The following is a 122,816-nucleotide window of genomic DNA, read 5'->3' as shown; positions in this document are numbered from 1 at the left end:
GTGTTCTAAAAAATATTTTTTTTAAGAAATAAAATATCTTATCTAAAATTATTTAAAGATTAATTTAGATATTTATTCATATATAATAAATAACCAAAAATCTATCGCATCGAATTTTATTGAATAAAAATAAAATAAATTATAAAAAATATATGTTATGAATAACATTCCTATAAAAAAAAATTATCATTCATACTTTTCTAATAATAAAATACGAATTGATAATACAAAGTTTGAATTAATAATGTAAAAATCGTCCTATAAAAAAATCATAATACATTTGATAAAAAAAAAAAAAAAAAAAAAAAATATATATATATATATATATATATATATATATATATATATATTGATCCTAATGTTAAATGTTCTATTTTTTTTGACAGAATTAATAAAAATATTATAATTACTCACAAACTAATACGTTATTAAACATATCGTAATTTGTCTAATTATTTTTTCATAAAAAATAATTTTTTTTGGTTACGTATGGGTGTATTATTTTTTAATTTGGATTCTTTAAATTTTAAATTTTTATTTTAGAGGATAAGGTGAGATCTCTCACCAATAAATATTTTCTCTTATATTTTCTTTTGATTTCACCTATGAAATAAATAGTGATAGATCATATTTTACTCTCTAAAATAAAATTCAAAATTTAAAAGATCCAAATCTATTATTTTTTGTTTGGACACTAAGAACACTATAATACAACAAACTACTATAACACCAAGTATTGCTATTAGAAAAATTTTACGATTTATTTTCAAATTAAGATACTACGAACATGATGAAATTTTTTCTATTTTACAAGTATAACCAAACATATTAGAAATATTAATTAGTAAAAAAAATCTTTTAAATATTAATTTGCAAGAAATTATAGTATTTTTTTATTAATTTTGTTTAAAAATGAAGCATTGGTATTATATATATATATATATATATATATATATATAAATGCATTATGATTTTTTTTTCATTAGAACGATTTTTGCGTTTTTCATTTAAATTTTGTATTATGTTTAATATTTTGTTATTATAGCTGTTATTTTTTTAGGAATGTTTTTTCTAATATATATTTTTATATTTTATTTGATTTTTATTCGATAAAATTCGATTTATTAAATTTTTGGTTATTTATTCGTAAATCGTGTTAGGCTAGTAGATTTTATGTATAATTTAAAAAATTTATTATCCTATCATTATTATTATTTATGTATTAATTGACAGTATTAAATTTAAAAGTAATTAAATAATAGTAGAATAGCATAATTTATGTATTAAAAGACAATATAATAAACTTATTAATTTGTGGTAATAAAGTATGATTTATGAACAAATAGTATATTTACTACGTATTCTATAACAATTTATATAAATTATGAAAAAATATATACGTGATAAATTTTGGTTTAATACAATTTGATAAATATAAATTTTTTATTTTATTTTAGTAAAAAAACTAAATTATTTAATACATACATTCCTTTTTTAATCGTCAAAACTATACATATTTATTTATCTTATATTTTAAAAATATATTTAATAGTGTAATAATAAATTTTTATTTTTTGTTATATTTAATATATTAAAAACATAAAAAAATCAATATATTGAATGCAAGTTTGTGGCATAGCAAATAAAGAATTGCTACATAATTTTTCAAGCCAATAATCATGTGTTATAGTTGGTTTTTTAGAAAAATTCACACTTCAATTAGGATTAACGTATAATTCGTAATACGATGTGTCGTTTAACTTGTTGATGTCTTTGTCGTTTTTTGCCTGACGCGTCATCACCGTATAGGTCTAAAATAGGGTAAGAAATGAACAAAAGAGGAGAGAAAGAGATTAACTCAGTTAAAATGGGGCCCAGACTATCGCTGTAAACGACTTTTATTTATAGGCGCGGACATGTCTTATCTTGTTTACAGTGTAAACGACGACTATAAAAAAGATACATGAATTATCATTTTGTTTACACTATAAACAAAATATAACCAAAAAATGTAAAACAGTAATTATTTTTAAAATTATTTATTTTGATAATTATTACATTTATTTTATTTATTTAAATAAAAAATCCGTAAAGTAAATGCATTGTAATTTATATCATTAAATATATAATATTTTTAAAAGTGTAACTGTTTATTATATATATATATATATATATATATATATATATATATATATATATATATATATATAGGTGCCTACTACTGTAAAGATGCATCTTTACAGATTTTTGTCTTTTATGGCAAAAAAGCGTGTCACTAAAAAGCGTTGCTTTAAAGAGAAAAGTGTTATCCTTAATCGTTAACTTGGCTCTGATACCAATTTTTATCAATGCAGGTTTTTGAAATATTTTCTTGGGTTGGATTTGCATTATTAAAATTTTCTATTTCTTTTAACAAATTTTCTATTTCTCTTGATATGCTTTCTATACAATTTTTACAGAATTGTTCCACTTCTTCTCTATTTCTTGTGTAAATGTTACTATTCTATAATCTTACTTCATAATATCTTTTTTGACTTTTCTGAAAATCTAAATCATTTTTTAATTCTTGTATCGTTTGATTTGCTAAACCAGGCATTTTATACTTGTAATTCTTGTTCAGATTCAATTTGTACTTGTTCTAGGGGTTCAACCTGTAGAGGTTGTATTACTTGAATATTTTGAACATGTATTCTTGATTCAAAAGCTTGTAATGCAATCATATTTTGTATGTGAAGATAATGTAATCTTCGAGCACGATAAATTTGTTTATTCTTAATATTTTCTTTTAAATTTTTGACTGATTTTTTAGTTTTAAAACGTTGTATTAATTTTCTTGTTCTAAATATCTTTTTGTTTACCTTCTTGATTTCTGTTTCTAATTCTGAAGATTCAGTTGTCAAATTTCTTATTTTTATAGATATAGCCATTATTCTTGTTTTCATATTCCTTTTAATTGTTTTTAAAGAAATAAGACTTTTTTGAAAATCTTTCATATTAGAATTTCTGCATCTTCTGCCATAGCTTCATTGTTATTTTCTAAAGATTCTATTATTTTTTCTAATTCTTCGACTTCTTTTTTCAGATTGTTATAAGATAATACTAAAGTTTTGAAAGCTCTTTGGTTTATTTCAGAAAACTTTAAATATTTCAAATGATTTTCTCTTTCAAAGAGTTCTTGTTTCTTATCTTGATAAGACACGTATATTTCTTCTTTATTTATCGTCATAATTTATTATTTAAAGTTTCATTCAACTTTTCAATTCTTTTTGTTAATTCCTTTATTTCAGAATCTTTTTCTTCAATTTTTAAATGAGATAGACTTAGAGGGCTGTTAATTTTAGATTCTCTTATTCTAAAACTAGATGATGAAAATGAATTTCTTGACGGTTGTTTTAATAACAAAACTGGGCTTTCAATAGCCTTATTTCTTGGAATTTCTGTTTTTACAAACTTTTGAAATAGTTCATCAACATAAATTCTTTCTTTATCTTTGAAGTCTATACTATGATGACTATTTGTCAGCGCATAATTAATTGCATATGTGATAGAAAATGGTTCATCATTTTGTTCCATTAAATCTATCTTATGGAATTTATAAGCCAGACTTAAGGATCTGCCGAGATTTTCGGTTGATAGAGGAATAGCGTATCCAATATGAGCATTGAATTTAACATTTACATTTGCCAAGTTACCATGGATTATTCCAATTATTTGATCTCTAGGATTAGTGATTCTTTTATCACAGATTGCCAGACTTATTGGAGAATTAATTCCTTTCATGTATGTGGATTTAACTAAAACTTGAATGGTACTAATATGAATCCATCCAATTTTAGATCTTTTTTGTTGATCTTTAATTTTTCCAATTTGTTTATTTACATCTTGTTCATTTATCAGAGCTATTTCAAGTTCTCCATTTGCGGATTGTATTTTTATTGGAGTTTCAATCTGAATTTTTCCATAATATATTATATTTTTTCTATTAAAGATTTCTTTTAGAGGATTTTGTTTATTAAAATTATCGTTAGGTTTAAGATCTAATTCCGTTTTTAAAATAGCTTGTTTTTCATTATCAAGTAAAGCAGTTAGCTTATAGTAATCAGATTCTTCAGTTATTTCTATATCTTCTAAATAATTCATAACTTAAAAAGATTGGGATAAAGATGTACCTTTCTGGAGAATAAACTTCTTTATTTATTGCTATTTTACAATATGTGTTTTGTTCTCCAGAGGGGAGATTTTACAAATTAATTCCAGAGGGGAATATCTTAGAATTATTTTTCTAATGGATCAGACTCCAGAATCGCCTCAGCTACTTCCTCTTCGCCCTCCTGGCCTGTGAGTACTCTAAGCTTCCTGCTTTCTGATTTCTGATATTCTATCAAATGACTTAGCACTCTATTTATATTGGTTGGGTCTGATGGACAAATCCCATCCTTACCCTTCTTATGACGTCATTGCTTACGTCATTGAGCAATAATTCGCACCAACTACATTATTGGTGCTTTGTGACGTAAGCTCTTACATCATTCAACAATAATGTTGATGGATGACTCAGATGTTTCATCCACTTCTTTTTCCACATGGGTGGGATCTTCAGCATTGTTGCTTTCTTCAGACATCTCTGAGGTGCACAGCTGGCACCTATGGTCTTCTTTGTCTTTTAGTAAATGGCATAGATTCCTCCTTATCCCTTCAGGAAGCTTTTCTAGTAATCCAGAAAAATTGTAAAATGCTGATTCAAAATCTACTAGGAGTCTCATTTCTCTTGATTCAATTTGGTTTTTCTTACTAGAAACAATTAGAGTGTTTCTGCTTTTGTAGTTTATTCTTGTTCTGGATTCTTTGTTTATTTTTTGGGCTCTCTCGAAGACCCTTGCTAATGTGCTGGCCAATCTCCCTTCGTTACTATAAATTGATAGATCTTGAACTTGTTCTATTGGTTGAAAATCTCCTGGGAAGACTGACATGAAAACTACTTGAAATGCTGGAATCAAACATTCTCCTTCTTCATTGAAGATTGGCTGACTACTTGTAAATTTTAGAGATATATCCCTTGGTTCTCTTGCATCAATCATATTTTTAAATTTTTTCACTGCATCTATAAAACCTGCAGGAAATTCTTTAATAATATTTAAATTGTCAAAAATTAGGATTGTATCAATTAATCCGTATTGGAAAAACTGATATGTATCAGAGGGTGAAGCCTCTGGGAAGATTACCAGCTTTGTTAGCTGTTCTTTGTTAACAGGATAATATCCCAATATTGCTCTTTTTTCTAGAGTCCAATTTAGAATCAGATTAAGGGTTTCTCTACAGTTTGATCTGCAGACCCTTTTCTTGTCATTTATTTCGGCCTTTGTGGGAATATTTTTTAGCATTCCTGTTCGAACTTGGACTGGAGTCCTTTGGGTTTGGACTGGAGCTTTGTCAGCTCTTTTTAGAATTTGCTCTGGGTGGAGCACTTCATATTCTCTGAGGGATTCTTTTGCTTCATCTATTGTCAAGAATCCTCCTTTGTGAATAGTTTTGGGCTGATGGGTGAATGGGGCTGCTTTTGCCCAATCATCATAAACTCCTTTCATTGGGCCATTGTAAATGACATAATATTTTTTGTCCTGAGTCGATTTTTTAATTATTTCTGCCAAAGTTTTATTTTCAGAAATTTTTTCAATTTTTGGTTGGTCCACCACGCTTAGCTGGCTGAACTCTGATGGTGTTGTCAGCATTGGTATTGGAGCAGGTAATGTTGCCTGCTGTGTTACCTTCATGGCTTCCATGGCCTTCTTAATGGATTGAATTTGAGCTCTTAGCTGCTGACAGTGATTGCACCTTTCAAGCTCTTGTTCAAGCTTCTGGATTTCTTGATTCATTGTGTTGACAATGAACTCCATTCTCTTGTTAATGTATCTGCAATAATATTTTTATTTCCTTTAATGTACTCGATTTTTATCGGATATTGTAATAGAAACATTTGCCATCTTACCAGACGACCCTGATTATAGTCAGATTGTAAATTATATCTAATAAAACCTGTTAAATAACTTGAGTCTGTTCGTAATGTAAATTCCCTTGGAAGTAGATCAATCCTCCATTTCTTAATAGTTTTTATTGCTGCTAGAGTTTCTTTTTCATGGGTAGTATACCTCTGTTCTGTTGGTGTAAATGTTCCAGAAATATATCTGCATAGTAATTCCTTTGAGGAATGTTTAGAATCTAGTGATTCTTTTTCTTTGTTCAAGCTTTTTTCAGCTTTTTTAGCTTTTAGACAGCCTGACCAGGTCTTGTCTGAAGCATCTGTTTCTACTATTAAATAGTCATCTTCTTCCGGAATATAAAGTTCTGGAAGATTTTTACAAAGTTCTTTAATTTTTTGAATCTGCAGGCTATCCTTTTCTTCCCATTTCCAATTCTTTTTTATACTTATTTTTGAAAATAGGTTTTTAGTATAATCTGTTATATTCTTTAAAAATCCTTGATCAGAAATATAATTTATACATCCTAAAAATCTTTGTAATTGTTTTCTATCTTCCATTTTATCAGGAAATAAATCTACTTTTTCTAATACATTTGGTTGAAGTTTTAACTTCCCTTCAGTAGATAGAATTAATCCAAGAAATTCTATTTCTTGTTTTGCTATCTTAGCTTTCTTTTTACTGAGGACTAAACCTTTTTCCTTACATCTTTCTAAGACAATTAGTAATTTTTGAAGATGATCTTCTTTATCTTGTTTTGTAAAGATTAGTATATCATCAATGTAAACTAGAACAAAATCATTTAAATTTTTTAAATTTTCTTCCATAAATCTCTGATAAATACCTGGAGCTTGTTTTAGTCCAAATGGTAGGACATTCCATTCGTAGAGTAAAACTCCTGTTGATTCTTTTGTTGGACAAGTAAAGGCAGTTAATTTCTTTGTTTCTTCGTCTAAACGAAGTTACCAATATCCTGATTTTGCATCGAGCGATGAAAACCAAGTTGCTCCTTTGATTTTTTCTAGAATGGAATCCTTTCTTGGGAGCTTATGAGCATCTCCTATGGTTGCTTCATTCATTTTTTTATAATTAATAACCATTCTTCGTTTTCCTCTTTTAATTTCGTTATTGTTTTCAACATAGAAGGCTGGGGCCGCATGAGGGCTTTTACTTAGTCTTATAATTCCTTTGTCCAAAAGATCCTTACATTCGGATGAAAATTCTTCCTTATCTCGAGCTGAATAGGGGATTCTATTTGGAACATTTATTTCCCTTGTAGGAACTTTTAGCTTAATACTTATTAATTCTTTGTTTGTATTTTTAATATCTAAAGGATTTTCAGCACAAACTTCATTTAAAAGTTCTTCTATTTTAATTTCAAGGTCATTTTTTGGAGTTTTTATCTGAAAATATAGGTTCAAATAACATTCTTCTAGAATAGAAAATATTTTGAATTTTAGAATTTCGTTTATAGTAGTAGTTGGGATTTTTATTAATTTTGCCCTTTGATTTAGAGAGGAATCATATGGGGCTTTTAGAACTATATATGTTAATTCTTGGATAAAAGGGTGATAAAGTTTAAGGAAATTATTTCCTATAATTAAATCTATTCCAGATTCTAATTTATATATAGCTGGAATGATGAATCTGTAATTTTGAATGAAGACTTCAATCATTTCTGCTTTAAAATTAATTTTGTGTATAGATTTATCGGCTATTCTAATTCTTAGTGGATTTTTTAATTTTTTCCAGTTAAGTTTTATATTTGAACTTGCAAAACATTTTGTTGCCCCTGTGTCTATGAAGGCATTAATAAATTTTTCTGTAATTTTTACAGTAATAAATGTAGCGCTATTACTCAGTTCCTGAGTTTGTCTCTGAGTCTGTTTCTGAGACATATTCAAAAATATATTTTAGTTCATCATCAGATTCTTCTAAAGGTTCCATAAAACAAGTTTTTGCGACTTCTAGTTGTTTAGTTAGGTCTTTTTTATCCTTCTTTTTTGGACATTCATTTGCATAATGTCCTTCTTCTTGACAATACCAACATTTACAGTTTTCTTTTTTATTTGGGCAATAGTTCTTTTGTTTTTATTGATACTTCTTTCTCTAAAATATCTCTTTTTTCTCCAATTTGGATAATATTTTCTTTTTCTAAAATGATATTTTCTTTTTCTTTGGATATTTTTATAAGGATGGTATTTCCGAATATTTTTATTAGAACCATATTTTTGAGGAATTTCTTCGTTATCTTGACAACAAATTCTAATTATATTATTAAATCTTTTCTGAGTAGCTTCCTGCATACAGCGTTCTTTTATTTCCTCTCTTATTGCAGATGTTGCTCCACCGAAATTATTTTCAATTGTTTTATTATTTATTTCTCTTATAAATCTTCCCATAATAATTTCATTAGCAGGATATGGAAGTTTTGTGATATACATGTTAAGATAATGATTTTTATCTTCTTCTTTTAATTTATAATAATATATTCTATATTCACAATATAGGATTCTATATAGCATAGATCGAATATTTGAATATTGGCCAAGTGATTTTTTGCTTCTAAATACTCTTTTTCAGAAATTTCGGTTCTATAATTTATGACATTTTTTCCAAAAATTCTTTGTATAGAACCCTCATTATGTGTGCTATTCTATCATAAGCTGTTGTTTTTTCAGCTAATTCTTCTATTATTTTATTATCTATTGATAACATATAATTTCTTATGGTTCCTTTAGTGTGGAAACCTATGAAGTTCCAAATATCCATTTCAGATAATTCATTTAATTTTGGGTTTGTATAAGCTTCTAACAGAAAAGAGTTCATCCAATCTTCGAAAATTTCTTTTTCGTTCTTTTTGCAATCTAGGTCAAGCATTTTTTCTCCTTCTAGCTCTTGAATTTTAGGAATGTATTTTGATGGTATTTTAGTATATTTCGAATTTTTGCTTATAAAACCTTTTTTGAAAGCATAATTTTCAAAACCTGTTTCCCATTTAAATTAGGTTTGATTATTATTCCCAGATGTTCCAGCTTCATCCTTTACTTGTACTGGATGTACTGGTTCTTCATCACTAGAATAGTCTAAAACATATTCTTCTCTTTCAGAAAAATCTGGTTCTTCTTTAATCTGAAAACCTTGTTCCATAAGATTATCTTCTTGAGCCATTTTTAATTGTTTAAAAAGCATTGTAACTTCTTCTAATTTTTCATCAATATTCATAATTTTAGAGGTGGTCTAATCTTTAGATTTGTTGTATCGATTTTATTTTGGACTTCTTCTTTTTAGGAATTTCTTTTTGGAAATGTTTATCAAGTATTTGTTCAATTTTATTTATCATATTAGGTTCTTCCTTTTCTTTATTTTTCTGAAATTTTAGAGAAACTAGTATTTCTTCAAGCATATCTATTATAGAATTTAATTGTGGATTAAAAGTATGATGAAGGTGGGGATAATTATCTCCCTGATAACATTTTTTAGAAACTCCATGTGAAATATAAGTTTTTTCGGGCTTTTGAAGTCCTTCAATAAAACTTATAGTAAAATAAAGATTTTGAGAAAAATCATTTTGTATTGATTTTAAGAATTCGGTGTCATTACAATTGACATTAGTTAAAATCATTAGTTTTTGATCTATTAATTTTGATAGATTAATTATTTCTTCTCTTAAATCTTCTAATTTACTAGTTTTTTCCATAAGGTGACGCTTTTCTTTGAAAAGGGCAACGGTTTTAAATTAAAAGTGTGGTTTTAGAATGAGTGGTTCAAATTTTGCCACATAGCACATCTTTAAAACAACATCTTTACCATATATTTCACCATATATATATATATATATATTAATTTAAAGCAATTGCTCACTAAAACTGTCTAGGAGAGATTCATCTCCATCCAAGATATTGAAAAGTCAAAGGTCAAGTAAAATAACCATAAGAAAATTAAAAATAATAGTAAAATAATAAATAAATTTTTAAATATTTATATTTTAAACATATTAATTTAAAAAAAAGATATCAATAAAATAAATAAGTTAATTTAAATTTAAATTTTTTATTTTAATCATAAAGACTAATTTAAAAGTAGTACATTTATATTTATTATTTTAAAAAATTTTATTAATATTTTTTTAATTAATTCATTCAAAATATAAATTTTAAAAAAATTATTTATTATTTTATTCTAAAAATAACTTGGTCACAATCACATATGGCAACTAGGCATGAAATGCAGACCGAGGACAATAATTGAGTAAACATTTTTGCTAAAAAAGCACTAGAAAAACAACTATGTTCCAGTTTCCAAGAAACAGCCATCCTAGAATAATCATGTCTCAGACGCGTAGACCGAGTAAAGCGAGTTAACTCAATTTATTCGCTTCGTTGAGGGTGAGAGGTAGAGCGAGTTATGGCGGCATCATTGGTAGGAGGAGCTGTGTTTGGAGAACTCTTGAAAGCAGTCATAGATATGAAAGACAGAGCTGCTATGTTCAAACCAACCTTAGCAAGTTAGCATACCTCACAACAACGTTAACAGCAATTGATCCTGTGGTCAAGGAGATAGAACAACAAAACAACGAACTGGGTCGCGCGAAGACCGAGCTAGAGTTGTTGATCAAGGAAATGGAAGAAGGCACAAAGCTTGTTTACAAGTGTTCCAAAATCCACAAGCTGAATTTTCCAGCTAGGATTCGGTACCAAGAACAATTGGTAGCACTGGTGGAGTCTCTGGTGAGGTTCTTTATCATTGATATGCAGGCTCAGACCGCCAGAGATTTGAAAGAGACGCTGATGAAGGTTAGACGAATACATAGCGCGGTTAATAAGATGCAATCGAATAGCAATGATGAAGAAACTGGTGGTGGTGGTATAGTTTCTGAAGATTCTGATTCTGGTTCTGCTAATGTAGCTGTGGAGGCGAATCAGATGGACTTAACTGATGAGATAGACTACTGTCACAATTCAGCAAAATGATGAGAGTGTCACGGAAATAACTAATTCCGTTCCAGTAATAGCTAACTCTGTTCCAGAAATAGCCGTCGAGTCAGAGATCCTTCGGAATGATTCCTTGGAGCATGTCATGGAAGATCTCTTCCACGTTGTTAGCCAAGTAAGTGTATTTACTATCAATCCCTATACTTTTTCATTTATTATTTACTTGAATGCCGAAGTTAAATTTAACAAATGATTGTGTACGTAGAAGCAAAGTAATGTAATTCTCTTTGTATGTGCTTGTTTACAGATACTAAAATTAAAATTTTAATTTTAGAATATAATATTCAAATTTTTTTAGTATTTTTAAAAAGTGAAAACAAATGAGATCCTAATTTTAGAATTGAAAACTGAAATTTTAATAATAATTTTTTAAAAATATTTTTATTTAATTTTTTATTTTAAATTTTAAGAGAAATATTAAAAGATCATTAAAATTTATTATTTTTTGTCATTATTTTTAATCATTAAACTAATTTTTTTAGTTTAATAACTAAACAATATACTTTAACCTACACTTTTAAATATTGTTGGTAAAAAATAATAAATTTTGATGATCTTCTAATATATTTTTTATTTTAAACCAAACATAATACTTAAACATAATTCAATCCAATATATTTTACACTAAACACCATCTTAGTCATGTCAATATTTATTTTTGTAAACATTTAATTTTTAATATACAATTTCAATATAAAAGAGTTTAATTATATTACATATATACTAAAAATAGTCACAAAAATTAGTCATTAGTATAAAATATATGTTAAAATATAAAATATATATTAAAAATAAATAAAACAACATATATATTTATGCATAAATATATAGTGACAGATTTTAATATACAAGTAATATTTTTGAAAAGGATTTTACATAAACAAGTATTTTTGTATTAACAAAAATAATTAATTTTTCAACTATAATAGATATACATTAAAATCAACCACTAAAATAAGTCACTAGTATAAATAGTATTTTTGTTAATTTCTTACATCTATTATTTGAGAATGAAAGAAATGATTTCTGCATTACCTATTCTTAATTAAGCTGGGTTCACTATATTTCATTATGAATACTTTTTTCAGAACATTACTTAACTACATGTCTACATCATTCATGTTCTGTTTCCTTGTGTATATAGAATAAGGAAAAAGCAAATAATAGTCAAGAAGAAAAGCATTGGACGACTATCAAATCCTATGATCAATCATATCCAGATAGGAAAAGATTCATGGGTATATGTCTGCCTATAACACCAATTCTAAATAAGATAAGTGGTGGATTTAACCCCTTAGAACCGCCCTATGTTCGTTGCATGTCATGTGGTAGTATCATTCAGAAAAATACTACCTCACACACGGAAGATATTGAGACATATTTATATTGTGATCGATGCTATGATGATCATATTCGTCGAAAAATTATTTTTTATGAAGGGTGTCCTTATAAATTTGATATTAAGGAATTGTTGAGAGCTTCTGCTGAAGTTCTTGGAAATACAAGTTATGCAATTACCTGCAAAATCCTCTTGGAAAATGGCGTAACATTAGTTGTAAAGAAATTAAAAGATGTGATGGTAAAGAAGAAAATATTTGAAGAGAAGATAGAGATTGTGCAAAGAATTTCTCAGCACCCAAATGTTCTGTCTCCTCTTGCCTGCTATTATTGTTCCAATGGTGAAAATCTACTGGTATATGACTACATGGCAAAAGGAAGCTTTTTCGAGCTATTGCATGGTAAATTTCATGCTTATTAGTATCATTTTGAATATTTGATTGAAAAATAGAGAACCAACTTTTTTCACCCAACAATCAGGCAATATTTTTTTTCTTTAAATTTATTTTTTCCTTCCTTTAATATTTATTCATCCACTATTTTGTTGGCTGATTATTGATTTAGCAAAATTTAGTTCTCTAACAAAACATTAAGGACATTTCTTAGCATTCACTTAAACTTTTGGTTATGAATTATATAATTATTTTTATTGTACCTATGAAACTTAATGACAGGGACAACCAAAGATAAAGAGAACCCATTAGATTGGGATTCAAGAATGAAGATTTTACTCGGAGTTGCCAAGGGTCTTGCTCATATCCACTCTCTCGATGGAGGAACTTATGTCCATGGCAATATAAGATCATCCAACGTGCTTGTCACAAATGATCACCAAGGTTGCATATCAGATCTTTCAATGACTTATTCACTAAGTATCTCCTTCCCCCAATTTAGAAACACGGGTTACCAAGACAGAGATTTCCGTTTTGGAACAAAGAAAAAAGTGAAGGTACTGACCCAAAAATGTGATGTGTATAGCTTTGGTGTTCTTCTTTTTGAGATGCTAACAGGAAGAGTGCCATCAGAGTATAATGATGCTCTACCATGGGATGTTTACCTTGATGTTAAGGACGGCATTCCTGTGTTTGATAGTGCCATTGGTGATAATATAAAGGATGCTTGGAAGATGAAGGAATTGGCAGATGAATGTGCGTCACTAGTACCTAGTAAAAGTCCATCCATGGATGAGGTTGTTAGGAGAATGGAAAAAATAAGAGCATCCTAGGAAATCCAATAAAGGTAAGTTGTCTTGGCATGATCTTGGAATAGTAGTTATGTTTCAGTTCATGTAGTCATCATGAAATTATTTCTTCCAATAATTTAAGTTAATAGAAAGAGACATATGAATAAACATAATCAACCTCAACTTTAATTTATTATTGGAGTTAAGAGTCATCAACCAATCTCTAATTGCAATATAATTGCGAAATAATCTTTTGTCAACCATATCAAAATAATGCTTATTTTTATTGTGTTAATTATTTGGTCCAAAATGTACATACATGAGGGAAGTTGTAATTTTAGATTAGGCAAAAATCCCAGTAGAAGAGCCCAAGAACAAGCAACTCTCAAACTGAGAGAGTTACTTCACATGAGTGTAATTAAAATCACTAATGGTAACATACATAATTACATCTTCCGTATGAAATCTTAAACGATGGAATATAACTTTTCCATTAGAAATATGTGCATGTCTTCGTCCAAAAAAGAATAAAAAGAGTAATGGAAAGAATTTATGATGGATTTATAAATTTGAAAAAAATAAAAGTAGTAAGCAAAATTTTAAAAGAATTTGTAATGCATGTATATGTAACAAATTGCCCACACTACTCAAACCAACTACCTGAATATGATGAGACTATGCCATTTGAAATATAGTTCGTTCTCACCTACAACCACCTTTTGTAACTTATTTGAGTAGACAAATAAATTAACTATACTACCAATCCAAATTGATTATATATATACATGGCATCAATGTCAAAAACTGAACAACTTGAAGGGTTTTTTTTAGTCAGAGAACAACTATATTTTTGGTCAGGTGTCAGAGAACAACTTGAAGGTTCAAAAACAAAACAAGAAAAAGGAAAACTCTGCCCAGCCCAATTCATCAATGATATCCATTAAGTTGCTTAAGCCTTCAAGACCAAATGCAAAAACAAGAAAAAGAGAAAATAAAATGGGGGTGTCTGAATGGCAAATGTGCTGACTGCAGTGTGACATAGTCATTCCACTGAAGCTTTAAAGTCAAGACATCATCATGAAGCTTGCAACTTGCAAGCAACTTGCGGATTTTATGCCTATTACATTCATGCCGTAAAGTTAAGCAACATCCATCCACAACAAAACCAGAGAGAGAGAGAGAGTCGCCACTCACCAGCCACCACCACATGTCGCCGGAAAATACCACATCTGCCCACCTACCAGTTCTTTATTTATACTTGTTTTATATTTAAATTAATATTTACTAATTCTTTTCTAACTAAAATATTGGCAATTAGTATTTTTTTATTATTTTATTTTGTTCAACAATTTTTAACTTGTTTGTAAATTTTTAATTTTCTATAGTGGGCTGATGTACATCTTTGAACCTGTCTTAAGATATTATAAACCTTTATATTTCTAATGTGTTTGTTCTATATTTTGATTCAGATTTAATATATCTCTTGTTTTTATTTTTTTTATAGTTATTGTCCCTAAGGTTTGGGGTAAATCCTAAAATGATCTCAAACGTTTTAATCGCTCTATTTAAGTTTCTAACGTTTTAAAATTGTCTCAATGTTGTCCTGCCGTTAGGGATCCGTTAACAGAATTGACGACGGGACAAAATTGAGACGATTTTGAAACGTTAGGGACAAAAATGATACATAGAAATAAATTTTAATTTTATCCTTTAATAATATCAATTTTTTGCTGTATAATAATATTCAATTATTTTTTAATCACATCTAAGTAAATTACACTTAATCACACTATTTTCATTTTAAATATTTTTTTATATTTTTATATTAACTTATAACTTTAAGTGGACAATTATAAAAAAAATTATTTAGAATAAAAGTAATGTGATTAAGTATAATTTACTTAGATATGATTAAAAATAATTGAATACTATGTACGGTAAAAAAATTGATATTATTGAAGGATAAAACTAAAATTTATTTTTATGTATCGATTTTATCTCCAATATTTTCGTTCTGTTTAAGTTCTTAATGTTTTAAAATCACTCGTCGTCAATTCTGTTAATGGATCCCTAATAATAGGATAATATTGAATCAATTTTAAAACATTAGGGATTTAAATAGAATGAGTAAAATATTAGGAACAACTTTTAAATTTACTCTAAAGGTTGACGACAAAAACGATATTTTACTTTTTTTTATTTTTTATTTTTATCTTCACTTTCCAGTTTCCACTCATGATTTGTGCACTAGGATAATAACAATTGCTTATTATATCAATAATTTTTCCTTCCATACATTCGTATACTTTAATAAGATTTTTATCAAAACATGGTCAAACATATTAGAATTAATTAACAAGTGTTAAACCAAACAAATGAATTAGAAACCGTACAAACACATGCAATTTGAATCAATATTATTATTTCTTATTCTATTTAATAACCAACAACTATCACGAATTCACGATAAAACTTTTTAACAAATTAATATGAAAATTGAATATTAAAAAAATGAAGCCATAAAAACAGAGAGTCGTGCATGCACTTTTGAGTGCCCCTTTATTTTTCCTTCCCCTTTCTTATTCTGCATGCACACGCCTTCTCTCTCTCTCTCTCTCTATAACGTCTCTTTCTCTCTCCCCCGGCGGCCGTCGATTCAACTCTCCGATTCGATTAACCTTCTCCGGTGAAATTCCTACTTCTCTCTAACCACACCTAACTTCACCATCACCTAATCGAATGCCAATCAAAAGCAATACTACCAACTGCTTCTCCCTCTCATCTTCGTAGAACTCGCCGAAGCACGAAACTTCTACTTCGCTTCGTGCGAGCTTCTGGTAACAGATTCTTCCAACTCGAGCTCCATTCTTGTGTTTAATTTCGGTATTATCGTTTCTCCGTTACTATATTTTGCGCTGTATTTTATTTTCTTGAGCTAGTCAAATCTAATTTTGTGAGGTCTTTGTCTGAAATAGAAGCAATTGTTAGGGTTTCTCTTTTTGATTAATTGAACTTTGTATGTATTATTCCGGTGTAGTTTGTTGCAGTGAAGTCGTGAAGTATTAATGGAGTCAAGGAGCTGCATGAACGTGGTATGCGCCACCTTGACGTCGATTCAGTGGCGCAAAGGTTGGGCCTTGCGATCCGGCGAATTTGCCGATCTCTGTGATAAGTGCGGGTAATGTGTGATTTCACTTTCTAGATTTCAAATTAGCACGCTCGATGAGTTTATAAATATCAGAAAATCAGAGATATTGTATAGAAGCAGTAACTAACAGTGGTGTTCAGGTGTAACTACAAGTATGTGATTTTTGCCTTTACTATTCTCAATTGTTGTTTATTTTCCATGTGGATTGCTATTTTTGGCGTTTAAAAATTCATTTTGAAAATATTCATATCAGTCGTTTTTTTTTGGGTTGAACAATTTCAGTCTCTTTTAATCAAAGTTTTGACCTTTGGCTACCTATTTTAGTTACTTATTTATTTATTTATTGTGGATTTTCTAAAGTTGGTGTGCTGCTGGTTTGGACCACTATATGAAACTCCCCATGGCATATATCCATTAATTTTTACTATATATTCAAGAATGTAAATTGAAATTTTAAAGCTTCCATTGATGTGTCTTACAAAAAAGTCGGAAAGCAATTACTGAGTGAAGATAATATGACAAGTTGCTTTTATAATTTTAATTATTGCTCTTGTTTTGCTGCCACATAAGTAGTTAACAGTGTGATCTAGGTATCGTGTGCTTTGGATTACATGATGACTTCAATCAATACTGCATTTAACCTTATTTACTTGATGCAATTTCAGCCATTACTGCATGACAACTGTCTATTCAGATTCCTAAATCTTCTTCGTCTTTATTTTTTTTTTCTCTACTGTAGTTCTGCATATGAGCAATCAATATTTTGTGAAAAATTCCACTCAAATGATTCTGGTTGGAGAGAGTGTGTTTCATGTGGCAAGGTAGAGTAAAACTCACTGTGTAACTTATCCCCAGTCCTTTCTACTCTTGCACATGCTACTCTATGGTTAATGATCCTGTATATTTTCTTATCTGTAGCGTCTACATTGTGGATGCATTGCCTCTAGGTCTCAGCTTGAGTTGCTAGATTCCGGTGGTGTAAGCTGTATAAATTGCACAAGAAATTCAGGACATAAACTTGTAAGAAAAATTAACATTTAACTTATCAAGCTATACTTTATCTTTTTCATTGCAAATATTAAACAGATAATTCACCCCTATTTTCTTCCTGAAATCATCTGATAGATTAGCATTTTATCATGCTAGCTTGCAGGTCTTAATTCTTAGATTAAATTTCCTGTTTGTCATAATATTGGTAAGTTAACTATTGATCAGAATTTAGGATATGAATTGAATGCACTATGATCTATGAAATAATAGCAAATTGTGTGATGTGAGCTTCAAAATTCAAGGTTGGTCTGTCATTTAGACTTTTTTACTTCTTGCATAAATGGTTATTTTGTTTTGATGCCTCAAGTCTGCATTTACATTACAGTATTACTTGACAGGTTGCGGGTACTGAAAAGCCTACTGGCTCTGGGGCATCAAAGATAAAGAGCGTCAGTGAACAACTGTGTCCATCTCTGGCTAACCAATTAAACGTCAGGGGTATGCAAGTAGGACATTCCACAGATAGTGATGGGCTGAGATGGTGGCTTAAACCTCATAATCCTGATGCAAATGTCCCTTTTCCAGAGATAAAAACAGAGGAAGGTTTGCCTTCTACTGCAGAACTTGGAAGCCAATTGATATCACAATTTCACTGCAAATCTAATGGTTCATCTAGGGTTGCCAAATCAGACAACTGCCAGGCAGATATGGAGATGCAAGATATATATGAATCATTGGCACATGCAAATTTGAGTATGACTCTTGCTTCTCCGTCAGGAAATTCAAATCCATTTCATAGTGCCATTGCTGATGAAAGGGAACAAAGTAAAACCTCCCCTCCACTTTTACTTGGGTCTAGGTCTCGCCACCTTTTACCAAAGCCTCCTAGGTCAAGCCTTGGTTCAAGCTTAGAAACAAATGCAGCTATGGTGTCCCAAATCCGTGTAGCAAGGCCTCCTGCTGAGGGACGTGGAAGAAATCAGCTACTTCCCCGTTACTGGCCTAGGATTACAGATCAAGAGTTGCAACAAATATCAGGAGAGTATCCAGTTTTGCAATTCAGTTTATGAATTGTTAGTTATTGTCTAGATACTTTATGCATTGTGATAAGCATGTTATCTTGATTATTGCTCTTGACCTCATAAAAACATTTCCTTAACCATGATTCATGATATGTTTAAGTTCAAATTCCACCATTGTGCCACTCTTTGAGAAGATGCTTAGTGCAAGTGATGCTGGTCGAATTGGTCGCTTAGTTTTACCAAAAGCATGTGCTGAAGTAAGTTTCTGAACACAGACGCTTAATTAACATCTTGTTTGTCATTTTTATTAATCAATGATTTTCTTTTTTTGGATTAAAAAAAATTCATTAAGATGAGAAGGATAAAATAAATTCGGGCATCCCCTGTACAAAGCAAAAACAAAAGAATTATCTATAAAGCATAGCTTCCCAGTCTCTCAACATGTCTCAGAAGGAAAGTAGCTTATAAAGATCATGAGTTTTACACCAACTAGATGCTAGGCTAATTCTATCCCATAAACATTCTTCTAAGAAAATCTGTAATTGAAGGTGTGTGCATTATTCTCCAACCAAATAGTCCAAATAGTGGTGAAAATTACACATTGCCAAAGATATTACCTCTTTTCTACTACAAACCCAACAAACCTACATCAAAAATGCTAAACTAGTTGTTCCATAAGAAAACAGCTATTGGGAAATGCAAAAACAGATGTGGATTTGACTCTAAATTTGCCCCACATATAACACACATGTCATGAGAGATAGTCTTATGTGGCCTTCGAACCTAAGAGAAGTTATTGGTATCAACTAATGATTGTACCGGTCTTTTTCTCTTCATGAGTCTAGTGTTTTGTTAGAACTGAAACAGTAGTGCGTTGTGCATGCAGGCATATTTCCCTCCTATCTCTCAACCAGAGGGCCTTCCTCTACGAATCCAAGATGTGAAAGGAAAAGAATGGGTGTTCCAGTTTAGATTTTGGCCAAATAATAACAGCAGGATGTATGTTCTAGAAGGCGTAACTCCTTGTATTCAGTCTATGCAACTGCAAGCTGGAGATACTGGTATATTTACTGAGAATTACTTAATTTGTGAAGTTGCTAGTTTTAGGAATAGGTGCACTACATATAGTTGTTTTTTGCTTTTGATTTTATAATTATATGTTTAATTCTTTTTCAAAAAAATGCTGCAGTAACTTTTAGCCGGATGGACCCTGAAGGGAAACTTATTATGGGGTTTAGGAAGGCAACAAATTCTGCTGCAGTACAGGTAACAGCCGCTTTTAGCTCATATAGCAAACTCAAACTTTTAGAATTGATACTTAGTCTCCTATTAAGCAGGAATCTCATCCGTCTAATATGCCCAATGGCTCTCATTCAAGTGAAACTTCCTATTCTGGTGTTTATGAGAATCTACCTATATTAAGTGGTTATTCTGGCCTTCTCCAGTCACAAAAGGGAAGTTCAGAATCCCCGCTAAATACGCTGTCTAAAAAATGGAATTCAGCTGGTGGTGACATGAATTGGCATAATATTGAAATTCCTGAAAAAAGGACAAGGGAGGGATCGCTTTTGCCGGCTGTGCTGGTTCCAGAGAAGAAAAAAACCAGGAATATTGGGTCAAAAAGTAAGAGGTTGCTTATTGATAGCCAGGATGCGCTGGAGTTGAAGCTTACATGGGAAGAGGCACAGGATTTGCTTCGTCCTCCTCCAACTGCTAAACCAAGCATTGTCATGATTGAGGATCATGTATTTGAAGAATATGAAGTAAGTAAACCATTTATAAGAAGCTGGAACTTTGCAATGCCATGTTAATTGCATGTAAAGTACATCAAATTGGTTTCTTATTAATGATAGAAAACTTTTAAGTAAAGCCTCCACTTAGAGAGGTTACATAAATCTGATTAATTTTTTTATAAGGTAAAATATGTTTTTTGTCCTTAATGTTTGCAATTTTTTTTTAAAATAACCCTAACATTTAATTTGATTCAATTTTGTCGCTAATGTTTTCAATTTGTGTCAAAATTATCCTTGGATGTTAATTCCATCTCAAATGTTATGGACAAAATTGAAAACGCCTAGAGATAATTTTGACACAAATAAAAAATATTTGGGACAAAATTGAATAAATTGAAAACATTAGGAGCAAAATTGAATCAAATTAAACATTAGAGATATTTAAAAAAAAATTGCAAACGTTGGGGACAAAAAATATACTTTACCTTTTTTCATATTAATGCCTGTTTAGGATATTCCACAGCAAATAACTTGCTTTAATTCATACAGGAACCTCCTGTCTTTGGAAAGAAGAGTATATTCGTAGCCCGCTCTGCTGGGTAAGATGGATGTGTGTTAGTATCTTTTGTTTATTGCATGTCAGGTTTTTCCTTTCATGCTATTTCTCATATTTTCTCTTAAATTTTCTTTTTTGTCTTTATATCAGTTGATCATCTTAATTTTGAATTTGATTGGAACTCAGGATAAATGAGCAGTGGACACAGTGTGATAATTGCTCAAAATGGAGGAAGTTACCAGTTGATGTACTTGTTCCCCCTAAGTGGACATGTGCTGATAACTTGTGGGATCAGAGCAGGTGAGAAGTATGACTTTATAGTGCAGTGCACTTGTTAACAAAGCATGTTCTTTGTAAGACAATATTTCAGTTTCTCGATGATTTTGCTAGGCGTGCATGTTCTGCTCCAGACGAATTGAGCCCAAGGGAGATGGATAATCTCTTGCGACTGATCAAGGGTATATCTCCGCCTCTTGAATTCCTTTAAACCCACATTTTTGTCTAATCAATGCTTATTAAGAGATACTGGTAAAGTTTAATTCATCTACAAAAGTATATCTCCCTTGTAAGACAATTATTGATGTAGCTGTGTTCCCCTCTCCCCAACTAACCTGTCTGCATTCAAGGCCATGCTACATAGTCTCTGTTTCAATGAACAAATTTGATAATTGATATACAGTTCTGAACAATATTAAGAAACAGATTCTCTTAGGATAAGTTTCGATGAATTTGGAAATATAGTGTTCCTTAACATAACAGAAATTGGATCAGTAATGAATTCCATAAGCTGTCGTTATTAAATGGAGGCAGTTGTTGATGAGTATCTCCATTTGTTCTTATTTCTAACATTTTCTTTATCTTTATTCATTTTTTTATCTATCAATAGATAATGGGAAATCATGGTTGAAATGCTAGTCTTCTGTTATATTTTTTCTACTTTTTTAGACCAAGAATTATACTCTAAATTGGTTTAGCTGATTAATTGGGTGCCTACTCTCATAATTGTGTAGAGAATACAGAGGGAGTAAGAATGAATGTTCAGTTATGTGGGTCCTATCCCTTTTTTAAAATAAAATATAATTCCACTACTAAATATGCCAACACTATGTATTCTATGTATATATTTACTCTGAGTATAGCCCATTAATTGGACCCACAAGGAAATTTCAGTTTAAGATATAAGTGTGTCCATACTCATAATTATTGAGGACGAGGATATTTGTATGTGTTTGCAAATCTTGTTATTAGTCCACTATTATGTCAGTATTAACCATTTGTTGCGATTAGTCATGGCATGGGAATGTAAAATTATTGACTATAAGATCTCGTAGGAATTAAGAGCCCTACAATTGGCGTGGCTTTAAAAATAAACTAGCATACCCAATTATAAAGAATTTTATGTACCATCTTCCAGTATGACAGTTGCTATACCAATCATAATTCTTAAGCACACTTAGATATCTTAAATAAATTAGTTTCTTTAGTGAAGAGTAGAATTGGATGAAAAATAAAGATTATCACTAAATTTATAGAATATGGCATTGCAGATGATTTTATTTTATTTCCTCTATCATAAAAAGGACAATATTCACTCTTCATTAAAAAGTGTTCTACACCATAGCATAACCCTTTTAAATGATGGCTTTAAAGTGATACTAAGGTGCTTCTATGTTACTCACTCTTTTATAAGACCGAACTCAAGTCTCTTTACCCGATTGCTAGAACTGACTTTTTCTATCATTTTAGGATAGCCAAAAATGCACTAGACAGTAGTATTGATTTGTTGTAGGAGTTGCTACTATAGAGTCAGTGCTGGTCTTTAACCATTTCTGTCTTGCTCATTTAGTTCTTTGTCTATGCATCTTATTCAAAATACATGCTTGCTGAAAAAACTGAATTATGTTGCATGTATCTGATTATTGTGTATATGGTTTCAACTATTTTTTTTATTATAGTATCTAAGACACTGCAATTTGTAATTTTGGGATAGAATTCAAGAAACAGCGAATGACTGCCAGCCAAAGACCAACCCTAGAACATGAATCTTCCGGATTGGATGCTTTGGCAAATGCTGCAATACTTGGAGATGATGCAGGTGACCCTAGCAGAGCACCAGTTGCTACCACTACGAAGCACCCTCGGCATAGACCTGGTTGTTCCTGTATTGTATGTATCCAACCACCTAGTGGGAAGGGCAAGCACAAACCTACATGCACCTGTAACGTGTGCATGACAGTCAAACGTAGGTTTAAAACCCTTATGATGCGAAAGAAGAAGCGGCAATCTGAGCGTGAAGCAGAGATTGCTCAGAGAAATCAGCAGTCATGGGTGACCAAGGATGAATCTGAAGTAGAAAGCACCTCTCAGCATTTAACTCGAGGTGATGGTTTGGAGAATGAAGCAAGGGTGCCAAACGAGTTAGATTCAAGGAGTCAAGACCATGCGGATGATGCAGCCAAGGGACACTTAGATTTGAACTGCCAACCTGATCGAGAAGATGCTCAAGCTGGGACAAACAGCATGAGCATGATGAGTCTTCTTGAAGAAGCAAATCTGCCATTGGAGACCTACCTGAAGAAAAATGGTCTTACTAGCTTGATGTCAGAACAGGAAACAAATTCAGCCTCAAATATGCAGGCACAGACGACCAATGACAGTGAGGGAAAACAAAATGAGGATTGTTGTACTCCTTCTGCTGTTCAGGAGCAGGAAAGCAGTCCCGAAGAGAGCAGTGAGCAAGACAAAGGCCAAAACAATTCATGAGGTTTTTGCTACCTTCATTTTCTTTTTGTTTTCTAACTCCAAAGTCTTTTACAAGAAACTCTATTGTGTTAATAAAATTATAGGTTCATCGAGATGTCTATATTGCCTTTGTTTTCTCTTCTCTCTGTCTTTTGAAAGAGTGTTTTTTCCTCACAAACTGAATAATATATATATGCTATATAGTTTGTATTTTATTTTTGGTTGTAAAAACTAGTAATGAGCCGAGGAGTTGAAGGAATGCATCTCCTTATTAAGTTATAATACAAACTTTTTGTTTTCTGTTATAAACATGAGGGTATTTTTTTTTTTACAGAAGAAGCAATTCATTCAGGAAAAAGTCATTCGGAACTTATAGATGATAATAAAATATAAGATCTAAGTCTAAGAAAGTAGAATAGATAAGCATGAGGGTAGTTAAAGTTTCTAAATGAATGTTGGATGAGTCACTAAAAGATTTTTTTTTTTTTTTTTGTCTTTTCGAAGTTTTGTTATGTATATTCTCACTGAAAATGAATTGAAGTATTGGAAAAGCTTGAAACATCTTAGGTTGTAGTATTTATACTTACCTTCACAAATTTAATAATCCTATTCATACAAAAAGTCTCTCTTGAAGTGCTTGTTGCTTTACACTATTCCGCTATCAGTTAGTGTATCTATTTTAACAGAAGCATCTCATTATCATATAAATAACTGGTGGTTATTGCACATCTCTTGTTTTATACAAGAACACTAGTTGTATAAAGCTTCAAAGTAAGAAGTTTTAGACATGAGTCATGTGACCTCGTATTTAGAGACATTGCTACTTAGCACCCTTCTTCTACTACTGCACGGTGCACCAAATAAACCAAACAAAAATACACGAGACACCAAATAAACTTTTATTATGTATATGTAAACCTATCCATATTACTTGAATTTTCTAGATCTATTACTGTTTGTTAGCAATTTTCTTAGGTGTTAAAAAAAATGTGTGAGAACCTGCTGCAATCAATATTGGGACTGATCTAGTAAAGAATGTGATAGGAAGCAGTTAAGCCTAGAACTACCAACTGTGGAGAGAATTTTCCCTCTCCTGAATTAACAAACTGAACAGAATTTTCTAACTAATTAACCCCTAATATTTATAGGCAGCAGTTAAGCCTAGCACTCCTGCTCCTAACATGCTAACTAGCTTTAAAAAAGCTGACCAGCAACAATTATGAATTAAGTAGCGAAAGCAGTGAAAATTCAGAATGTTGACACCACATTTCTTTGGAACGGCAGCAGCATTGACAGTGTTAAAGATAGAGTAAGGGACTCCGCAAATGGAGCTCTTAATGCAGTAGCGTACAGCTTGGCGATCTGGGGTGTCCGATGCTGTATGTTGCAGCACGAGGCACTGTCTCCCCGCCATTTGTAATTTCGCCAAATGGCAGTCACTTCTGCCTCTGAGTGCTGACCGCATAGCATACTATTCTCACCACAACACTGCTATCAACCATGGTTGATATTCTAGTGGGATATCTAAGGTTATGGTACCTGAAAACGAGTAATATAGCTTTCTATATGGTTTTGGCATTCCATTGTGATCATATTTATAATGGAAGAAAGAGTACTCTGGACCAATTGGTATGGAAGACCAACAGTTGCTAGAAAGGTGGTATGATTAATTTTGAAGTATTTTTATAGAAATAATTTGATATACGGCAAAATGATAAAATAAGAATGGTAAGTGCAAGAATTTTGTTTTATGTATTAGTTTAATAATTTATAAATGGCGCATTGAAAAACTGTGTTGGGCAGGCACCAGGATAGACCTAAGTATCAAGGACGGGAAAGGGGGCACTTGCCCCACTTGAATTTTGAGGGGAAAAAAACATAATTTTAATTAATATTAGTTCTACTGACATGAAATTTTAAAAACCAATATAAAGTGCTTTTATACAAAATCTTAATTTTATAATAAATTTCATTAGGAATCCAAAACCTTAGAGAAAAAAGGATAAAGGAAAAAAAACTTTATTTATCATGAAATAGTAATAGTTCATTATGATGGTAGTTTTTTGTATTTTAAATTTGAATATTTGGTTTAGTAAAGCTTTTACTTTTTAAAAGTTGTAGCATATGCGTTAATAAAATCAAAATAAAAATAGTTTTTAATAAGTATAAGTACCACAATTAAATTTAGTAAAACATCCTTTAAAAGTAAAAAAGATCATAATAGACATATTTATGATAAAGAATAATTATTTTTTTAAACTTTAATATAATATAAATATTAAAAAATTATTCCATAAACTCGTATAAAAATTAAAAGATTAAAAATAAAAAGAATCACGAATGCTTATATCAAGTATGTCTAAACACTTGTTATGAGTTATTAAACAAAGGATTTATGATAAGTATTAAGTAGGTTAATAACTGGAAAGGAATCAAATATATTATGATGGGAGCAATAAAATGATGACTACTTTGAAGATGTTCTTCTCTGTTGGCAGCTCTGGATCAGCACCGGAATCTGTCTCCAACATTGCGCCTTGGATACTCTTTGTAGCTCCTCAATTCTTCCAAGAATCCGAAGGGATATATACCACCAAAAACAAGTTGCATGTGAAGTCTGCTCCATTCATGACATCATTCTCTTCCAGAAGGTCCAACACAATCACACTTGAGATTCTTAAGCCTGACATCACAATGTCCAGAACATCTATGTCCTGCCCTCACGTCGCCCGAAATGGAGACGATCAGCTATCAAGTCCGCCATCATGACATCCGCTAGGACAAGGGACAAGGGTGAGCCAATGCTTGATGGGGATTTTAAAACAGCAAGGACCCTGACTTGGTCTACGGTACAACTATAGATGATTACCTCAACTTCTTATGTGTCATTGGCTAAGAGCCACATCATGGCGTTCTCGGGGCTTGTCATCATGATTGCCCTGATGGAATGGGTGTCTTGGATTTCAACTACCCTTCAATAACGGTTCCGCAGCTGTACGGTTTGGTTATTCTGACACGCAGGGTGAGGAATGTGGGTTTGCCACTCGCCAGGGACTTACCTTGCAAGCTTCCACACTCCTTCGGGGCTTTCCTTCTCCGTGAATCCCAATGTGTTGAAGTTTGAGAGCGTGGGTGAGGAGAAGAGCTTTAAGGTCACAATGGAGGTTACTAAGCTAGGTTGCTCTACAATCTTTGGGCCTGACTTGGTCCGATGGAAAGCATTATGTCAGGACTCCAATCACCATTGGTGGAATCAAGGGTTAATTAGATATTTAGATTAGAAAATTATGACAATAAGAATATTAAACTATGTGAACAATGAATATTTCGAATGTTCAATTTAATAGGTATGCAGATGATTATGTTTATTATTTTTAATTGGATGGTTATTTCTTTTGATTCGATTTACTCATGCACAATTAACAATGGTTAGATGTTTAATTCATTAGGTGTGCAAATAGTTATCTAATATTAAGGTTTATGAGATAATTTGAGGATGAAGTGATTTTTTATTTTATTGGATCAATTTTAAAACTCATTGTTCACATTATTTACAAAAATCATTATCTACCTAACAAAATCTATTTATATTTTAGTAAAGCAAGTAGGTTATTAGGATGACATTTGTGTTTCTATTTCCATTCTTTCTTTTTAATATTAGCTTAGTTCTCACTTCTCAGCAATTATTGGTAGGTTGGAAAAAAAATAATAAAATAAAATAAAAATTTAATAAATAATAAGTATTTTTTGGCTTTCTCAAAAAGAAAAGGCACAACAAATAATACAAATAAAAGAAATTCATACGTGGTGTGTGATGTGTATAAAATTTGTGAAAAGTTAAGATTAAAAATTAGAAATACATGAGGACTTTAACAACGAAAAATGTGTGTGGAAAACTGGAAATACATGAAATTTGGTTAGTAATTAAAAGGATATTTTGGTTAATAATTAATAAGGATAATTTTAGATATTTATTAATATATAGAGTTATATTAGACTTTTTATTTTTGATAAGTATAAGCTAATTTTAAAATGCTTTTAAAAACACCACTAATTTTTAAAAATTGTAAGTACAAACACATCATCTTTTTAATTTACCAAATATAAAACAAAGTGCATTGCATAAGTATCTCTCTAAAAAATTTTACCAAACTAAGTCATATACTTGATCCTCAACTAAATATCACAGTTGATTTTCTTGAAGAAATATTAAAACATACATGTTATAAAATGGCCTTTTTTTTTCGATATGACACTTAGGTTGGTGTAACGCCACGTTATAGTAGTTAGGGATATTTTACACTGTTGTGACGGTGGTTAACTAACGGAAAAAAATCGGACGGTCCGATTTTTTGGAGGTGAGAAGAAACACAAATCGGACCATCCATTTTTTTGCAAAGAAATTGAACCTACCGATTTCATGCACGCAAAGTGAATTTTTTTTGTCCCAAAAAATCGGATCCCACAATTTCTAGGCTACGGGACAATTTTTTTTTAACAATGAAATCAGACCCACCGATTTCATGCACACAAGTTTTTTTTACGGACAGTGCCTCTAATCGGATAGTCCAATTTAGATTTTTAAAATTTTTGAACCAATTAAAAAAGCAGTTGGACGGTCTGATTTCAATTTTATATATACCAACTCCATCACCGAGCTCTCTACTTCATCTTTTTCTCACAATCTTCAAATCTCTAAAGCTCCTCTATGCTCTTTCTCTTCTTCTCTATTGTTTGAAAAAGATTAATACTAAAGTTGAGAGTGTGTAATATGAATATATTATCATGGATGATAGAATTATGTTAAAAGTGTATTATCATGATTAAATTTTATTACAAATATCGGAAGGAATGAAATTTGTGTGTGGAAATTCATTAGATATTATAATTCCAATCACACGTCATTTGAAGAATTAAAAGCTGTGATTTGTGAAAAGATCGATTCTCAAATATCAAAGAGAGTGTCATGTATTCTGTACAGATATCTTCTATCTGTATTTGATGGGTTCGTTCAATTTCAAACGAAATATGTGACCGGTGAAGTGAGCATGCAAAAAATGTTTTCAGTGTATCTTGAAATTAAAGTTGGTCTCGTATATCGTTCATCGAACTGTATATTGAGTTCGAGAAATCTGTAACGAACCAAGAGATTGAATTAAAAAATTACAACAGTGATAGCGAAGAAGAGTTTGAAAGTAACTATGAAGTCGTTGATTCGGGTGTAGACGAAGATCAAGCTGACGATGTTATGGCGGCAGATATGGCAAATGCATTAGCAACCAGCAACCGTTTGAGGAGCCTACTTTCATGCAGTTGTTGGATTTGGAGGCTATGCATGCACTGATATTTCTTCAGTATATAAATGCAGGTATGTAATAATTTTAAATTATGATTTATACATAGATTTTGAGTTCGAGACAAATATTTAAGACAACGGTAAATAGATAAAATATAACATATAATTAGTAATTGTTCTATTCTAACAACACACAACAATAAATCATTAATCCTTTATTAAATATCTATATTATACTCATAATAATAATAATTAATTCAGTAATTTTTATATATCTTCTACAATAAATTTATTAATAACAATTAATATTAATTATTTTATTATCATAGATCTTAATAAAAATTATTACTTGAATTTGTTCATAACAATTAATAATAATTAATTTATTATCACACCTATAATATTAATAAAAATTATTACTACAATAAATTTATTCATAACAATTAATAATAACTATTTTATTGTCATACCTAGATCTTAATAAAAAAATTACTATGATAAATTTATTACTAACAATTAATACTAATTAATTTTTTATTATCATACCTATAATCTTAATAAAATTTATTACTATAATAAATTTATTAATAACCATTAATAATAATTATTTTATTATCATACCTAAATTTTAATATAAATTATTATTACAATAAATTTATTACTAACAATTGATACTAATTAATTAATTTATTTATTATCATACCTATAATCTTAATAAAAATTATTACTACAATCAATTTATTAATAACAATTATAATAATTAATTTATTATCACACGTATAATCTTAATAAAAATTATTACTACAATAAATTTATTAATAATAATTAATAGTAATTTTTTTTCATGCCTACATCTTAACAAAAATTATTACTACAATCAATTTATTAATCACAATTAATAATAATTAATTTATTATCATACACCTATAATCTTCTTTATACTTGACCCAAAAACATAAGTCAGACTCAAAAGTATATAAAAATCTAAAAGACGTCTCCTACATGACCGACCTCTTAAGAGGTCGGATAGAGCGCTACAGGGAAATAATTCCCCCTGAAGGGATTATAACTTATCCCTAATATCTCTCACCCACTTCTATAAAAGATATCTCAACAATTCTAAGAGAAATGGGCTGTTATCCACTACCAAAAGTAGAATTACTTCAACGGTATTTATTGGCTCATCACCTATGAATGCACTGACACCCCCACCTTCTCACAAACAACTCAGACGACGGCTACTGGATGTAGGCTAAGTCGGAATTCGTTCCATTGAAAATTTTGGCATCACATACAAACCCAAAGGCAATTCAGTTTCAAGTAACCTCAGAACAAATCTTAATAAAATTTATTACTACATTATCCATTTTTACTAATATCTAACATCACTATTATTTTAATTAAATTAAAATATTTAAAAATTAAAACTTACATAATTAGGATGATCAAGATAATTAGCAATGTGGAGTTTCGAATGATTGACGTCTTTTATTCTCCTTCTTCTTGGCATTGTTAAAGGTTGGTGGTCCAATTTTTTTTATCTCCCTTGTCTGATTTCTTCAAAAATAGATAGTGAAATGAGTGGGGTTGAAGGTGAGATTGGGGACTTTGGGGGTGAGTGAGGAAAGAGTGGGACGAGAGTGAAAGGGATGGAGTAAGCAGCGATAGTATACAAGCAGGGGCTGGGGTGCTTGCATGTGTGACGCGTGGCATGCAGTGTGCAAATCGGACAGTCCGATTTGTGTATCTGCGATGCCTCTAATCGGACCGTTTAATTACTCTCCTTTATATTGAACCGTCCGATTTGTTGATCATAGCCATCACATGTTGGTTAAGTCCCTTCACTCCCATATATAACGTAGTTATACACCATATTTGTTCCAATATTAAAATTAAAAAAAGTGTTATAAAAATAATGAAGGAAAACTAAAGGAAAATTTTAATCATTAATAAAAGAAATTCAACAAAATTATTTTTAAAAAAGATAAATTACTATTTTATTCATAAAAAATTTAAGTTATATCTATAAAAAAATAAACTCGGTTCGGTTGTAACTAACTAAACACTAAAAAATTATAATAATTTTTAAATTATTTTTTTAACCCTAGTTTCATTTTTAAATCTATCACATTTCTAACCCTGGACAATCCTACTACTCCTTTATTCCTCCCTCACCTCTCATGGATACTGTTATCTCTCACACATACCAATATGCTATTCTATTTCTCCCCCTAAATTCACCATGCTACCATGTTACACCACACCCTAAATTCACCATGCTACCATATTACACCACAGTTACATCTTCTCCTTCATCTCTTCTTTTTCTTTTCTCCCTCCTACTCCACCACCATCGCCACTATCAACGTCAACTACGGTTACGAAGGACAAAATGAAAACAATTATGTTACATGTACATAAAAAATTAGTTGCTCATAAAATATATGTTGAAGTTTAAAATACACTTTAAAAATGAATTAAACAACGCATATATTTATATAGTGACTGATTTAATAGCTGACTTTTGATGTGCACATAACATTTTTGAAAAGAAAATTGTCCATCACTAATGAGATGGCATAGTGCCATTATTGACGACCTCCGGTGAGGTAGAGATGGAGATGGTTTAAGAGGGAAAAATAAATTACTCTATTGAAGAGAAGAGCTTACAAAAGACAAGGGAAGTATGTTGCTATAAAAAGGTGAAAAAGACTATAATACTGTTACGAATCTGGTCTACGGATCCTACACCCGAAATGGTCCCCGAATCTAGTTATCCGGGTCCGACCCTCTTCGCCCTTCTAGAAGGCCCGGAACCAGCCCACTAGAGCTTCTAACCAACAATCAAATTCAAATACCTCCCTTATCTTAACCAAATAAGATAAGATAAGATAATTACCATCGCCTATATAAAGGAGAGCCCCAGGCCCGACCCCCTCAGGTACTCATTCATTCCTCACACCTTATACCTCTTAAATCCATTCTGACTTGAGCGTTGGAGTGTCTTTGCAGGTACCCACCCCTATTGCTCCAGTCAGATAATCCGGCGTCCGCCTCGACTCGCAAGTCTCCAATCCATCTCACAACCCGTACCCGAGACATCTTGTACATTGGCGCCGTCTGTGGGAATTTGCAATGTCGTGGCAGCATGATGGATAACTTAGAAGAGCAATCCTCTAACTCACTCACTTGATTTCTTGCTTGTAACTGAGAGCAAAAAGGAATAATGTTTTTTTTTTTAACTTGCATCACCTTCTGAGTGATAACACACCTTCGCCCTACTCCAACGGCGAAATCCCAAAGGAATAATGTTTCTTCGACTTGCAATCACCTTCTTAGTGATAACACTCTTTATGCATCTTTGCTCTACTCCAACGGTGAAATTCCAAATTCTCTGAGCCCAAAGTCTCGTCTCCCTTTAGTGGGACACCTCCACCTCTTGGACCCTCTCATTCACCACTCTCTCATCCGTCTCTCCAAGCACCATGGCCCCATCTTCTCCCTCTACTTCGGCTCCATGCCCACCGTGGTTGCTTCTTCTTTTGAACTCTTCAAGCTCTTCCCCCAAACCCACAAGGTCACCTCCTTCAACACCAAGTTCCAAACCTCTGCCATCCACCGCCTCACGTATGACAACTCTGTTGTCATGATCCCCCCTTCAGACCTTACTGAAAATTCATAAGGAAGCTCATCATGAGCGACCTCTTTAACACCACCACCGTGGCCAAGCTCAGACCTCTCAGGAGCCAAGAGATCAAGAAAGTTTTCAAGGTTCTTGAACAGATGCGGGAGACTGCCAAATCGTGGCAGTATGACGGAAAACCTCGAGGAGTAATCCTCCAGCCAACACCCCAACTCAAACCCACAAAGCCCAACTCCCGAACTCCAAATACTCCTCCCAGCCACGGGAGGATAACAAGCGCGACACATCGCCAACCAACCCCAACCCAGAAACAACCAAGAGAGGACAATCGTCCTCCCACTGAAGTTCGGCCACCCGACGGCCTAGGAGAGAAGGTGGTCCAGATAAATCCAAGAGTTGTGCCTTAGGGTGCAAAACCTCAAAGGCCGAGTTACACCCAAAGAACAGTACCACCCGGAGCATGCAACCCAAGTGACCTCCAGGACCTGATCTCACTACGATACCAGGAACACCAAGCTGCCTGAGTAACGACACAGCAAACGGAACGACCGCAGCATTTCCCTAGACCCGAAACATTGATGCAGAGAAGACGACCGACGGCACCATCGGGAGGCCAAACGAGTAGGAAGCATGCACGTGATAATGGAAGCCATCCTGTTCACAGAAAAATCCTTGAGATCCAAACTCCCGAAGGACTTCAACAAGCCCACTGACATGAAATACGACGGGACCAAAGATCCCCAGGAACACTTAACGGTCTTCGAGACTAGGATGAACTTGGAAGGAGCCGCCGACATGGTCCGGTGTAAGGCCTTCCCGATAACCTTAGCCAGCCCCGCAATCAAATGGTTCAACGCCCTTCCAAACGGCTCCATAGCCAGCTTTCATGACATCTCCAGAAAGTTCATGGTCCAGTTCACCACTAGGATCACCAAAGCAAAACACCCCATCATCTTGCTCGGAATCACCCAAAGAAAAGATGAATCTACAAGAAAATACCTCGATAGGTTTAACGATGAGTGCCTAATGGCTGACGAACTCATGGACTCGATCACCAGTCTCTATCTAACCAACGGCCTCAAAAATGAAGACTTCCAGAAACACCTCACCACCAAACCAGTTTGAACCATGCACGAAATTCAAAGCATCACAAGGGAATACATAAACGATGAAGAGGTAAACCAAGTCATGGCCACCAACAAATAGCAGCACGGTAACATGGCACCTCATAGTAACCCATCATCAAGAGATACACTAAAAGATCACCTCAAACCCGTGAACACCAACCAACCACCCAGGGATGGAAAGTTCTCGAACTACACCTCCTATCCGCGCCCATCACTGACATCTGCCACCAAATAGTGGAACGAGGCATCTTTCCGAAGGCGCGACAGCTAAAGTAACGGATAGGTGGTAACAAGCTGCAACTACCACTGATGATATGTGCATAAAATCCAAGATTGCTTCGACCTAAAAGACGCCCTCGAATAAGACATCCGAGATGACAAACTCTCCGAATTTGTCAAAATCATTCGAGAACCTCGGAGAACTGAAAGAGAAAGATCACAAGAACGTGAAGGACGCAACCCAAAGACGATACGATAGGCATCCCAAGAAAGTCCGGAAACCGACCCCACCATAATCGTAAACGTCACCACTAGAAAGGACGCGCTGAAAAAGTCAAAATCAGAAATAAAAAAGATCTCAAAGTCCTAACCATAAGAACCAAGCACCAATCTTCTCAGTTCTAGCGGCAATCAAAATTTTCCCCGATGACTGCCAACATGGCACTTCGGCGGAAGACGCCCCATTCGTCATCTCGGTAAAAGTCGGAACCAGACCTGTGAAAAGAATACTGGTCAACACCAGAGCTGATTCCAACATCCTCTTCAGAGTAGCCTTCGACAAGCTGGGTCTCTGAAACGAAAATCAGCAAATCCACCATAACGGGGTTACCGAACTCGGAGACAAGTTTCTCAAACTGGACGATTCCATGGGGTTACCACTAACCATCGGAACCGGAAGCCAGAGGAAGACCATCCTCTCCGAGTTTGTGGCTCTCAAGGACTCCACTGCCTACAACATCATCCTCGAAAAAAAGACGATCAACAACCTATCCGCTATCATCTTCACCAAGATCCTAATCATGAAGTTTCAGGCTGATAATGACACTATCGAAATAATACACGGGGATTGGAAAGTCGCAGTAGAGTGTGAGACACCAACTCGATCCTCCGCAAGAAATCCCGAGACGCGGCAGGCATCTTCCTTGCCAACCTCGATGCACGCCAAGACCAAAGTCCACGCAGAATCATGGGAGAAAACGACAAAGAAGCAGAGTGGGACCTTGCAGACAAGGTCAGGAGTATAGCACACCTACGGGAGCTAGCCCTAAAACGAAAAATAAGCCTAAGGTACAATGGCAGCATGATACGACGAGACTTCGGTCCAGGAGACCTCGTCTTACGATAAAACGACATCGGTCAACCCACTCCCGGAAAAGGGAAGCTCACGCCCAACTGGGAGGGTCCCTACCAAATCAAGACGGTAATTGAAAAAGGAGCCTACAGGCTCGAAAGACTAGATGGGACCAAGCTCCCAAGATCCTGAAATTCCACCAACTTACGGTGCTACTATATGTGGAAACATCCTTCCAAAGCAACAAGATCGAGGTCGTTTAAGACTATCTCTTTACCTTTTATATTTTGCCTTCTTTACTTTCATTTATTGCTTAAGTTATTTAATCATATATTTTCTTACTGGGCACTTTTTCCTACCCACATCGGGAGATTTTAACGAGGCCCAAACCACAAATAAAATTCATTTTTTCAAAAGAATTGCCCCATCCGACGGCACGAACTAAACGCGGCTACCCCGGGGGATCGATCACCCCGAGGCCAACAAAACAGATATCCAAATAATAAAACGGATATCCAAATAAGTAAACGGCTACCCGAGAATCGATCACCCCAAAGCCAATAAAACGGATATCCAAATAACAAAAATAGTGACTTGTGAATCGATCACCCGCAAAGCCAACAAAACGGAAATCCGAATAAGCTAAATAAACAAAGTCTTGAAATCGGCCCACCAAGAGGCCTAAAATAAGTTCACAATAACGGCCCAAAAAAGGTCACACAAAACAAGCATGAGCTGACGGTCTTCTAACTTGCGGAAAGCCAGACTGACCAACATCTTACCAATTAGTGCAGGATGATGTCATGCCCTTTCCAGACCCCTCGCAGTCTCCCGAACTACAGAGAATCGGACTCTCCAACGACTTAGCATTGAGACCAAGAAAGCATACTCTCATGCTCCGGGGGCAACCAACTGTTCCAGACCCGATCTCCGGGCCCTTCTTCGGAACAGTCATCAAACCCAGCATGTGATGAGACGCCCAAACAACGCACTCCTCGCTTGACCATGAAATGGCCAGGAACTCCCTAAATCCTCGACCTCGACCGAAAAAACCAAACAACGATCTCCTTGCCAAACCACAACGGCTAGGAAAAGGTTCCTCCAGCGATGAGACCGAGCACCCTCACTCTCTCGCTCCGGGGGCAACTGTTATAGATCCGGCCCACGGATCATACTCTCGGAACGGTCCCCGAATCCGGTTATTCGGGTCCGACCCGCTTCGCCCTTCTAGAAAGCGCGAAACCGGCCCATTAGAGCTTCTAACCAATAATCAAATTCAAATACCTCCCTTATCTTAACCAAATAAGATAAGATAAGATAAGATAATTATCATCGCCTATATAAAGGGGAGCCCCAGGCCCCCTCAGGTACTCATTCATTCTTCACACCTTATACCTCTTAGATCCATTTTGACTTGAGCGTCGAAGTGTCTTTGCAGGTTCCCACCCCATTACTCAAGTCAGATAATCCGGCGTCCGCCTCGACTCGCAAGTCTCCAATCCGTCTCACAACCCGTACCAGAGACATCTTGTACAAATACCATGTTGAAAGTTTATGGTACCAAAAACTAAATGAAACAAACGAAGATTTTTATCAAAGATTTTTTAAAGGCTAGAATTAAGATTTGTGCTGGAAATTCTGTCTAAACAATGAGAAGTTATCATAGCTAAAGTATCTCAGAAAATGTTTCTCAATATCATCACGTATATTCAATTTCTAAATTGTTTTCTCGATTATAGATAGGGGTGGCAATATGTACCCTACCGCGGGTACCCAACCCGATCCCACCCGATCGGGTAGGGTTGCCAACCCGATCTGCAGCGGGTAGGGTAGGGTGCGGGTAGGGTTTTCGTGCGGGTCGGGTAGGGTGCGGGTTGAGCCTCAACCCGCACCCTATATATGTATATATTATATACTTATATAAAAATATGTTTTAAGTGGATGTTGAATCAAAGACCTCTCACTAAATGCAAAAGATCCTTAGTTATTAAAAGAAGATCATTAATTGATAATTTAATAAACTTTTTTTACATAAAAGTCAGTTCTATTTTAAATTATCATCAAGTTATCTAATAATATTGCATCTTTTTTTGTAACCCGCGAGTAGGGTCGGGTACCCGCGGGTTAAGAACGGATAGGATTAGGGTTGAGATATTCTCAACCCGCGGGTAGAGTAGGGTTGAGTTTATATAAAAATCTCAACCCGCGGATAGGATTAGGGTTGACTCCAAACCCTACCCTACCCTACCCATTGCCACCCCTAATTATAGATATGTATCTTTCTTACAATGTTTTGATAAAATTGGAAATATGTTCTTAACTTATGGTAAGTGTTTGATTTTCGTCCATTTGACATTTAATCAAATTCTTTGAGTCTGGAATGACTATCAGCTAAGTGTGTCATACACCTAACATTCTCCCTCAAATCAAGCTCCGTTTTGTCCTTAATCACACTTTGGAAAGGGTTGTATATAGTTGCAGTTTTGACCCTTTCAGTATAATCAAACTAATATTTTTTTTAATGACATTTTAAGTAATGAATGTAAAAAGCTCTTATCAAATAAAATAAAAAATTACACTCCACTATATAAATTTAAAAACATTATAGTGTTATAACTTATAATCAATTTAATCTTAATTTTTGATAGCTGCTTTTCTTTATATCTTTTTTTTGGTATCTATTTAAGTAAATATTGCGTATATACCTGTAGATTTGGTGTAGAGTTAAGACTTTCTGTATGTCCGGATGTAATTTTGGTGGGTATGTATAAACATAACTGTACTTTTAACCCAAAAAGTACTAGTTCTCCAAAAATAAAATGTATTATTGTTTGGTTTTGTTAACGTGTTAATGAAGTACCCTATTAAAAAATCTGTTTTAAAAAAATGTGAATATTTTTTGTACCAACAAAAATATTTTGCTAAACTGAAAAAAAATCAAGAAAAAAAATTGCAAAACTGAAAGAGCAACACCATTAACTCAGTAGTTTACGAAAGCAACACTCGATGCATTTAGCAACAGTGCAAACTGTTTTTTGTTTGGTCAGTGTCTGGTGCCAAAAAGCGGCCCAGACCAGAACAACCCACATCCCAACTCGACCCGAACTTGATCTCCCTTCTTCCCCGAAAAAAAGTGCAAAGTGTTTGATGTGGTAAATTATTAATAATGTTCATTTAAGAGGGCCTCTAAATTTAATATCTTCACGCTATATTCTATTTCTAAGTTATTTTCTTGATTATAAATAATATATTTTCTTTTGCAAGACTTTCATGAACTTGGAGATATATTCTAAATATAGCTTTAAACAAATCTCTCGGCACACAAATTTTTGGCATCCTAGCTTCATACTTCATTCCTAACTACCTAACTTCAAGATTTTAATTTCTATTTTATTTTGAGTTTTTCATGTTAATTTAAGATGCAAACTATCTCCCTCCATCATTCAAAGAAGACAAACAAATTTAAAATTTACCTAAATATGAAGGCACTGGCCATTTTGGTATATACCTCGATCAAGTCTTGAAAATGATGGTGTCAAGACTCCCAAATAAGGTTTCCAAGTTGGGGTCCAAGATTTTACACTTAAGTTTCAACATAATATTTTGTATTGCAATGAAGGGAAAACAAGAAAAATCCTATTCCAAACAGGTAATCCAAGAAGACCCTGCTATGCAATGGTTATTTTGAATTGTTAGCTGTAAGCATAGAAGCTTCGCGCTCCAACCGACGCCTTTCCCTCTGCAAACACAAAATTTCCCAATCAGCAAAACTATTTCAGGGGGAAAAGATAAATCCCATATTGAATTGCTCGAGGTTTCGACGGTTTCTAGAAAGCCAATACAAGAATGCTTATTATTGAACATAGTTCATCTATAAAGTACAATTCAGCTATGAATTCAAGAACTTCAAAAGGATGCCTTTCAATCCATGGAAAAGATTTAGAAAATGCAGATCAGGAGCAAAGAGATGCAGAGAGATCAGTAGAATAAAATCTGTTTGTATCACTCTCTTGATAACCAAGTTTCATTATTTTTTGCTCCTGATCAAGTAGTAAAATTGAGAAAAACAGAGAAAAAATTCTCACCCTTCTTTCCCAGTAGGGTAGAAAGCAAACAAAATCATAAACTGGATTAATAGTTGCACACAACACCGCATTCAGTCCGGTGAACACCAAAAGTGCTGTCATAGGTCGAGTTTTATGAGGCATAGCTCTCACTTGTAGAGAGACCAAGATCTGCAAAATATGAAGCTTAAAGTAAAGATTGTTTAATAGTTCAAGCCAGAACATACAAGAAGTTCTAGATAACATAAACTTATGATAAGAATGATTTGAAAAGAGAATGAAATAGCAGCTGAAACTTGAGAATTAGAAGTCTCACTCAAGTGAAGTAGACACCTAGTACACCATTAGATGGATTCAGTATGCATAGTTTAGATTTTTGAAAAACCAAAACTAAATTAAACCAAAACTTATCAAAATTTGCTTCCTAAGTACATTGACAACTTCAAAATTATGCAGAATATATTAAGCTAATCGATGACAAGCACACACAACAGATTAGGAGAAAAATTTGAATTTTGATTAGAACAAAAACTATAAGGCAGCGTTTGAAAGAGAGATTGAGACTGAGACGGAGAAACTGGGAGACTGAAATAAGAACAGAATCCCAGTTCCCCTTTCCCTTTCCCCTTTCCCGTCCCTTTTGTCTTTCTCATTTTCGAATTCCAGTGGTTCTCCGTCGGATCACCCCATCTCGCTGGCGCCACTCCCCTCCTCGGCGTCGAATTCAGCTCCGATTCCGAAGCCCACCAAAAATCAACGGCAACAGCAACAGCAACAATCACAACAACAACTACACCTAAATCAACTATATAATTACAATCACAGCAACAGCAAAATAGAAAATTAGTTAGCTTATCAAAAATTCAAAACCTAAATCTACTCTATTATTAAAATTATAGCAAACTGGCGAATGAATTAATTGGGGGAAAATAGAAGGCAAGAAACTGTAAACGAAAAAATTGGAAAAGAGGAAACAGGGACTCACAATCACTAACCACAGCGGCGAGCAGCCACTGGAGACGAGATGGCGAAGTCGACGAGCAAACAACAGCAATAGCAAGGGCAAGAAGAGACGACAATGACGCACGAATTTATAGTCCGTACGTGTATTTCGGCATAATAAATATTGAATTCAAACTAAATAACAATGTAAAAAATCACTGTCAATTACTAAAAAGGGGTTTTCACTCTAAACAATTCTATTTTCAGTTTAGGGGTGGTTGGTAATTCCTTGGTTTTAAATTTATTGATTTGCATCAAAGAATCAGATACAACCCAATTGCATCCTTCTATATACATAAACAAACCCTGTATTACACTTTACTATAATCATTTTAATTATGCTTGCAGATTCATCTTTTGTTTACCTCCAAGAAGCTAAGGGGTCACATCAAGCTAAAAAAAATTTACACAAGAAGTAGTTGAAAGAAATAATTACATTGAATTACATAAAATGTTTGTAAAAATGAAAAAAGCTGGAATTATTTTCCTTTCCAGCATCAGCACTCAAAAATAGAACATGCCATTTATAGCGAAAACACCATGATTAAACAAACAAATACACACATGCTCTCAAATGAACTCAAATTTACACATTACAGTTTGATTTTTGAGAATAAAATTTAAAAACTTACATGTTTGGATTGAAAGTTCAGAACACAAGAAAATTCAGAGCGCTGGAATTTGCAACCGAAACGAGCTTCCAGAGATGCTTCTACGTGATGTCAAAAGAGTTATTTTGGGCTGGGCTGAGTTGCGTTTTTGGTCTTATTTGGGCTTTCAGCCTACTTTTCTAAGTCCAATAATACCTATAAGAGAAGTATATGATTTTTTTAAAATACGTTTTTAACCATAACATACACTTTTCACACTCACCTCTCACACATCGTTAAAAGATTCGCCGGATATAATACCTGTTAATACCCTGGCCCAATAATAAAGGGCCAGGATCAAGTAAAAGGTCTAATTCAAAGGGTTGGGCCTCACCCAGTACCAATCTTCGTCTTATGAAGTCGGTACTCACCACGACTTGCTCTAAAGAAGTCGGGTACGAGGGTTAGCTGGCAGATAAACACTCATTCAAATGAGTAACTGCCCCAAGAATCTCTCTAACTACTTCACAGAGCCATATCTTAACCTCTCTAAGATAAAGGGACGGTTAACATCCTAAAAAGGTGGCACTACTCCAACGGTGGTTATTGGTTCACCACTATAAATACGCTGACACCCCTCAGGTATCTCTAAGTCCCAATACATTCTAAACCTGCTAACACCCTTGCTGACTTAGGCATCGGAGTGTCTTTGCAGGTACCACCCCCATTCCTTCACGAGCACAAGTCGGACGGAGGCCCCCGAGTTGCTGACCCACTTGAAAGCCTCCTCCTTCATACGTTTGGGCCAACCAACGCTATCCAGCCCATCAATCTCCGGTTACCCATCGTAACATTGGCGCCGTTGCCGGGGACCCGAGAGATCAACCAGTGATGGCGGACAGATCCCCCGAAGAGGGTCATGTGGAGTCAGATTCTGAACAAGAGAATCTGGACACAGGCAATAATGATGCAGACTTGACCCTCCACCAGGGAACCAATGATCAACACAGGGAAGGTACCTCCGGAGTAAAAAATGCGAAGGTGAACTCTTCAGAAGGGCGCGAATCAGAGAAAGAGGGACCATCCCATGCAACTGAATTCATGGGATTAGTCCACAGTCGCCTGGAACAGCTAGAACGAGAACGGGAGCGATAAAAGGAGACTGAAAAGAACCTAAAAGAGGAGATGGAACGACGAAAATAGTTAGAAAGAAAACTTTTGAAGTTAGAATCCTCCCTCAAAGGTCGCAACTCCCATGACGAGCGAGAAGAACCGCCCCTAGGAGGGGAGGATCCTTTCAGCGAGGACATAATGAGGGCAAAAGTTCCAAGGAACTTCAAAAGCCCCGATATGGACCTCTACGATGGAACCACGGACCCGAAGCATCACTTAAGCAATTTCAAAAGTCGGATGTACCTAGCTGATGCTTCCGACGCTACGCGATGCAAAGCCTTCCCGACCACTCTATCGAAAGCAGCGATGAAGTGGTTCGACAGTCTCCCCCCGAGGTCGGTCACCAATTTTGAAGACCTCTCAAGGAAGTTTTTAATGAGGTTCTCTATCCAGAAAGACAAAGTGAAACATGCACCGAGCCTCCTGGGAATAAAACAAGAGGTCGGAGAATCCTTACGAGCCTATATGGAAAGGTTCAACAAAGCATGTTTAGAGATTCAAGACCTGCCCACAGGGGCAGTCATAATGGGATTAGTCAATGGACTTAGAGAAGGTCACTTCTCACAGTTCATATCCAAAAGACACCCTGTCTCTCTAAGTGATGTACAAGAAAGAGCTGAAAATTACATCAATATGGAGGAAAATGCTAAGCTGAGAGACTTGAGTTGGCGACCTGGGCACCCTCCCTCAACAAAAGAGAGGGAGAGGGAAACCAAGAAAAAGGAAGAACTCGGTCTCGAGAGGCCAAGAAAATACCACTCTTATACTTCTCTGAAAGTTTCTATAGTGGATGTATACAGAGAAATTTGTAATACTGAAAGGCTGCTGCCCCTTAGACCCATTAAAAATAAAAAGGGGGAGCCGTAGCGACTACTGTGAGTACCATAAAATATATGGTCACTCCACAAATGACTGCTACGACCTTAAAAATGTGATAGAAAAGCTGGCTAGAGAAGGTCGGCTTGACAGGTATCTCATAGAAAGGTCGGACAGTCATGGAAAGAGAAAGCGAGATGATATGGATAGAAGAGACCCACCACCGCAGACTCCGGAGAGACATATCCATATGATCTCAGGGGGGTTCGCGGGAGGGGGACTCACCAAATCCTCTCGCAAAAGACATCTCAAAAGAGTCTACCAGGTCGGAGAGGAGTCATCCGACCTCCCTACCATTTCATTCACAAAAGAAGATGGGCAAGGAATAATCCCTGGACACGATGATCCAGTGGTAATAACTATGATCCTGGCAAATGCCCATCTCCACAGAACCCTAGTAGACCAAGGAAGTTCAGCGGACATCCTTTTTAAGCCCGCTTTTGACAAACTAAGGTTGGATGAGAAAGAATTAAGAGCCTACCCCGACACCTTATACGGATTAGGGGACACGCCAATAAAACCACTAGAATTTTTGCCCCTCCACACCACTTTTAGAAAGGGGGAAAAATCAAAGACTCTGAGTATAGACTTCATAGTCATCGATGTAGGGTCAGCATATAACGTTTTAATCGGCAGAGCTACTCTTAATCGACTCGGAGCAGTGGTATCCACCCCCACCTTTGCATGAAATTCCCGACTTCAGCGGGGATAGCAACGGTAAGGGGAGATCAAAAGTTGGCAAGGAAATGCTACAATGAAAGCCTAAATCTGAGAGGAAAGGGCAGAGAAGTTCACACAATAGAGCTCGGTGGTACCAGGGCCAAAGAAGAGCTGCGACCACAACCGGGAGGAAAGACCGAGGAAATACAGGTCGGCAAAGAGGAAGGGAAAAATACTCACATAGGAGCCAACCTAGGGGAAACCCTAAAACAAGGGTTGACTAAGCTCCTAAGAGATAACTCCGATCTCTTCGCCTGGAAGGCCTCCGACATGCCTGGGATAGACCCCGAGCTCATGTCCCACAAACTCTCGGTCTATCCGGGATCCCGACCTGTACAACAAAGAAGACGCAAGCTCGGCCCGGAACGAGCCCTAGTAGTAGAAGAACAAGTACAGGCGCTCCTAGAAGCTGGCTTCATCAGAGAAGTCAAGTACCCAACATGGCTAGCCAATGTAGTGCTAGTCAAAAAACAAAATGGCAAATGGAGAATGTGTGTCGACTATACCGACTTGAATAAGGCATGTCCCAAGGACCCTTATCCACTGCCAAGCATCGATACCCTAGTAGACTCCAGCTCAGGGTATCAATACTTATCGTTTATGGATGCCTACTCGGGGTATAACCAAATCCCGATGTACGAGCCAGACCAGGAGAAGACATCATTCATCACACCCAGAGCTAATTTCTGCTACGTGGTCATGCCATTTGGATTGAAAAATGCAGGGGCCACATACTAGAGGTTGATGAATAAGGTGTTTGCCTCTCACCTTGGGAGCCTAATGGAAGTATACGTCGACGACATGCTGGTAAAGACCAAGAAAGAAGTCGACCTCTTGTTAGACCTCTCACAAGTCTTTGACACCATAAGGCTGCACGGGATGAGACTAAATCCCGCAAAGTGCGCCTTCGCGGTGGAGGCAGGGAAATTTCTAGGATTTATGCTAACACAAAGAGGGATCGAAGCCAATCCCGATAAGTGTAGAGCCATCCTGGAGATGAAAAGCCCGACTTGTTTGAGAGAGGTCCAGCAGCTGAATGGCCGACTTGCAGCCCTCTCCAGATTTTTGGCAAGATCAGCACTAAAATCCCTTCCACTGTTCTCCTTATTGAGAAAGGGATGTCAGTTTGAATGGACCCCTGAATGTGAGGAGGCGTTCCAGGAGTTCAAAAAGTTCTTAAGCCAACCTCCTATTCTGACCCGACCCGTAGCTGGAAAAGACCTCGTCCTATACTTATCTATAGCAGACAAGGCTGTCTCATCAGCCCTGATAAAAGAAGACGAGGTCGGCCAACATCCAGTATATTTCATCAATAAAGTTCTACAAGGCCCTAAGCTAAGGTACCACAAACTAGAGAAGTTTTCCTACTCCTTAGTAGTAGCCTCACGAAGGCTACGACCTTACTTTCAAGCTCACACAATAAGAGTCCGTACGAACCAACCCATGAAGCAAATCCTCCAAAAGACGGATGTTGCAGGGAGAATGGTTCAATGGGCAATAGAGCTCTCCGAGTTCGATTTAAGATATGAAACTCGGACAGCGATTAAAGCCCAATGCCTCGCCGACTTCGTTGCAGAATACGCAGGGGATCAGGAGGAAAAACCAACTACATGGGAACTCTATGTAGATGGATCCTCCAACAAAACAGGAAGCGGTGCAGGCATAATATTGGTAGATGAAAGAGGAACCCAGATAGAGGTTTTCCTAAAATTTGAATTCCCAGTTTCAAACAATCAGGCAGAGTATGAAGCCTTGATTGCTGGATTGAAGCTGGCAGAAGAAGTCGGTGCTCCAAAGGTGATGATATACAGCGACTCACAAGTGGTGACCTCCCAGATAAACGGAGAGTATCAGGCAAAGGACCCAAATATGAAGAGGTACTTGGAGAAAACTCTGGAGCACCTTGGGCGCTTTGCAGAAACCGAGGTTAAACACATAACTCGGGATCTAAACAGCAGAGCGGACGCCCTATCCAAGTTAGCAAGTACCAAGCCAGGAGGGAACAACAGAAGCCTGATCCAAGAAACCCTCCAGGAACCCTCAGTGGTAAAAATAGAAGACAAACAAGAAGTCCTTGAGGTAGTCGGTTTAAACCTCGGATGGATGAACCCCTTGGTCGAATACATAAAATTTGACATCCTTCCAAAAGAGGAAAAAGAGGCTAGAAAAATCCGGAGGGAAGCACAACATTACACTTTGGTGAGAAATATTCTCTACAGAAGGGGGATATCAACACCATTGTTAAAGTGCGTACCGACCTCAAGAACCACCGAGGTGTTAGAGGAAATCCAGAGTGGAATCTGCGAAAATCATCTCGGAGCAACGTCACTAGCCAGGAAAGTAATCCGAGCTGGATTCTACTGGCCGACCTTGCAGAAAGATGCCACAGAATTTGTGAAAAAGTGCCAACTATGTCAAATGCATGCAAATTTCCACGTGGCTCCCCTAGAGGAGCTCATCAGTATCACTTCTCCATGACCCTTTGCAAAATGGGGAATGGATTTGTTAGGTCCTTTTTCCCCAAGCGCCAGGACAAGTCAAATACCTGATCGTGGGAATAGATTACTTCACAAAGTGGATAGAAGCAGAACCATTAGCCACCATCACTGCTCAAAGAAGTCGGAGGTTCCTCTACAAAAATATCATCACAAGATATGGGATACCTTATTCCATTACTACAGACAATGGAACCCAATTCACCGATTCTACCTTCAGAAGCCTAGTAGCCAGTATGAAAATCAAATACCAGTTCACCTCGGTGGAGCACCCGCAAGCCAATGGGCAAGCCGAGACAGCCAACAAAGTCATACTGGCAGGGCTAAAGAAAAGATTACAAGAGACAAAAGGAGCCTGGGCTGAAGAGCTCCCACAAGTGCTATGGGCTTACAGGACAACGCCCCAATCCGCCACTGGAGAAACACCCTTCCGACTAGTCTATGGCGTAGAAGCAATGATACCAATAGAAATCAATGAACAAAGCCCAAGGGTAATTCTCCATGACGAGATCGGGAACATACAGGGGCACAAAGAGGAGCTCGACTTGCTCCCCGAAGTTCGAGAAGAAGCCCAGATAAGAGAAGCAGCGTTGAAGCAAAGGATGACTACAAGGTACAACAAAAAAGTCATTCGAAGAACATTTGCCCCGAATGACTTGGTCTTGATCAGAAACGACATTGGAGTCAACAAGTCAGGAGAAGGAAAATTCGCTGCTAATTGGAAGGGACCATACAAAGTCAATGAGATCTTAGGAAAAGGTTATTATAAAGTGACCGACCTGAACGGCACCGAGTTACCAAGGTCGTGGCATGCTTGTAATATGAAAATGTACTACAGTTAAAAGCGAACTCTACTCCCTGATGTACTCTTTTCCCAACTCCATGATTTTTTCCCAAAATCAAAGGGTTTTTTCTGGAGGAGGGTTTTTAACGAGGCATCATGGTAGGGGCTAAGGGAAATAGACTGTCAAAAACCCTTAGTAGCAATAAAGTATCTCCCCAATTAATAAAGATCTTTTTCATCTTACAAATATCTCTTAAATTCCTTTTTTTGTTGTTTTCTCTTTCTTTCGACGAAACGCACTGACTTAAGCTCGACAAAACGTGAAAATCCCATGAACCGACCTAGATGGTCGTCAGGATAAAACGACGAGGTACAAGTCGGTGTAAAGAGGTTATAGAAGTTGATCATGAGGAACTCGGAAACATTCCGACTCATAAGTCGAAATGAAAAACCGAGTAAAACAAAAATGAATCACGAAAGTAGCCTAAGTCAGGAAAACTCAATAAATCAAAATTGAGTACTAGGAATAACAAAAGAGATAAAAAAAAACCCAAGAAAAGCTTAAAAGCTGTCCTAAAAATCCTTGAAAACAAAAAGGTTTAAAAAGACAGACAAGCCAAGAGTTTTCAGAAAAGATTAAGGAAACTTCCGAAACCAAAAAAACATGCACGCATAAGGTAACTTAAACCCTTATCCAAAAAAGGGTATTTATTTTGTTAATTTAAACCCTTATTAAGAAAGGGTATTTTTAAATGTTTTGTTTACGGCCTTAAAAGGCCAAAAGAAATTGTTCAACAAACGTCACCACCAACAAATAGATATAAAGAGTTTAAAAAAGGGGGGGACCCACAGGCCGAGCCCCCATATAGCCATATAAAGTTATTTCTGCAGAGGAGTAGACGGATCACCACCACCAGAGTCAGGAAGAGCGCCACCAGGACCGGGAAGAGAGGCATCCATAGGAGATGAAGAGGAAGTCAGAGGAACGATAGAAGAGCTTGGAGCGTCCTTAGGACGAGGAGGGGACTCAATAATTCTCTGCCCCCGAGTCTTCAATTCTGACTCGAAAACGATTACGGGGGCAGGAGGATCCACAATGGCACCATCAATGATGACTTTGTCCGGATCTAAAGGAGAAAGGTCCAAGTCAGGAGCAATGACTCCGACCTGCTCCTTGAAAATCCTCCAAGCCTCCTCGGCACCATCAGCAATAGAGTCCTCCAACTCAGCATATGCATTCCGAGAATTCAGCAAATCCTTCCTCACAGACACAAGATCTTGAAATAAACTCTGGTAACTCTCCTGTGCTGCTTTCCTCAAACCCGCCTCCATGTTGTATTGGGCCTGCAACTTACTCTCCTTCTCCCGAAGGCTATCTCTCTCCTCCCTCAGCTTAGCGACCTCCAACTTCAACTCCCTCTCATGCTCTTGATAAGTAAGAAGCCTTCCTTCCAGCTCCTCAACCTTCGAGGTTAACCCCAAAGAGCTGAGAGGAGTCTTCTCAAAAATATCCAAGAGTTTGCCACAAACACCCGCCGCCCTGAAACTCTCCTCAGCCAGAGTGGTAAGGTGGTTCCGAACAGAGACATCATCCATACTTATATGAGGATAGATGTTCTTTCGGACGAATGCAAGAGCATCCGCCTTAACCCCACCGTCAAAAGAAGAGCCAGACTCTAAAATCTTGCGCTTCTTCTTCTCCGGCTCAGGAAGAAGTCGGGCGGAGGGGAGCGGCCGAGACAAAGCAGAAGAAGAAATCACAATGGGCTTGGAAGGAGTCCCCGTGTTATGGGGAGGAGGAGGAGGAGGAGAGATGATCGCCCAAGTGCCACCAGTCCTAGTCCGAGACCTTGCCTTAGCCTCCTGGACTCTTTGGTAAGACTCCTGAGCATTCTTTCTCGCCATATCTGCAAAAGAAACAATTAGCAAAAACAACAAGTCGTCAAACCTCAAAGTCGGCAGATACAAGTTGGAAATAAGAAATATGTATATATATAAGCTACCTAGTTGCGACCGAACAAAAGTCGGCGATCCCTGGAGAAATTTTCTAGTATCCAAGTATGGGGTCCTCCCCCACACTTCTCGGAGAAACCACACAATGGCCGCCTCCACCTTGTCTAGGTCGTCCAGACCGTATTTCTCACAGGGGGAGGCCTCCAACCAATACAAGGGAAAACGAGGGGAAGAATTCTCATCCAAGAAAAAGGGGTGGTGACCCTCTACAACTTGAACTTTGAAAAAATAATTTTTGAAGTCATGGAAGGATTCGTCAAAAAGGGTGAAAATTCTCCGACCTTGTATGGCTCGGAAAGACACCCATTGCTGCTTGTTATTTAGCCCACTGAAGGGCTTAGTCATGTGGAAAAGATAGAAGAAAATCCTCAAAGAGGTCGGAAAGTCCAAAGCGTGACTAATAAATTGGTAAATTTTCAGAAAACCCCAAGAATTGGGGTGAAGTTGGGTAGGGGCAACTCGACAGTGGCGTAAAACAGCCATTTCAAATTCAGAAAACGGAAGAAAAACACCCAAACGGGTAATCATGCTCTCATACATATAGAAAAAATGAGGGACCTCCTCGGAACCCCTCCCAAAACAAACCCGGTCTTCCAAACCCGGGGCCACCAACTCATACTTGGGCTCATCCTCCTCAAAAGTACAAATGCGGTGATGAGTGCGAAGATGGGTGATGAACTCGGCATCAACCAAAGGTTCCTCTCCCAAGACCGTAACATCAACTCATTGAGCAAGAACTTCTACAGAAGACATTTTTTCTAAAATACGATGAAAACCTACAAAGAAAAAAGAAAAAGAATCAAAAACGAGAGTCCCTAAGGGGATACGAAACTTAACAGAAGCCTACAACGTCATTTCTCCCTTTCCAAAGAAAATAAAAAGCATGCAAGCAAAAGCGATTAACAAAGGGAGAGAAAAAAGAACCAACCTTTGCCGGAAAAAGGTAGGAGAAGATGAAAGCCTTCAACGAAAGAAGTCCCACAAACTGATATGAAAATGCTTCACGAACGGATGAAAGGGAAAATTTGAAAAATCGAAGAAACGAAACAATGAAAGAGAGAGAAAGTATTTATAAGCACGTTAGGGGCATAATGGTAAAAGCGGGGCAGTCATTAATGAGAATGCACTGTTACCAAGGCCATCAATCCCTACGCACATCCCTAACGGACACGACGCTTGATTAGACGTAACTGTCAGAACCAAAAGGCTACGAAAAGTCACGTTGGTTTCAGACCATCACGTCGGTCCTCCTACAAGTCGACTACGACCCCGAGTAGAATACTCGAACCCAAATCTTGAAAAGAAAATTGGGCTCGAGTAGGGGCACTGTTAATACCCTGGCCCAATAATAAAGGCCCAGGATCAAGCAAAAGGTCTAATCCAAAGGGTTGGGCCTCACCCAGTACCAATCTTCGTCTTATGAAGTCGGTACTCACCACGACTTGCTCTAAAGAAGTCGGGTACGAGGGTTAGCTGGCAGATAAACACTCATTCAAATGAGTAACTGCCCCAAGAATCTCTCTAACTACTTCACAGAGCCATATCTTAACCTCCCTGATAAAGGGACGGTTAACACCCTAAAAAGGTGGCACTACTCCAACGGTGGTTATTGGTTCACCACTATAAATACGCTGACACCCCTCAGGTATCTCTAAGTCCCAATACATTCTAAACCTGCTAACACCCTTACTGACTTAGGCATCGGAGTGTCTTTGCAGGTACCACCCCCCATTCCTTCACGAGCACAAGTCGGACGGAGGCCCCCGAGTTGCTGACCCACTTGAAAGCCTCCTCCTTCATACGTTTGGGCCAACCAATGCTATCCAGCCTATCAATCTCCGGTTACCCATCGTAACAATACCCAACAAAAAAAAAGTTTATCTTAAACCTACTTAAGTTGATCTAGTAGTTAGTGTATTAGTCTGTTTAAATAAATGTTTAGAGTTTGAATTTTATTATATGTATACAATAATTTATAATTAATAACAAATTTTTAAATAAAACTTCGATCAATAACAAATTAGTCATTAGTCTCTCAAATTAGTCATTAGTCTCTCAAATTATGTGATAGCGTAAAAAACTAAAAAAAAAAATTTACCATATACAACATAAAAAAAAAAAAGGATTCACCATATAAGCGTGGATGCCAAACCTATTTTGTCGTTTTGCCTCATAAGTAGACATACCAAGGTTCGATTTCCGGTAATAGATAGACGGTGGTAACTAGAAAAGAACCTTTAGTGTGTGAGTATGACAAAAAAAAAAATTATTAGGATTAAAATTTATGTAACCGTTTAATTTTAAAATTTTTTTTAATGGTTAGAAAAATAAAATTAACCGTAATATTATAAAGATAATAACTAAAATTATTTTATTTATTTTGTCATATATAATTATACATTCATTATATTTAAAATTATACAATTATTTTAATAGTAATTAATAAATATTAAAAAATAACTTTGGATTATTTAGACTGGTTATCTATTCTCTTTCAAATGTTATTGAAAATTAAAATCAATTCATTAGAACCAAAAAGAAAAAAAATCAAATTCTATCATGTTATAAGGATGGCAGGAATCAGGATGGTTAATCGATATTGTGATATTGCGTGTATTAGTGACGTGGAGTAGTAAAAACAGAAATTGGTTATAAGTTAGTTAGATCAGTAGGTGTTTGTTATTTGTATTAGTTAGTTAGTAGAGTGTTGGTATAAATATATGGTGTCTTCACAATGCTATGTAATTAAGATACAATTCTAATTCTTCAATACTTCATAATTGATCAAGTAATAAAGATCTTCTGCTGCATTCTGTTCCAAGAGCTAAAGCTCTCTGTGAACTCAAATTCATACTTGTACATGGAAGCCAACGATCGAGTAAATAAAGCACGTGTTTAAAGGAGATTAGATGCAACGTATAACAATTTATTTATATCATTCATTACTTTCAACTGATAGAATAAACCGTAGAATATATCTCAATATCTTGCATCTAATTAACTTTTATTCTATATTTAGAAATTTAGAGATAGGCAACTTCTTCATTCTCGATCTTTTGCCACATTATTTTTCCTACCACAACCAAACTAAGTAATATAAGCCAGCCACACAGTTCTCCCTATAAGCTCAGTTAACCCTGCAATTGCCAATCAAAATAAATTTAAGATTAGTATGTTCATAATATTATATCACACACATAATATTTTATTGTCAAATGATAAAATTACTCTTAACTATTTATTTGGTAATCCTAAATAAAATAAAATGATTCATCACATAAAAACATCTTTATATACGATAATATAAATGCCAACAGTTATATGATTTAACACGTTTAACTAAATTCTTTAACATAATACCTATCAATATCTTAACATAATGACATTTTCATGAGTAACACCACCATAAATAGAATAATATGAACAATTATATATATAACGTGTGTTTTGAGCTTACTCGGTGCAATCCATGGAGGGGGATAACTTGTAGGGAAATTTAACTCCACATTGTTCTGGAAGTTTAGCAAGCTTGTCAGGCTTCAGACCCCTAAGATTCTTGGTCATTCTTCTGATGCAGTTGCAAACGGATTGACGATCTTCTTTGCTCTTGGCTCCAGCATTCAGGTTCTTAACCCCATCACAACAACTTTGAGGGATTATATGTTCGTTTCTGCTCAGGTATTCAACGCATGGTACTAATGTGGCATCAATCTTGCCACATAATTCAACAGCTTGTGTCATTTGACCCAAAGTTATGCACATTATCAACATGGTCAAGTATGTAACCTTAACAACACTAATAGAGGTAGCCATGGTAGGACTTTTAGATAGGTTAATATTTGAACTACTTGTGAGATATATGATGGATATGATGAAGAGCAATTATCCAAGTTAGGGTATATATAGATATTATACCACACATACACAATGCAAATTCAGTTTGTGATGAGAAAGTGAAAATGTTTTTTACTATAATTTGAAACGTCAAATTATTGTGTATGTTTTACGTCAACACCTCTTTTACAATAGTTAATATATATTATATTTGAAAATTTTGTTACAATGACATAATATATTGATAGCATAAAATAATTTTGCAGATATATTTAATTGTATATTATTATGTCATAAAAATAATTATATTTTTATTGAGTGTATAAATGATAATTTAAAATAATAAAAATAATTAAATTACTGTGTTAAATATTTTACATTTCAGTGCATCAATATATATAACACCATGAGGACATTGGAGAAACATCTGTATCTTATATTAATAATAAAATTTAGATTATGACATATCTTCCTATTTCAATGTTGAATGGACACATAGCTTTACATGCTTAAAGAACGCCCTCCAAATAACTTTTTATTTTGGGAAAAGGAAGAAGCAATTAAAGTATTATCACTTATTATGGTGAGGGATAAGGAGATTGGATGGAAAGTATAATAATTTATTTCATTATTCAACTATTACTTTCAAGTGATACAATACATTGTAGAATCTTTCATCAATATCTCAAATCTTAGTTTGTAGTCTATATTTAGGAATTTAGGGATAGACAACTTCTTCAATAAAGTAATATAATCCAAAGGCACAGTTCCTTACAAGCTCAGTTAATCCTGCATTAGGCAATCAAAATGAACCTAAAATTAGTATATTCATATTACCAATTTTTTTTTCTTTATTGTAAATGTTTTTTTAAACGTTATTTAATTTTCTTAGGGACTAGGGTTTAAAGTTAGGACAAAAATAGGATTTAAATATTTAAAGTAAAAAAATAATAATTTTAAAAAATTAACTGATATTAAGTTAAGAAAACGTTAATTCCTTCAATAGTATAAACAATTAAGAATATTATCAATTGACACTAAGAAAAAATATATATTCTTAATTATATAAACTGTGTATTTAATTTTCAGTAAAAATGTAGGGAATATATATAATATGAAAATGCATGATAGTGGTGATAAGTGTTTTATTACTTGTTGCAATCCATGGAAGGGGATAACTTGTAAGGCAATTTAACTCCACACTTTTGAGGAAGATTAGCAAGCTTCTTAAGATTCAGACCCTTAACATTCTGAGTTGTTCTTTTGATGCACTTGCAAACAGATTGACGATCTTGTTTGTTCTTGGTTCCATGGTTCACCTTCTTAACCCCATGACAACATTTTCTAGGGATCAAGTCTCTACCACCATTTCTCCTAAGGTATGAAAGGCATGGTGCTAATGTGATTCGAATCTTGCCACATGTTATTGGAGCACCTTGTGTAAGTGATGAAATTTGACCCAACATTATGCACACTATCATCATGGCCAAGTAAATTATCTTAAGGACAAAAGAGCTAGCCATGTTGGTGGGAAAAAAAAATAATGCTTAGGACTTTGAGGTTAATAGTTGCACTAATTATGATATGATATATATAATGAAGAGCAATGATCCAAGTTAGGCTATAATAATGCAATTAGGTTTGTGAGAAAGTGAAAAATGTTTTTTTTTAATATAATTTGAACATCTAAATTATTATGTTTTGTAGTCAACACTTTACACTTCTTTTACAATATTTAATATTATATTTAAAAATTTTGTTATAATCACAGAAATTAAAAAAAAAAAACATATATGTTTGAAAATGAGATACATAGGTATATATAGATAAAAAGTAAAAAAAAATGTATGAATCCTAGATATTAGCAAAGTTTCTTATGGACAATGAAAATTATGACCCTTCCGAATCTTTTATAAAGTGAAATAGTCGATTAATCTCAAAAGAATATGATTAGTTTAGTTGGTTAAAATTTTATACTACTAATTTAATTACCTTGTATTTTATTTTTATTTCAAATTTAATATGTCGGGCCTCAAAATTTGGCCAAAAAATCGATAAATTACACCTTGAATCGATCTAAATTAATATTTTTTTTATAAAAAATAACTACAATATCTCTATTATAAAAAATAAATAAAATACTCTTATTATTATTATTATTATTATTGAGAACCGTAAATTCTAATCCTTCTCTTATCTCTGTACCATCATAGATTTAGAATTTAAAGTTTTCAAAATTAAAAAAAGATATATATATATATAATAAAAATATTTTAATCATTTTTATAATAGAGTTATTGTATTTATTTTCTATAAAAAATATTAATTTAATCGATTCCGATTTTTCGAATAAATTAATTTATTTATTCTAATTTTAATAAAAATAATACGATTTAAAAATATTTTAAATATTTTTATTTGAGTGGCTCCAATGCTTAAATAATATACTCCAAAAATAAAACATAAAAACATAGATCAAGCCGTAAACGTTAGGCAGGTGAGTAGTTAGCCATAACCGTCAGTGATTCATTTTTTGTTGTTTTTGTTTGTACGAGAATGCTGAAAGAGAAACTCCATGTGACTCATGTGAAAAGGTATGATAACATATATCATTAACATGCATGCGTATTAATTTTGTGAGTAAAGTATTGTTTTTGTCCCTAACGTTTGGGGTAAGTCTCAAAGTTGTCCCTAACGTTTCAATCGTCCTATTTAAGTTCCTAACGTTGCAAAATTGACTCAATGTTGTCCTGCCGTTAGAAATCCGTTAACAGAATTGACGACAGGATAAAATTGAGACGATTTCGAAACGTTAGGAACTTAAATAGGACGAAAACGTTGGGGACAAAAACGATACATATAAATAAATTTTAATTTTATCCTTCAATAATATCAATTTTTTACTGTAAATAGTATTCAATTATTTTTTAATCACATCTAAGTGAATTACAGTTAATCACATCACTTTCATTCTAAATAAACTAATTTTTTTTTATAACTTTACACTTTCATTCTAAATAATGTAATTTTACTTTCATTACTTAATCACATTACTTATAATTTTTTTTATAATTCTACACTTTTATTCTAAATAAATTAATTTTTTAATAATTTTACACTTAAAGTAATATAATTTTTTTATAAATAAATAACTTTTACACTTTCATTTAAATAATGTAATTTTACTTTCATTACTTAATCACATTATTTATATTTTTTTATTTTACACTTTCATTCTAAATAAATTAATTTTTTTTATAATTTTACGCTTAGAGTAATATAATTTTTTATAAATAATAAATTTTATACTTTCATTCTAAATAATATAATTTTATTTTATTACTTAATCACATTACTTATTTAATTTTTTTTAATTTCACTTTTATTTTAATCACATTACATTTTATTTAATAAAAGTGTAAAAAATTATTTTTTATAATTTACTTAGTGTAATATAATTTTTTTATAAATAAATAAATTTTTACTTAGATTGTAAATAATATAATTTTATTTTATTACTTAATCACATTACTTATAATTTTTTTTATAATTTTACACTTTTATTTTAATCACATTACATTATTTATTTAGAATAAAAGTGTAAAAAATTATTTATTTATAAAAAATGACATTACTTTAAGTGTAAAATCATTAAAAATAAATAAATTTATTTAGAATAAAAATAATATGATTAAATGTAATTTACTTAGATGTGATTAAAAAATAATTGAATACCATGTACAGTAAAAAATTGATATTATTGAAGGATAAAATTAAAATTTATTTCTAAGTATCATTTTTGTTCCCAACGTTTTCGTCTTATTTAAGTCCATAACGTTTTGAAATCGTCTCAATTTTGTCCCGCCGTCAATTCTGTTAACGGATTCTTAACGGCAGGACAACATTGAGTCAATTTTGAAACGTTAGGGACTTAAATAGGACGATTGAAACGTTAGGGACAACTTTGGAACTTATCCCAAACGTTGGGAACAAAAACGATACTTTACTCTAATTTTGTTTTCTCACATTCAATTCTTTTTCACCTAATTATAGATTTCATTAGTAGGATTATATCTTACTACAATTAATTATTATGCGTGTTTGAAGTTAGAATATCTTCAACATGTAATGAATAAAGATACAGAAATTAAATAATAAGAAAGATTATTCCGATTGAATCAGATAATCCAGAGAAGTGGATCAACCATTTTTATATATAAAATCATGTGGTTAGTTTTGTGGCCAAATTTTGGGTGCAAGAGATGTAGTTGTAGACACGTACCAATAATTTTTTCTTTCTATATAAAATAATGCTTTTCCTTTTTTTTTTTCTTAACAAGGATAGTTTTCATGGGATGATAAACACAATGGAATATATAGTAAAGCGTTGAAAGAAAAAAAGGATGTCCAACAAAAATATATAAAAAAAATTGTCATCCAATAATATTATTAATTATGAAGAGGAGGAAAAAAATTAAAGTACAAAAAAATAAAAAAAAAGTATTATCAAATTTTGAGTTTTGTATAGTTGATATATCTTGAAAATTTTTAGAAAATTCTATATAGTTAAACTAAATTATTTTAAATAAATAAAAAGTAATAATTATTTAATCATCACAATTATATCAAGAGTATTATCAATAAAAAAGTATTAATGCTATATTAACATTAAACGAACAATTATTCTAAAACTTCAATTGTCTTATAATTAAAACATAATATCATAGAGATAAATTTAAATGAAGGAAGTTTATCGTTATTATAGCTAATAATACTATTTTAAAACGTATCATCTAATCACAAATATCTAATTGGTCTCAATAATATCACCATTGTACGTTGCAATCAGTTTACCCAAACTAATTGTGTGTTTTGAAGTCTAGTTGGTTGAACACTTTCAGCATACCAAAAAAAAACACACCGTTTCTGGATGGAAAAAATACATGTGAAGAGTTTTTTCTTATTATTTGTTGCGTGTCTTTTAAATGCAAGTTAAAGTGTCTACTCTTTTTTTTTTATTAGACTAAATTAAGATGTCTTTCATACTCCTTCTTATTTTATATATAATTATTTATGTACATTTATCTAATAATTTAAATTTTTAGAGCAAATAATTTTATGATATAATATTAAAAACTTATATGATCAAAATGTTTAGAGTATAATCCTTATCATATATCCTTAAAAAAAAAGAAAAATAATAATATAAAACAAATAACATATATGTATAGAAAAATAATTGAGAGTTTTAATTTATCCTCTAATTTTTAAATAAATAAGAAAACATTGAATTTTTTTTATCCTTTTTATGTTTTTAAAAAGTAATATATGTATTTGAATTTTTAGTCAGTGGCTAATTCTCTTCCTCACTAAAAAGTTAAAAACTGTTCGTCCTATTATATATTTATATTACAATTATGCGTTATGTTATATATACACAATAAATTAACTACTAAATAGATATTATATATAAAAATATATATATTTATTATCTTATATAAATTATTATATTATTATAAATAAATTTAATTATTTATTTATTACAAATTTAATTATTCTATTATGACAAGTTCAATATTTTGATGACTAATTATTCAGTTAAAAATATGTATAAATTAATATATATATATATATATATATATATATATATATATATATTGATTTATACATATTTAATAGTTAATTTAATAATTAAATTTTAGTATAGAATAATTTTTAGGTTTAATTATTCTATTAGTTTTTATAGTTATACTAAATTTTTAATTAGGTTTTTATATTTTTTTCTTTCAATTAAGTTTTTATATTGTTTTTAATTTTATAATTAAGTCTCCTAGTATAAAAAATATTAGAGTTAACAAAATATTTTTTTATAAATTAAGAGTATTTATAATTAAAAACCTAACTAGATTTTTCACCGCGTGTATTTTAGGAGCAAAATATTCTATTAATTTTAATGTTTTTGATCTAAAAAGAACATAATTATAAAATTAAAAATAATGTAGAGACTCAATTAAAAAAAAATATAAAGACCACCAGAATAATTTAACCTAATTTTTATATACTTGTTATCTTTTGCGTATATATGTATTCACCTACCATGCATTATCTCTAATTTTGAAGGTTGCATAGGTTTTCTTAATAGGGCCGTATGTAAATTAGAATTGTCAATAAGAAAGATAAAGTCAGATGAGGAGATCAAGTTGATAATATTGAAAGGAATAATATAAGGGTGTTTTTCTAGAATGGGCACCCTAATGTCATGGAGATGCATGCATGATAATGTGGAAAACTACACGGGTTTGAGAAAAATTATGACAATTCACAACATTAAAAAAAATTTAAAATTTTCATTTTTCCGAGATGCTGTTTTTATGTAAAACCAAACAACAATATTTAACTGTGGAAGGACAATTGTGAAAATGTGGTTTCTCTAAGATCTATAATGTGGAGCCAGTAGGCACAGCAGGATGTTTGACACTGCATGGAGGGATGGTGTATGAAGGTTGAATTAAGAGGGGAGAGAACTTTTTCAGTCTTTTTTATTAAGGACTAGGAGAAATAAATTAATCTCATCACTATATTTTATGGAATCATTTTTAAGGTATTAGTTCAGACTTCAATTCTTTGGCTGCGTATTTCTTAGAATAGGATAAGACAAGATACTAAGAACAAAATATAAAAGATAGAGATATAAAATTTAATGTTTTTATGTTTTGTTTGATAATAAAATAGAACAAATTATAAAAATCTAATTTATTTTCATTTTTTTATTCAAAAAATTTAAGAAGAAAAATATAATAATAAAAAGTATAATTATAAAAAATTAACAAAAATAATAAAAAAATAAATTACGTCATTTGTTAGTGTCTTTGTGTTATTTCTATCAGAATGGACACAAAATACACTAATTCAATGTCTTTAAACATACTGACTCTATCCATGTCTCATCTGCTAAACACAATTTTATATTTTTGTGTTCTAATCTGAATGTACCGTTTCTATAAACAAACACAACCTTATAAACTTAATTATTAGTGATAATTATTTCCAGTAAAAACACTCTTATTACAACAGATTAAATAATTGCTGATTTTAAAATTATTTTATAGACAATGGAGTATAAAGTAAATTAATCTTAATATGCATTTACTTTGTCTTCGTAATTAGGCCCAAGTTATTTTCTATAGACCTACTTTCTAATTTTTGTCAGCATTTTCCCTATGTAAAGTGTGTTGACATTTATTTCGTTGATATAACATTTATGCATGTTGCCATTTGGATACTACACTCAGAGGCCCACATACAAATACACATTTCACGTATTTGGACCTAATTAACTTTAGGATGAAAGGAAATTAGAGAAGCCAATTACGTGTAAATAACGTTTAAAAATAAAAATTGTGTTAGATGTATAATTATTTATGTATTTTTGTTTATCAATGAAAAATTTAGAAATATACATGTAGTTGCATGATATGATATTTTATACTATCAAAAGTCTAATATTCAAATTTTGTTGACCGAAAATTAAAAAAGAATTAGTATACGATAAACAAAAATAAGGGCCTATATAAAATGTATAAAGAAAAGTAACTACTTTTAGTTAGAAAATTTGTTTGGAATAAGCAATTTTATAACTATCTGGCTAGAAAAATATGTATAGAAGCATATATATTTTGTTTTAATAAATTTAATTTTAGATTGTAAACCATAAACTTTTAATATAAATTCTACAATAAATTAATTAATATTGACTAACTAAAAATTAATTCTTTATATTTTCTTGTCTCATTTTAATTAATTACATATAGTGTATTAAGTTATGGTTAGTGTCGCTATTTTTGTTAGAAATCGTGAGGGAAAAGAAAGTGCGGGCACATATTATGTGGCATTACCTATAAATAACCCATCTTGGATCATTAATCTCCATATCATATCACAAAACTAATTAACACATTAACCAAAAACCCCTTAGCATTTTCCCTCAACAAAGTTTGTCCCTAATATTAGTAATATGGCAAGGTCAATTTTCCCTAAGGTAGCATGCATGGCCATCATGATGATGATGATGTGCATGATTATGGATCTAATTTCACTTACCCAAGCTGGTCCATCATGTGGGAATGTTCAAGATGCTTTGTCACCATGCATTCGATACGTTACTGGAATTGACAATAATGTCCCTGGAGCATGTTGTAATGGGATCAAGAAGGTGAAGAGCCAATCCAAGACCACACAAGATCGTAGATCTGTTTGCAAGTGCATCAAAACCACTGCTCATAGCATTAAGAAGTTAGACATTCACAAGCTTGCTGGGCTCCCTGCAAAGTGTGGAGTTAACTTGCCCTACAAGTTATCTCCCTCTCTTGATTGCAACAGGTAATACAAACACTACTCTACTTTAATTTTCATCCTAATTATATGCATACCGTGTTAAAAATATAACCATCAATATTATATTTTTTTATTAATTTAAATTTTTAGAATAAATAATTTTATTATATGCAGACATCGTATATATAATAGGATTTGATGATGTGGTTTGATCCATATACGAATATTATTTAATAGAATAAAACTTTATATATGCATGCAACTCTAATGTGTAATTGGCTTGCATATATTAGTAGTTCTTATATATAAGCATCATTTTGTCACAATTGCTTCGACCAGATTTTATTATTCACACTTTAACTAATGGTATATTTAACACGTAATTGGAATATTTATCATGTTGTTTCAAAGATATCATAATAGTTACTTAGTTTGGTTTTCAGAAAATTTAAATTTTTTGCAATAAAAAAATTATTGTCATTGAGTATAATTTAACAATAATTTTGATGAAAAATATAAATATTTGGCAATAAATAAAAAAATTATAATGATTTTTGACAACAAATTCTAATACATCAATATACAATAACCTTTTTTATTGCAAAAAATAATCTATTAGAGAAATTAAAGTGATATTTACAGCATTTTTTTCCTTGTAAAAAATATCTTTTAGTGTAAATTTAAAGTGAGTTATAAATAATGTACCAAATAGAATAGGAGGAGTATTATCTAAAGAATATATATAATTATTCATGTCATTTTAGTAAAAGTGTGAACATAATAATTTTTATTATAGTAATATTATGTATATTGTAATATCACGGAAACGTATTAACCTTAAGATCACTGTGATTATTGTGTATTGCAGGATTAATTAGGTGAGCATTCTCACTTGTGTGCTATATATTATTGCTGCGCTGTTTGTGGGAGCAACAACTAGCATTGGAAATATAAATAAGTTGCTTAATGATCCAATCCCTATATAGAGAATAAAGATGTGGATATAACAGTGAGATATTTATCCATATCCATCATGTAATCTAGTGTTCTATAAGTTGAAAATAGGAAAACTATAGTTACAAGAGAGAATTAAGATGTGGGATATTGAGATATCCACATAATATATTAATATATTATTAATAGAAAGAAATTAATATATATAGAATCTATTATATGTATCCACAAACAATATTGTTATATTTTTTTTGTTATGTAGATTATTTTTTTATTAGTTTAATATTGATAATAATTAATTATAATAGAGTACATAAAGAGTACATAACTTTAATTATAAAATATTTTTTTTAATTAATCAATCAAGTTGCCAATAGAGCAGATTGAATTAATTCTAACAAATTAAAGTGAAATGCTTTACCAACTTACAAATAAAAACCTAATCATTCACACACTAAACTACACAAATTACGAACCAGATGAAATCGTGGTTCAAAGCAACACCAGATTTATACCCCTTTAATCAAACATTTGCAAATTTTTTGTTTTTCTCTATCCCCATCCTAGTTCCCAAGGTTAGAAAGGATGATGTCAACCACTTCCGAGTCTTTGCCTATTTGAATTCGTGCATGTTAAATGAGGTGCCTCTTCATAACTACCAGGCTCATCTTCTTCGTTAGAGGAAAGAAGGGATGAACCCATCCTTACTTTAAACTCTTGATTAAGGGAGTGCCACTGTACATAGAATAACCAGTCTCCATAATGAAATTACAAAGCACCGAAATAGAGGTGTAGAGCAGTTGCTCACCAATGTCAAGAGACTTGAACCAAGAAATAAGACAAGAAGACCGAAAAGGATAGCGAAGATAATATTCAAGATGGATAGGCATAGCCCACCACCCCGTCTTGAAGAGCAAACACCTTCAAGCATCAATGTCTTGTTGGAGAAGAAAATGTCACGACAATGCTGGCAACAGGATTTCCTAGTCTGTAAGGTAGAAAGCGCTGGGAATAAAATCCAAAATCGCTTTTTTATTGTGCCTATCTGCCATGTCTGAAGCTACTGAAAAACAGAAATTCTGAAGCTGATAACGGTGCAAACGAAGATTATAACAGCAATAACAGCCAGAAGAGAAACCACTAGAGGCCTCTGAATCTTACCCCATGCTTTTTCTTCTTACCCGAGGCTCTCGTACTCGCTTCGGGTATGAACGCCTGGCAGAAAGCGGTCGCGGATGATTGCCATCGATGAGAGAGTAAGTAGGCCCAAAAACACTCTGAGAACTTTCTTCAGCTGGCAAGATTGGAATTCTTGATTCTGAGGGTTTCAGAACACTCCATTGTCACTCCCTTAAGCCTTAACACTACCATGCGCGGGAACGAAATTGGTATAATTGTTTAAGGTGATAGACGAAGTTCTGATAAAAAAATTTCAGAATTTAGAGCTTTGAATTAATAAAATGAGAGCTAAAAGTAAGCCTGAAGAAGACGATAAAAATTTAGTAGATTCCGCGCTAATGGAACTACTTTTGTAACTTTTGCTACCGAACTTTTAGTTTTAGTATGGCTCTGATTTATTGCGAGTTTTGTTCAAAGAAACTTTTTTATTTAAAAATTTCAAATGTATGAAAACAGATTATTTAAAAAAATATATTTTATGATTAATTTGATTTAATTTTTATGTACTCCTATTATAATTAATTATTATCAACGTCAAACTAATAAAAAAATATTTAGGTATAATAGTCCTTCTTCATACTTAGCTTACAAATATTTGCTTTTTTCTTGTTAAAAAATTTGTGTTGTACGGTCATCAGTTGCAATGATTTTGAACGGTTTATGTACTCACATTTATTAGAGAAGGCCTTGTTGCTTTAAATAAAAAAGAGAAAAAAAAATGCTCCAGAAGAATAGGATATTTAAACTTGCATGATATTGAAAATCACGAGTTATTTTGAACATGGGAAAATCACCTTAATTTACTGAGCCTAAGAACTTAAATCAAATTAAATATCATGAATTTATGATGAGAAGTAAGACTATGCATAAATTATTGTTAATAAGAAACTAATACTATAAGAGTCAATTTTAGCTAATATTATAATAAATTGTTAAACAAATTTATTATGAAGTCCTTTAAAGATAATTTTTTTAAAATTTAAAATTTGGATATTTCTTCTAATTGAGTTTTAAATGTTTTTACTTTTAAAAATATTAGTTTTTTTCTGTGTTAAATATCAATTACAATATTGCCTCTGCAATGTTGGATTTTAAAATTTTCTCTAAATTAAATTGTCTTAGATGCTTTAGTATCTTTTATGTAACTTCATAATCTAAAAAATGCTTTACTAATTATTCTATTTGTTTTAAAACAATTACCGTTTTATCTTTGTTTTTTTTGGGTATATAAATTTATTAAATATAAAATAGGTTTAGATATATTAATTGTTTTAATATATAAAAGAAAATTAAAACAATAATTATTTTGAAATAGAGGGAATATCCATTCTTTTAACCACTCTTTCTTCTCAATTTAGGTCATTTAGTGTGCGGAAATGGTTAAAATTATAACAATCAAATAAATAAAAGCATTAATAGAAAACACGTAGTACTAGTGTAAATATATTTATGTAGTAATAAGAATTTTTCCTTGTACATATGAATTTTGTTGATATATACGTTTTCAATAACGTACATTACACAGTACACACAGGTACACATTTTAGAATGAAAAAATGTAGAAATTGACACTAACATTTGAGCACATGAAACTACATGCATATGAGTAGTGGTGATGGAGCAAGACATCAAGAATTTTAGGAAAGAAGAAGTGAGTGCTTTTTAATGTATTATGTTAGGCATAGATGTTTTTATCTTTATTAATACACGCGAACTATTTTAATATTAAAATAAAAATAATCTCCACAGAACAAAATATATTATTAAAGGACTAACTTGATTTCCCGTATTTACTATAAATCACTTGAGATCATATGATCTGGTTTTATTTCCTTATATTATTACCAACCTCAGTTTTGTCCTAATAATAACTCCTATATATGGGTTCTTAAAAAGTTCAAAACTTCGGTATCATAAGATAATGACTAAATTAAATTAACTAAATTATTTTATTTTATTTTATTTCTGGCCGAACCACGTTAACCATGTAACCCATGGTCTGATCTGTATTTAATTTAGGAAAAGTCTAGGGGCAAGTAGATTTGTTAAAATTTGGTTAACCAATAAAACAAAAATGAATGATTCTCTATTATTAGATGAAATTTTACACCATTAAATACATTATTAATAGCTAATTAATAGTTACAACTCACAAAATCTGCTGACCTCTAACACTCCTCTTTAATTTAATTTATGTACTTTACTCACGTAGCTAACTTTTTTCTGTTTTGATCTTCTTTCTTATTAAGCTATGATCCATTTTTTTGGGTCAAAACAAAAAAAGAAAAGGACGAACTTTGCATTAGGAAAGCTTTAAACTTATTAGGAAATATTTTGTTAATGAGTATCCAAAAATAATTATCTACATTTTAAAATCATTAATTAAAGAATGACTTACGCATGGTGCTCATTTGTACAAAGTACAAACTATACAGGGTACTTAAAGAAACAAAAATGTTTGGTAATCAAAGAAAATTAGTTAAAAATAATCATAATTTATTTTATTTAATATTAATTAATTATTACGATAATTAATAAATACTAAATAAAGTAAGTTCTGCTTGTTTTTTTTGTTTATCTAATATTACTGCTTAAAAAGAGTTGTGGACCATGACAAAATATTAATACTGGCAGCATATTTCTTTTTTTTTGGTCTTTTATGAAATTCTTCAATCTGATAGACTAAAGAATAATCTATTGTGATACTAAATTTTATGTACAAACTCCAATACTTTTAAGTGAATTAGTGAACTAATTATTAGATCAACCCAACTTAGTTACAGGTAGTATATTTCGTGAAACATAAAAATAGAATAAATTTCCACAGGTAGCATATAACTTGAATGCGTGTGAACATAGTTGTAGCATATACTTGACTATGAAAGATAGACATTAAAGAATAGATAGGTTCCCGAGTGGGAGCGATGTTATGGTCTAACTTCCATATTGGGTCTGCCTGACCCAAAAATGATTTTTTTGAGACATGTTAGTTTATAAAAAACATAATTTAGATTATATTTATGTAGGATTTTGTGTCTATCCCACGTGGACTTATTTAAATCCTTCCTAAATTTTTCTTTTAAAACACTATAAATAAATAAAGTGGTTAACATATGTTAAAAAGTATTTTATCTCACCCTAATTCTTTTACCTCTTAAATTATTATTGATTTGAATATTAGAGTCTCTAGTAGATACACACTACAACAAAAATGTCATTTAGCGGCGGTTCCTGGAGCAGTTTAGCGACGGTTTTGAACTGCTGCAAAATATTTCGCGGCGGTTCTTGAAAACGCCGGAAGATAGGGCGCGGCAAAACGGATTGCGGCGGTTTTAGTCAACCGCTGGAATAACCGCCGCAAAATGCAATTTGCTATTACTGAATTTGTGGCGGTTAGAAACCGCCGCTAAATGTCGGAGGAAGAAAAAAGTTTATAGTTTTGCGGCGGTTTCAAAACCGCCGCCAAATTCAAATTTTCCATTAAAATTTTAGATTTTCTATTATTTTGCCTATTTTGACAAAGAATGTTTATTAAACTTTAATTTTTTTACTTTTTGACTAATTTAAACAAATTTAAACCAAGTAAAACAGCTCAATTAACATAACAAACCAAATTAAACATATGCAAACATAACATATATAACGAAATTGTCATAATATCATCCAAAATAAAGTAAGAATGCTCAAGTTGGATAAAATAAGCCTAACGTACTAAACCAACTTAAATGTAAAAGGTATCCAAGACCATTAATTGAAATTCAAAATTTTTGTTGCGGGTCGTGATTTCCAGATGAAAATGGCCCTGCGCATGACGAGTCCGGTGTACCGCCCACAAAAGCCAGCTCTTCAGCAATCTCAACTGGCAAATTGCCTCTTAACTGTTGGACTACATATCCCAATACCTTATGTATTGACTATCTCTTCGCCTGCTTTTCTTCTAGCTTAGCCGTCAATTCTGCAATCATCCTCTTATCCTCTGCGTTGGACTCTGCAGAACCCGACGGTTGTCCAGCAGCGTTACCAAAGACTTGGGTGGGACATGGTCCAGCACCTAGGGCACGAACTCGTCCTGGGTGCTCCTTTCCGAGAACTTGTGCTAGCGAGTCATTCTGTGAAAGGTGCTTAGAGGATCCATCCTGCCTCTCAACATTCGCAATTGCTTCCTACAAATATACAACATTGAAAAGGAAGAAGTTAACAGTAGCACGATATATACAATAAGCTATATATTGCTTCAAATTTTCAAACATGACTTACACTAACAACACGTGCATCGGGGTGGATATACGAGCCATCTTTTTTTTTATGAGTCATGATAAACAACTCTCCTCTACCAACGGGCCTTCCTTACTCTCTCTCCTATATCGTTGATATTGACACAATTTAGTAAACAACAACATTTTTCAAGAAGCTTAATCAAAATCTTAATGCAAATGATGACTTATTACCACTTCGTCTTTTTTTCTTGCCAAGGTTTTGGAGCCCCAATATGTGTGTAAAGTTGCTTGCTCCGATTTAAAGTGTTCTGTTTACACTTTTTCTATGAACAAATAACAAAACAAATACAAATGAGAAAGATATGATGAATATAAAATGTAAGGAAATTACTATGTATACACATGTTTTTTTATGTGGAAATGATAAAATATACCAAGGCTTACCTGTGTTTCTTCATTCAAGCGATAGTCAACGAACTTTTTCCAATCATTTTTGTCTATTCCTTTCGGGTGATGCTGAAGATTTTTCTTATAAGTCCTTATTTGTTTGTAACACCTATGAAACAAGTGGTGCCTTGAATCCTTCCAGTTCTTTCCTATCCTCTTCAAAATATCATGCTTTATTTTTCCTCCGGCATCGTCCTCATAGTAAAAAACCTGCTGCAATTAGTTTACATTATCATTAACGAAGACCAACAAACAAGCATAAGATTGATATATTTAAGACATGCCACAACCATTACAGGCTAATTTAAATTGTTAAAGTATGACCCTCAAATCCAGTATAAGCAGTCACAATTACGTATAAATGAGAAGTGTTTAAATGATGATGTGAAAAACACAATATGAAAATTTTACTAACCATATAATTTACCCATGCAAAAGACCTAAAAAAAATCGAAAACTAAAATTGCTTAAATTGTAGAAGCTTAATGTTCTACCTTAAGCATGTCGTACGCATGATCCCTCTTTGCTTTGCTCACCAGCTTCCAACTTTCTAAGTGTATGGGGAATTGGGAATAATCCGCACCCAAACTCCCTATGAAACCACTCAGTAATCTTACCGCCTGACCAATCGGTTGCAGCTCACTGTTAAACAGGAGTACTATCTTTGTATTGGAAGGGAGGGCTATAGCCTCCTTCATGCTCAGCTTAGAAACTTTTCTCACACCGTCCTCTAAGAAGTGTATGGAAAACAAAATTACTCTCTAATCATTGCACAAAAGAAAAATAGAAGTAAAGGACTATAAAGATAACTGTTTACGAAAATGGGAGGAAAAAAATGTTTACCAATAACAGTAACTTTCCAGAAATCTGTATCTTTGGCTTTCTTGTTGTTATGCTGACCTTCGACTTCTTGGGCAGCAAACAAGTCGTCGATGTGGTCATTAAACAACGAAACTTCATCCGCCTCTGGATCGTAATCCTTATCCCCTAATTCATGATCAGGCACTTCCGCGCGATGCCGAGTCTCTATGTTGTCTGTTGGAGTTTGAGGGTCATCAGCAGTACTCAACTGTGCATTCCTATGATCGATGCACGGTGCACAAAATGGTTCATTCATACGGATTGCCGGAGCTCTATTAGCTGAGGATGATATCGGAAGAACCCTATCACGTGGTTCCTCCCGTGATGTCTGAGCTCCTCTAGTCGTGGTCCCAACCTTAACGCAATGTGAAACCATTTAGAATTATATCTTAGAGAACGAATTAATATTGAGAAATATTTTATTTCATAAACTAATAATTTTGCCGGGAGAAAAATTAATGCGGTTTGATGAGTCAATTGAAGGACATATAATTTTCACACAAGGTTACGTCAAGAAAAGTTAACAACAAACACTAACCGTTGTCTCTTCAGTACCGGCATTAGTTCCGGCATCTTTTGGGAGTTCCCGTATAATGTTGTACCTTGGTTTCCTAGGCATCCTTACAAACTTGTATAGAAAACAATATTAGTAGACAAATGACAAGCATAGCGTACAAAAACACTTAAAGCAAATAGAGAATACAAATTATACCCCAAAAATAGGGAATAAAAAATTATGAAATCTATATGGAACACTATAAGGCACATTACATGATACATCATAGACTGATAGAATATTAGAATTTATTTTTTTAAAATAAATTAACATCATAATCAACTAAGTCTAATTAAATAAGTTTAAAATAAAAAATATTAATTAGTTTTAATATTAGTTGAAGTATTACTATTTAATAGGATTAATAACTGGTTTCTCAATAAATTTGAATGTGTCATAATTAAAAATGTGTATATCAATTTAATTCTTGACCCGATAAGTAAAACAACTTGTATAAGTGTAAAATTATTTATTATCAAAGGCCAATAATCAAACTTGACAAACTGCAACGGTTATACTAAATTGGATATTCAATATTCGAATATATAAACAAATCATAGTGGTATGGTATAATATTACAATAAATAGAAAGGTGAGTTGTTATGTAGAGGTGGGTTCCATAATGAATCTTGCACTGAAACTCTTTCCTGCTCCCTACTTACCTTACTTATATTTGGCGATAAAAAAGGAGAGTAGAATTTAAATCAAGAATGCACAAATAATCCAAATCCATCAACCAAGGTCAAACTCACATTAATAACACCTTCCTTACAGTATAAGCAGCAACCATACCAAATTAATTAGTTGATAACATAACTTCAACGACAATTAATAAACCATATCAAGAAGTTCTTATCTCATAAGCCATAACATAGCAGCAGCAACAACTAACAAAATAAACCTAGAATTAACATATGCACTCCAATAAAAAAAATACAGAAGGAACGAAACAAAAGCAACTAAATTCAGTCAAATGGGGATGGCGAACAATGAAAAGTATAAAAAAAATAAAGACATGAACAAAAAAGACAAGAATACAAACCAATGAAGGAACGGTGTAGAGACAAAAAACACACGATAGTCGGCAGGAGAAAGGGAAGAACAGCAGCGGCTGTGGGAGAATAAGGGAGACTGTTGGATTCCCGAACGAGGCCTTTTTATTTGTTTCTTGGTATCCAAAATGATGTTCAGATCCTTCATTTATTTTCAAGAAAGAAAACAAAAACATCATGGGAGTTACACTTATCTGTAAATATAATACTTGAAGAGGAGAAAGGAAAATACGCATAATAAAGTAATGATTAGTCTAAAATAATGAAAGAAGATAAGGAAAATTACATAAACAATCTACTTAACACATGTTTTTAATGAAAGGCTTGATTTGATTAATATGACTGTATATATGATAAGTAGAATGGCATATTGATATATAATTTTTTTATATATATGATATAAAAAAAATAGACCAAAACTACTTTTTAAAAATTCAATTTTCAAACCAGATATTTTAACAAAAAATTCACTTCTAAAAATTGGTTTTTAGAAATTCAAATTTCAAACCATAATTCAGTTTCTTTCTGGACAAGGCACCATTTTTCAAAAATTCGTACCTCTCAGTCCATAGCTCTAACAATTCTAAAATTTTTATGCAACCAACTAGACTTCTTAGAGTTTCAAGAAAAATTAGTTTCATTTCATTCAAAGGCCCATGTTCTCTTCATTTAAGCTTAATTCTGCAGAAACAATTTTGGTGTATTTTATTGATTCTCAACTATCCCTAAGCTTAATCTTTCATATCCTTGGTTCTCTTATCACTTTTCATCATTTAATCTCAGCCCAAGTATTTGATTAGCATTCAATCATCACAATATAAAATCACATATTCAGAAGATCAATTAAACATTCGCGACAACATAATCAAGCACAAATCCAACAACACAAACTCAACGAATACAGCTTCATAATTTCAATTTATATATAATAACTGATTGAGCTTCTAACTATCCTAACCCTTATTCTTAGTAGCTGATTTTTCTTAGTATAATTCTCTTGGTCTTAAATCACAAAGAACTTGAAAATTAATCAATTAATTAACCAAAATTAATCAAACTTAATAAAATAAAAAGAAAAATGTATATGTGTTTAATCAGTCTTCAGTCAATCTCCGCAATACATGTATATGTGTTTGGACATACATTGGGTTTGTACTTTCTTCTATGGCAATTCATCTAGTGTGGGGATCAAAAGATTTGTTTCCAACTCTTAAATGTATGTTTTGATCAAAGTTGTAAGAACTAAGAAGTAATCTTCCTAGGACGGGTTAATTTAATTAGTGGTTTATGAGAATAAGAATTAAAGTTAGATAATATACTTCAGACATATATTAAACTATTTATTTATATAATGTTTGGATGATATGATATATTTCTGTGTACTTTCTTCACATTTTTAGTAGTTTAATTTGATTATTAAAAAAAAAGTTTATAACTGTATATATACATGAAAAAATCAAATATACGACAAGTAGTAATATTGACATAAGAGCAAAAGTAGTTGCTGGTATATGGCAAAAAACTAAAAAATAGATACGATAATTTGAGCAATTTTTAATTGATAAATAAGTGATCAATACATTGCTAATTAGCTATCTAACGTGAACCAATAGACTAAATCACAAATCAAATTTGGAAATATATGATAGTTGGTCATTCTATCTTTCCGTATCTTAAAGCGTGATCTATTAATAACATAACAATTAACAAATGAATATATCTAAGATGACCAAAAGAAATCAGAGCATTAACATTTGTTTTGTTAATATTTTTATAAACTACTTACTACAGCATATATGGATTATTGGAGTCTTAAGTCTTAAACAACTCAGCATTAACATTAAAATTAAAATGAAGGGCTAATCTAAAAAACTGAAGACTTTCACTCTTAAGCCACCCCCACGTTTGTTCTCACAATTAACAGGTGTATTTTTCTTTTTTTTTCTATCTCCTTCTAAAACTCCTAAACCTCCTTCACAAATACATAATTCATAATTCTGTTTAACCAATTTTATTAATCCAAGCTTTTAGTTTTTTCCTTCCTTCATCCTAGCCACAAAAATATCAATAAAAATTGTATCTATTTAATCGTTGAATTGTAATTATGAATAATAATGATATCTTTGCCAACTTTCATCAAAATTATTATATGTTTTTAATTAAAACGTTTGCTGACATATAATTTAACAATTAAAAATAATATGTGACCAAGTTAATTTTATAACTAACTAACTATATAACTAAGTGCAATCAGAAGCTTCGAATCCCTTTATTTCTCTTTTCTTCAACATGTAACCTCTATGTCTTCTTTTTCCTTCTTTTTCATTTTTTTTATTTTTGTTCTGTTTCTCTTATTTTCTTATCTGTCTCACTAAAAAAAACCAAAAACAACAAGAGAAAAAACAAAAAATACAAAACAGAAAAAACCAAAGCAAAAAAAAAAGAAGAAGAAAAAGAAAAAAACACAATAAAAAAAATAAGTTTCTGTGTTGTGTAGTAAAATATTTTGTATTTCATAGTTAAAAAATTTTGTGTTTTTTATTTTCTCTATGTAAGTATTTTATATTCAATTTCACAAATTTCTATGCTTTTGTTACTGAAATTTTTATTTTTTATTTTGTTATATTTGTGGGAGCAAGTTTTCTTATAATAAACATTTGAAAAAACACTATAGAAATTTTTGAAAAAAAAAACACAGAAATTTGTGAATAAAAACAAAAATTCTACATTTTTATTTCTTCTCTTTGATGATAAACACATAAATTTAAAAAAAAAAAACACAAAAAGATTTTCTACATTTTTATTTCATCTCTTTCAAATTCTGACTAACAATATTTAAAAAAAGTCCACAAACTGTGTGTAAATTCTGGTGCAAAAAAATTGCTAATTGAATATGGACCGACATTTACTTCAAATTTTGACTTTTTGCTATTTTTTTTTCATTATATTTAATATCCATTTTAAAATAGTTCATCATAGCTTAAATGAGAAGCACAACAAATCACCATTTCTAAAATATATGTATATACACTAATAAAAAAAATAGAGGAAACTTTCTCACACAAAGGAGCCAACTTTCACAACATGGGTTTCGGAAAGACCTTTGTTAAAAAAGTTAGACCCTTTTGTTTTCCGTCAGAAAGCTAAAACCCTTTTCTGATGAATATAGAGTGAAGAAGAAGATGAAGATGACGAAGAAGAAGCTTACCTAATAAACGAGCTCCAACCACGCGAACAAGGAAACAAGGTTTCTCATTGATCTTCTTTCATAATAATGCAGACATTATAGGTGGATGTATCCAATAGGAAGGTTAGCTTGCTGATAAACCCCTTTAGTACATTCACATCAATTAATTGTGTATATACTGAGCGTGTTATTGTATTTATATAAAAGGTATTTAGGACGTCTGAAGCAATATGTTCGTAATCGGGCACAACCGGAAGGCTCAATTGCAGAAGGCTATTTATCTGAGGAAATCCTGACTTTCTGTTCTAGGTATTTAGATAATATTGAGACTAGAATCAACCGACCAGGGCGAGTTGATGATGAGCCCATCGACGTTCTTCATAATTCAGGGGAAAGTATGTTCCCAGCTATTGGAAAAGCATTAGGGGCTATTTCGCATTTCGAACTCACTCCAATGAAAAAACATCAAGCTCATCGTCATGTGCTAGTCAATTGCGATGCCGTAGTTTCGTTCCTTGAGTAAGTATATGCATGTATTTCTAAAACACCAATATAACTCTTTTCTCCCAGTGACTAGTTGGACTAATTTTCTTCTCTCCAATAAAGTACATTTAGGAAAAAGACAAAGCGAAGCTTGCGTCATCAGACAAGGTCGCAAGCTAAGATAGATAGTGTCGTCCATGCAGAATTTTCTCGGTGGTTCAATCATCAGGTTGACAGAATACTAACCTGACCAATGTTTTTTAGCCTGGAATTAGTACTATATGAAAACCGATTTTAAAATAAAGCATGAATGTTATGTGGTTCCAGGTTCTTATGGAAAGTATGCTTCAATCGAAAGACCTGCAGTTGCTTGCGTGCGGTCCTATGATTCAGGCCAGACGTTTTGGGGTGTACAATGTTAACGGGTACAAGTTTAGAACTTTAACAAAGGAAAATGGGATAAAAACACAAAATAGTGGAGTATATGTATCATCTAATACAAGAAGTTATGCAAGCACGCGTGACAATAGAGTGGTTGTTGGTGGTGTTCCGTATTACGAAAAAATTGTAGACATAATTGAATTGAATTACAGCTGTTCCTTCACAGTGGTATTGTTCAAATGTGTTTGGGCTGATACCACTACCAGTAGAGGCATCAAACAATACCATTTGGGGCTTACCAGCGTTAATTTCTCTCGTCCAATACACACTGATAATCGTGAAGAAGATGAACCGTACATATTGGCATCAGAAGCTCAACTTGTATACTATGTGGAGGATGAAGTAGCTAAGGAATGGAGTGTTGTAGTTCATGTGAAACCAAGGGATTTGTATGACATGGGAGAAGAGAATGAATAAGCTGAAGTTGGTTTTTCTCCACAACCAGGGTTGAACATGTCAGCGGAAGGTGACATTGGAGATTTACTGTTGACAAGGGAGGAAGATATGGAAGACCTCATAGAAAATCCCTCAGAGAATTTCGATGATGTCGCGTAATGCTTTGTATGAAGCATTTTAATGTAATTTAAAAATGATCTTTCTGTCATAAACTAAGTTAAATAAACTCAGTGTTGTACGTTGTTTTCTTTGGTTACTTTATACTTGTGTAGTTTTTTTTTCAGTTAAATATTTGTGTTATTGTGAATTCTCATGAGTAAAAGCAGACTTTTTGGTTCTTTCAACGATTTTAATACGGAAAAGTTAGTTTACGTTAAATCTTTATTCCTTCCACAGTTGTTGTTTTTCTTAGGGTTGCATTTTTTATAATCTTGCTATGTATTACGCAATATAATTTCACTAGTGATACGTTTTGAAAACAATAGTGAACATAACATGACGGTGGAACAGGATCGATAAAAAATGAGGACTTTTCGTCATCCTCTGCAAGCACAACAATTGCTACAGAGCTTCTGTTTAAGAAAATTGCCCAAACTACAAACAAGGGTGATGGTAATTGTCGAAAAGTTGTGTTTAGTTTTAAAATTGTCTTAGCATCTTGTAGTTTGGTTATTTTTCTATGTCAGTATTTAATGACTCCAAAGTTCTCAATTCCTTCTATGTATACTCATTCTGTTATGTGCATGTTGATATTTTCAATTGTACCTGAATATTCTGGAGAAATAATTTCTGACAGTCTAGACAGAGAAGAGTCTGATTCAGAAAACATTTTAGATGATGTATCCTCTGTCGCAATCGATAGATCCATGCAGTTTGATCTGAATAAGGTTCCGGATGAAGAGGATGAAACTTTAGAAGACCAACAAGATAAACAAGATGATATACATGTTAAGAAAATGTGCATTGATCTGAATAAGATGCCATGGTATGGAGATGAAATATCAGATCCTCTGAAATGTGAAGCCCATAGATTCATAACAGAGTATTTTTCGCCAGGTCAATACGATGTTGGAGAGAAATTTTGATCTTTTATTATAACAGTTACGCTGATTTCCTTAGTTTAATGATTTAGGTCGCAGTTGTACATGTTTATTCTTGTTTTAGGTTTAGTAAGGCATAACTTCAAAGAGGAGTAACTTTGATTTATGCTCTCTAGAACTTTATTTTAACTTCATAAATATCAGAGTTTGATTTTATTTTCTTCTTTTACATCCATGATTGAATGTAATTTTTAAATGCCAATAACGTAATCAAGAAAATCTTAACGGTAAATTTGTTCACATGAGTTAACTTATAAAGGTTACAAGTAACTTGTGAATTTTTTATCGTAAAACGAATGTAGAAAAAGTGTTACGAGTTTAAGTAACAATAATTTAAACATATGTAGCTTCAGATAGTAGTTTTCACTTAACTAGATTATACCCAGATGGTTATTTCTAAAGAGAACAATGCAATATATGGTAACACGCATTTTGCGGCGGTTTAAACGTAACCGCCGCAAAATACCTAACAAGAAGTCACCTGCGGACATATCACGGCGGTTTTCGAAAAGACGCCACGAAATGCAAACCGGATCGGCAATATAGCGGCAATTTTCTTTAAACCGCCGCTAAATGTAAACCTGACAGCAATATAGCGGCGGTTTTAACAAAATCGCCGCTAAATGTCGGCCTGATTGCAGCCCTAACCTCTAACCGCCGCTATATGTGTCACAGTTTGTCTTTTCGCGGCGATTTCACAAAACTGCCGCAAAATAACCGTCGCTATCTTAAGGAATTGATGTAGTGACATCCTACTGTGGTGAAGAAGCTAACATGGAGCAAGGAGATCAACTTCAACTTTGTGTCCCAATCCTACTAAGTAATTCTAGATTCTACTAATTTATGTTCCACGATTATGACAGGTAATCATAATCTCAACTCTAAGTCAAACATCACAGTGCAAAGGATGAATTCAAGTAAAAAATGAGAGCTAATAACACAAGCCACATCTAAAGCTTTGTTTCTTAGAAGTGCGGATAAGCTTATTCCATCGGTGCATTCATGGCTACACAACCTATGAGCAAGTTAGCATTTGGGCTTTTAAGTATTTCAAAAACAATATCAATAGATTAGCATGCAAATGCTAAGGTTAAGCAGAGTATATGTACCTTCTCTCATGTGAAGGACAAAAATTGAAATCTCAAATCTTGAGCAGCACCAATTAGAGTTAAATAAGCTGCTATATTCATTGTGTATCCGTTATTCCTTTCAAATAAAGACTAATATTGAGAATGCATAATCCATTGCTCATGAACAGAGTTAAATAAGCTGCTATTATGAAGTGGCGGAATGTTTATTAAGCTCAAATTAACAACACTTGCTCTTCTCAAATTTCATCTTCTGTATCTCATGCTCATGAAACACTTCCTTCCCTGTCTTCAACTTCATGAATCCACATCAGTCTCTAAAGCTTCTGTTCCCAATGTCTCATGGCTTGCAGATTTGAACATGAAGTGGTAGCCATGACTATGAGAGCATCTCTTAATTATGTCTCTGGAGTTCCATCTCTGTTGTCATTGATCTCACATAATTGATCAAAAAGAAACTTCTTCAAAAGGATTCATATTTGAGATGATAGTTAACTGCCTAATCATAGTTATTCTTGGGGCAAGTATATGACATCTCAATCTTTGAAAATGATAATGTTAATGAAAATAGAAAAGAAGGGTAGCGTTTTTTCTTATACAAACAGAAATAAAATAAAACTGTCTGGGCTGGAATTCACACTTTTTTTTTGTCGTCGACAGTATCTTCCAACTCAATAGGCCAAGAACTAATCCATCGCGAATTAGAGCTCCATTTAAGGATTTGTTCGAACTCTCGACACTCACTTAAGCAGACCAATAAGCTGACTACTCGACTAACCCAAATTGGTTAAATTCACACTTGTTACATGGCCCATTTTAGAATACAAAAATAACTTTCAATCATCAAATTAAATTGGATTCTTAAGACTTTACATATATTTGAGTCCGGTTTTCAATATTACAGAAATAGTTAGTTCAAAGGATGTATATCTCATAATTATTGTTTCAATTCCGGCTAGGAAACCAAATTTTGAATTTGAAAAATAATTTAAAATTAATAATTATTAATTGAATTATTCAATTTTTTACTGGTTAGATATTTGATTCTTTATACTTTTTCTTTATATACAATTAATATTTTTTTAGAAAAAAATGAATTTTAATAGTACCCTTACAAGACGTTTTTTGATGGAGAGAACTATTCATTCACCGCTTTAACCAAAGATTTTAACAACTCTTGAACTTGTATCATAAAGAGGTTGTCCATCATCCTATTTACCTATTTATAATATCCATAATTATTACACATGTATTTAAGTATGTATAACATTTATAATTTTATATATATAATATTTATAATATCTATAATTTCATATATACATCATCCATTTAAATGATCAAATAATACAATATTATGTATAAATTAAACCAAAACAAAGTGTTTCTAAGAGGTGTATATTAAAAAATTAAAATGTGGTTAATTAGTTAAAAAAGTATAATCACATTTTGATTAACCAATTTAACAAAACCATTTTAAAAATTATATTCATATTTTTTAAATTGGTTAACCAAAACCAAATTTAAAAAATTAATTTTTAACCGATTAACTAAAATCAAAACTAAATTTTAATTTTAATTTTTTAGATTAAAAATTTAATTTTCAAATAATAGTTTTTTAGAAAATCGGATTTTTGTCCAAAAACCTGTTTTATTTTTCTAAAAACTAATTTTTCTATTAAAAAATCAGTGATTTTTTTAAAACTGATTTTTATTTTTATAACCGATTAAAATCGATTTTTAAATTTTATAACTAATTAATAACTAGATTTATCATATAAATCAATTTAGTTCATTAACCAAAATTAAATTTTTGGTTAACTAAAAAATAAGTTTAACTTTTAAATTAACCAAATCATGTACAAGTGTACAATCCTTTTTATAATTGAATTTATAAAGGTTATAGATAAAAAAAAAAGCATACAAACACAAAAGAAAATGTAATTCAAAATCTAAATAGAAACAATAAATAAGTGTATGTTATTAATTTTAGGCACATAGAAATTTAAATTAATAATAAGAACTGAAAAAATAAAAATACAATTTTTATTTGGTGACTGAAAAAATAAAAATACAATAAAACTGAAAGAATAAATACTAAAAAAATTAAAAATAATACTTTTTTCTTTTTTTTTTTTTTTTGTTCTCCATCTATCCCTCATTATCACTATCATCATTCATGTCTTTTTTTTCTAAATCAATATAGTTCGTTTGACTTGTTAGCTGCAGTTTTTTCCACCGACAACTATTCATATTAATGCATCGCGTCTCTTGAAAACATAATTAATTTTATCTTTTACTAAATATAGCTGAATTTGTGTTATGAATGTATACTTTCAAGATTTGTAATGTTTGATTTTGATATTTTAAAATGTTTTATGTTGGTTGTGCTTTGAAAATTATGATTTTCATTTGAAAAAATTGAATAGTTATAGCTATAAAAGTCAATAGAAAAGAATATAAATAAAAAAAACATTAGGTTATTATGGAATATGATAGCACACTACTCTTTTAAATGAGAGTGTTATTTAAAATATTTTTTTTTATTGTTAATGAGTTTTGTTTGCTTAACACTTCTCAGTATATATATGTGATTAATAATTGTCATGAACTCAAAAATAGGGAAGAGAGGTAGAGAGCCGAGGAGACTTAATTAACCAAATAAAAGCAGCTTCATTGATTGCTATAGGTAGTTGGAAGTTGAAACAAGTAACAACTCCATATGCATAACAAAAAAAAAAAAGAAAAGAAATAAGAGAATCCATTTCCACCTCATACAAAGACTACAAGAGGAGAGGGGCATATATATATATAAGTATATATATAGCCCTCATCATCACCCTCATGTTTATTCTCATTAATTAATAATTAATATAAGCTGCTTTCACATAACTACTTGTTGTGTCCAGTGCTGGCTAGAGCCACCTTCTTCATCTTCCTCTGATCTCCTCAGAACTTAATGCTGTAACATGGCAACATATATAAAAAAAATGAATTAAGATATTTAATTTTACATGGCCAAAATAATATATAGTTGATTTATTTTTTCTTGAATATATATGTTTATTAACATCTTCAAATTAGTTTTCATAGTGAGAAAATCCTAAAATAAACATATTGTAACAGCATAACAATGAGTAACAATAAAAAAATATTCCAAAAATATTATACTTTTTTTAACAAAAAATTAAAGAGAACTTAATTAAAAATTTTATCTAATACAAAAATTTAATTACAAATAAACTTTCAAACTATAATGAAACCTGATTAAAAATTCGAGAAAAAAACCAGTAGGTAATTATATAATCCAATTTTTTATTAAAAGGATTAGACATATTATAAAAAATATTAATACACTTATTATAAGCATGATATAGCAAAATTAGAATAGAAGAGAAGAGCGCATCGGTGGCTAACTATTTGTCCTTAAATAAATAATCCACGGGCAAAATTATGATATATTTGAATCAAGATAATGTATACTTATATTTATTAAAATTTATTTATTAAAAATAATTTAGTATTTGCATTGATTAAATCCTAACTAAAATTACTAAAAATTGTCGACGGGTAAGACTTAAAGGGTTAACATTAATACTAATTATTGAATATTGCATTAGTCTTGGAAAACCAAAAATAAAAATAGAGAAGTGTTAGGGCCAATAGAATTTATAATGTGTAACTATTAATTAATCATCATCAATATCTTTATTAGTGTGAGATGATATTTAATAGTATAAGATTATTCATTTTTTTATAGTTAAATGTTGGACAAATTTCAATAAAAATACTGGCCTGCTATTAAAAAAAAAAAAGTGAAAGTTAGAAACATACGTAGCACAGTTGGTGGAGGTGCTGATCTTGTAAGGAATGCTGACACCGCATCTTCCAGGGAGGGCGGCGGCGTTGCCTTGGTTGAGGCCACGAAGGGAACCGGCAGCGGCTTTGAGGCAGTTACAGGCGGCCTGGCGGTCCGCGGTGGTTTTTGCAGCACCGAGAAGGCCTCTAACTCCGCTACAACAAGGCTGAGAAGGAGCTCCACGGTTTGTGAGGAAAGGGATGCATGGTGCTAGGGCACTGTTCACTTGGCCACATGATAGGGCATTCACCATTGGTGCTCCCACCATGGCTATGCACACAAGCATCACAAATGCAAACTTGAGGCTTGCCATTAGTTGTAATATGAACAAAGAGGAAGTGGTGATGTATGTGAAATAAAAGCTAAGTGTGTTTTGGAGTGTTGAAAGCTTGAATTTGGTGACCTCAAGTGGTGCTATGTGTTCTCTTTATATAGAAGTGGGGGATCATGAGATTATGAGAGTGTTGTGGTTAATTAGTGAAAAGAACAGGAGAAATCAATGGTGAAAGAAAGACAATCATTTAAAATTATTTTATTTAATTTTTTTTTTGTTCATAGTATTTTTCTGTTTAATAAGTCTATGATTAATTTGTCTGTGTAGTTTTATTTAAAAGTTTATCAATAACTAATGAATTATTGCATACGTAAGTTAGGATTTAAATTTGATGCTTGTTTAAGCAAAAAAATAAATTAACTACTTGATCAACTTAAATCAATTACTTTATTTAACAGTAATGTTAAAAAAAAAAACTAAAACTTATTTTATTTAACAATAATTAATTATTACAATATTTATTACATTAATATTATGTATTATTTAAATAATAATTAATAAATATAAAATAAATAACTTTTGCTTAATTTTTATTGCCTTTCAAATATTTTTTGAGTAATGTATGTCATGAAAAAATAATTAATTACATGTTTCTTAGAGCGTTTTAGATCAGATGGCTAGTGAAATGTTTTTTGAACTGATACATTTAATAATCAAGACTATTAAAAATATTTAAAATTATTTTATTCAATTATTTAATTATTTAATTAAAGATCTATAATTTTATGTACGTAAAATTTATTATTATATATTTGTTATATTTATTATTATCTATTTATTATAATAGTAATTCCCAGATATTTTTATATTATTTGCACATAAATAATTTTTTTGTCAACCGACATTCTTAATATTATGGCGCTTTATTCAATGTGACGCTAAACTGAACATTTATAAAATCCAAAAATAATACACCTAAAGTGTAACAAATTAATTATAAAACCAAATTCTTAAAAGATACAGGTCCAATTACTTTTCACCCTTCAGCTTCATAGATGTGCAACTGAAACCCGTTTTTAAGATTCAACTTACTTCATTGGGGTTATAGAATTTTGGGTAATTCACGTGCATAACATATATGGAGATCAAATTAATTACACAATTGGAATATTTTCGAACAATTTATATTACTATCCTATCTAATTTATTTAAATTTTCAGGTAGGATAGACCATCCGACCCGCTGCGAATAAGATAGGGTACGGGTTTAGGGGCGTACTCTATCCTATACCCTATCCGCACCTTATATATAATACACATTTTATAAAAATTAGGTATATAGTGAAGAAAGTGAGCATTTAACCTACAATCTCTTTTATGTAATGACTTACAATAAGTGAACAACTACTAAACTAGTTAGTTAATTTAGTAATTTAAAGTATTAGTTTTTTATTTTTTATGTTATTAATATGTATAAAATTTGAAATGATTGAATTTTATATTTACTTTAAAAAAATTTGATATTTCTGCGGATAGGGTAGGGTAGGATAGGGTTTAGAACTTTAAGATACGGGTAGAATAGAGTTTTTTAATGAAATTTTTAACCCACGGGTAGAATTAGGGTAAGATCCAAACCCTACCCTATCCTACCCATTGCCAGCTCTAGTAGCAAATTATGAGTGTTTCTGAGCTAAGGATAAACTGCGGTAGAAGAAAAAGAATTATGCACAACTACAGCTGAGGAAACGCTATGACCCACAGCAGATTATGCTTAAACTAGATGACGTAAAACACGTCCAAGGGTAGTGTGGATTATGAAGATATGATTTTTTCACTATAAGTACTAGTTGAACGTAATTATAAAGCAAAATGACAAAATCTTAATATCTAATGTGAATAAATTTTTAGTACTTATACACTACATGTGAAAAAAGAATCATAAAACAAAATAGATGATGTAAAATTTATTGAAAAAGAGCTTTTGAATATTTTTATCCGTTCATTGAATAATTTCTTAAATCTGTAAATCAGTATATTATAAAAAGTTGGGGTGTGTGGATCAAAGCGAATGGAGAAATTGTTTTACAAGATCTTGATTGTCATTGTATCAATCGATCTGAAATATGATACGTTTGTGATAGGGTCCGATAAAGATCTGCAGGTTCTATTTCATTGTTGCAAAAAATTTTTAGAAGTGAGAATAAATGAGTTGTATGCAAATTGGAGGATGTTATCAACAGTTCTGAAGCATCAGCTCCAAATCCTCATTCGACTGCATTAGAGGGGAAGGAGAACTTCTAGTTCAATGCATGTGGTTGCACCTGCCTATCCACTGGTTGCGTCTCCCTCTTTTGCGATTGATTTGAACCGCGAGGATGAAGATGCCTATATTGTAGGAGACAGTAGTTTCCTCGCATGACTTCTGATGATGCAGGCAATAGAGAACCAAATTGAGTTAAAAATGCAATGTAAGAGAATGCTATAGACGAAGAGTCTGTCGATATAGTTGGTGATAATGATAAGGATACAAGGAGCAATTTATATATATAATATGGTCCTTCAAGTTTCAGCAAACAACAATATATTCTCCACACTTTTCTACCATAAAGTTGGAAGCTATGGGGCAACAGTTAGACTTTGAGTCTGTTTTTTTGGGGGGCCAAAGATTCATGATCCAGCCGCTCCTACAAAATTCTAGACTAGGCAATCATTTTCGAATAAAGAGAAAGTTGTGTTGAGTGTCAAGAGTTATAGCATCCATCATGGAGTTGAGTATAGAGTGTTGGAGTTAGACCATATCAAGTACCATAGAAAATGCAAAAAAATTAAAAAATGATGCAATTGATTTATTCGAATCTCACTTCAACAATGAAAGGTTACCTGAAAGTTGAGAAGGTATAATGGACCTCATGATGACAAGTCATCATATACCAATTTTTCAAGCTAATTTTACTTGTTTTGTTAGTCTTTATGCACTTTCTTGCATCCTAAGTAATTGATTTGGAGTGAAAATGCATAATTTCTTTAAATCAAACAACCACCATGAAATTTATGTTAACTCATGAGGTTTAAGCTAATTTTAATTGAATTTTAATTGATTTATAAGCCTCTTGAATTTAGTGATACTTTGAGTAGTTGTTTTGATTTATTGTAGGTGAAGAAAAGAAAAAAAGGAAAAGCGTGGCCTAAGGAAGTGTGGCCCAAGGAGAAGAAAATGTGGTCAAAGAGAGAAGAAGTGTGGCGCACAAAATGAGGAAGGCAAGCATTGCCCTCCACAAGGGCACACTGCCCTCTAGGAGGGCAACATAAGGGAACCAAGCATGAAAGGCAACTCTGCCCTGCCCACTACAATGGCAGAGCACAAATTTGTGCCTTGGAATCAAGAAGAACAAAACCTTGCCCTGCCCTCCACAAGGGCAGTATCGGGCTCACCAAGGGAAGAAAATCAAAGGAAAATGTCTACAATGCTTGCCACAAGAGTTGAACACGGGACCATGAGGAAGCAAGGAATTAAGCTTCACTTTGGTACCAAGAAAGCCAAGAAAAATGGGTAGCGTGTGTAGCATCCAAGTTTCGAACTCGGGACGTCAAAGTGGAAACACTGCCCTGCCCTCCGCGAGGGCAGGGTAGCATTTTGTTGTGGCATGAATCTGGCGCACCAAGGCACAATTCTGGCGCACCACAGCATCATCTGGCCGCACCACGCACGCACCAAGCACCAATCTGGCGCACCAACTTTTTCTGTCCTGCCCTCCGCAAGGGCAGGGCAGCATCCTGCGCACCAAGCCTGCACCACGCCCGCACCACGCACGCACCAAACACCAAATCCTGCCCTGCCCTCTGCAAGGGCAGGGCAGCCTCCTGGAAGCAATCTTTCATGGGCTAAAATTGGATTAAAAATCCAATAAAATTCAATTCTTCACCAAATCAAAAGCCCATCCAAATCCCATGATCCAAGAATAGAAAGTGTATAAATAGGAGTTAGTTTGATGTAATTAGGACTTTTTAACTTCATCTTTTGCACTACTTTTGCACTTTGAATTTTCCTTTGAACCTTGACTTTTATTTTGAGCTTGGGCAACCTCTCTTGGTGACTTCACCGAGATTTCAGAGAATTGGGGAGGAGAATTGATCTCTCTTCTTCCTCGTTCTTGCTTGGGCACTTTTACTTTTCTTGTTTTGAGTTTTGGGTGTGAAGAGTTGAGGAAATTCTATCTCAACCTCCATTCAAAATCTCTTTAATCCCTTTCTGCATAATTAAATTCAATTTCAATTTCCTTTACTGCTTCTTCTTCAATTTCTTGTCAATTGCTTTGTGAACTTGGATCTGGGAAGGCAATTGAGATCTAGGCTTTGCTACCTAGTCTCTGGAGACCTGAGATCCCAATTTACTTTTGGTTCTTCTGTGAACCTTTGCTACATTTAATTTCCTTCTGTTTAAATCCCAATTGCTTCTAATTCAATTTCTGTTCTATTGATTGTTGCAACTCAATTTCTCTTGTTTAAATTCTGCAATCCCTGTCCTCAAATCCCTTTTACATTCAAGCAATTTATATTCCTTGCAATTTAAGTTACTGCAATTTACATTTCTTGCACTTTAAGTTTCAGTCATTTACTTTCTTGTTCTTTAAGATTTTGCAAGTTTACTTTCCTGCTCTTTAATTTACTGCAATTTTCCCTTCCTCCTTTACATTTACTGTTATTTACTTCCTGTTAAATACAAATCACTCAACCAATACTTGATTCGCTTGACTAAATCAACCACTAAACTAAAATTGCTCAATCCTTCAATCCCTGTGGGATCGACCTCACTCATGTGAGTTATTATTACTTGATGCGACCCGGTACACTTGCCGGTGAGTTTTGTGTCGGATCGTTTTCCGCACATCAAGTTTTTGGCGCCGTTGCCGGGGATTGAAATAGATTGACAATGATTAAGTGAAGTGGAGGTCTAGATTAAGCACTTTTTCTTTTCTGTTTCTTTAACATACTAACTGTTTGAGAAATTGTCTCTACTAACTCACTAACAATTTATCTCAATTCTCAAGCGTGCTGTTGTTTGGTCATCCTGATTGTTTGCGTATCACAGGAAATCGAATTTCTACAGACAAAGAGTATCATGACATGAAGCCACCACTTATTACACTCATCAAGAACAATTGTTCTTATGACGAAAATCCATTGGAAGATCCTCAGCAGCACATATCCACTTTTCTGAAGACTTGTAATGCGGTCAAAACCGATGGTTCAGATCATGACACTTATAAGATCCTGTTATTCCCCTTCTCATTAAAGGGTGAAGCTGCACAATGGTTTGAAACTTTTCCCCAAGGGAGTATCACTAGTTGGGATGATTTGGTTACCAAATTTCTGGCCAAATTTACCTCATCTAGACAGATCACCTAGTTGAAAGAGGAGGAACATCTATTCACACAAGGAGAGGAAGAACCACTTTTCAAGGCCTGGGAAAGATACAAGAAAGCAACTGATAAGGTGGGCTTCCGAGCTTTTTATGAAGGACTAACCCCAGAAACAAGAAAAGCAGTGGATTACTTCTCAGATGGCTTACTCAAAGCAACAACAACTACCCAAGAAATTGCAAATTTCAATGACAAAGGAGTCATCAACCAACTCTCATGCGAGAAACCACAGAATGCAATTTCGGAAAAAGAAGTAATGAAATTTGAAGGAACGAAGGCATCCACGAACCTGAACAATCAAACACAGCAACACATGGGGCCGAGGGATGGAAAAGCTGATGGCCTGCAGTCCACTGCAGTGAATGCCAAATTTCCACCATGGAGACCTCATTCTTATCTAAGAATGGGGGAGGCCCGATATCAAGAACAAAGAAGTTTCAACCAGGGCAAATCCATGACCATAAACAACCAACGTCACTTATCCACCAATGCCAACCAAAGCCAATACTCACAAAACACACACTGCCAGACTCACTCCAACTGGAGAAGGACTGAAAACCAAAATCACGAATCAAGGAACTTCAATTACAACAACCCCAATTTCTCAAACCAGCAAAAACACCATTACAGCAATAATAACCACTACATGCCACCACCACACCCACTCTTCTAACCTTTAACATCTCATAACCACCCAATCTCACAAGACTCTCAGAGAATCACAAACTTGGAGATTCTAATAGAGAGAATGATGAAACACCAAGAGGAAACAACAAGGAACCAAGAGATGTTAATCAGAGGAATTGAGGAGCAGATAGCTCAACTGGTGAAGTACTTCGCAGAAATGGGTGAGAAAAAACCAAATATTTTCCTCAAAACCATTGAAGACAAACCAACCAACAACGAAGATGCTACAAAGAAGGAAGGATGGAAGAGGATCATAGAGGACAATGAGAAAATACTGGACAAAGGAAGTACCAGCCAAGAAAAACACAACAAGGAATTCTTTCAAGGAGAGACAGAGGATAGAACTAAAGAAAAGCAGAAAATTCTCACTGGAAAATTCTCACTAGGGGATAGAGTGATGATCAACATTCAAACCATGAAGGTGTCCCCACAGTTGTCTGATCACTACATTGTGACTAAGATCCTTCCACAAGAATTTATAGAGGTAATCAAAGAGGAAACTGGAAGGAAGTTCACAGTGAAGAAAGACAAGCTAAGGTACTGTGATTTTCAACCTCCATGATCAGCGAAACAGAAGATGTCAAGCTAGTGACAATAAAAGAGCGCTTGTTGGGAGGCAACCCAACCTGAGGTAGTTTTCTTTTCATAGCTTTTTCAATAAAAATGTTGAATAATTGGTATGCATTGCAAGGAGCTAAGTTTGGTGTTGCACACCAAAACAATTTAAGGGAGAATAAAAGATTCTAAGTTTGGTGTTCCACCAAAAATCTCATTTAAAAACACATTCTCACCTCTTGCATAATGCTAGCTCTAAGCAATCAGACAAATTATTCAACTATTTAACTGCTTTCTAGCTTTGATTCCATAACCTTTAGCAAGGACACAAGGTTTCAAATATGGTTAACTTGTTGCATAAGAGACAGTGGCAAACAATTAAGTTTAGTGTTCCCACACCAAGACAAATCCAAGAGTCACACTCTATTTATGCATACTAACCATACACTTAAGGGCTTGAGAAGCAAGCAACTTTGAGAATTATGCAGGACATGAGTCAACAATTGAAGATATTGTGTATCCTAACTCAAAGAAAACACAGTAGAAGAAAAAATCAAAGGGCTGCAACTTCAAAGGTTGAATCTAAACTTAATCCTTGCTGCTGTGTATTATTTTGAACATGGGAATCATTATATATCTTGCTAAAGTGTTTAATTGGTTGCAAGTGAAATTGTGCGATTATGCTAAATCTGTATAATGCTTGTCATTCATCACTTAGCTTTAATTTTGTTTTGTTTCCCATATGCTTGAATAAAAGAGATTTGGTTTGAATTGAAAAGTGAAATATCCAATGTTGCATAAGTAGAATGGAAGTTAATGGTGGTATATATGTTTGATTAAATGCATGACTCATGAAATAATTGTTGCATAATATCATTCTCATTAAAGTGAGAGTTAGCTTGCTGTTATAAAGATCCTCATCAATAAATAAACAGCCCTTGAAAAAAAATTTAAGAAAGAAAAGGAAGAAGAAAAAGCCAAAGTGGCAAGAAAAACAAAGAATAAAGGTTGGACACCAATAGCTTGGACCCTAGGACACATGCCTGTGGTGTTTTTGTACTAAGATATGCTTGGATGAGTAAATTCTAAGGGGAATTTTAAAACCCGGTCACTTAGATCAACTGATTTGGGATGGCCAATTGAAAGTCCACAATAAAGAGCAACTTAGATACAGAACATTTAGTTATCCAAAGAGATGCTGGGCATCAATGATCCTAGGAAGAATTAGTGAGCCATGTGTCTGTGGTGGAAAGATGTTGAGTAAAAGAAAGAAAACAATAAAGCCAAAGGCTACTACTGCAACATTTGACACCAAACCTCCAAAAGAATAAGCTTGTTAAGCATTATAAGAAAGAAAAGTTAGCAAGGGAGTGACTAAAGAGTAAGTCTTATAACAGCAAGTTTAGCAAACCTTTGATGAGAAATGTATACTATGTAACAGCACACAATAACTTGAGTTATCATTGTCTGCATGAAGACCCCAAAAAATCAAGTTCTGCTATATGCCTAATAAGGATATGTGTTCTTTTCTTTTTCATTTCAATTTCTCTTAGTTTTGATGCTTGCTTGGGAACAAGCAAGATTTAAGTTTGGTGTTGTGATGACAAGTCATCATATACCCATTTTTCAAGCTAATTTTACTTGTTTTGTTAGTCTTTATGCACTTTCTTGCATCCTAAGTAATTGATTTGGAGTGAAAATGCATAATTTCTTTAAATCAAACAACCACCATGAAATTTATGTTAACTCATGAGGTTTAAGCTAATTTTAATTGAATTTTAATTGATTTATAAGCCTCTTGAATTTAGTGATACTTTGAGTAGTTGTTTTGATTTATTGTAGGTGAAGAAAAGAAAAAAAGGAAAAGCGTGGCCTAAGGAAGTGTGGCCCAAGGAGAAGAAAATGTGGTCAAAGAGAGAAGAAGTGTGGCGCACAAAATGAGGAAGGCAAGCATTGCCCTCCACAAGGGCACACTGCCCTCTAGGAGGGCAACATAAGGGAACCAAGCATGAAAGGCAACTCTGCCCTGCCCACTACAAGGGCAGAGCACAAATTTGTGCCATGGAATCAAGAAGAACAAAACCTTGCCCTGCCCTCCACAAGGGCAGTATCGGGCTCACCAAGGGAAGAAAATCAAAGGAAAATGTCTACAATGCTTGCCACAAGAGTTTAACACGGGACCATGAGGAAGCAAGGAATTAAGCTTCACTTTGGTACCAAGAAAGCCAAGAAAAATGCGTAGCGTGTGTAGCATCCAAGTTTCGAACTCGGGACGTCAAAGTGGAAACACTGCCCTGCCCTCCGCGAGGGCAGGGCAGCATTTTGTTGTGGCATGAATCTGGCGCACCAAGGCACAATTCTGGCGCACCACAGCATCATCTGGCCGCACCACGCACGCACCAAGCACCAATCTGGCGCACCAACTTTTTCTGCCCTGCCCTCCGCAAGGGCAGGGCAGCATCCTGCGCACCAAGCCTGCACCACGCCCGCACCACGCACGCACCAAACACCAAATCATGCCCTGCCCTCTGCAAGGGCAGGGCAGCCTCCTGGAAGCAATCCTTCATGGGCTAAAATTGGATTAAAAATCCAATAAAATTCAATTCTTCACCAAATCAAAAGCCCATCCAAATCCCAAGATCCAAGAATAGAAAGTGTATAAATAGGAGTTAGTTTGATGTAATTAGGACTTTTTAACTTCATCTTTTGCACTACTTTTGCACTTTGAATTTTCCTTTGAACCTTGACTTTTATTTTGAGCCTGGGCAACCTCTCTTGGTGACTTCACCGAGATTTCAGAGAATTGGGGAGGAGAATTGATCTCTCTTCTTCCTCGTTCTTACTTGGGCACTTTTACTTTTCTTGTTTTGAGTTTTGGGTGTGAAGAGTTGAGGAAATTCTGTCTCAACCTCCATTCAAAATCTCTTTAATCCCTTTCTGCATAATTAAATTCAATTTCAATTTCCTTTACTGCTTCTTCTTCAATTTCTTGTCAATTGCTTTGTGAACTTGGATCTGGGAAGGCAATTGAGATCTAGGCTTTGCTACCTAGTCTCTGGAGACCTGAGATCCCAATTTACTTTTGGTTCTTCTGTGAACCTTTGCTGCATTTAATTTCCTTCTGTTTAAATTTCAATTGCTTCTAATTCAATTTCTGTTCTATTGATTGTTGCAACTCAATTTCTCTTGTTTAAATTCTGCAATCCCTGTCCTCAAATCCCTTTTACATTCAAGCAATTTATATTCCTTGCAATTTAAGTTACTGCAATTTACATTTCTTGCACTTTAAGTTTCAGTCATTTACTTTCTTGTTCTTTAAGATTTTGCAAGTTTACTTTCCTGTTCTTTAATTTACTGCAATTTTCCCTTCCTCCTTTACATTCACTGTTATTTACTTCCTGTTAAATACAAATCACTCAACCAATACTTGATTTGCTTGACTAAATCAACCACTAAACTAAAATTGCTCAATCCTTCAATCCCTGTGGGATCGACCTCACTCATGTGAGTTATTATTACTTGATGCGACCCGGTACACTTGCCGGTGAGTTTTGTGTCGGATCGTTTTCCGCACATCACCTCACACTTGCTTGGCTACGTTGATATTAACTGATCATAGGCAGCTTGATTATCACGTGATATGTGCTTTCATATTGTCATTGGTCAGAGTCGATACTACAGTTACTATAAAGGTGTTGCAGCAAGCAACAGAGGTAAGTTATGGCTTCAAACCTAGTTACAGGAAGATTTTGTTGGCAAAGTAGAAGGCAATAGCACAAATCTATGGAGATTGGAGGAGTCTTATGCCAAGTTGTCACATTGGATGCTTGGTGTGCAGTCAACCATGGTCAGAAGCATTTCAGTGTTAAAGACTTCAGCGATTAGAGTTGGGGATCAGCTGAATGAATCTACAGTATATTTTCATCATCTTTTCTAGACGTTTTCTCTGTTTATGAAGGCCTTTCAGCATTGCAAGCTACTAGCGAGTATCAATGAGACTCATTTGTATGACAAATACAGAGGTACTTTGCTTTTGACAATTGCGCGGGATGGAAACTCAAACATCCTCCAAGTCGCGTTTGCACTTGTTGAGGGAGAAAATGTGAAGTAGTTGACTTTTTTCTTGTCAAATCTAACAGCTGAACGTGACTCCACATAAGGACATTTTTGTGATCTCTAACAGGTACTACAGTATATATGAAGGCTGCTTTGGAGGCTCTTGATAGTGGTTGGCTACCTCTGAGTGCTTATCGTGTATTATGTGTTTGTCATATCGCAGTAAATTTTGCTCTAAATTTCAAACTCGATGATGAGCATCATTCGGAATCTCAACCGATAAAGCATCATCTGGAGACAATACTCTGTGAGCCACCCAAAACCACCAATCTAGTTACTCCGCTGTTGAATGGACCTCCAACAACTCTCTAAATATGAAGGATGAAATCAGCTCTACTGTTCCAATGCAGATGCCATGCCTGATAGTAAGCGAAGAACTATCGATTTCTCTCTACCATCATTTATGTGTAGTCAATCTATGTTTAGTACCAGCACAGGTAAATTCTGTATGTATGATGTCACTCAATTATAATAAAATATATCAAATTCGTCATTATCCACTATAATCTAGAGGGCTCCTCGATAAGTATCCACATGTTTTTTAAAGAAAATATATTTTTATATACTTATTTAAATAACTTATATTTTTGGTAAATTTTATTTTATTAATCCTACCATTATTTTTATTGATAAAATGATAATGTCATTTCTATTTTAAAAATTTCAGTTTTATTTTAAAAATGTTACTTTTTTTTATAAATTTATACAAAAATTTAAAATATAAAAAATTATATGAAGAATGATATTATAAAAGAATGAAGATTTTATTATCAATTTTCTTATCCTATTACTAAAAGAAAACCACACAGATTGGAAATTTTTTATTTAAAAAAATTTATTTATTAAAATAAATAATTTTAAAAATAATTAAAAAAATACGTAGCACAATTTTATCTTGTTTACAGTATAAACGAGATAAGTTTACACGTATTATATTTATATTGTAAATGAGATAAGACTGTGTGAGTGATATCTGTATATCTTGTTTACAGTATAAACGAGATATGTGTAAACTTATCTCGTTTACATAAACGAGATAAGACTGGGAGAGGCCTATATATACATATGTCGTTTAAAGTGATTTTCTGGACCCTATTTTCAACCTTTTTACCATGAACCTCTTTTCTATCCTCTTCTGACTATATTATTGAGTAACACTAAGATGACGCGCGCAGATGCACATGATCCAGACATCAATCGACTGAACGCGACATGGCACGTTGCCAGGACAATGGACTCCATGGTTAGATTTGTTATCTTTACGCTTATGTTATTGCATATATGTCTAGTCATGGTTAAGATACTTGCCAAGAACTAGAATATAATTTATGATTTAGGTGGTTAAATGTATTGTTAGCAACATGTCACTTATAGGGTATAATTTTAAGAATGTGGTTTTGATTTTTTATAATTAAGTTATTAAATATATAATTATTAATTTAGATATTAAATGTTGTGATAGATATTTTTTTAAGTTAATTTATTAATTACATATTTCTTAAATTATTAATTTTGCTATTAAGTATCTAGGTAAAAGTTAATTTTTAGGTGAACAATTATGTAATTTTATATTTACCTATATTAAATTTTTAAATAAAAGTTTTTTAATTAAATTATTAATTACTTTAGTAAAATTTTTGATTTAAATTAACATATTGAAGATATATTTATTAATTAACTTAGTAATTATTAACGTAAAAGATTTTATTTAAATAAATTATATTAGTACATATTTGTAATTTTCTATTAAATAAATGTATATAATAGTTAACTCAGTTTGTTGTGTCAATGTACGTATATAATATTTTTTTAATTATGATCATTTATTTTTTGTCAAAAATTTCGTCTATTTCTTGGCAGCGAGTGAGTCACACACTTCTACAACCAGACGCTATTGTCCCGTATTTAAGGGAGGCTGGCTTCGGTAACACAATGTCTCTCAAAAACTTCGTCTTTGACAACTCTCTGATCACGATATTCGTAGCGCTGGCATTCAAAAACTTACATGTTCCACCTGCCATTAGGGGTGAAAATAGGCCAGACGGCATGTCAGGGGCCTGCAGCCGCTGGCATTCGAAAACTTACATGTTCCACCTGCCATTAGGGGTGGAAATAGGCCAGGCGACTTGCCAGGGACCTGCAACCTGGCCTGTGTTTGGCCTGGCCTGATAGAAAATAGGCACAGACTCAAGCTATTAAAAAAGTCTATATTCTTTAAAAGGTCAGGTCTAGGCTTTTGAAATAGCATGTTGGGCCTGTCAGGCCGGCCTGAGCCTACAAATATATATAGAGAGTTTTATTATACTAGTAAAAATGCTATTAGAAAGATTTGAATTTGGGTCTTCTATCTTATAATAATACCTTTATCCACTCAACCATTTGTCTCTTTAATTATATATGTGTATTTTGTATCAATATTATTCATAAATTTATTATTTTATATTTTATAATTTTAAAAATTAAATTATATCTTAAATTTAATTATTATTAAAAAAAAGGCCTATTAACAGGCTTTAGACTAGACCAGATTTAACAACAGGCCAGGCTCAGTACTCATTAAAAAGCCTATACCAGGCTACAGGACAGGCTAAGGCCAATATACTCTATTACAGGCCTAGCCTGTTAAGAGTAAAGCCTGACCTGACCTGACCTGTTTCCACCCTACCTGCCATGGAGTGAGTGCACCATCACCCTGCAAGGCGTTGCGTATCACCTCGGGCTACGCGCGTACTGAGAGTCAGTGAGGGAATGCTTATGTGATTTCCACAAATAGTACGACACCGAGACGTGAGAGTTGGTGGAGCGACTACTTAGTGACAAGCCTCCAATGATTCAGCAATAGAGAGCACAAAGGAATGAGTCTTTCTCGTTAAAACTGACATAGTTTCAGGATCGAGTCCGACATATGTCCGACACTACTGAGTGTGTGTTTGGATTTCAGTTTGTAAACGGGAGTTTGCATAGAATTGATTTTGCAAACTTGATTTTGATGAAAAGTAAGTTTGTATTGAAGTGATTTATGTTTGGCCATCTTTATATCAAAATGGATTATAGTAAAATAAATATGATTTGGAATACACTACTCAAAATCACTTTTAGATGAAAAATTACTAAAATAGACATCAACTTAAATAATTTTTTATATTATCCTATCATTTTAATTTAGATATTTGAATAATCTTATTAATTAATTTTATAATAAAATTAATATATATTATTTTAAATAAAAATAACATATAAAAATTAGCAAAATAAAATTATATATATAAGAGTATTTTTTTGGTGACTATATATAAGAGTATTTAATCAAATATGTTATATTTTTTTAAAATTTTAAGTATTAACGTAAAAATGTTAATTTAGTATTTTTTTACATCGTATTTTCGGTTTAATACTCTTAATAATTTTATTCTTAATATTATTTTAGAATCTAACGTGTATGATTTTATTAATACTTATGATTAATTTTTTATTTAATTTATCTTTTTTAATAGGATCATAATCTATATTATAAAAAAATTACAATAAAAAACTATATATACCAGAATTATAATTATAAAAAAATATTAAAATAATAAAATTAAATATTTATCTTGACAGTGATGAAAAAAATCTAAAAAATTTTTTATAATGTATTTTATATAGTATATTTTTAGTTCTCTTAGTACTCTTTTTTAGTACTTTATAAATTTTTACTATTATTATTAAAAATAATAATAATAGAAAAGAAGAGCTTATATAAAGAGAAATAATAAATAATACATAATAGAAAAAAAGAACTCATATCAAGAGAAATAACAAAAAAAGAAGGCCAATTCACCTAATAAGAATTTCATAAATAATACAATAACATGTCTATAGGATAAAATTGGTAAAGAAAAAATAGATGTTGAGGGTAAATGGCTAAAAGCCCGTTGATAAAACGCAGAAGCTAGAAATTGTTGCTTCTGGTAAACGTAGTTTTAAATACAAAATCACTTCTGCGTTTACCAAACTAAAAATTAGTCAAACAAAAATGTGAAGCTTTCAAGAAGCTTAAACGTGCTTTTTCTTCTCAAACGGGTTTGCCAAACACACCCTGATTCATAGACAATATAAATGTTATAATTTATTACGTATCTCGTTTATAGTATAACACTTATCTCATTTATACTGAAAACGAGATAAAACAATACGATGTATTTTTGCAATTATTTTTAAAATAATTTATTTCAATAAATAAAATATTTTTTAATTTATTTAAATAAAAAATTCCACAAATTGGGTATCAAATAAACTAATAATAAGAATAAAAAATTAATACAGTTACTATCTATTTTTACAAAGAAAAAGGTAACTCTTTATAAAATAAAGAGATACTTTTGTCTCAACTTTATTATTTCTGGAGAATACAAATTATTCATTAAAAAAACAATCGTCCAATATAACGAAAGTTAATAGTTGAGATAGAAGTTGGTTTATTTATAATTGGGTTATGTTAGGTAATCAATGATTTTCTTGAACAATATGAATAAACACTAATCAAATAAAAATACATTACACTTTTAAATTATCTATCTAAATCTTAATATTAGAATAACCATCTATATACTTAGTGTAATGAATATCTTATATATTTATTATTCATATTGTTTAATATTTTTATTGTCTATCTATATTTTTTTTATAATTTGTAAAGATTTTAAACTCCACAAAATATTACTAAATTTATAATGATTATGATACTATTATACCAATATAGTAGCAGTTGGTAAGGTGTGATGAATTAAATGCTATGAATGAGCTTTTATCTACTTTTCTACACCTGGCTGAATATTGGACCTTATTTTCTGCTGAAATGACCACAATCCCATGATGAAGCAGCATGGGTGCATTTGATGACACCAACCTTGGGAAATAGTACAGACATGCATTCAATTCATGGTTTGCAAAACGAGACGAAACAATCAAACAAAGTAGTAGCTAAATCCCAAAATAGGTGATAAGGTGAATGTACACTATCTAGCTGAATCCAGAAACAGTTAAGAGTGTGAACTGTGGTCCACTTTCAATTAATAGATTGAGGGCATCAGTTACTATATCACTTCATACCATTCGGTTGGATGCAGGTCTTTTCTTTAGTCGAGATATCCGTAAAGGATAATAAAATAAGAGAGTATACATGAATAAAAGTAGAATTGGGTATTCAAATGGACGGTAAAAATTAAAATAATTTAGAGATTCGGCCACGACTCTTCTTCATTCAAGATAATGTTATCCATTTTGTAAATTATTTTTAGTAGTCTGTCGCTATACTGTGCACTAACACGTCGGTACAACCGCAATTAGCATCACCTTTAAAGCGCGTCGTGCAGGTTTTTTTTTTAATTATCTTATTTTCTAATTACAGTATCTTTTATAGAGATATATTTTTTGCATATGTCTATCTATGAAAATGTCTTTTAACAAAAATATTTTTTATAATTATGGATATATTTTTTTTGTGTTGAACATATTTGCTCATAAAAGTGTCTTCGGTGATAGAAGTGACAACGGAGCGGATTTTTGTTCAATCCGACCCTATCTTACTGTATAACAATCCACATAAAACACGTCCCACTTTTATTTATAGATAATAAAACGTTGAACCCTAACATGTCTTTACGGGTACCCGTCCCGCCCTTATAATTATTAAAATCTAATAAATTAAATTAAATTTTAAAATTTATATAACCATCATCACATACATAACATAAATTAAAATAAAAATTTAAATATAATATAATATTACTAATTATTTACTAATTATTTTATATATATTATATATATTATATATTAAAATTATATATATTATATATATATAACGAGACGGATAAGAGTAGGTATTATCTAAACCCAACTCTATCCTATTAAAAACTCGTCTTGGTGTGGGGCGGGTAATTATTCGCCTACCGCTCCGAGCGGAATGGATATCCCCAGATTTGAATAATATTATCATTCCTATTCGGTAATATAGCAATATGTATGTACCATGACCACGACAACACTTAAAAGTGGAGTATAATCCTTAACGCGGACGATGTGAATGTGAAACTATACTTAACAACTCTTATTTTTAAAATTTATAATTAATGTTAATAATTAACATGTTAAACATATTTTTTTAATAAAAAATGAATATTTATTATAATTATTAAAATTTGGCTTATTATAAGTTGTTTCCAATACTTTTCCTTTTATATAACACGCCAGATGAAATATAGATGCATAGTAGATAATACTCAAATTTTTTTATATAGAAAATAATTTTTGGAAAATGTTGCCTCTGAACCATTGAAGACAATAGAAGACACGTGGTTGTCATTAGAGTGTAGCATAAAATCGTTGGATGGAGGGAAAATGGGCAATAGATGACATGTACACCGATGCCTGCTAGAAAGATAATTCTATTAAGGGTTTGTTTGGATGTTGGAAAGAAAATGGAAGGAAAGAAAATAAGAGGAAAGAAAATGAGAGGAAAGAAAATGAAAAGAAAAGTTGAGTTATTTGTGTGTTGTTTGAATGAATAGAAAATAGATGGAAAGAAAATAGAGGAAAAATTTTTTTTTGTTTGGATGGAAAGAAAAGTGAAAAGAAAGAAAATCATAATAGTATAAAATTACGTTAATACCCTTATTATAAAATAAAGTATAAATATTTTTATTTATTCATATTTTATTATATTTTATAAATATTATAAAATATTATAATTTTATATATTTAATTTAAATTATTTATCTAATATATATAATATTTAAATATAAATTTCTATTATAATAATATAGTAAAACTAAATTTATATTAATATTTGTTAATAATAATATAACTAAGGGTAGTATTGGAAATACAAAAATATAACACTTTTTTTCTAGTTTTCTTGCTTGTGATGGAAAGAAAATTTTTTTAGTGGGACCCATACTAAAATTTTCTTTCCTTTCTATTTTCTTTCATAACCAAACAAAAGAAAATATCATTTTTCATCCATTTTCTTTTCATTTATTTTCTTTCCACTCATTTTCTATCAAACCAAACATAGTGTAAGTAATACATCCCACTAGTACTCTATATTATTGAATAGAAGGATTGACTTTTTTATGAAGTGCTTTCAAAACTTTTATGAAATATCAAGTAATTTTATTATTGAAATTTTATTTTTCAAGGATGTTAAATATATATATTATAAAATATGCAATTTTGTCCTAGGTTCAAATGAAACCTCATCGACATGATATAATAAAAAATATTGCTTCTAAATTTTGTAATTGTCTTTTTATCTAGAAAAAAAATTTAAATGAAATTAAGTTTGAACAGTGGATTTAAATCATTTAATTCTCTCTTGATACAAGCATTTTCATCTGCTGTCGTATTCTGCAAATTAATGGTAGTGGTTGACGGCATTAAATTAATAGAATTTAAATTTTTTAAATTTTAAATTTTTATTTAAGAGAATAAAAATATAATTTTTTATTTTTAATTTTTTTATATTTTTTGTCTTATGAAATAAATAATGAGAGATCATATTTTATTCTTTTAAGTAAAATTTAAAATTTAAAATATCTAAATTCAAATTAATGAACTATTTACGAAATATATTGAAAATAAAAATAACAATGATTTAATTATACATTGTAAAATTTATTTTACACAATTATCTAATTATATTTATATTTTTAAATAATTATTCACGTAATTAATATAAAAAATAATTATTTTTTAATATAATATTATGTAATTAAATAAATATATATAATTTTATGGTATACTAAAATTAAAATTTATATATATATTTTATTATCATACCGACACCATTTAACTATTAATTTTGTTAGAATATTACATTTATGATTATATTTAAATCAAAATAAATGTATACTTCTATTTCTGCTGCTTCTTGTACTTAACCCAAGTACAAGCTTCTTTTCAATAGTGAAACTAGCAGTCAGTAGTCGCTGTCGAATGATTAAATGCGATTTCTCTCAACTAACTGCTTTCAATTTCCCTACTTCGAGCAAATCAAGTTAGATCTCTAGAAAGTTCCTGCTATGGGTAGGTAATTAGGTATTAGTTGATTTAGTAATAATTGATTACTATGATGCATATGTTCAAATGCTTTTGTTAAAAAAAAAAAATAAATAAAAGGAATTACAGTTACTTATCAAACTGTGACATCTCATATTTATTGTGGTAACCCGGAGTGTACGGCAGTATATGTCCTTTATTACTTCATGTATTCCACTTTTGATTAGTTAGTTAATGAAACAAAAAATTAACTTGACTTGTTAAAATATCTTCGTGAATTCCTTATTTTTTAGCTAAGAAAATTGTTAGAGAAACTCAACTAATAATGGTAAACGCGTTTATTTGGAGTCGAATTGATTATTTAATTTAAGAGTAAGGAGGATGTTGGAATAAAAGAGCGTAAAATGTCTTTTTGTAAAAATATTTATGTATCACATTATTATTAGAGGTATTAATAAATTAGTTATTTTTAAAATTTTTAATAAATTAAAATAAAATTGATTTTTTAATAATAACAATAAATCTAATCATTATCCGATTCAGTCAAATCAACTAATTTATATAATCCATTGGATCATTTTTTTGTTTTTTGTTTTAAAAAAATAGGGATATATTTTTTTATTAAAAATTTAAACATAATTCAGTTTAGATTGTGTAAATTAGTCAAATCAAATTAAGTCTAATAATTATGATGTAGATAATTGGGTTTATTATTGTTGCTATAAAAAATCAATTTTGTTCAGATTTATTAAAAAATAAATTATGAACAATGCTAGGGAACCAAAAGGGTATTAGCAAAAAATTAGCCAAATACCTTTGAGTGAATCCAAAATCTCTACGAGTTAATATACATGGATGTTTCTTCTGTTAAGCATCAGAATGTTTCTTTTTCATATTAAATGGATGATCTTTTATATATTTTTTGAATTTTTTTGTATTGCAAATGTGAATATCTCTATTTCTTTAAGAATTTTATATTTATTTTTAAATTTTATAAATATTTAATTATTTTTGCTAAAATATAATTGAATATTTCTTTTGTTAAGAATTAGGATGTTTTTTTTCATATTAAATGAATATTTTTTATATTTCTATAATTGTGTAGTTTGCAGTCTCTTTAATCATCAAAACGGCACCTAATATTCCAAAACACAGAGAGCAACATCGTGATGATATTGCTACCGTGCGACTACTGTGAAAGCCATTGCAATCCAAACTTCATATGATCACCCGCATCATAGTACCCTCCAACCAAGTCTACCTTCAAAAGCAAGAACATATATACTTCAATTTTCAACTTGAAAATTATCACAAACACCTAGAAATCTAGAACTAGAAATTGGCGTAACTAACTAACCCATTGTTCTAGACAATCAGTGAGGCCGGAATGGTGACGCCAAGAGACGCGCTGGTTGTAAGGAATTCTTCCTCCGTCGCCTCCTCCCTCCGCGCCCGCCACCGCCTCCATGGCTTTTCCAGCTGTCCCCCGCCCTCGAAATCGCCGTCGCCTTAGGGATTGAGCTCAAGTTCAACTCCAACTGCAACGGCGGCTCTGATAACACATCTGATTCACGAAAAGAAAGCGGTTCTTGTCGACGGTGGCAAATTCGACGAGTCAGATGTCGGTGATAGAAGAGGAGTGGGTCGCAGTGGGGAGGCGGAGAGGGCCTGATGGTAAGAGAGAGAGGTCTATGTGTGTGATTGTTGGAGGTGGGAAGGTTAATGTGAGAGAGAAAATAAAGGTTTTTATAGGTTTTAATTAAATTTACTTAATCAATTTTAAATTTTTAAATTTGAATTTAAAAAATTTAAAATTAATTATTAATATAAATAAATGTGATTTTATTTAATTTTTGGCTGATAACTTCTTGATTCCATATACTTTTCTATAAATTATTAACTATTTTAATAAAGATGTCTAATAATATTATGACACATGTAAACATCTTAAAAAAAAGATATTTTTAATGTTTTTATCGAAGTGGTCTCCTAAGAGTAATATCATATCCCTGTTTTTGTTTATTTCACGAGGGAATTATTAATCTCTCATAAAAAAAAAAAAACCTTTTTCTTTAAAAAAAAAAAGAATATAAGGTTGTTCGTCTCAATCGAATAGTCCTCCCGTTAAGATGTCCCTATAGATCATGGCAAATTTGATAGAGGAATCTACTTGCTTTATATATCTGCTTCTTCTTTACGAGGAATTATTTCTCCTAATCAAATGTTTGTGACAAAGAAGTCTAGTTGTTCAATGGAGATAATGATTAAGGATTTCTTTTGACGCTATTGTTCAAAAAGATTTTTTTTAAATGATATTTTTTTATAAAATTTTTTATAAAAATAAAAGTAATTTTATGTTTAGATATTTTATTATTATGTAAAAATTTTTTTATTTGTCAATTATATTTGGATAAAATAATATAAAAATATTTTTTGTTTATTTAATATGTAAAAAACACCTTTTTTTAAGAAAAAAATATCTTTTAAAAAAAGATGTAAATTTTAGCTTCTTAAAAAATATGTTTTTTTATTTTTTTAGTACTTTTATTTTTACTATTAAAAATTTGTCAAACACACTAAAAAATAAAAAAGTATTTTTTCATTAAAAAAAATATTTTTTATCAATTTAAATAGCGCCCAAACAAGTACTAAGAATTAAATTGATATTTTCTTTTTGTTTCATGAGGAACAAATGATTCTTTTATAAAATAAATAAATAGATGTAAGGTGAAGTTTTAGTGTTTTATTATTTTAAAAAAAATGGGGTGGGGGGTTATATAGATTTTCTGTTTCAGTGTTTTGGTAGCTACTAGCTAGAAACAAGTGTTTAACAAAAAAGACTCGATAAAAGATCAAAAAGCAAAATTTTTAAAGTCAAAACAAAACAAAGAAAAATATAGGAATTAAGACAAAACTAAAAGTACACCTTTTTTCATAATGGATGAAAATTTGTTTAATCCTAAAAAATATGTTTTGAAAATAATCTAATTAGGTGTTCAAGTGAAAATAAATAAAATTGACCGGTTTGTGTTATCTGAAAGAAATTGGTCCTATTGTTAGAAACAAACCGAACCAATCCAACTTGTTAGGTTTGGTTTGGATCTTTGAATTCATCAATCCAATCTGATACACTAGCCCCATATATTGTTTTCACTCTAAAATAGTAAAATCTGTTACAAGTGACAACCGTAACCAGTAACCACTAACAACCAACTCAGAATCTGAACCCCCAATTCCTCCCCATATCAATATGTCATCAAGACATCAACCGCATTTGTTGAATATTGAATTGAATAAGTATCTTGTTGACACAGTTAAGGAAATATCCACAAAACAAAAGATCATCATCATCATCATCATCATCATCATCATCATCATCATCATCTAATAATAATAATAATAATAATAATAATAATAATAATAATAATAATAATAATAATAATCTGCACCAAATATTTTTATTAATATAATACTATATAAATAAATATACGTGCACAAAAATGTGATACGACACAATACGGAATATTCAAACATACATATTTAATTTTTTATAAGACACAAAGACATAACATATACATAAAATACAAATTAATATTTTAACATTTTAAATGTTTTTTATAATTATATAAAATATTTAAAATAATTTTTATTAGTAAATGATAATATATATACTATCTATAAACTCATTTCAAGAATATAAATTAAGAATAAAGTTAGACATGGCTACATATGATATCTAAGTGTATCCAAACGCATCCAAAAAGATATTTTAGTAATTTTTTATTAAGATACAGTTAAATACATAAAACACGCGTATCAAACAAATATCCACTAAGTATTGTATTCAAAATATATCTAATATGCGAATACAGCATCTCAACAAAGTGTCCCACTTTATGGTACGTATAATATAAATGAAGTCCATAAGGATAGCAACATTTTCTATTCTCTTTTGTATTGTAAGCACTAAGCACATAATATGATCATTGATCTAATAATGGAGTTACTAGTGGGGGAACAAGTTCCAAATCCTATAAACATGAACATTTATATAAGCAGCAATAGCAAAAGAAACAAAGCATTTGCGACCACTAACCCCATAATTAAGCTTCCTACTAATCTCTCAGGTCATCATCAAACCATAATAAAATGTTTTCCACTAATTTAGCACATAAAAACACTGCACATCACCATACAAACAAACAAAAAAACATGGACAGTGAAAATCAGTAATTTAGCAATGAATATTTAACCCTCAAAACAATTTTCCCCTTCTCAACACCAAGCTTTCCACCAGTAACTAACCAATGCCCTGGAGGATCTTGAGGTCCCTTGCTCATTTCGGACAAGTCGACATACTTCATCAACTTGTTCCCTACGACATTTTCTCTAGAACCAGAACTTGAGTTGTCAGGACTAGAACTGTCCCCGGAAGTTGAGATTTTCGATGACTTGATCGGGGTGTGATCCCATAGTGATCTACGGATCGTGCAGCCGGGTAACCTAGAATACAAGAGTTTCATGTACAATACATTCCGGGGTCCGAAATCCCATACTCCAAGCTGTGCTCCGGTAACTATGTACACACCAGAGGAGTCTCCTATAAAGGTTTCTGGGTTCTCAATCGGCGCAGTGCTCACATGAGAAAAGTTCTTCCACTTAACAGGCTCGAACCACCGGCTATCTTGTTCCTCGGGTCCTTGCCACTTGGGAGCACCGATAGCAACATGGTTGTCCCAATACGGCTGAAGGATCTTCGGAAGGGATACCAAGTGTTGAAGATGAACAGAGAGCCGATTCTGCTTATTTCCTTCTAGACAAAGCCGTAAGCCAGTTACCAGCCTACGTCCAACCGTAATCTGCATTCAAACAGAACCACCATGTTCAGATTTAAAGGAAATTTTACAACTTGGTCTTTTTACAAAGGCAACAAAGAAGATATTGATTTTTTTTTTTAAACTAACATTTTCAAAAAATATTATTTCTCTTAATTGAAATTCTGGTAATTTTGTAGAATTTATACAAATATATAAAATGTGTTTTTTTTTTCAAGAAAAAGCTAAAGCACACATCCAGGCTCACCAAATACCCAAATGAGATAAAACTGCTAAGAACAATACACAAGATATCAAGTAATGTTCACAAGAAGATATCAACTGATGAAAAAGTGAAAGAAGAAAAATACGACAAATATCGATAGTTAGTGTCTTCAACTGTTGTGAATTGGATTCATATTTATTTCCTTTCAAGGCTAGACGGCGAATATGCATAATCCAATTTCAACAATTAAAGCTGCCGCGTTGAGAACAACAGAAAAAAGATGTACAAGCTGCCTCAAATTCATGCCAAAATAAAATTATGAAAGTAGTCGTCTTAGATTTTATAAGGATTGCTACAAGTAGTTGGACTTTAATAGCGCCCAACAAGAGTTTCAATTGTGGATAAAAAGTGCACAGTCAACATAACTAAAATTAGAGGAATCACTTTATCCATATATCGAAATGAGAACTCCATATCACTTAGGAACCAATTCATTACCATCAGATTTGAAGACATTTGGTAAAGGCACAAGCATCTTAGGTCTTAAAACTATATATGTTGCCTAATACATTCCGAAGTCAGAAAACATGAAACAAGAAGTGTTCACATTACGCCAGAAAATGGGATCATTGACAAAGGTTCAGAAGTCTTAATGTGAAGTAAAACATCACAAATTTGAAAAATGATTTTATTTTATTTTTTACCTGCTCTTGACTGACATAAAGCTTCTGGCCCATTATGCTGAATTGTAAAGATGGGCATACAGGTTCCTTCCTTTGGTGACCTGGAATCCTGTCCCGCAGAGGAGCCCAAACGCGAGAAATCTGAAACTCTAGGAAATACCTAAGTTCTTCAATAGGAGGCTTATCTGAGCACAAAATTCAAGGGGAAAGCTATATTAGATCATACTCTTAGTAAAACAACTTGAGAGAAATACTTGCATGCTCGTAGAGTACATTTAAAATGTATTCCAAAAAAATTCAGAACCATTCATTTCTTTCACTTTTATATGATTTTTAAACTTTACATATGAAATTGAGCGGGAGATGTTTTTGGAACATGGATTAAATGTTCTCCATAAGCATTTGAGTATTTTAGGATTCGATTACTTACATTCAAGATAAAGATTAATAGCACGAGTCAAATGCTCCTTGCCGGGTATTTCATCAAGGAGATTTGTTATAGGACAAAAAGTCATCTCAATGATATCTGGGGAGGACTTAACAGTTTTTATCCATTTGATGTGGTTTTGTTCCAAATCATCTCCTCCTCTTCTTCTAAAAATAACCGTGACATCCTAGTCAACATGCATTTGAATAAGTTAGAATGTTGGCCTTCTATTATGCCATCAATTACTAATGAATAAAAAATTGAACAAATTATTCTTGATCAGAGAAGGAGTATTTGGTACCCATATCCATTATCCATTCATCATAGGAAATTATTCAATGCTTAGTTTTATTTTCTTTCTGTGTCAAGAAAGTCTAGGAATTCATTAAAGAATGGCGAAACGAAAAATTGGGTTCGCTCATGAGGGGGAATAAGGAAATAACCGTAAAAGATGTATATTTATTCATAGATGGCACAGAAACCAAGATTTGTGTACTTCCACGCCTAAGGATACAATAGATTAGTAAAGTCATCACAAGACTCTACCCACACTTCTTTGGTTCTCAAAAAGTTTACTCCAAAATTAGAAAATCAGTTCCTCAGAAAAAGTTTAATGATTTTGGTTAGTATTGCAAAAACTATCTTATGAATATAAAATAACATATATTGCATACTTCTTTGCCGCTAGGATATGTTGCAGTCGTAGGTTGAGGGTAAATCCCTTGGCTATTGAAGGAAAAAGAATCAATACCCTGCAAAACATGTAATTAAAATAAAATAATATCATATATTACTTGCTATGATGAACCCAAATCATATCAATTTACTCAAGAAAAAGTGGAAATAAAGTGAACTAGCCTTATCCTTGGATTTTGTTTGACCTGAACTTGTATGGCTATTGATGTCAGAGAACCTCTGATTTCCAATTTCTTGAATATAGTTCTTTATCTCCAACTTTGACAATGGTGAACTATGGTGTTGTTTAACATAAATAACATCTTTACCACCAATAGTTATCGAAGTAATTACATGAGTTCCGAAATTTTCAATAAAGCTGCCAAAATGGAACCAAAAGTCAAGGAAAATCCAAAGATAGATATTATGCTTGTTACAGCGTTCTGTGGATAACTTGTATAAACATACCTTGCCAAGGACGGCGGATCCCAACTAACCGGCACAACCCTTTTGACATTTTGTTGCAATGTTAAGTGGGATTTTTTAAGCTGAACCTTTGCAAGGGGAATGTAAAATCCATCTGAGGACAAGGTTTTTGTAGCCGCAGCATCAATAAGTTTTGAACCAGTGAAGCTAAATGCGGAATTAAAGCTCCCAATAGCAAAGCTCCCTGATACATTTGCCTTATTGTTGAAATATTCAACCATCTGTGGTCAAGTTACAAAAAACTACCATAAATGTTTTAAGACATGCCCCGCCAAAAAGAACACAATTTAGAATAAGAAATGACAGTAGTAAGCGTAATTTAGATACTTGAGGCAAACAAGAAAACCATGTAAAGTAGAAACATTCTCAGCTAGTATCTTAAGCCGAATTTAATAACCGTTTTAAGATAGAAATATAGAGGCAGTGGGAGACACAAATCTATCTGGAGAAATCGGCAGATATAAAAACAAACAAAATGTCTCTGTAGGAAAAAAATTTTGCCAATTTCTATCCACACAATAAATGAGGACAATGGCGACAATAACAGAGGCACAACTTTTCTGTGGTGCAGCCCTTCCCCGGACTTTGCGTTAATGCAGGATGCTTGTGCACCAGGCTGCCCTCTATCTCTATTGCCCCTATATTTGCTGTTCTGAAACACATTAAACTCAGCCTTAATTTTAATCCTAATGCTAAATTTGGCTATCTAGCCTAAGATTGATCCTAGCTCAGTTTGCTTCGATATGCAAGATTCATATCCAAATAATTGACAAATGCACAGCTCAAGCACGAATTTGTAACTCTCATCACCGCAAAACCCATTAGGGGGCATGAAAAAACCACAAAAAATATGAAGAATACTAATTCAGGGGTTTTCATTACATTAGAGCGTCCTCCAGAATCATATATCATATATCAAAACATAATATTAAAACGATTACATGTAATTGACAATCTTAGGACACTAAATTACATCCAAATCCAATTAAAGAGCACTTTCTTTTGATCAAGTCAACACAAACATTTTCACAAACACGTAAGAAGCATAACAACAACACATCTATAATTATAGAAAAATTCTCAAATCTAGAAAAAGTTTACCTCTTGGAAACTATACACTCCAGAACTCTGACGATCTATGGGTTCCTGAGAGCATCCAATGTCCCTGGAAACATTCTCAACAACAACATCATCGTACAAGCACATGTCCCTTGGGTGTTCCTCATCAACCTCAACTACCCTAGACCCTGAAACCCCTTTACAATAAAGCAACCTCGTATCAAAGTTCACATCAAAACCTCTTCCTAATGCTTGCAAAGCATTGGTAGCAGTGTGAATTGCTGCTACATGCTCCCCCATATCTCATCCAAAAAAAAAAAAAATCCCCAATTTTCAATACAGTACTTGACGGGTGGAAAAATCTCAGAAATCGAAGGGAATTAGAACGACCCAGATGAAGAAATTACACGAAACCCTCATGAAAGTACACAACTTTAAAGTTTTGAGCTATGTGGGCATGTAGCTCAATGAACCAAACATCATATGTCGAGTCTAACTCCAAACGACTTGACTCAGTAAAAAAAAAAAAAAAAAAAAAAAAAAAAAAAAAAAAACTCGATTCAACCACCACCCTCCTTTTCTTCTCGTTTCTGAAGATGGAAATGGATCTCAAAGCGATGAAGATTTTATCCAAAATCTGGTTTTTTGGGATGGTGCTACAGCTACTTTCTTCTGATACCTGTGTCAGTGTTTATTTCTCTCTCTCTCTCTCTCTCTCTCTCTCTCTGTAAAACTAAAACCAAGTAGGGAAAGTAGTTGTTTTTCTAGTTTTCTACCTTTGGGAGACTCTGATTTTTAGTTTTGTGGAGAGATGAATTTGGGGTTTTGTTTGTTTGTTTGTACAAAGAGGCATTGACTTGAGTTTCAGAAGTCTCATGCATTTTTACTTTTCAGATCAAATCAGAAGCGTTTGCGTGTTCTTTTGCCTAAAATCTTGACCGTCCATTCCTTAGTCCAAACACGTGTGCTCAACTATGGTCCAAGTCTTCTTCCAAGATTCTAAATTTTGTTTTTATAGTTCACTTATTTAATTAACAAATTAAATGTTATCAATGTTTGGAAACTTAACTTGATTTCAACTAACCTGAATTATTTATGTTAGTTGATTATTTTGGCAAAAGATATTTTTATATTGGGAGTGTACGTGTGAGTTTTTAAAAGAAAAATTCTTGGAATCAATAATTTTAAATATTATTTTTATTATTTGATCAATATAAATTTTAAATTAATTTTAACAAATAAATTTTATTAATTTATGAGTGTAAATTCTGAAAAATATAAGTGTAATTATATTAATTTATATGTATAAAATTATGATAAATATAAGTATAAACTATATATTTTTTGTGTATAAAATATTTATAAATATAAATATAAATTATTACTAATTAAGTACTGATAAAAGAATTATCACACAAATTTATAAAATTTTAGTTGAATATGGAGATGATTCAAATTACGTGGGCATACAATAATTAAGGCCAATACACAGTCTAATCTGGCTACTCTGTTGTTTATCAATTTTATCATTCGCCTATTGAATTAAAGCATTCTCGTTTTCAGATGAAAGAGATTTGGTAGTAGATTTGGAATTTAAAATGTCCACCTAAAATTAAAATTTTTATAAGAATTATTCAGATATTTTTAGTCTTTCAGTAATTCTCATATAGATATCGCGATCTAATTCACCATATAAATAGATTGTGACCATATCTACTAGATGTATATTTAGCTTATGATATGTAGATAAGCTAATCAAATATCTCAAGATAATTGTATCAACTACAGGAGAGTAGGACTTCTCAAAACCTGTACCAAGTCTTTATGAAAAATCTTGTACTATAAGGCAAACTTTGTAGCGTACAATTTTATTATTTTCATTTTCTTTTCTCACAAATACCCATTTGTATTCAACAAGTTTCATACCTTTAGATATTTGGACTAAATGGCCAAAAACTTTACGTTTTGCAAATGAGTCTAATTCAATTTTCATGACTTTTTCTTTTCAATTTTTTCAATCATCCATTCTGTCATAACCTCGCCTGGCCATCATTGACGCTTAAAAAAATGCAAGCCTAAGAAATAAATTTCACAAAATAGAAAGAATCAAATATAATTTCTTACAATACTTTCTTCACATGCTTAGATATTATATTTAACTTAAATTGATCAGCATAAAGTACATGAAATCATAGTTGTCAGAACCGAATCGGTAATTGAACCGATTAGGTCACTGGATCATTGGGTCATTGGTTTAACTGGTGGGTCACTGGTTGAATCGATTGACCTGGTTCTATGTAAATAAAAAACAAAGCATAGTCAAAAATTTAAAATTAAAATTTAAAATACATAGTTTCACTAACATTTTAAAAATATCTAGCTATTCTAAAATAATATGAAACAGGAATAATAAGTATTTTGTTAATTTACTCTATCATAAATATTTTTATTTTATTTTTATATTAAAATAACTATTATTTTCGAATTTCAATAATTTATTAATTAGTTTATATCTATTATAAAAAAATAAGTGAGTTCATAATTATTGTTAAATAAAAATATTATTAATTTAAGAATAAATGAGTTTATAACTAAAATTAAAGTAAATTAAATAGAAGTATATATATATATATATATATATATATATATATATATATATATATATATATATATATATATATATATATATATATATATATATATATTAATTTGCATATATTTTAAAAACAAGCTTAATAGCCTGGTGGTTGTGAGCATTATCTTTCTCCTTGATGAGGGGGTTTGAACCCTATCTTCTACATTTTGAAAAAATTTTGAAACTCAAGCGATTCGGTCGAACTGGTCTTACCAATTTTGACCGGTTCACACTGGTTCGTTGTTTTATGTGGTCTGATAATCAGACCAGATCAGTTTAAAATCCGGTTCATCGATTTTTTGGTTGAATTAGTCGGTCCAATCCAATTTTAATAACATGCATGAAATTCTAGTTTAAGATTTACTACAAAACATAGTCATAATTGCATATCTTTTTCAAGTTATGAAGACTATATATAACAATGATCACAAAACAAACTATCTCACGTCACTCTAGTTGGATCTTGCCAGTAATATATGGAGCACTTAAACAAATCTAAAGATTTTCAAGATATTTACAAAAGGCATCATGTCCTTGGACAATACGAGCCCAGCGATTCAAATAATACTTGAGTGAAATTGATGGAACAAAGTTAGGAATAAGGCTCTTATCTTCAAAAAAAAAAATATTAGAGTGAATTTTGCCACTTAGTGATAAACAAAGCATCTATAACACTCACAAGACAATGGTACAAATATAATGTACTTAGCTAAAATAAATCTATTATAGTAACAGTGGATAAAATTTATTCGAACACATAAGCAAATCTATTATAATAATAGTGATAGAAGTATATTATAACACATAGATAATTAATGATAGATATTAAGGATTCAAGCTTTCAATATTCCTTTTATAAAAAAAAATGGAAAGTTATCTAATCTAAAAAAATCATCAAAATAACAAACATAAATCACATTTAAGTGGTTATTTTTTCTTTGTGTGAATCTGAAACAGACATGTTCTACTGATTTTATGGACATGAACAGATGAGTACCATTTTATCTCATTGTAAGAAACCAAAGATAATTCAAAACGCAACGACAAGATAGAGCAATGCAGAAATAAAAGTGGTTAAGGAGGTTGTGTAACGAAAAACCAAATTAATACAGTACTAAAAAGTGATAAAGGTGAACCAACGGTGCAAAAGTGAAGCAAAGGTGTAATAACTTAGGACGGTGGTAACAAAAGTCACGGCGACATCAGCTCCTGCAGTGAGCTCTGGCGGCACCGGAAGCTCCAACAACAACAGTGATGTTAGCGGCTGTGATCTCCATCAACACCGTCAACTAACCTTCTTCTCTTATAGTCACCGATCTCTCTCCTTCTCTAGTCGTTCCCTTTCTCCTCTATTCAGCGGTTGCAAAGCCACCATTGTGCCTCCTCCTCCTTCACCATCGTGTGCCTCTCTCTCATCATCATCGGCGGCAATGACTCCAAATCCAACGACCCCATGTCTCCTTCCTTCTTTCCTTCTTTCTTTCTAATCTCCTTTTTTTTTTCTTTATGATTTATGCGGCTAGAAGACACAGGTGAGAGAGTGTGTATGGCTAGGGTTAGAGACAAAAAATATCAAGTGAGATGGCCCACAATTTTATTTATTTACTTATCTTCTTCTTTTCTTTTTGAATTATTACACATTCACCGATATTCTTTGACGGTTTTTGGTTTAAGATCCTCATTTTCGTTCATAATATTTAGCGCTATATTATATAAAAATATGTTGTTGACAATTATTTCTCTTCGGTTTTATTTTTTTCGTAAAGACAATTTATTAAGATATCATCATTTTGATAATTTTCAAGTACCTGAATATCTTTCAATATTTCAATTATGTTATGACTTTGGACAACTATAAGTGTCCCAATTATGACTTTGTCAACCTCAATAGAAAGATTATTTGCCTCTTTACCACAAATTTTTTCTCTTTTTTTACGAAAATTTTTATCTTTAGAAATGACTAGCATACCACACATTTGCCATGTGTTTGCACTATTTATCATTTGTCCAACAAGGACATCAATTTAAATTGGAGCATTTTTATTGGTATATAGGATTTTGTTATCTTTTTTGTATCAGAAAATGCATCAGACAATTCATTTATAATTTTCTATAAATGAATAATCTTTTAAACTTCTAATTCATATTGTCCTAATCGAGAATTCAAATGTATTAATGATGATACATTCTAATTTAGCTCTTTTGCCAGCTGTTTATTCTATCCTTCTAATGTTGAAAATATTGTTTATTAAAGTGACAATATGCAAATCAAGCTTTAAATACATATCCCGTTTGTATCTCTAGATACCTCACAATAGAAGGAGTATCATATCCAGCATATATTCCTAAGTTTCTTTGGGGTCCTATCTTGGTTCGATTAGGTGGAGCAATTGGAATATTGTAATACCCGGTCTAACCAAAATTAATTAAATAATAAGTTAAATAGGAGCGAATATGGTTGGAAGATTTGTCAATTGGAATTTGATGATTTAAATATGATATTTGGATTCAGTGAATTTTTCCGAGTCAAAAAACATAGTTTTCTGCGTAAAAATGCGCAGTGGAATTTTGACCGTCAGTACCGGCTGAGACCTGTCTGGTATTGCAGCTGAGAAAATTGATTATGAGTAAATAAGATTAAGAAATGAGGAATTATAATTAAGGGAGGTAGAAATATTTGAAGTGCGATTTAGAGCGCTAATCTTAAAGGTTTTGGTCCAAAATTGGGCCAACGGACAAAAATAAGTGAACCGGGCCTAAGTGAGCCCAAGACCCAACATATATAATCATTAGTTATGAGCATTTCAGCTCATTATACCCTAAAAGGAAGGGTTGGGGCGCTGAAATTGAGAAGAGAGAAGAGAAGAGAGAAAACCTAACTCTCTTTGATTTTCAAACCACCATAACTTGAGCTACGGAGCTCCGATTGACGAGTCGTTTATGGCCACGCGTCGCTCTTCTCATCCTCTACAATTCTATCTAAGTTTTGTGGTGAGTATTCCATTCATCTCTGCCCAGTTTTCGAAATTCTTTACTGTTACACATTTTTAGGTAGTTAGTGTTAAAATCTTGTGATTTTGGGTGTTTAGGGATACTCCAACATGGATTTCAAGTAGGTTCTATCCCTACTTCATATGGGCTGAGGTAAGAAGTGCTCAAACCCTTGTGATTTGTCATTTTTATGAGCCCTAGGTTGATGTGTGTATGTGATATTGGTTATGTTAGTGTATTTGGTAATGTTGGTGCACAATTGGGAGATTGGTATTGCTTGAGAAGCTTTGGTGAGGCTTGAAGCTAAGGGTTGGTGGAGGCTTCCATAGAAGAGGCTCAATTGGTTTGGCTATAAGAGGTACGGTTTAAGTTTCATTTAAGTACCGTGTGGTGTGATGAGAATTCCTAGGCTAGATGCCCCTAGGATTAAGTTTGGATTGTGTAAATGGTTGGTGCTAATATGCATAGTTGGTATGTAATGTGAATTAATGATTGGGTTGAGAATTGTGTGGCCTTGTATGCTTGGTGTATTGAGAATTTGATGTATTGGGTAATGAGTATTGATTTGTGGTTTATGCATTTAAATTGTGAATTTGGGCTGGAGGCCGTGAATCTTGGACCGGAGGCTGGAAAGAGGTAAGGAAGGTAAGTTGATGTGTGCATTGTATGATGACACAAGTGATTGGATGAATTTCAGATAATGAATATATGAATGATTGGGTTGGTTATTGAATAATAAGGTTTGAGGAGTTGAAGTGTGGAATTTAGTAATTTTGGGTGAAATTGTATAGATGAGGTATGTTTGGTTTTGGTTGAGAAATATTATGTGGTCATATATGTGATTATGATTATTGATGTCTTGATGGTATGATAATGCATGAGAGATATGTATGTTGTGATATATGCTTGAGAAATGATTAAGGTTGAGTTGTGGGTGAAACCACGTAATAGTGAGTATGACGTTGATTATGTATAATGATGGTTGATTGGAAATAGTATTGTTGGAAATTGGGATGAGGAAGGATGTATGATATGTTGATGTGTTTGTAATTTAGCCATTTGTTTGAAATGGGTAAAAATGGTTATATGGCGATTTTGTGAATCGTGGCAAAGTGTTAATGTATGAGTTGAGGAGGCTTGATGTTGATTTTGGTATATTTTGATTGATTTCAAAAAGGGTTGAAACTAGCATGTTTTGGTTGATTTTGAAAAGGGTTGAAAATGACTTGTTTTGAAAAGGGCACCTTGTGGTTTTGTATAAAAATATGGTTTTTGGGCATACTTTGATGGGACATAACTTGGACTCTGGATCCTCATTTTGTGCCAAATTTATTTAGAAGTAAAATTGGATCCGGGATGTCCATGCCTGGTGCACGAAATTGCAATAACACTTTTGCAATCCCGCACAACTAACCAGCAAGTGCACTGGGTCGTCCAAGTAATACCTTGCGTGAGCAAGGGTCGATCCCACGGAGATTGTCGGCTTGAAGCAAGCTATGGTTATCTTGTAAATCTTAGTCAGGATAGCAGGAGTTATCAGGATTGTTTGTGAAAAGCAAAAGAACATGAAATGGTTACTTGTTTTGCAGTAATGGAGAATAGGTTGAGGTTTGGAGATGCTCCATCTTCTGAATCTCTGCTTTCCTACTGTCTTCTTCTTCAGTCACGCAAGTCTCCTTCCATGGCAAGCTGTGTGTAGGGTTTCACCATTGTCAGTGGCTACCTCCCATCCTCTCATTGGAACGATTCCTAATGCCCTGTCACGGCATGGCATTCCATCTGTCGGTTCTCAATCAGACCGGAGTAGAATCCAGTGATTCTTTTGGCGTCTGTCACTAACGCCCCGCCTTCAGGAGATTGAAGCACGTCACAGTCATTCAGTCATTGAATCCTACTCAGAATACCACAGACAAGGTTTAGACCTTCCGGATTCTCTTGAATGCTGCCATCAGTCTAGCTTATACCACGAAGATTCCGATTAAAGAATCCAAGAGATAACTACTTAATCTAAGGTAGAACGGAGGTGGTTGTCAGTCACACGTTCATGGTTGAGAATGATGATGATTGTCACGGATCATCACATTCATCCGGATTAAGAACAAGTATTATCTTAGAATGGAAGCAAGCATGATTGAATGAGAAACAGTAGTAATTGCATTAATCCATCATGACACAGCAGAGCTCCTCACCCCCAACCATGGGGTTTAGAGACTCATGCTGTGGAAGAAAAGGTGTACAATGTCATAAGGTCGCATTCCGTACTGATTACAAAGTCAAAAGGTCCTATAAGTAGTAAACTAGTATCCTAAGGTTTACAGAAATGAGTAAATGACAGAAAAATCCACTTCCGGGCCCACTTGGTGTGTGCTTGGGCTGAGCATTGAAGCTTTTATGTGTAGAGACGTTTTCTGGAGTTAAACGCCAGTTCTCATGCCAGTTTGGGCGTTTAACTCCAAGTTTTATGCCAGTTCCGGCGTTTAACGCTGGAATTTCTGAGGCCGGTTTGCTACGCAGGTTTGGGCCATCAAATCTTGGGCAAAGTATGGACTATTATATATTTCTGGAAAGCCCTGGATGTCTACTTTCCAACGCCGTTGAGAGCGCGCCAATTGGGCTTCTGTAGCTCCAGAAAATCCGCTTCGAGTGCAGGGAGGTCAGAATCCAACAGCATCTGCAGTCCTTTTCAGTCTCTGGATCAGATTTTTGCTCAGAACCTTCAATTTCAGTCAGAAAATACCTGAAATCACAGAAAAACACACAAACTCATAGTAAAGTCCAGAAAAGTGAATTTTAATTAAAAACTAATAAAAATATACTAAAAACTAACTAAAAGATACTAAAAACATACTAAAAACAATGCCAAAAAGTGTACAAATTATCCGCTCATCACAACACCAAACTTAAATTGTTGCTTGTCCCCAAGCAACTGAAATTCAAAATAGGATAAAAAGAAGAGAATATACTATAGATTCCAAAATATCAAAGAAACATAGTTCCAATTAGATGAGCGGGACTAGTAGCTTTTTGCCTCCGAACAGTTTTGGCATCTCACTCTATCCTTTGAAGTTCAGAATGATTGGCATCTATGAGAACTCAGAACTCAGATAATGTTATTGATTCTCCTAGTTAAGTATAATGATTCTTGAACATAGCTAATATATGAGTCTTGGCTGTGGCCCAAAGCACTCTGTCTTCCAGTATTACCACCGGATACACACATGCCACAGACACATAATTGGGTGAACCTTTTCAGATTGTGACTCAGCTTTGCTAAAGTCCCCAATTAGAGGTGTCCAGGGTTCTTAAGCACACTCTTGTTGCCTTGGATCACAACTCTATTTCTTTTCTTTTTCTTTTTCTTTTCTCTTTTTTTTTCGAAATTTTTTTTTTGTATTCACTGCTTTTTCTTGCTTCAAGAATCAATTTGATGATTTTTCAGATCCTCAATAACAGTTCTCTTTCTCCTCATTCTTTCAAGAGCCAACAAATTTAACATTCTTAAAAACAACAAATTCAAGAGACATATGCACTATTCAAGCATTCATTCAGAAAACAAAAAGTATTGTCACCACATCAAACTAATTCAACTAGTTTCAGAGATAAATTTTGAAACCCTGTACTTCTTGTTCTTTTGTGATTAAAGCATTTTTCTTTTAAGAGAGGTGATGGATTCATAGGACATTCATAACTTTAAGGCATAACTTTAATTTTATTAATTATGAATTAAAAACAAGACTCAAAAATAGATATAGAATGAGACTAGAAAAAACGAAAAATAAAAACAAAATAAAGGAAAATAAAAAAAACGAAAAACAGAGGCTCCTAATGATAGAGGTTTTCACAGAGTTAGGACTCAACAACCTTGATTTTGAGAAGTGGATGCTCCCTCAGCTTGAGAGGAGAGCTTTTGGCGTTTCAACTCTTGGAGTTCACGCCCCTGCTTCTCTTGTTCCTTCAGCAATTTGCAGAGCATGCAGTTCTGATTCTGCTGTTCTTCCTTTGACTTCTTGGTGATTGGGTGTTCAATGGGTATGAACTCATCTACTCCCATCTTCACCCCAGCCTCTTTACAGAGCAAGGAAATCAAGCTTGGGTAAGCCAGTTTGGCCTCAGTGGAATTCTTATTTGCAATGGTGTAGATCTCACAAGCAATCACATGATGAACCTCCACTTCTTTTCCAAGCATAATGCAGTGAATCATCACTGCTCTCTTGATGGTGACCTCAGAACGGTTGCTAGTGGGCAATATGGAACGCCCAATAAAGTCTAGCCAACCTCTTGCAATTGGCTTGAGGTCTCCCCTCTTGAGTTGGTTTGGGACACCCTTTGAATTGGTTATCCACTTAGTCCCAGGGAGGCAGATGTCCTCTAGAACTTGATCCAAACCTTTATCTACTCTCACCATCCTCCTATTGAAGGAATCAGGATCATCTTGTAGTTGAGGTAGTTTGAAGATTTCTCTTATTTTGTCCAGATGGAAGTACATAACTTTCCCTCTGACCATGGTTCTGTGGGTATGGTAAGCGGTTCCAGTCATTCTTTGCTTATCTGTTAGCCACAGATTTGAGTAGAATTCCTGAACCATGTTCCTTCCAACCTTTGTCTCAGGATTGGTCAGAACTTCCCAACCTCTGTTTCGAATTTGCTCTTGGATCTCCGGATATTCATCTTCTTTCAGATCAAATTTAACTTCCGGGATCACTGACCTCAGACCCATTATTTTGTGATAATGGTCTTCATGTTCTTTGGTTAAGAACTTCTCTTCATTCCAAAGATTCTTTGGATTAGTCTCTTTCTTTCCTCTTGAGTTGGTTTGTTTTCCCTTGGGAGCCATGATCTTGATAGATCTTAGCTTAGTGATCACGGAAAAGCACACCAAACTTAGAGGTTTTGCTTGTCCTCAAGCAAAAAGAAAAGAAAGAAGAGAAGAGAGAGAGAGAGAGAGAGGAAATTCGAATGGTGTGAGGAAGGAGGGGTGAGGAACGTTCCTTTATAGAGTGGGGGGGAGGAGAATTTCGAAAACAAAAGAGAGATTTGAAAGGAAATTTGAAAAGATTTTGAAAAAAATTTGAGAAAAGGATGAGTTTTTGAAGAAGATTTGAGATTATTTTGAAATAGATTTGAAGAATGGTTTTGATTTGTGAAGATTTGAAAGTGAATGATGAAAGGTTGAAGTGCATTTATGTAGAAGATTATGGGTAAAAAGAGGAAAGTTTGAAAAAATTTGAGTTGAAAACAAAAATGTGGTCCCCCCACCTTTCTGGCGTTAAACGCCCAGAATGGCACCCATTCTGGCGTTTAACGCCCACTTGGCACCCTTTTTGGGCGTTTAACGCCCAGCCAGGACCTGGCTGGGCGTTAAACGCCAGAAAACCTTCCTCACTGGGCGTTTTTCTGAACGCCCAGTGATGCTGCACACCTGGCGTTAAACGCCCAGAATGGTACCATTACTGGCGTTAAACGCCCAGAATGGTACCCATTCTGGCGTTTAACGCCCAAAATGCACCTTACTGGCGTTTTTTCGCCAGTAAGCTCATTTTCTCTGCTTTTTGAGCTGAATCCTTCTGTAACTCTGTGAATTCCTTCATTTTTTGATATTTGCCTCTGTAAGAACAAATCATACAACCTACTAATGACTGGGTTGCCTCCCAGTAAGCGCTTCTTTACTGTCTTTAGCTGGACTTTCACTGAGAATCACTCTAGTCTCAGTTTTGAGCACTCCTGCTCAAAGTTTCCTTCAAGATAATGTTTGATTCTCTGTCCATTAACAATGAACTTCTTATCAGAATCAATATCCTGAAGCTCAACATATCCATATGGTGACACTCCTGTAATCACATATGGACCCCCCCAACGGGATTTGAGTTTTCCTGGAAACAGTTTGAGCCTAGAGTTGAAGAGCAGAACTTTTTGTCCTGGCTCAAAGACTCTGGTTGACAATTTCCTGTCATGCCATTTCTTTGCCTTTTCCTTATAAATTTTTGCATTTTCAAAGGCATTGAGTCTGAACTCCTCTAGCTCATTCAACTGTAGCAGTCTTTTTTCACCAGCTAACTGTGCATCCATGTTTAGGAATCTGGTTGCCCAGTAGGCTTTATGTTCCAGTTCCACAGGCAAATGGCAGGCCTTCCCATACACCAATTGGTATGGAGAGGTGCCTATAGGAGTCTTGAATGCTGTTCTGTATGCCCACAGAGCATCATCCAAGCTCTTTGCCCAATCCTTTCTTCGGGCCATTACAGTCCGTTCTAGGATTCTTTTTAGTTCTCTGTTAGAGACCTCTGCTTGCCCATTTGTCTGTGGATGATACGGAGTTGCCACTTTGTGGCTAATTCCATATCTGACCATAGCAGAGTATAGTTGTTTATTGCAGAAATGAGTGCCCCCATCACTGATTAGCACTCTGGGAACGCCAAATCTGCTGAAAATGTTCTTCTGGAGGAATTTCAGTACGGTCTTAGTATCATTAGTGGGTGTAGCAATTGCTTCTACCCACTTAGATACATAGTCCACTGCCACCAGAATGTAAGTGTTTGAGTATGATGGTGGGAATGGCCCCATGAAGTCAATTCCCCATACATCAAACAGCTCTATCTCTAATATCCCTTGTTGAGGCATGGCATATCCATGAGGCAGGTTACCAGCTCTTTGGCAACTGTCACAGTTACGCACAAACTCTCGGGAATCTTTATAGAGAGTAGGCCAGTAGAAGCCACATTGGAGGACTTTAGTGGCTGTTCGCTCACTTCCAAAATGTCCTCCATACTGTGATCCATGGCAGTGCCATAGGATCCTCTGTGCTTCTTCTCTGGGTACACACCTGCGGATCACTCCGTCAGCACATCTCTTAAAGAGATATGGTTCATCCCAAAGGTAGTATTTGGCATCTGAAATTAATTTCTTTCTTTGCACACTGCTGTACTCCTTGGGTATGAACCTTACAGCTTTATAATTTGCAATGTCTGCAAACCATGGAGCTTCCTGAATGGCAAATAATTGCTCATCTGGGAAAGTCTCAGAAATCTCAGCAGAAGGGAGGGACGCCCCAACTACTGGCTCTATTCTGGACAGATGATCAGCTACCTGATTCTCTGTCCCTTTTCTGTCTCTTATTTCTATATCAAACTCTTGCAGAAGCAACACCCATCTGATAAGCCTGGGTTTTGAATCCTGCTTTGTGAGTAAGTATTTAAGAGCAGCATGGTCAGTGTACACAATCACTTTGGATCCTACTAGGTAGGATCTAAACTTGTCAATGGCATAAACCACTGCAAGTAATTCTTTTTCTGTGGTTGTGTAATTCTTCTGTGCATCATTTAGAACACGGCTGGCATAATAAATGACATGCAGAAGTTTATTATGCCTCTGTCCCAACACTGCACCAATGGCATGATCACTGGCATCACACATTAATTCAAATGGTAATGCCCAATCTGGTGCAGAGATAACTGGTGCTGTGACCAGCTTAGCTTTCAGGGTCTCAAATGCCTGCAGACACTCATTATCAAAGATAAATGGAGTGTCAGCAGCTAGCAGATTACTCAGAGGTTTGGCAATTTTCGAAAAATCCTTGATAAACCTTCTGTAAAATCCTGCATGTCCCAGAAAGCTTCTGATTGCCTTAACATTGGCAGGTGGTGGTAATTTTTCAATTACCTCTACCTTTGCCTTATCCACCTCTATTCCCCTGCTTGAAATTTTGTGCCCAAGGACAATTCCTTCAGTCACCATAAAGTGACATTTCTCCCAGTTTAAAACCAGGTTAGTCTCTTGGCATCTTTTCAGGACAAGTGATAGGTGGTTAAGACAGGAGCTGAATGAGTCTCCATATACTGAGAAGTCATCCATGAAGACTTCCAGAAATTTCTCTACCATATCTGAAAAGATAGAGAGCATGCACCTCTGAAAGGTTGCAGGTGCATTGCACAGACCAAAAGGCATTCTCCTATAGGCAAACACGCCTGAAGGGCAGGTGAATGCTGTTTTCTCTTGGTCCTGAGGGTCTACTGCAATTTGGTTGTAGCCTGAATAGCCATCCAAAAAGCAGTAATAATCATGGCCAGCTAGTCTTTCTAGCATTTGGTCTATGAATGGTAAAGGAAAATGATCCTTTCTGGTGGCTGTATTGAGCCTTCTGTAGTCAATACACATGCGCCACCCTGTGACTGTCCTTGTGGGAACCAGTTCATTTTTTTCATTATGAACCACTGTCATGCCTCCCTTTTTGGGAACAACTTGGACAGGGCTCACCCAGGGGCTATCAGAAATAGGATAAATGATCCCAGCCTCTAGTAATTTAGTGACCTCTTTCTGCACCACCTCCTTCATGGCTGGATTTAGCCTCCTCTGTGGTTGAACCACTGGTTTGGCATTATCCTCCAACAGGATCTTGTGCATGCATCTAGCTGGGCTAATGCCCTTAAGATCACTTATGGACCACCCAAGAGCTGTCTTGTGTGTCCTTAGCACTTGAATCAGTGCTTCCTCTTCCTGTGAATTTAAAGCAGAGCTTATAATCACTGGAAAAGTGTCACCCTCTCCCAGAAATGCATATTTCAAGGATGATGGTAATGGTTTGGGTTCAGGCTTGGGAGGCTTATCCTCCTCCTGAGGAATTTTCGAAAATTTCTTTACTTCCTCTAGTTCTTCTTGATCAGGTTGAGCATCTTTGAAGATGTCCTCAAGCTCTGATTCTAGGCTCTCAGCCATATTGATCTCTTCTACCAGAGAATCAATAATGTCAACGTCCATGCAGTCTTCTGGTGTGTCTGGATGCTGCATAGCTTTCACAGCATTCAACTTGAACTCATCCTCATTGACTCTCAGGGTTACTTCCCCTTTATGTACATCAATGAGAGTTCGTCCAGTTGCTAGGAAAGGTCTTCCTAGAATGAGAGTTGCACTTTTGTGCTCCTCCATTTCCAGCACCACAAAGTCAGTTGGAAAGGCAAATGGCCCAACCTTGACAATCATGTCCTCTATTATGCCTGAT

The 122,816-nt window shown here is 33.1% G+C and overlaps 8 protein-coding genes across 9 annotated transcripts; 3 read left to right on the top strand and 5 right to left on the bottom strand.

The window, feature by feature from the left end:
- The first annotated feature begins 10,846 nt into the window (after positions 1-10,846).
- On the top strand, positions 10,847-14,926 carry LOC130961927 (probable inactive receptor kinase At5g58300). Its single transcript, XM_057887969.1, has 3 exons — positions 10,847-11,084; positions 12,114-12,708; positions 12,982-14,926. The coding sequence occupies exons 1-3, from the start codon at positions 11,055-11,057 to the stop codon at positions 13,530-13,532; spliced, it is 1,176 nt and encodes a 391-aa protein (XP_057743952.1). The 5' UTR covers positions 10,847-11,054; the 3' UTR covers positions 13,533-14,926.
- Positions 14,927-16,053: 1,127 nt separating this feature from the next.
- On the top strand, positions 16,054-23,796 carry LOC130961025 (B3 domain-containing transcription repressor VAL2). Of its 2 annotated transcripts, none has more exons than XM_057886633.1 (13): positions 16,054-16,327; positions 16,528-16,668; positions 17,378-17,459; positions 17,557-17,658; positions 18,027-18,670; positions 18,811-18,907; positions 19,537-19,711; positions 19,840-19,916; positions 19,988-20,413; positions 20,933-20,982; positions 21,126-21,239; positions 21,330-21,397; positions 22,930-23,796. In XM_057886633.1, the coding sequence occupies exons 2-13, from the start codon at positions 16,556-16,558 to the stop codon at positions 23,700-23,702; spliced, it is 2,721 nt and encodes a 906-aa protein (XP_057742616.1). In that variant the 5' UTR covers positions 16,054-16,327; positions 16,528-16,555; the 3' UTR covers positions 23,703-23,796. The 2 variants fall into 2 exon arrangements, with proteins under 2 accessions (XP_057742616.1, XP_057742617.1); XM_057886634.1 differs by having other exon boundaries at positions 16,054-16,373.
- A 15,483-nt stretch (positions 23,797-39,279) lies between these two features.
- Positions 39,280-41,540, bottom strand: LOC130963375 (uncharacterized). The gene is made up of 4 exons (XM_057889499.1): positions 41,493-41,540; positions 40,737-40,778; positions 40,088-40,115; positions 39,280-39,907 (listed from the first exon to the last, which is right to left on the bottom strand). Exons 1-4 carry the CDS (start codon positions 41,538-41,540, stop codon positions 39,570-39,572), a joined length of 456 nt encoding a protein of 151 aa, XP_057745482.1. The 3' UTR covers positions 39,280-39,569.
- A 10,668-nt stretch (positions 41,541-52,208) lies between these two features.
- LOC130963374 (non-specific lipid-transfer protein 1-like) lies at positions 52,209-52,568 on the bottom strand. Its single transcript, XM_057889498.1, has one exon. It carries the CDS (start codon positions 52,566-52,568, stop codon positions 52,209-52,211), a length of 360 nt encoding a protein of 119 aa, XP_057745481.1.
- A 1,169-nt stretch (positions 52,569-53,737) lies between these two features.
- LOC130963373 (non-specific lipid-transfer protein 1-like) lies at positions 53,738-54,055 on the bottom strand. Its single transcript, XM_057889497.1, has one exon. It carries the CDS (start codon positions 54,053-54,055, stop codon positions 53,738-53,740), a length of 318 nt encoding a protein of 105 aa, XP_057745480.1.
- Positions 54,056-60,603: 6,548 nt separating this feature from the next.
- On the top strand, positions 60,604-61,801 carry LOC130963372 (non-specific lipid-transfer protein P5-like). The gene is made up of 2 exons (XM_057889495.1): positions 60,604-60,968; positions 61,792-61,801. The coding sequence occupies exons 1-2, from the start codon at positions 60,604-60,606 to the stop codon at positions 61,799-61,801; spliced, it is 375 nt and encodes a 124-aa protein (XP_057745478.1).
- A 17,733-nt stretch (positions 61,802-79,534) lies between these two features.
- Positions 79,535-81,155, bottom strand: LOC130960418 (non-specific lipid-transfer protein 1-like). The gene is made up of 2 exons (XM_057885808.1): positions 80,716-81,155; positions 79,535-79,843 (listed from the first exon to the last, which is right to left on the bottom strand). Exons 1-2 carry the CDS (start codon positions 81,051-81,053, stop codon positions 79,831-79,833), a joined length of 351 nt encoding a protein of 116 aa, XP_057741791.1. The 5' UTR covers positions 81,054-81,155; the 3' UTR covers positions 79,535-79,830.
- Positions 81,156-103,644: 22,489 nt separating this feature from the next.
- On the bottom strand, positions 103,645-108,721 carry LOC130961097 (MACPF domain-containing protein CAD1-like). The gene is made up of 7 exons (XM_057886777.1): positions 108,241-108,721; positions 107,122-107,360; positions 106,837-107,032; positions 106,653-106,730; positions 105,982-106,165; positions 105,573-105,736; positions 103,645-104,687 (listed from the first exon to the last, which is right to left on the bottom strand). Exons 1-7 carry the CDS (start codon positions 108,496-108,498, stop codon positions 104,055-104,057), a joined length of 1,752 nt encoding a protein of 583 aa, XP_057742760.1. The 5' UTR covers positions 108,499-108,721; the 3' UTR covers positions 103,645-104,054.
- Positions 108,722-122,816: the final 14,095 nt, after the last annotated feature.

The sequence above is a fragment of the Arachis stenosperma genome, chromosome 2 (assembly GCF_014773155.1).
Source record: "Arachis stenosperma cultivar V10309 chromosome 2, arast.V10309.gnm1.PFL2, whole genome shotgun sequence".
Taxonomy (NCBI): Eukaryota; Viridiplantae; Streptophyta; class Magnoliopsida; order Fabales; family Fabaceae; genus Arachis; species Arachis stenosperma.
This window is presented reverse-complemented; position numbering and strand designations above follow the sequence as displayed.

Coding starts and splice junctions, on each gene's coding strand:
- LOC130961927 (XM_057887969.1), top strand. CDS start 11,055: ATGGAAGATCTCTTCCACGTTGTTAGCCAA. Junction 11,085..12,113: donor TCTTCCACGTTGTTAGCCAA/GTAAGTGTATTT, acceptor TTGTGTATATAG/AATAAGGAAAAAGCAAATAA. Junction 12,709..12,981: donor CTTTTTCGAGCTATTGCATG/GTAAATTTCATG, acceptor ACTTAATGACAG/GGACAACCAAAGATAAAGAG.
- LOC130961025 (XM_057886633.1), top strand. CDS start 16,556: ATGGAGTCAAGGAGCTGCATGAACGTGGTATGCGCCACCTTGACGTCG. Junction 17,460..17,556: donor AGTGTGTTTCATGTGGCAAG/GTAGAGTAAAAC, acceptor TCTTATCTGTAG/CGTCTACATTGTGGATGCAT. Junction 17,659..18,026: donor GAAATTCAGGACATAAACTT/GTAAGAAAAATT, acceptor ATTACTTGACAG/GTTGCGGGTACTGAAAAGCC.
- LOC130963375 (XM_057889499.1), bottom strand. CDS start 41,540: ATGGGTAACCGGAGATTGATGGGCTGGATAGCGTTGGTTGGCCCAAAC. Junction 40,116..40,736: donor TGAACTTTCAATCCAAACAT/GTAAGTTTTTAA, acceptor TCTCGTCTCCAG/TGGCTGCTCGCCGCTGTGGT. Junction 39,908..40,087: donor CGCCGCTGTGGTTAGTGATT/GTGAGTCCCTGT, acceptor GTAATTATATAG/TTGATTTAGGTGTAGTTGTT.
- LOC130963374 (XM_057889498.1), bottom strand. CDS start 52,568: ATGGCTACCTCTATTAGTGTTGTTAAGGTTACATACTTGACCATGTTG.
- LOC130963373 (XM_057889497.1), bottom strand. CDS start 54,055: ATGTTGGGTCAAATTTCATCACTTACACAAGGTGCTCCAATAACATGT.
- LOC130963372 (XM_057889495.1), top strand. CDS start 60,604: ATGGCAAGGTCAATTTTCCCTAAGGTAGCATGCATGGCCATCATGATG.
- LOC130960418 (XM_057885808.1), bottom strand. CDS start 81,053: ATGGCAAGCCTCAAGTTTGCATTTGTGATGCTTGTGTGCATAGCCATG.
- LOC130961097 (XM_057886777.1), bottom strand. CDS start 108,498: ATGGGGGAGCATGTAGCAGCAATTCACACTGCTACCAATGCTTTGCAA. Junction 105,737..105,981: donor TATTAATCTTTATCTTGAAT/GTAAGTAATCGA, acceptor TTTTGTGCTCAG/ATAAGCCTCCTATTGAAGAA. Junction 104,688..105,572: donor TTTATGTCAGTCAAGAGCAG/GTAAAAAATAAA, acceptor GTTTGAATGCAG/ATTACGGTTGGACGTAGGCT.